Genomic DNA, 144,179 nt, shown 5'->3' on the forward strand with positions numbered 1-144,179 from the left:
TAGTGAAGGGCAGTGCAGGCCATCTACACATGGGCTATAACCCTTAAAGGAAATATGTGATCTATTATGGATCACATGAGTGTTGAGTATGGCTGAGCAGTTGTCTCTATATTCCTGGATGGCACCCTGTCATAATTAGGGGTGCCACATATGACTACCAGTCTTTTGTGATGATGTAACTATCAAAGGGAAGTACTGTCCAGCTGCATCCCATACATACAGTTGCCATTATGTTGACCGCTGCCTAGGTGGTAGTTAATTGGTACAAGGTTTGTAACATAGGGGATGACAATGCAATACTTAGATGTCAGATTGTGGCCATACATCACACACCACACATCTGACACACTAAGGCCATTCTGTATGTTGATCACAGCACACAATGAGTCAACTATTGCTCCTAGTTCATAGTCATTTCCAAACATCAATAGGCTGATGCCGTCTGTGTTAGTCTATGTGTTATAGATAACAAACAGGAGGAGTACCAGGAATGACCCCTGTATTACTGTGGCTGGCAATGGTTTGATGTGCGTGTATTCATCAGACACCTTCTGTAGTGTGGGTTCTGCCAGCAGTCCAGTTGCCAACCACTCCTGTGACATAGGAATATACACCTAGTTTACAGAGTGTAGCTGGAACACAGTATGGGTGATGGTGTCCTACGACCTGGCAAGGTCATGATATGCAGTGTGAATCAACCCTACTGTCATCTACATCTGTACCGAGTACATCAATTACGCTGACCACGGTTCATGGCCATACAGACCGGACTCAGCAGGGTAGTTGTGCACTATGTCCTATTATCAGTGGTGTCTCTCCCTTTGTGGGGTGTGATAACTGTTGCTGTGCACCATTCGGTGTGTACGCAGCCTGACATGGAGCTATGATTGAACATGATGTGTATGTGGATAGCTGATTGTTCTTACATTTGTGTAGGATACACTCTGGGATGTTGGCAGGTCCCAAGAAAGCTGTATGTATGGCTTTAGAGAATGTAGCTTGTACCTGCATAGTCATTATAGTACAGGGGCCCTGTAGTGTACATGGATATATTACTAAGTGTACCTGTTGGGGGTGGGGGGGAGGGAGTGGGTTTAGGTTCTCCGAGACCCTATCTGGATGAACGAGTGCTATTTCTGTAGGTGCAGTACTTCCCATGCCATAGTGCTGTGCAGCATGGCAGGTCTTATCATTGCCATTACGATTAATGACACAGCTATAGAATGCTCTGTGCTTGGCCTCATAATATGTGGCTGATTAGTTTCACATTAACTTTGCATGGTTTTATATGGTGTATCTGGATCTTACCGAGGCTGATCAGGGATCACCTACACTCATGTGTGTTCACTCTTGCAACAGTTACTACCTTCTGTGGTACAGTTTAAAGCATGATACCACCAGTTTGCCTACTTGCTTGTGTTGGGCTGAATCCTGGTTCTGTTTCAGTGGCACAATCACTGCACATATGTGACTGCTTAAGGTTCATTTGTGTAGGATTCACCATTTGCACATGCATTGTCCATCTGCATGGGTGCCACGGTACTCACCACTCTGCTCTTAGGAAACATAACATTGGCATTGGAGACTAGCTATGTGGAGCATACTGTTAGCCCTGTTTGTGTGACTAGTGTGATCCAGGTCAGAGGGGTCAATGGAATCCAACATGTATTGAGCGCAGATTATGGTACATGAAGAGTCTTCCCAGTTTATAATGGAATAGTTGAGAGTAGCCATTATTATGGTTCTGTCTCAGACCTAATCTTCCCCATTACAGCACATTATGACAGTTGGGAAGTCCGCAGCCTCATGGGTGATCTGTCTCAAGGTGCATTTTGAATTCCACTTTGGCACAAAGGTAGTTGCTCAGCATAATACATCTGATGTTATGCATGTGCAATTAGCGTGGGGGTGTACTTATCCTTCAGGAATATGGACAAACCTGCGGCCCATGTGTTCCAATAAAGGATAATGGACAAGAGGTAAGGTATGTGTTATAACATCGTCATGCAGGTGTGCTCTCTGGATCATTGAAACATGTCTCAGCCACTGCACAGATATGTTCTCCATGTTAGGGATTGACATATGTGTGTCCATATAGTGTTTCTGACATGCATAACTGTGTAGCGAGACCAACAGTTTATTGCTTGGCTGTCCCTGTAACAGCAGTGGACCCTCACTTGAACCATGCATGATGAAGGCACTATAGGGGAAGCATGAACCCTAGGCGGTATCCAGACTCCCAGGGGAGACAGGTGCAGGCCCTGTCTGGCAAAGCATCATGGTCTGTCAACCATGTTATCCCAGGATGACAAATACTGGATACCCTGTGACTTGCACCACTACACTAGACAATTGTAGAATACAATCATTTTGTCCCTGTACTGCAGTATCATTCTGGCCAATGGCAGAATGCTACCCAGGCCTTGGGACATACCTGCATGGGCTACAAGACCTGACAGTTCCTACATGTGTTTCCATGCAGTCCAGGCTACTGCATCACAGGTCCTGCAGAACAACATGGAATATGCCAGAGTCATGTGTATAGTTCAAATGGTGGTCTGAGTGTATGTGTATGTGGTTAATCATGGCAGACAGGCAGCTGACAGTATGTATGCCCTCGTATAGGGCGGTGTGAAACATAGTGCTAGAGTTTGCATTCACAAATAAGTACTGTTGGGCATGTTTTCAATCATGTGTTCAGAGGTGTGGCACAATTATGCAAACTATGTTATACAGTTTGTGTATTTTGGTGTCTGTCTCTTCCTGCTTGAGGGGTCACTTGTTTGGCCAGATGCTTAGACTCATTTGTGAATGTGTGTGATTTCCAGTACTGTGTGTGGGTGTCCTTACTCTGTTCTGGTAAGGGTATGTGTTGGTTGTGTTAATGAGCTGCATGTGTTAGCCTTCACCTCATGACTGTCCAGTCCAGTTATGGCTGTAGACTGGGCTTTCTTCCAGCTTACCCCTGTAGCTGCATCCCAAACAATGTGTGGGGCATGGTGTTAGGTGGGTCTGGCAGTGTACATGGCATAGAGATTACATTCCCCCAGGATGGTCACATGCACAAAGCTGACATTAGGAAACACCAGTAGCTGACTAGTGGACATGCCTGTATGATCAGTCAGTACTACAAGTACCAAGTACTGTATTTAGATTATGTATTGCCTATGAAGATGTTTTAGACAGTGATGCTCACATGTAAATATTTGTGTTATGGACGTGACAACACTGGCTATTATGGAAACATTGCAGCTACCTTTAGCAGCAATCCCCCTCTGAGGAGCACATCACATCCTGTTAGTTGATTACAGATGATGCAAGTGTCAACAGGTCTGTTTCCTTCTCTGGGTATATACTCACATATCCACAAGGACCATGAGCTCTGTTGGGCACAGACACCCACTCTCCAAACAGAGTCATGTATCAATAGGCTCTGATGCCACTATCAACATGATTAGGATATAATCAGACAGTGTGAGCCATCACCTATGATGTGGCTATTACACATGGGCAGCTGTCTCCTACATCTTACACTCCTACTGCGGATGTTACACTGGAGTTAAAGATGATATGCAACCTGTTTCATTACCAGTGCTGTGCACTACCTTACATACAGTATGTGCAGGCGGCTGTTAGGTTGGCAATGAGAGGTTGGGCTACACAAACCTGGTAGTTCAACCAGTGTGTCTGTACTCTCAATATCCACTCCATGTAGGTGTGCACATAGCCATTTGGCCCAGCCTTGTAACAAGGGTCACTGCACATTTGCATAACATTTACACATGCACAGCTGTTATTGCTTGCAAACAATAGTTGAGAGGTGGATATTACTTGTGTTATGTGGATGGATTGTTACCTGGCTCTTCTAATTATCTTTGCTATCATGCTGCTAACCTGTTAGATGAATACTAATGCTATGCATCCTGTCATTGAGTATTGTAACTGCAAATAGACATAACTACTGTTTGCATAACATAACAGAACTGCTATGTAGAATATAATACAGATCTGCCTAGAATAATGTACATTACACAGTTATTGGCACAATATCCCACAATGCACACTATAATTGCACGGTAAGCCCACCTTTAACATGTTCATCTTACTTATACACCCATACATATATCGACTGTTACAATATATCGACATATACTATCCCCTGTTATAGCACATACTTGTTGGACCACTCCTGACACTGACAGTGGCAGGAAGTGAATTGGTGGGTTCCAAGGCCATATCATCCCTTGTGGTGTATGTGGAGTGTGTCATGTGACCTACAGCAGTATACACATAGAATACTACAAGCATTACTACTGCTCAACAATACATCGCTACAAGATAGCTATTTCCACTATGTGCATTAATTACACTGTAATTCTTACAGTACAGGTACTACATACACAGAAATACATGCCATACATACCATCTTAGTAAGCGGAGGTGTTATTAACTAGTGTAATACTCACTTTTGGTTCATCTTTCAGTGTTTTGTACTGTCCTACAGGTAGATACAGATGGTTTGAATGTGTGACAAGGCAACCTTTTATAGTTACAGATCAGTAACATGTGCTATCCTGATGACAAATTGGTGTTCCTAAGTAGCTAATTACATGCACAACAGCTGTACTGCTACTGCCTTAGCCAATACCATGGCTACAGTGGAGTATAATTGAGTACTCCACTTCGGCATTATCCCTTTGCCTTACTTGTGAGGAAAACAGTGTGGAAGTTTTGTTTGGAATCTATTGTAACAGCTGTATGGAGACGAACAGTAATATATTGTGTGTAATGCCTAGAGGAGTTGGTCTAAATGTGAGTACTGCTGTTATATTTCTGAATATTGCTACTTGTGCAGGGTTTGGCTGTACCTAATACTTCTGCATATGTTTTAGTCTGGCCAGGTTGTTTAACCAGCTCAAGTCTGCACAGCTATTCATATAATGTAAGGGGGTTTACAGTGTGCTTACCAGACATATTTAGTTTGGTGTTACTGTGTATCATACTGTGCTAATAATCAGTACTCGGTAAAACTTCCTGGTGTACTAACCTTTCAACCCTCTGAAATGGGATTAGTTCATACAAACCCTGTTACATCAGCAGGTGTTCAGTTGTATAACGACAACTATTTCACATAGGGCCATGTTAGTGTGTCTGTGTCCAGGTATGTTAAGGTTTCAGCAGATGTTGTACAGTAGTTGCATAATTGGTTGTGGTATGACAGTATGTACTGAAGTAATTATTTCGGTTGTGGGGTAGATGTTGGTGGATGTACATAGCACATGCAGGTGTGTAGGAACCCCTTTTATACAACGTCTATGTGTGTGGGTATTCTTTCCCTATGCGAACACCTGTCCCTTAGTGGACTAATACTATGATAATTGCAGGCTGATTTATTAAGGCACTATTAAATGCTTCCTGTATAGCATGCAGGTACTGTTAGTCTTTGAATCTTTTTGGCAATACATCGGAATGTAATAAAGATTTGCAAAATGAAAGCTGTCTGTGTAATTCTGTCATGGATATTTGCAGTCATTGCAGTTGTGTTGGTGACTGTGTCCATAGAACATATTTGTAATAGTGTATTGGCATATACTCTTCATATGTTATGTTCATATTGTTTGGGTGGGGGGAGCGGAATGTGTGATTGCTATGGTCCATAAATATATTGAAGAGACGGTATACCTCACCCTCACTGTTGTGTTTAAGAAAGTATCTTGCTGGCTCACTCGAATAAGGTGAAAAACGGTGCTCTTCTTTTTTTAAAAACAAATGTAGGATTTAATATACTTCAAACACCAAACACAAGATTAACGCTGAACTCTATGTTAAGCGCTTTCATCTGCTTAACGCAGACTTCTTCAGAACAGCTGATCAGTACATGTAGCAATCCATTTAAAAACATTTTGGCACCAATCTGATCACCATTTTGCCCTTACATCAAAATAATTTATTATTATTTTTTTTATAAATTATTTTTTTGAGTTAGTATTTACTGTTTTAGTGTGGTATGTGTTTAAATAGCAAGTAGAGCTGATAGATTCTTAAGATCATGTGCCAATATATGCCGGGTTTTTAAACTGCAAATTTTGTAACTAGTTTTTTTCTTCTGAAGAAGTTGCTCTATCAGAGTGACGAAAAACATGTGGAGTTTAATAATAAACCTTTTACATTTAAAGTATCCTGACTGGCTGTTGGGGTTCTGTTTTAATAGTTTGTTTTGCTGCTGTCTTGCCTTTACTTGGTTTGTGTGTGCATTTCTGATGGGAATCATCATCCACAGTTCCAGTGCATAGCCAGCATCCCCCACCAGGTGGCCATTTGGGATGTCCCCCTGGCAAATAACCGATACAGCTGTGAGGCATGCTAGATGTGGGAGTCGTGATACCTTCCAGGGCTGCCACCACACACATCCATGATAATGCCCTGGGCATTGCACACGACCTGGCAAATGATGGAGGGGTATCCCTTGCAGTTTATCTAGCACCTACCCTGCTCACTGGGTGGTGACTTGATGTGTATATGCGTGCAGTCTATTGCACCCAGTACCTCCTGGTATTCAGCCACATTGTGGAAGAGATGCATATTGCTCGCCAACTCCTCCTGCATTCGGGGGAAGTATATGTGCTCATTGACATGTGGTAACATGGCATCCAAGAACTGGTGTAGTACCCTGGATGCTGATGCCTATGAGGTACCCATGATATCTCCAGTTGGTCTTTGAAAGGTACCTGTAGCTAGTATTCTCAAGCTTACACATACCTCCACTGGGATGGGTTCCCCTCTGTTTGTTCTGGCTCTGAGGCCTGGCCTGCAAAGCTCTACAATTTGCTGTAGGGTGTCCCTGTCCACCCTGTAATGCTCTACTATTTCCAAATCATGTAGCCCCTGGTAGGTTACCCTGGGTCTGAACACTCTCCTCCTCCTCCTCCTCCTCCTCCTTCTCCTCTGGTGTCTGCGGTGGTCATGTGCATCATCCTCCACACCACCTTCAGTCTCCAACACATGCTGGTGGATCAAAGCTATGGCAGCCCCTAACATGTACATAATAAAAGTTTCCCATCTGTATACACCACTGGTGCAGAGTGTATGGGAATACACAAATGTGTATGAGGTGCTTTCACACTTTATAGTATTGTGCTATGGATGCTGCTGATGTAAGTGGGTGTGTATGAACTATTCCAGCTGCTGCGTGTCTTAATTATTGGTTTTGCAATGAGTACTGCAAGTGTGGGGGCTTTACTGTGGAGATCTACTTGCCTGCCTTGATTAATCTGTTGCCCTTTAATTCACTTTTAGATCTGGATCCCCTCCCATTATCAGGCATGCATCCACCTGCCGTCTTTCTTGTTTTGTACTTTCCCTACACAGTCATGGTGAAATGTGCCTTGTAGCTATTATACTGCATATTGCCTTTGTTCTGCTTTGACACTTTGCTGTTTTCTTGGCAGTACAGCCCCTCTCCTTCCCTGTTCTGCAGGTAGCTGCTTGCAGCCTTGTTAGCTATTGTTAATGGCCCACTGTAGGCTCCTAGGTGTTAATTAGCCATTTGTACTCTAATTTCACTGCTGCAGCATTTCCTTATTTCTTTCCTATATCTTTCCTGTTACAGCTACAGTGCGTGCCGTGCATACCCATTTACCGGGTTTACCCGCGTTTTCATCCCCGTTCACATGCATACTCGGCTACCTTGTGTACTCTCAGCTAAGCATAGCTATGGGCAATTCGACACATCCCTATCCTGCAGCTTTGCCTAGCTAGGGGCAGACCAGTTTAGCAATGCTCCAGTCTGTTTACAGCAATGATGACACACCCCTCTCTTGATGTCATCTTTATCTCAAGGGCTCGCCTCGGTGTTACAACACTATGCTGTGAGGTGCATCCTTATACCAGCGGGGAATATGCGATTCACTATTACTCCTCTCATTTGCATGGCATTGCCTACTTATTCCTAACTACTGCGCATAACACTGTCACTGCTCCTTAGCAACCCTTGCGCCATGAGTATGGTGTAGCATGCCTGCCATTGGCAATTATGGGGAAATTGTGTTATGTGTTTCATTGTGGTTTTATTCTATATTTTTATATATTCCTTGCAATCCCCTTTGTGCACCACTGCCCTGCGCTTCCATGTCACGATAGTGCAACTATATATATTAAACGTTAATTTTATATTTTGTACATGTTTTTTTTTATGCCAATGGCTATATATTTAGCCACTGGTATATATTAACAATATAATACATGTGTTTGGTCGGCTGTCATGGCTCCAATTTTATGTTTTCAAAAATGTAAACCATTTTTTTATGGTTTACATTTCTGCATGCTTACACTATGCCTGCACCACTTCCTGAATTGCTACATACCTTCATTTACATGCTACACTGCTGCACATGGGGTAATTAGCATACAAGGCTCAGGAGTTGTGTGGGCATAGCGTATGCAGGTAGTGCATGTGGGAACAGCTCGTACCTGAATCGCTCTGCAGCCATCTTTGGTGTTAGAATGCCAATGCTATGCCTGAACCTGGCGCAAGCTTCATTAAACCCGTGGAGATTATTAATGATTTCTTGTTTTAATGTAGTGGTTTTGCAATAAACTGGCATAAAGCTAAATTAGCTTTGCTTTTATTTTGCCTTTGGAGGGTTATAAATCTGTATGCTAGCCTCCCCTATGTTTTTTATTATTCAGTCATTTATATCAGGTACCTTTCTTTATTCACTGATAAAGAGTTCATCAGTGTTTCTTGGCATTTTGTACTTGTCATCTATAAACACTACAAACAGCACTAATTATCTGTTGCCTGCTTGGAAAAATTTCTAATACTTAGATGAATCCCCCTGTTAAAACTACACTGTTGAAGAATCTGCAAAAGTTGACATCATTGCAAAATTTATTCTGCATTCTAGATTTAAATTCCTTCGACAACATAACAAAAGCATTATTAATTTTCATATTAAATTTCCATTATAGACTAGGCAAGCTCTTTTGTGAAACATTGCTCAAAAAGTGATTTCTTAGGAGAAAGACTGTCTCCATTCTTATCTTTTTCGATTCCTTCAGCTATACATAACAGGAATATTTTTTTCTACAAAATACTTTGAACTAATTAACATTATTTCATCTTGCTATTAATTTGCTCATTTGAAAGCCAGCTTTAAGGCATAATACAGACCACATCTCCTGGGACAATTTGAAGTGTCTGACATACTCGGTCAGGATAATTATATGACACTTGTGTTTCAAGACTTTCTCCCAAAGGGTTCTTAGTTGTTAACTAAAGATTTTTCATTTGTGGAACACTGATTGATTTTCTTCACTAATATACTGAAAAATAACAACACTCTGCAATACGTTGCACCTTTCCAAATTACTAACCTTATTTTCATTCAGTGTTTCATTACTGGCAACAATTATAATCAGTCATTGACAAAAATAAATGCAATCACAAGGGATAAGTCTTGAAATCATAATTGGACTGAATCAAGGCTTTAGAATATTGTGACAAACTGTGGTTCATAAATCACCTGTTGAAAATATTTTTTCAATCTGTGGTTGTATTAACGAGATTTAGTCAAGGAATACACCTTTTCTCTATGTTGGTAGTACTTTTTCTAAATAAGGAAATTTTGTGTAATGAAGAGCAGAACTGGATAGACATCTTGACTGAAGACATGGCCAGGGAAGAAAGTAGAAAATGAATTTTAAACACTGCATCTCAACATGCCAAACATGTATGTTTAAAGGTGACAGCTAAAACTGTCAAATTAAGCTGGTGAAAGAGATGGAGATACATAGTTTAGAACAAGTTTTGTTCCAGTAGCAGGCTAAAGAAGGCCATCTTTCTGCAACTAAGACTTCAACAGGTGTTTAATACTGCTAGCAAACAATAACAATGGTACATTTGTGAACTGTTCGGGGAGGCATTCTGGTAGGAAGACAAAAAAAAACTAACCAGGTCTCTATGCCCAGCACTAAATTACACATGTTATAAGTTCATAGAAAATTCATAGGCCAGTAGTCTGTAAGGATGTTAAGAAGCCAAGCCTTACATTCCTATTTTGCATATGAATTTCACAGATTCAGGCTGAACAAGGATATGCTGAGGCATTTACATTAATTATTAATTGCACACAAAGACGGTGAGGTTACCTGAAGAGGAAAGGGTTCATTTAAATCATTCATTTGAAACTAGTTACTTTAAGCAAGTAGATATTTTAAAGCAGCTATACAAAATATAGAAAACAAATAAACAGAAAGGGTTTTAGGTAAGCAAGTGCAGTGGCCATCACAGAATGTAAAGCTGATGTACTAGGTCTCTGTAGTGCAACAGGACACAATAATAAATCCCGGCATGCAAACTCACAGAATGGGCTTGCACCTCACTTGTTCAATCAGAAGTTTAGGATATTAATGGAAATTCCTAAGTTTCCAGTCTAGATTTAAGTTCATCTTTCACAATTATCTATTATCAACTCCCACCCCAACCTGAAGGTAACAAAGTACTGGAATTCTGGTGACTTGCCACACTTTGGCTGAAGCCGCCCAGAGTGTTTATTTTATAGTAACCTGAATTAATATTTAATTTATAGCACCTTTTGCACACCCATCTATTATGGAATGTGAAAATCAATAATAGATAGTACAATTGCGTGAGTGAAACTTACCATAACAGTAGGTGTTTGAATGACCACTACTGCATTAGCCTTAGCTATATGGGTTATATCCTGCCAAGAATATAACAGCCGGCCAGTTTCCAAAGCTTGAGGGCACCTTGCACATGCTCAAACTCTCGGGCATCTTGAACTAAGCTGACTAAAAGACACATTTGGGTGCAAAGGCTTGGCCCTGAAAGAAAAATGCTAGGAACAACAAACCATAAATGTCCACACCCTGGCATAAAAACACACAAAAAACAAGAGGAATGGAGAGATGGAGGAAAGGAGTAGTTACTGCAGCAGTGGTAATTCAAAACCTACTGTTATGGTAAGTCATACTGACACAACTGTGCTATGTTTGTCATATTAATTACTGCTGAGTAAAGTAGCCTTAGCTATATGGGTAGAATACCTTTGCTTATTGCATTTCAGACACAGAGGACACAGAAGGAAAAGAGCCCAGGAGCTCATTAAGAATGGTCCTAACAAAGCTTCATCTAGCTCCAGAGAAAGAATTAAGCTTTTAGTTCTTTGTAAGAGTATGTAGAGAGGACCCAGCAGCAGCTACTAGCATACTTCTAGAATCCAACATTTTCCAAAAGGCCACAGATGAATCCAAGGGCCTGGTAGTGAGGACCTTGACTCTGCCTGGAATAGCTTTGTTATGGTGAATATAAAAAAGGTAATAACCTTGCTCAACCATGTGGAAATCATCTATTTTGACACAGGTTCTCTCTTTTTCTTACCATCACAAGAAATTATCAATTGATCCAAAGATCTGAAATATTTAGTTCTGTCAAGATAGTACCTGGTTTGTCTGTGGGCATTTAAGGTATGGAATATCCTTTCTCCCTCATTTTTAGGTTCAGGAAGTAAAATTGGGAGATGAATAGTTTGGCTTAAAGTAAACCTGGATACCACTTTAGGCCTAAAAGAAAGATTAGTTCCCAAAGAACCCTGTCCCCATGTAAAAATGGGATAGGGTTGACTCACCATAAAAGGGTGTAACTCAGATATCTTTGTTGTAGGGCTTAGAGCAATCAACAAAACTGTTTTCCATGTTAAGAACCTTAAGTCAGTGAGATTAGCTGGTTCAAATAGAGCAAGTGTTACATTTTCTAACACAAAATTAAGATCCCAAAGAGGGACCACCAGTTTTCTGGAGAAATAGTTATGTAATATTCATTTCAAAAACATTTTCATAAGAAATTGTATTGAAAGTGGTAGAGCCATCATCAGACTTGCTGAAATGGATGACAAATAAACCTTGATAGAGGAGTAAGACAGCCCATAACATAGTAACTCACACAAATAATATAAAATCAGAAGAAACACTTGCTCTAAATGGGTGCTGGTTGTTTTGTTGGTGTGACAACCCACCATTGGACGAGTAATCAAGGAGCCTCGGTCCTCACCACTGGAACCAGTGGGGGATGTACACTTGGAGGATAACAGGTACACATATAGTATTTCCAGATGTAGCTCTCTGTATCAAGTGCAATTTCCCTTAAGAGCACACAGAGAACACAGTCAGTCTGCACCTCAAAATGCACTCACTCGTGGCGCTCCTTAAAATGGAGAACATTGACATCTGTGCAGTGATGGAGACCTGGTTCAAGGCTCCAGAAAGCACCCCCTGCATTACCAGGCTAAACTTCATACCACACATTTCGGCCACCTAACCTGGACCGAAACACTAAAGGAAGAGGTGTGTCCATATTCATTAAAGATATCCACCCCTCCAGGCTAGTTGCTCAACATAATGCATCCAAAATTATCCAAGTCCAACTAACACTGGGCAAGACTGCAATCCAGGTTGTAGCTTGTTACATATCCCCTGCCATGCCCCGGGATGCCCACACTATGTTTCTTGATATACTGGGTAATATTAAGGTACAGCCCAATACCCTAATAATGGGGGATTTCAACTACCCCACCATCAACTGGGAAAGCTACTCATGTACTAACTCATTTGCCCAACGCTTTCTGGAATTCATACATTCCAACACCCTAGATCAGCTTGTCCATACCCCCACCAGGGGGAGCAATATCCTGGATCTGGTCATTACCAATATGGGCAACCGATGTTCCATGCCCGAGGTCAACTCCTCGCTGGTCAGATCCAACCACAAGCTAATCATCCTAGACATCAATATCCCACCCACCCATTAAAGAAACCACCGTAAAAAACTTCTCCAAAGCCAACTTCATGCTTCTTAAGACAGAAGTGTCAAGCTTCACGACACTCATACAGACAGAAAATAGAGATACAACTACTGAATCCTATACAGATGCACTGTATAAGCATATACACGAGTGCATGGATCATGCCATCCCCAACAGAACCAAGACACTATCCTCCAAAAAAAAGGAAGCCAATCTGGTGGTCCTTTCACCATAAACAAACTCTACAACAGAAGGAAGAAGCTGTTTCAAAAAAGAGTAAAATCCCCTGATTGCAGGAACTCCCTGGTCAGCCTCAGTAAGAAGCTGAGATCCCTCATAAAATTCTCCAAAGCTAGTTATGAAAATAAAATCGCCACTGATTCTAAAGACAACCACAAAGCATTCTACAGCTATGTCAAGAATCTCAATGGTGACACTCGGATCTGCTCTGATCTATAGCACAATGGCACTAGATACACAGAACCAACTGATATTGCCAACATCCTGGCAGATAGGTTCAGTGCAAACTTTACCACCTCTCACCCCCCAAAGGGCCCATCACTATACCAGATGAATGCAAAGCCCCTGTAATCATGGCCGCACAAGTAAAGAACGCAGTTTCCAAAGCCAAGAACACAGCATCCGTGGGACCTGCCAACATCACAGGCTGAGTTCTGCATGAACTACAGAATGAACTAGCACCCCACCTAAGTACCATGTTCAATCATAGCCTAACTTCAGGCTTTGTGCCTACTGAATGGCACACAGTGATGGTTATCCCACTCCACAAAGGGGGCACCACCATGGACTGCGGGAACTACCACCCCATTAGCCTGATGAGCTTGGTCTTCAAGGCCATGGAATGTATCATCTTGGACCTTACAAACAAGGACATAAGTAACCTCCAAACTCTGGACCCCACTCAGTTTGGGTTTGTAAAAGGTAGGTCATGTCTCCTAAACCTGTTTGACTTCTTTGAAGCAGTCACCAGAGCTGTGGACAAGGGTAAGGTGGTGCACACAGCATATCTTGACCTCATCAAAGCTTTCAACACCATCCCCCACTCTGTAATTATAGATAAACTCACTAGACTGGGCATAAATCCCTATTTCACAAGATGTGTGGCCAACTGGCTCACTGACAGAACCCACACAGTGAAAGTAGCTGACTCCAAATCCAACTTCAGACCAGTGACAAGTGGAGTACCACAGGGCTCAGTCCTGGGTCCTCTCTCCTGTTTGGCATCTACTTTTCAGAAGTCCAAGCTAATACATCAGGTCTTTGCCTAACGAAGTTCGCAGACAACTGCAAACTAATAATAGAATCGCCTAATGATGTGGACATTCTACAAAGGTTCCTCACTGACACTGAGGCTTGGTGTCAAAGTCATGGCCTCAAGCTCAATGCCAAGAAGTGCATTGTCATTCCCTTTGGGGAAAACACTGTACCCATGAACTACCATATAGGCAGTAGCCTACTAAACACTGAAAGTGTGATAAGAGACCTTGGGACACAGGTGGACTGTAGTCTCTCTCTTGATAATCACATTGCCACAGTAGTCAGGAAATCCTTCTATATGACACACCTCATCACAAAGGGGTTCACCTCCAGAAAAAAAAGGTCATTGTTCCTCTCTACTCATCCCTCATCAGACCCATTATAGAGTACAATGCCCTGTTTGGCATGTACCCCACAAGACATCTACAGCAACTAGAAAGGCCACAGAAATACCTCACTAAGAGGATTACCAGCCTCAAGCAGATGCCATACGCAGACCATCTCAAAAAACTCCAGCTCTACTCCATCTCTTATCACCTACTCAGAGACAACCTCTGCCTAACATACAAAGCCATGTCAAACCCAGATCTGTTGGACATGCTACACTTAAAGAAACCCCAATCCCTCAGAGCCACACGCTCCACGGACCTAAACCTTGCCACCACAATAAACAGAACATGCTGGAAGGATAGATTCCTATTCCAGAGACTTCCTGTGCTATGAAACAGACTACCCATTTATGTCAAGCAAAGCTCCTCATAAGCCCTCTTTAAGAAAAATCACGACATTTGGATGGGAAATAGGAAATTCACCCCAAGCATCACTTCTGTGGCTCTGCTAGACAGGGGCACAGGAAAATAGCTTTCTTGGGTGGTGAAAGCCAGGGAACTTTTTTAGTTAGGCTTATATGGGCAAAAAAATGAAGTCACTAATCCACAAGCACAATAAAGTTTTAATATAAAACTTTAATGAGCTTGTGGATTAGTGACTTTGTTTTTTTGCTTTGAACTGTCTTTGCCCCTTTCCACTTAACCAGCCTGCTTGCTTTGGACTTTTTATCTTTTATTTGGGCTTATATAGGCCCCAGGGCTGATAGCCTAGTACCTACCTATGAACCTATGGGGCTGGTTTCTCCCTGTTTCTCCAGATCCCCAATAAGACTCTCCACTGGCACAACTATAGAGTTGAGATCTCAGCTGATTGGCTAAGACAAGACATCCAGCACCCTCTCTGTCCAACCAGTGCTTTCTGTCCCTGCCCAAGTAGCTGACACACACACACTCTTTGAGTTTTCATTTGCAGACACACACACACATACACACCTGTGAAAGGTCGGCACAGGTTTACTAGCTATGGCCCCTTTTACCCAGACTATAAGGTAGTTATCACTGCCACCAGCCTACTCCTTATCAGCTACTTTAAGACCCTTAACAAAGGGTGTCCAATCTTACTGTGTAATATTAATATTAATACAAATGATAGTTTGACCAAGAGCAAGGCTATTAGGAGTGGCCCACACAGTGTCACCAAATAAATATGCAAGTACTATCAAAACTTAAAAATCTCTATACATATCAGCCACAATGAAAAGTTTAAGTATATTTAATAATAAATAATTAAAAAACAAGAAAATACTCAGTATATATTCACAGTGACGTCAGAGTTCAAAATCACAGGAAATATTTACAACACTGCAAGACAGTCTCAAAGGAATAAAGAAAAAAAATATTTAAATTAAGCTTTGTTATATTCCTGACTATATCCAAAAGAATTATACTGTTCCCTAGAAACTTACTTCATCAGAGCAAGGCAGATGTAGTGAATGGCTCTTGTCAGGTCCAAGACAGAAGGCAGAATGTCCTGTCTCTCTAAGAGAGCTCTCAAATTAATTAGTAATTAATTAATATTACTGCTGTTATAGCTTGCAGAATGACATAATTTCTCATCTGACTCTATCCTAGGTGAAATTCCTACTGCTGGAAGCTGACAGTATTTATCATCTACCTGTGAAAATACACAGACCTCAGATTTTTGGCAGATGCTGGAAGTCATAAAACAATTGCATTCCTTCACATTTCAAAAATAGCAATTAGTTCACTTCGAAGAAATACAGAAATCTCCCTAGTACAGACATTATGTCTCCAAGCTAGTAATTTAATTTCAGCTATTTTTCTGAAGTTAACCTCCTGTATTCCAATTTTCACTATTAAAATATATACATTTTAAACAGTTACAGTAGTTGATGTACATGTCTGCTTTTTTCCAGCAGGGCACACTGTGGTTACATTTCAAACAGTAATAGAATTCAGACTCAAGAATCCAATGCCAAAAGACAAAAAAGCAACGTTTATTGCAAAGCTTTCAGGTCACAACATTTCAAACAGCACTTTGCAAAAACCTTTTCAACACTTCTGTACCAGCAGTTTGATATACCCATGAGATGCAGTTCAAATACATTTGTAACACAAGCATCTTATATAAATCATGCTGATATTCACAAATTACATATAATTATTTACACATTTCCAGAGAGCTGTGCTGGCAGTATCACCCTTTGTCACAGTTGGCACCAACAAGTAAATCTTTTACAGTAAATTATATATGATTTTCTAGCAGCAGGCCTTCTTGCCTTCATTAGTACATGCTGCATGTCTTCAAAAAACAGGTGCCTAAAAGGTATTAAGACTATCATTCATGCAATCAGCTGAAGTTGTTTTGGGGATGTATCAAATACCCCTGATCTTGTGTGAATTAATCCAATCTGTGAGAAAGCTTGTCTAAGGAAACTAAAATACATTTGTCTTCCAGGCCTTCTTCCATGGAGTCCTAAAACAGAATTTGGTCAGCTGATTGTTTAGAGAGGAGGCAAAAATGAGGAATTCCCCACAAATGGATGTTGGAATACCATCTGATTCAGTTTCCATTAGTGAGGGTCTTCCTTGGTCCTGTTCAGCTTATTTGCCACAAAATTTTCCACTGAAAGAATGCATGATGCTTGTAGAGAGAGCTTAGGCTGTAAAGCTATATCCTATGCTAACATGACTAGTCTGCACTGGGGGCAAGATATGGATTCCCCTTGCTTGTTTATGTTTCACATCACTATGGTATTGTCTGTAACTACTTGAAGATGTCCTGGTGACTACAGATAATTCAAAGAGTTGAGACCCTTTTTAAGAACTAAAATCTCGTTTATGTTTATGTGTTTTGGTCTGTCTTTCATATGCCAAAGACCTTGCACTTTTATTCTAATTGACACTGCAATTCAAGCAAAGTCTGAGGAGTCTGTTGCGACTGACTGCTTTGGAGCAGGGGGAGAGAATGGGAGACCTGGATTCAGAGAAATTTGATGTTTCAACCAAATTACTTTCTTTTTCACAAAATCCAGGACTGGGATTTGAAAAAACAACAGCAGCTGATATTGGAACCAAAGAGATTTCAGATACCATTATATCTTCCTCATGTGGAGTCTTGTAACTGGTATCATGAGAATCATGAAAGCCATGAGACTCAACACCCTGAGCAATTATTTTACTGTGAACATATATCTCAGCCGCTCAGTACAAGAAATTTGGACAAACCCTGAAATAATGGGGGGGGGGGGGCAGAGGCCCAAAAATAGGGACACATTTTAAATACTGTTCCTATAAGCATAGAAAGTCGTTAGAATAACAGGTCATGCATTCAAGGATATGGAGTCTGAAACTCAAATGTCTGTCTTTTATAAATTATTATTTAGTGACTTCGATCCTCAATGATTTGCTAGACAACCACAAATTTTATGAGGAACTGACCAAAAATATGAGGCAAAAATCTGGACAGTTGACAGGTATATGACTGAAGTCTCAGTGGAAGTCCCATGGAATAGATCTAAATATAGATCCTTTTTTCCTGTGGAAGAAAGGATCTTTGCACTGAGGTGTCTAGCAGGCACCCCAAAAATACAATCCTGTGTTTGGAGTCAAACCAAACGTTTGTAGTTCTCTTGTGATGCCAGCTTGTGTAGGAGACCTTTTACCTACCCTAGTGAGATATTCCTGACAATTTAAAAAAGACTTTGCAAAGACAAGCAAGCCATCTAAATATGGAAAAATGAGAATACCCAGTAGCCTTCAGTGGGCTATAGCAGCTGCAACACACTTTGTAAATACTCTTGGAGTGGTGGCAATGCTAAAGGGTAAGACAGTGAACTGATAATGTGATCCAGACACACAAACCCTTAAGAAATGCCTGGCATCTGGATGAAAAGTAATCTGATGCTACACATCTTTTAAATCTAAAGTTACTTGAAAAGAAGAAGGGGTAACAGGTTGTGAAGGTTAAGCATTTTGAACGTGGGCAATATCTAAACTAATTCAGAAGAGACAGTTCCAGAACTGGTCTACAGGAATGTTCTTTCACTGGCATTAAAAAAAATTCTTTAGTAAAGTCATTTCCCTAACTGGAGAGAAGGAGAAGTTTTCATTAGCCCCCTGAGACAGCATATGATGTAAGACTGGAAGAAAGGGTAGGGTTTGATCTGGCAGATGTTGAAGAATCCCCTGGAAAGGAGGGATTCCCTCCCACTGACATTTTTTGCAACCTCCTTTCCCATTGCTTTTAAATGTGTGCTTACCAGCATTCTGCTGAGACTGTTTATTTGTTTCTTGCTAAAACTAGATGAAGGACCACAAAATCCCTTGGAAAATTTAGGGAAGGAAGGTTGAAAACTTGAGAGATTGAAACAGTTTACCTCACTCATAACACTTTTTGATGAGCTCTTCATCAGAAGATCCAAAAACTAAGTCTGTATTCAAAGGATAATTCAAAATGTCCTTTATAACAACTCCTGGGTGGTTCTGAGAATGCAGCCAGGCAAGCCTCCCCAAAACAGTACTGGAAGCAGTATCTATAGAGTCCTAAACACACTTCAAACTATGTGTAGTAACCTGAGATATAGGAGAAATTAAAGTACGTAAAGCAGATTTTTTCTCCACATGAGAAAACTGTAGCTAAAACATTCTTCATACTTTCACAATTAGTCAGTATTAACTTTAACATATGAGCCTGATAATTCAGAATTCTGAAAATCAAAGTTTAAATATATACACTTTTTCTCAAACTTATTAATACCTTTACTATTCTTGGCAGAAGAAGGATTAGAATTAACAAAATGCTTGACAGCAGCTGAATTAGGTACAGGAGTAGCTTCCTAGTCAGGTCTAAGATTAATGAATAAAAACTTGAAAGACTAAGGAACTTTATGCACTCTATCTTCTTTTTTTAGGAGCAGCAGGTTGGCTGTCAGGGAAACTGCAGTCTGGAACAAATGCATCATTCAATGCTGACAGGAGCAGGGGGATGAACAAGGGTTCTGGAAACTGTAGCTGCAGTAAATTAGTAAATTGTAATATCCTAAATTTTCTCCCATGGAAAACAATAATGTCCAGAGTAACTGACACAGGAGAATTTAGATGCCTTATTTTCTGTCCCATTTTGACAAGAAAGTTAAAACAGACTCACTATCGCCAGCAGCAGCTTCCCCAAAGATTGGCATAACATCCTGGTTAAGCAGGAGCACATTCCCTACCCCTTTTCTTGAGACTGACAAGAGTGGCTCTCCTTTCCCACTCAAGTAACCCCAACAGTCACAAAGAATGTGGCTAACCCCTGGTCCACATTGGCTATAGGGACAACACCCAAGAGATCCAAAGAAAGTGGTCTGAAGAACCAGCTTTGGCCACAGGAGAGTCAGTCACCTGCAGCTACAGAAAATTGCCAGCTTGCTGTGATGGAAAGACTGCTTATTTATCTTTTTTCTCTGTCTGGAAGAGGGTCCAAAAATACAGTGAAAAGCAGGTTAAACACATTCCCCAGACCCAAAAAAGTAAAGGTAAACATAGCTTCTCCACAGAAAAAGTACTTTTAAACAACTTTTAAAAACATTTTACCACAAAAATATAGTGTACTCTTATTTAAAAGCGCATAAATGTCACAAGACAGTCAAATAAATTGTGTTTTTAGTTTAAGTGCATTTATTTCTTTCAAAAAGTAAGTTTAAAGAAGTTTAAAAGCAATGTGTAAGTACTTTTATTCCAGACAGATGATTTATCTGCTCAGTAATGGAATAGCGTTAATGAACCATCAATCCTCAAACCCTGCAGAATAGCTTTCTCCTCATCACCATTGGTATAATCTAAATCAGACCTGAAGTCTTCATTGGATACATCTGTTTCATCCTCCTGTTTAAATTATGAATTTGGTATCCTTGAAAAAGTAAGCCCTAATATGGGGGGGGGGGGGGAGAATATAACTGAATATCGAGAATTAGTTTGGCAAATCACTTGTCTGAACAAATATATTTCTGTTCACCCTGCTTTGAAAATGAGGGCTGTCAAATTATGATGCCTTTCCAGGTTAATGGATTTCCACTGGGGTTAGATTTTTTAGTGTTCATTAAACCTTTTAGTGTGTTTTTAAACTTTTTTTACCCATATGTTATATATTGTATAGCTGGTGCAAACTATTAAGTTTTATGAAAAGTGACTAGAGAGGTTTCTTATATATATATATATATATTTTTTTTCATGTTACCGTTTTTGTTACAATTAATTACTTGATTGTTTAATTAATCATGGTGCAAGTATATTTAAACAATTGCAGCTGGGCTTATGATTGCTCTGAAGAAGTCTCAACTAGCAGGGATGAAAGCGCTTAACCACTTTTTTTGTATTTATTAAATGAACGTCTTGTTTGACCTCAACTTAGACCACTGTTTATTTTCAACTATCAGGAACCATTTTATATTTTGTGTAGCCTGGGACTATGTGGACCTTGGGACTTGATTACATGTCTGTTAGTTGACTGTTTTCCATATTTGATAGGATGTCACCTGTTAAGGTCCAAAGGGATTTAATTGTGTTATGCACAGTCCAGAAACTATTATGCTTTACAGAAAAGTGTCTAAATATTACTGCATTCAGCAAGTTGTATGTATGCAGGCTTTTCGGGTATATTGCCAATTGCTGGAAATTAGAGACTGTTCTGAAACTCAAGACAAACCCCGGGATTCATGAAGCTTGTGCCAGGTGCAGGCATAGCATCGGCATTCTAACACCAAATATGGTTGCCAAGCGATCCAGGTATGAGCTGCTCCCACATGCACTACCTGCGTACGCTATGCCCTCACAACTCCCGGGCCCTGTATGCTAATTACCCCATGTGCAGCAGTGTAACATGCAAATAAAGGTATGTAGCGATCCAGGAAGTGGTGCAGGTGTAGTGTAAGCATGCAGAAATGTAAACTGTAGAAAATGGTTTACATTTTTACAAACATAAAGTCGGAGCCATGACACCCGAACAAACACATGTATTATATTGTTAATATATGCCAATGGCTAAATATATTGCCATTGGCATAAAAAAAAAATGTACAAAATATAAAATTAACATTTAATATATATAGTCGCACTATCGTGATGTGAAAGTGCAGGACAGTGGTGCGCAAAGGGGATCGTAAGGAAAATATAAAAATATAGAATAAAACTGCAATGAAACACATATCATGATTTCCCCATAATAGTCAATAGCAGGCATGCTACACCATACTATGGCACAAGGGTTGCTAAAGGGCTGTGACAGTGTTATGCGCAATAGCTAGGAATTAGTAGGCAATACCATGCAAATGAGAGGAGTAATAGTGAATCACAGATTCCCCGCTGGTGTAAGGATGCAACTCACAGTGTAGCATTTTAACACCGAGGTGTGCTCTTGAGATAAAGATGACATCAAGAGAGGGGTGTGTCACCACTACTGTAAGCACATTGGAGCATTGCTAAACCGGTTTGCCCCTAGCTAGGCAAAGCTGCAGATTAGGGGTGTGTTGAACTGGCCATAGCTATGCTTAGCTGATAACTGAGTATGCATGTGAACGGAGATGAAAATGTGCATAAACCCATTAAATGGGTTTGCACGGCGCGCACTGCAGCTGAAACAGGAAGGATATAGGAAAAAAATAAGGAAATGCTGCAGCAGTGAAATTGGAGTACAAATGACTAATTAACAGCTAGGAACCTACAGTAGGCCATTAACAACAACTAACAAGGCTGCAAGCAGCTACCTGCAGAACAGGAAAGGGGAGGGGCTGTACTGCAAAGAAAACAGTAAAGTGTCAAAGCAGCACAAAGCCAATTTAAAGTATATCAGCTACAAGACACATTTTGCCATGACTGTGTAGGGAAAGTACAAAACAAGAAAGACGGCAGGTGGATGCATGCCTGATAATGGGAGGGGATCCAGGTTTAAAAGTGAATTAAAGGGCAACAGATTAAGCAAGGCAGGCAAGCATGTCTCCACAGTAAAGGCCCCACTTGCAGTACTCATTGCAAAACCCATAATTAAGACATGCTGCAGATGGAATAGCTCATACACACCCACTGACATCAGCAGCATCCATAGCACAATAGTATAAAGTGTTGAAGCACCACACACATTTGTGTATTCCCATACACTCTGCACCAGTGGTGTATACAGACAGGGAACTTTTAGTATGTACATGTTAGGGGCTGCCATAGCTTTGATCCACCAGCATGTGTTGGAGACTGAAGGTGGTGTGGAGGATGATGCACATGACCACATCAGGCACCAGAGGAGGAGGAGAGTGTTCAGACCCAGGGTAACCTACCAGGGGCTACATGATCTGGAGATAGTAGAGCGTTACAGTATGGACAGGGACATCCTACAGCAACTTGTGGCACTGTGCCAGCCACGCCTCAGAGCCAGAGCAAACAGAGGGGAACACATCCCAGTGGATACAAAGGTATATGTAAGGCTGAAAATACTAACTACAGGTACCTTTCAAAAACCAACTGGGGATATCATGGGCATTTCACAGGCATCAGTATCTAGGGTACTACACCAGTTACTGGATGCCATGTTACCACATGCCAATGAGCACATATACTTCCCCGAACACAGGAGGAGTTGGCCAGCAATATGCATCTCTTCCACCGTGTGTCAGAATACCCGGAGGTACTGGGTGCAATAGACTGCATGCACATACATATCAAGTCACCACCCATGAGCAGGGTAGGCGCTACATAAACTGCAAGTGATACCCCTCCATCAACTCCCAGGTAGTATACAATGCCCAGGGCATTATCATGGATGTGTGTGCTGGCAGCCCTGGAAGCTATCATGACTCCCACATCTGGCATGCCTCACAGCTGTATCAGTTATTTGCCAGGGGGGACATCACAAATAGCCACCTGGTGGGGGATGCTGGCTATGCACTGGAACCGTGGATGATGACACCCATCAGAAATGCACACACACCCATGCAGGAATGCCATAATGAGGCACATGCACAAACCAGAATCATCATAGAGCATGTGTTTGGTATGCTGAAATCACGGTTCCATTGCTTGTACATATCTGGTGGAGCCTTGCAGTATTCTCCAGGCACGTTTGCCCACATCTTCATAGTATGTGCCATGCTACACAATATGGTCCTGTGGAAACAGCTGCAGCAGGGACAGAATGGTGAAGGCCCTCACAGCCCACCACCATTGCCAAGGGCCCCACAGGCACAGAGGTACTAAGACCATGAACATCCTGAGCCAGCCCCAGTAGGCAGACGGAGGCATGCCCAGTATGCCCATGCCTTGGCAAAGAGGGAACATATAGCACACAAACTGACAGTGTAGGCACCTAGGGTCTGACACCTTTCTCCATCTGCACATGCAGTAAAAATGGATGGCACACACACAAGAGTACCTGTAAGTTGTCATGTATAGGCAGTCTACTGTGTGCATCCAACATAGGCAGCCTTCAACTATAGCACACACAAATGCCATTGGCACAAGGTAAGTCAACACCTGAACAGTAAATTAAGCTATAAGCCTGTTCTGATGCTGTATGTATAGATTCATAGGTAGGTACTTAGCCAACTGCTAGAGGCCATTCATAAACCCAGCCAAAATGTGTCAGCTTTTGCCACCCCATTGATTCATTAACTGTCTCTCTGTGGAGGAGAGCCAATGGTGGGATCCCTGGGGTGCATCTACTGTTCCCCATCCACTCTTCAAGGTTTCTCTTGCAGAGTGTTAGTGAGGGGCTCTGTATAATGTAGTTAAGGATGTTGTTCCAAAGTATGGGGAGTGCTTGTGACAGGAATCTGTCCCTTCAGCATCTTCCAGTTATTGTTGTGGCAAGGTTCAGTTCACTCCAGTGTGTGGCTCACTGTGACATGGATTCCCATAGGTTCATAGGTTCATACTAGGCTATCTGCCCTAGGGCATTTATAAGCCTAGCCAGAGTGTGTTTGGCTTTCGCCACCCATTTTAAATGAATTTTGCTATGCCCTTTTTCGAGGTTAGTATACTGTGCCTCTGTCTAACAGTGACACAGAAGTGATACCTGGGGTAAACCTACTATCTCCCATCCACTCATCAAGATTCCTCTTGAAGAGAGTCAATGAGGGACTCTGCCTAACCTGGACTGGGATTTTATTCCAGAGTGAAGGGAGCCTCTGAGTTATGAATCTGTCCCTCCAGCATGTCCTATTTATTTCAGTGCTGAGGTTCAAGTCTCTCAAGCACGTAGCTCGATGGGATTTGGATTTTCTGAGGTGCAGCATGTCCATTAATTCCAGGTTGGACATGGCTTTATACATCAGGCACAGATCGCCTCTGAGCAGGCGGTATGCCACTGAGTAGAGCTGGAGTTTCTTTAACCGGGCAGCATATGGCATCTGTTTGAGCCCTTTGATCCTCTTGGTGAGGTACTTTTGGGGTCTTTCCAGTTGCTGCAGGTGTCTGGTAAGGTACATTCCAAAAGGGGCATTGTACTCAATTATGGGCCTGATGAGGGATGAGTAAAGAGGCACTATGACCTCCCATGATCTAGATGTGAATCCCTTCATGATTAGGTGGGCTATATAAAATGTTTTTCTAACCACTTTGGCCATGTGGTTGTCAAATGAGAGATTGCTATCAACTTGGGTCCCCAGGTCCCTAATTACTTCTTCCGTACTTAATGGATTACCACCTATGTGGTAATTTGTGGGCACTTTGTTTTTGCCAAAGGGGATGACTATACACTTTTTGGCATTTAGCCTGAGGCCATGGCTCTGGCACCAGTTGTCTGTTTCTATGAGGCCCTTTTGTAGGATGCATGTGTCGGCTGGAGAGTCAATTATGGCGCCCTGTTTGCAGTCATCTGCGAACTTGGTCAGCCACAGTCCTTCCGTGTTAGCCTGTACCTCCGAGAAATATATACCAAACAAGAGAGGTCCCAGGACTGAGCCTTGTGGGACGCCACTTGTAACTGGTTTGGAGTCTGACATGGCTCCAGCAATTCTAACCATGTGGGTTCTGTCCTTGAGCCAGTTTACAACCCATCTAGTGACATAGGGGGTTATATTTAAGCTAGCGAGCTTACCTATAATGCCCGAATGGGGTATTGAATCGAAAGCTTTTGCAAGGTCCAGGTAGGCTGTGTGGACCACCTTCCCCTTGTCAATGGCCTTGGTGACTGTTTCAAAGAAATCGACCAGGTTTAAGAGGCAGGATCTGCCCTTAACAAAGCCGAACTGGGTAGGATCCAGTGTCTGTAGGGCCCCAATATCTTTATTTATGAGGTCCATGATGATCCTTTCCATAGCTTTGCAGACCAAGCTAGTCAAGTTTATGGGGCGATAGTTTCCAGGATCTGTTGAGGCACCACCTTTGTGGACGGGGACCACTGTTGCTGTACGCCACTCTTTGGGTACATATCCTGTAGTAAGGCTGAGATTGAACAGTAGTTTTATGTCTGGGTTTAATTCTTCTTGGAGTTCATGTAGGACGCAGCCCGGGACAACATCTGGTCCCATTGATGCTGTGTTTTTTCTTTGGAGAGGGTGGCTCTTACCTGAGCATCTGAGATGTCAGGGGGTCAGCACTCTGCTGGGGTAGATATTTGTCCTTTTGGTGGGGAAGGGGGGGGGAAGTTTGCACTGAACCTGTCAGCTAGGATGTTGGCAATGTCTGTGGGTTCGGTGTATTTTATGTCATTTTGGACTAATTCTGAGCATATCTGGGAATTCCCACCCAGGTTCCTAACATAACTAAAGAAAGCCTTGTGATTATCCTTAGTGTCCTGTGCAATTTTTTTCTCGAAGCTGGCCTTAGACGATTTTATGAGTGCCCGTAGTTTTTTGCTAATACTGATCAGAGATGCCTTCCCTTTTTGGGATTTTGCTCTATCATGTAGTAGCTTCCTCCTTCTATTGTATAGCTTGTTTATGGCTGGGGTCCACCAGACAGGGCGCCTGGAGCATATCCATTAAGCCTGAGTTCGACATGGCTGTGTTGGCCAGTGGAGATCATCTGTGGGTAAACAAGATGCCACTGAGTAAAGCAGGAGTTTATTCAGTCTGGCTGCATAGGCCGTATGTTGGAGGCCAGTATTCCCCTTTGCAAGGTACATTCATAGTCCTCCCAGCTGTTGGAAGTGTCTTTTGAGGTACATCCCAAATGGGTTATTATACCCTATGATGGGATTGATGAGTGATGAGTAAAGGGGCACTATAACCCCAGTATGTCTAGATGGGAATCCTTTAGTAATCAGATGGCCTGCATAGAAGGATGTCCTAACTACTGTGGAGATATGATTGTCAAAGGGGAGATCACTATCTACTTTGGTTCCCAGATACCCCATTACCTCATCCATATTAAAGTGGCTGCCACTTCTGTGTTAACATGTGGGTGCTTAATATTCCACAATTAATGACCATGCAGTTAGTGGCACTTGGCTGGTGGCCATGATGTTGACACCCTGTGACGGTCTCTGTGAGGCCCCTTGAGGGATGTCTGTGTCAGCTGGACTAACAATCATAGCTCCCAGTTCGCAGTCATTACCAAACATGTTCCACAGTAGTCCACCTATTTTTGCCTGTACCTATGAGATGTATATGCCAAACAGTAGGGCTCCCAGGACTGAGTCCTGTCGGACACCAGTCGTGACTGGTCAAGAGTTGGACCTGGTGACCGCTAGTCCTACCATGTGGTTTTTGTGTGTAAGCCCGTTGGCAACCCAACCTGTGATGTATGGGTGTGTGTACAAGCTGGTGTGTTTATCTATAATACCTGAGTGAGGCATGGTGTCAAAAGCCTTGGCGAGGTACAGGTAGTATGTGTGAACCACCTCCCCTGTCATCTAATGTCTTGGTGACTGTATAAAAGACATCAAACAGGTTCAGTAGGCATGGACTGCACTCAACCAAGCTGACCTGGGTTGGATCACATGTTCAGAGGTTACCAATGTCTTTGTTAATGAGTGCCATGAGGATGTGATCCATGCCACTGCAGACCAGGCTAGTCAGGCTTATGGGGTGGTAGTTACCATGGTCAGTTGTGATTCCACCTTGATGGAGTGGAATAACCATTGCCACGTGCCATTGTATGGGCATGTAGCCTGTGTAGAGGCTGAGGATGGAAAGCTTAATTAGGTGGGGGGTCAGGTTGTCTTTTACAGTTTCAAAATGCAGTCTGGGACAACATCTGCCTCCATTGACTCTGTGTTCTACTGTTAGAGAGGGTCATTTCCACCTGTGTGTCTCTGATGTGTGGGATACTGTACCTTTTGGGTAATGTTGTGGGCTCTTTATGGGGTGAAGTATGCACTGAATGTATCTGCACAGATGATGGCGATATCAGTAGGGTCAACATATTTTTTCTGCTATATTTCACCGGCACAGTGCAAATCTGTGTGTCACCACTTAGATCCTTGACAGAGCCAGAGAAGGCTTTGTGGTTATCTTTCGAATCCATGCGTATTCTCCTGCTGATGTTAGCCTTGGATGATGTCATGAGAGACCTACGTATCATACTAATAGTGGTCACGGACGTATGCCCTTCGTGGGATTTGGTGTTTGTCTGGAACACTGTCCTACTTCTGTAGTATAGCCTGTTTATTGCAGAGGTCCACCAGACTGGTGTCCTTGTCTAGGAGGAGTGAGTCTTGGTTTACCAGTGATGGCATGATCCATACATCCATGTAGGTACTTATAGACTGCATTTGTAAATCTGTCTGTATCTTGAGCAGTGTCTCCCCTTAGCATGGGGGCTGTGAAACCCCCCACCCCTGTCACTAGTAGGGTAAATTTAGCTGTAGGAAAGGTATACACTGTGGTATCCATGGGTTGGGGAGATGCTTGGGTGTAAAAACAGTGAATAGTTCATAGTCAGATCTAACCAGTGAGTGGTTAACCTCTGCTGTGGTGCACCTGTTCTCCATGTTGGTGATGACCACTTCTAGTATGTTTCCATCCCTTGTTAGGGAGGTTACCATCTGATACAGGGCATATGAGGTGATAAATTCCAGGAAGCGCTGGGCCTGGAAGTGAGTACTGGAGTATGTTTGCCAGTTAATGGTATGGTAGTTGACATCGACCAATGCCAGGGTGTGTGTTAGGACTGTCATGTTCTCCACTGTCTTCAGGTAGGTGGAGTGGTGGTCCTGGGACATGAAGGGTGATCCGTAGCAGGCCACAGTTTACATTGCAGTTGTGGCTGATGTTAGCTGCACATGGATGTACTCAGAGGTATCATGCTGCCCCACTAACCTGGAGGTGTAAGTATCCCTGATGAATATGGATACACCCCCTCCATGTCTGTGTCAGTCCATGTTCTGTGGCTGAAATGTGTGGTATGGGTTGTAGTCTGGTAGTGCTGGTGTGCTTTCAGGACCCTTAAGACAAATCTCAGTTACTGCACAGATGCTGATGTTGTCCATCCTGAGGAGTGCTGTGAGTGCATGCATGTTGTGATCACAACCCCTGGTGCTGAGTAGCATAACCCTCATTGATTCTGCTATTGTGCTGTTTTTGGAGCTGGTATTCAACTTAAAGACTCTCCTAAATAAGGCACCATGGGGGTGCCAATAGCCTTGGCCAGTATTCCCAAGTTTAATGCTGACACATAGGCCGGTATGGTATCGTTGCATGCATGTTCCCCATTTGTGCTTGTTTTTATTCTCTCCTGTAGGTAACCTATTGGTAAGCAATAGAAAGCCTTAAGCTTATACAAGTCTTATAGCTTCCAAGATAGGCTTTTGGAGTGACTAAGTATCAGTGTTCTGTATATTCTTGCTGTACTTAACTGTTTCCTGACTTCATGGTGATTTCTCACTGTATATTGTGATCTGAATGTCTGTTTATTCACATATTATGGCTGTGATGGTCTGCACTTTAGAGGTTCACAGATAGCCTACTACCTATCTGCCCAAGGGCAATTAGAAGCATAGCTACAGTGTGTTGGCTTTCTCTGCACCATTGATGAAGTAACTGAGCCTCTGTCAAGCATAGCCAATGAAGCAATTCCAGGCAGAGTTGTTGGAAGCTGTTGAAGACTGAGGTTGTGGAGGGTGATAGGGGCACTTAGTGATCTAAAGAGGGCATGTTAATGTGACAATTCATCACCATTCAATTTCCCCAACACGTCTCGCAGCTATCAAACTGGGCAGGCTCCCCCACCCCCTGGCTGTATGGTTCAGGGACACATGATCCCAGGGATGTATATTCTGTTACCCATTCACACAACAAGGTTTCCCTTGAAGTGTCTCAGTGAGGTGCTTTACCTAATATAGTTAGGAATGTAATGTATTATCTCACAGTACATTTGTTATATGTTGTTATTTCAAGTATAAGTGAAGCATAGTGGGTTTGGGGGCCTCTGCCCTTTGCTTAGCCTAGCTTACACAGAAATCATCTAAATAGGAAATAGGCAGAAGCAACGTTAATGTCAATGGTGTAATGGTTACAGCATTTACATAGTATCTGTGCATTCGAAGTCCCAATCCTGATAAAGGCAGGGATGTTTATCATGTTCAAAAGTATACCTTAACCACAGCTTGCATATATAGGTAGTAATCATCTGTATAATAAACATATAAACCCATGTGTGCTGGAGAGTGCAGTCAACAGAGAATGTAATGTTATCTAAGCACAAAGTGAGATGTTACATCACTGACATGTATATGTCCTGAGTAGTTAGCAGATGTGGCCGTGTTTGCGCACACAGGTTATACGTTACAAGGTTTGTTTAACTGTGTTTAACTGCTGCTATAATGTCACACAAACACTTTTAAACATGCTTACAACTGCTTAAATGAGCCTTATTCTGGAGTAAAAAAATTGTAAAGCATTGAAGGTGTTGAACCCTGGACCATGTACACTATAGTTATGGGACTTACCACTAAGCCATCTGAGATGTATACATATTTCACAGTCTTGAGACTACACCTTATACCATATGCATTCCACTGAAATGATCACAAATGGGACAGTCGCTTTGTGTACATATGTACAGTACATTGTAATGTACTGTAGTTTGTGAACCAACACATTCCAGTCTACATATGTATTACTGTTACAAATTAATACGATATATATATATATATATATATATATATATATATATATATATATATATATAATGTCAGTGATGTCTGCACACACACACACATACACACACACACACACACACACACATATATATATATATATATATATATATATATATATATATATATATATACACATTATACAGTTACTATATACACATTATACAGTTACATCAATAGCCATACATATAAACATCTATGAACACACTTCATGACACAGATGCACTCCAAAGGAATTGGAGTGTACACAAAACACATGCAGCTCTGGTATTATACCTATTAATATTAACCTAATTCGCCATAGAAGGGATGGTTGTTGTGTATGTGAAGATTGGGATGGGGGAGGAATGATGGGTAATGAAATCATGCATCAAGGAGGGCCTGGGTCGGATGTTCAATAAGTGAACTGGAGGGGTATACATGGAGTATGGGGACAATATAAAAAGGACAAAAAACAAGAACCTTTCTCATTCATAATACACCCTGTCATGTCACATTGCAACATGTAATTTCACAAACATATGGAAATTAATATGTATCAGACATATGTACACCGACTGTCACATTTGTTTTCAGTAGTGAGCAATGCCTGTAGTAAAATGAATATTCTAAACACCATAGCATTTGTACATATCTCAGATGCTTTAGTTGTAAACTAAGTGACTGTGGTGTTCATGGTCCTGGGTTCAAGACCTGCAAGGGCTATTAAGTTACTCTGAGAGCCAGAATAAGAGCTGTTGGATGCAGGTGGATTAAAGCAGTCTTAAGCAGCTGTAAGCAGGTTTCCACGGGTTTGCGTGATGGTAAGAGGCTCTGAAACATGATAAACGGAGAAGCGCTTCAGAGGTTTAACCTTTGCTTAACGTCAAGCAGACCACAGGCAAACCTGCTTACAACCACTTAAATGTGTGCTATTCACACTTTCCCTACTAGTGCCTACTCTGAGAGGTAAAATAATAACACCTGCCAGGATTAGAACCCATAACCATGTACTCCATCTTCAGAGTAACCTAACACTAAGCCACCTGGGATGTACCTGTCCCAGGTGAGTATGCAGACAGGTTAAAACACTAAAGGGAGGAATGTGTTGACATAGGTCAACCCGCCATGTACCCAATGAAAGGTGTATGCTCTTATATAGAAATATATATATATATATATATATATATATATATATATATATATATATATATATATATATTGAGAGATACATAGAGACATGTCGATATATACAGATCTACATATATATGTAGATATATAGATAGGTTAAAAACATCTACACATCTATGGAGGCACAGATAAATGTATGCAATAATATATATATCTATATACATACATACACACACACACACACACACACACACACACACACACACACACATATATATATATTTATATATATATATATTTATATATATATATATATATATATATATATATATATATATATATATATGAATACAATGCAGCTGGATACAAACAACTGAAACAAAAAGGCATATAAGAACTGCTGCAGAACGCCAATAATGCGTAAACCCTGTGGCAAATTCCTGACAGTCACGAATAAAACTATTAACTCCAAAATTGTAGAACTTTTATTGCACAAAAAATCGAAAGATTAAGCGCTTTCACCTACAAACAACGTAGGCTTCATCAGAACATCTCCCAAATACATTCTGTGATTTAAATAATATTAATTTGGCGCCAAAACTTTATACTAAACACAATTAAAGCTATATACATTCAATTCTTGTAAATACAAAATATCTACACTATTCATTAAAACACATCAATTGTCATTGTATACATGTTCTATATAACCTAAAATACTAAAAACTGCTAAACTTGATATTTTAAAATATATGTATATATACATAAAACTAATTAAGAATATTCTAAAATACTTTTTGTAGAAATACTCTCATTTAAACCTGGAGGGGTGGTAGCATCTGTTAAAATCTGCCAATAACTTTCTCTATAAGATAATAGATTTTTAGTGTTACCACCCCTGGGGTTTGGTGTAACTATCTCTAGAATGCCAAATCTAAATTGATGTTCTATTCCCTTATTAATAACATGCTTTGCTAAGGCATTCTTTTCATCTCTTTTCTTTATACAATAATTGTGTGCATAAATTCTCTTTCTAAATTTCTGTTCAGTTTTGCCTATGTAGTATGACGGGCGCATTCCAAAAGGTTTGAGACTATTTAAATTTCCTAATAATGTGCAAAGTGGAACACCTTATTATTTTAAATTGTGTGACATTTTCAATAGGGCAGGGGTTGAAATGTTGGGTGTTATGATAGAGGAATACGAAGCTAAACAGAACATTCTTACAAATGACTTACATACGCTGAATAATAATATTGTTACTGATTCTAACTTTTCCGCAGTAAAAATCGAATACAGTAAAGTGTTTGATGATGTTGACACATTTTGTAATAAAGTGATTAACAGGAAAATGCGCAAGCTTGAGAGGGATTTAATTGAATACAGGGAGGGGTGGCTTACCCCTTACACAGATCATTTAGGGCTAAAAATCAGAATGTGAATAAGGAAGGAAATGAAGCTCAAAACAACTGGGGGGAGGAGCCATTACGCAGAAGTGAAAGGCTAGCTGGTAAAGAACGAAAAGGGTCTACACAGGATTTTCACCAGCATCCAGGGAGAGCAGTGGGGTGGAAGCAGAAACAACTACCACCACGTCCCTGGAATACTTAGGAACACTGGAAATCCATGACTCAGTAAACACTGGGGGGGGACAAATTTTGTTGCAAGTAACAAAGGAAAAAGAAAGAAAAAAGAAAAATGCAAATGAGACAATCTTAAGCACACTGCAAGGGGCATGCAGGCTACACACTAAATCTAATTTTACTATCTATAATTATACGGATGTAGCACTTAATGACATTGCTTTTGATGTTTTCACTAAGGGCTTACATTTTGTCCCTTTCAGAAATTGTAATATACCACTTACTTTAATAGATGTAAAATTGTTCACTAGAAGCCTTAACCTACAACATTTATTTAAACAACAAATACACACACCCCCCGAATTGGATAGGAAAAGTTTATTCAACCCTCCCATGCACTTACTAATCAAACTTTTTGAACAACTAGTGGAAAATTAACTCAGGAGTTTAAAATTTATTCAAAATGATAAAACAAACCTAAAACAAATTGAATTTGATTTTATTGAAATGTTAAAAAGGGAAAACATAAGAGTGATGAAACCGGACAAAGGGGGAGGTATTGTGCTTATGTATGAGAGCAATTATGATGAGCACCTCCACCAAATGCTTCAAAATGACGAACAATACGCAACGGTTTCTAGGAATGAAGTTAATATATATTGGTCTAAGATAAAGTATTGTTTGAATGACTACCTACTGCAAGGTGTCATCAATGAGAAATTATATAACTTTTTGCATGTTCAAACCAAAGTCACCAATAATATTTGGAATTCCAAAGACACACAAGGGACTTGATCCTTTGGCATTTAGACCAATAGTGGCAGGAAGTGGTAGCATAACAGAACCTTTATCAAAATTCATTGATCATGTGGCAAAGAAATTTACCTGTTTGTTAAGGTATGTGTGTAGGATTCATGGGAGTTTTGCAAAATGTTCCTTGCAACAACTTTGAACCAGATCTATTAATGGTAACAATTGATATCAAAGATTTATTTCCAAGCATACCCCATGACATCGGACTCCAATGGTTTAGTGAATTTTTTACTCAAGAAACATGTTTGAGTGCTATCTTAACCAACTTAATTGTGGAATTAATGAGTATTGTATTGGAGAACAATGTTGTGTTCTTTAACGGAGAGTTATTTAAACAACTCAAGGGAGTCGCCATGGGGGCACCGTGTGCCACCATCTATGCCAATGTTGTATTACACAGGTGGGAACTTAAGAATGTATTTATACCCCCATGGGAAGAACACTTGTTGTTTTACAGAAGGTTTCTGGATGATATTTGTATTTTGTGGAAAGGAACATATGACTTACTCTCAGAATTTTTAACACACATTAACAACTCGACTAGTTTCTTGAAATTTACACACACAATAGGGCTGCATGAACTCCATTATTTGGATGTGAATTTGTATAAAGATCAGGACAACAAAACCTTCCAGTCAAAAATTCATAGAAAGGCTTCATTCTCTAATTCCCTTTTACATTTCCAAAGTGCTCACCCTTTCTCACAGAAAAAAGGGATTCTTAAAGGGCAGCTAATTAGAGCATCTAGGATGTGCAGTACAGATGGTGACTTCAAGTGTGAAGCTCAGGTTCTGCAAAAAATGTTCCTAGAAAGAGGCTACCCTTTGGATCTATTTCAAACATTACATAGGGAGGTAGTTAGCAAAAGAAATTCATTATATTACCCATTATTAGGAAAGGGTCCTATACTAAATCAAACAACCAGCATGAAGGGAAATGAGTTTATTGGACCTAAATTCATTTATACACATTGTGGCCAAGCAAAAGAGATAGAAAGGACTATCAACAAATTTTGGCCATTGTTAACAGCACATGAAGATTTTAAAAATGTTTTACCCACTAAACCGAGATTTATTAGGAAAAAGGGTGTTAACTTAAAAGAAATGTTTGAAAAGAAAAAAAAAAAACAACGACTGTACAAAAAAAGTAGGTACGTATAAGTGTGGGGCATGCCACCAATGTCATGCAATCTTGGATGATAAAGGCATTTATTTGCCTTCAAGAAAAATGAGAATTGAATCTCCCACGTATTTTACATGTAACTCAAGAGGAGTGGTTTATTTAGTGGTGTGCACGCTTTGTAAAAGTTTTTATGTAGGTAAGACAGAAAGGGAAATCAAGAAGAGAATGTATGAGCATTTTTACGAAATATCCAAAAGTAAAGAAACAAATGCACTTTACAAGCATTCCCTTGTATGTCCGAACTACAATTTTAAATTTATGGTTCTTGAGCAGGTGAACCGTGATCTAAGAGGGGGAGACTGGGAAGCCACCCTAGAATATAGGGAATTGGTGTGGCAACTTAGGCTGAACGCAGGAAGCTGGCCTGGGTTAAATGATACCATCAGCATTAAACTAGTTTTAAAACTAAGAAGGGCCAGATTATGATAAAACACTAAACTTATAATATTTAAACATCTATATATTTTAAATGGAGAAGCACTTGATACACACACTGATTTACCTATATTAACTTTCAATTACTAGAGTAGGATCCTGTTAATAACTCCCCACAAATAGATTTTCCAACAAAGGAATTCACAGCACAGACCATAATGAAATTATAACAATATTAAAGTCTTTTAAAATGTAGTATCTTTGAATGTACTTAACATACTTCATTAATTAGGTGGGCATGGAAACTATGCAGTTTGAACATTTATTTTATTTTATTGCAAAGAGTGAAAACTATTTCATATTTTAATGAAAGTGTTTTATGCATTTGTTCATGTATTTTCACATTTTAAAATGATGGTCTGTAATTGAATAACATTCTAATTACAAAATTGTCTTAATTGTTAATCAATGTAAGCAACTATTTAAACTGGTGCTTTACATGCTTTTACCAACTTGAAAAAGCTCAGAACATCCAAGCGAAAGCGCTTGTGATACGTGGTGTTAGTTTTTTGTTTGCACACAATAAAAGACCAGTTTTGGATTTATTTAAAGTTGGTGGCTCAGCTTCATGGTTATAACTCTTGTTCCTGGTTCCGTTTTTTGAACTGTCTTGGTTTAAGCGTTGTGAGTGCGTCATGGCTGCGGAAGCGGATGCCTTCAATCCGGTGGAAACACCAGAAATCCTAAGAACTGTTGATCCAGAGGCACCGGTAACTCGAGCGGAGTTTAACGGTGTTTTAGCAGCATTGGCTGAGATAACTAAGCTCCTGAAGGGAGCTCAACCGGAAACTGACATAGCGTCAGCTAACCAGCAGCACGCAGCACAAAATGCTAAAAGGCTTGGCGGAGCCTGCTCGGATACAAATGGCTTGGTTTCCACAACACCTAATGGATTTAACACCATTTTGAACACAAGGACAAACATTAATGAAATTAACAGTCGAGCGGACCGGCTGGAAGAAACGGAGAGGTCCAGGTCTTCAAAACGGAAAAGAGGCAACAACAGCATAAAGATTTTTGTTTTACTTAACTGGGTAGAACAACAATTTTCATTTAACAAAGGTACTGTTTATTCAAACAAAGTAACTATCATTGAAAATGAATTTGATGAATTCAAAAAGAAGCTTTATGCTTTAAAAAATAATCAAATTGAAGTTGATTATTTAAAAGAATGCGTAAAATTAAAACGCATTCCAAAAGGTTTGAGACTATTTAAATTTCCTAATAATGTGCAAAGTGGAACACCTTATTATTTTAAATTGTGTGACATTTTCAATAGGGCAGGGGTTGAAATGTTGGGTGTTATGATAGAGGAATACGAAGCTAAACAGAACATTCTTACAAATGACTTACATACGCTGAATAATAATATTGTTACTGATTCTAACTTTTCCGCAGTAAAAATCGAATACAGTAAAGTGTTTGATGATGTTGACACATTTTGTAATAAAGTGATTAACAGGAAAATGCGCAAGCTTGAGAGGGATTTAATTGAATACAGGGAGGGGGTGGCTTACCCCTTACACAGATCATTTAGGGCTGAAAATCAGAATGTGAATAAGGAAGGAAATGAAGCTCAAAACAACTGGGGGGAGGAGCCATTACGCAGAAGTGAAAGGCTAGCTGGTAAAGAACGAAAAGGGTCTACACAGGATTTTCACCAGCATCCAGGGAGAGCAGTGGGGTGGAAGCAGAAACAACTACCACCACGTCCCTGGAATACTTAGGCACACTGGAAATCCATGACTCAGTAAACACTGGGGGGACAAATTTTGTTGCAAGTAACAAAGGAAAAAGAAAGAAAAAAAGAAAAATGCAAATGAGACAATCTTAAGCACACTGCAAGGGGCATGCAGGCTACACACTAAATCTAATTTTACTATCTATAATTATACGGATGTAGCACTTAATGACATTGCTTTTGATGTTTTCACTAAGGGCTTACATTTTGTCCCTTTCAGAAATTGTAATATACCACTTACTTTAATAGATGTAAAATTGTTCACTAGAAGCCTTAACCTACAACATTTATTTAAACAACAAATACACACACCCCCCGAATTGGATAGGAAAAGTTTATTCAACCCTCCCATGCACTTACTAATCAAACTTTTGAACAACTAGTGGAAAATTAACTCAGGAGTTTAAAATTTATTCAAAATGATAAAACAAACCTAAAACAAATTGAATTTGATTTTATTGAAATGTTAAAAGGGAAAACATAAGAGTGATGAAACCGGACAAAGGGGGAGGTATTGTGCTTATGTATGAGAGCAATTATGATGAGCACCTCCACCAAATGCTTCAAAATGACGAACAATACGCAACGGTTTCTAGGAATGAAGTTAATATATATTGGTCTAAGATAAAGTATTGTTTGAATGACTACCTACTGCAAGGTGTCATCAATGAGAAATTATATAACTTTTTGCATGTTCCGAAACCAAAGTCACCAATAATATTTGGAATTCCAAAGACACACAAGGGACTTGATCCTTTGGCATTTAGACCAATAGTGGCAGGAAGTGGTAGCATAACAGAACCTTTATCAAAATTCATTGATCATGTGGCAAAGAAATTTACCTGTTTGTTAAGGTATGTGTGTAGGGATTCATGGGAGTTTTTGCAAAATGTTCCTTGCAACAACTTTGAACCAGATCTATTAATGGTAACAATTGATATCAAAGATTTATTTCCAAGCATACCCCATGACATCGGACTCCAATGGTTTAGTGAATTTTTTACTCAAGAAACATGTTTGAGTGCTATCTTAACCAACTTAATTGTGGAATTAATGAGTATTGTATTGGAGAACAATGTTGTGTTCTTTAACGGAGAGTTATTTAAACAACTCAAGGGAGTCGCCATGGGGGCACCGTGTGCCACCATCTATGCCAATGTTGTATTACACAGGTGGGAACTTAAGAATGTATTTATACCCCCATGGGAAGAACACTTGTTGTTTTACAGAAGGTTTCTGGATGATATTTGTATTTTGTGGAAAGGAACATATGACTTACTCTCAGAATTTTAACACACATTAACAACTCGACTAGTTTCTTGAAATTTACACACACAATAGGGCTGCATGAACTCCATTATTTGGATGTGAATTTGTATAAAGATCAGGACAACAAAACCTTCCAGTCAAAAATTCATAGAAAGGCTTCATTCTCTAATTCCCTTTTACATTTCCAAAGTGCTCACCCTTTCTCACAGAAAAGGGATTCTTAAAGGGCAGCTAATTAGAGCATCTAGGATGTGCAGTACAGATGGTGACTTCAAGTGTGAAGCTCAGGTTCTGCAAAAAATGTTCCTAGAAAGAGGCTACCCTTTGGATCTATTTCAAACATTACATAGGGAGGTAGTTAGCAAAAGAAATTCATTATATTACCCATTATTAGGAAAGGGTCCTATACTAAATCAAACAACCAGCATGAAGGGAAATGAGTTTATTGGACCTAAATTCATTTATACACATTGTGGCCAAGCAAAAGAGATAGAAAGGACTATCAACAAATTTTGGCCATTGTTAACAGCACATGAAGATTTTAAAAATGTTTTACCCACTAAACCGAGATTTATTAGGAAAAAGGGTGTTAACTTAAAAGAAATGTTTGAAAAGAAAAAAAGAAAAAACAACGACTGTACAAAAAAAGTAGGTACGTATAAGTGTGGGGCATGCCACCAATGTCATGCAATCTTGGATGATAAAGGCATTTATTTGCCTTCAAGAAAAATGAGAATTGAATCTCCCACGTATTTTACATGTAACTCAAGAGGAGTGGTTTATTTAGTGGTGTGCACGCTTTGTAAAAGTTTTTATGTAGGTAAGACAGAAAGGGAAATCAAGAAGAGAATGTATGAGCATTTTACGAAATATCCAAAAGTAAAGAAACAAATGCACTTTACAAGCATTCCCTTGTATGTCCGAACTACAATTTTAAATTTATGGTTCTTGAGCAGGTGAACCGTGATCTAAGAGGGGGAGACTGGGAAGCCACCCTAGAATATAGGGAATTGGTGTGGCAACTTAGGCTGAACGCAGGAAGCTGGCCTGGGTTAAATGATACCATCAGCATTAAACTAGTTTTAAAACTAAGAAGGGCCAGATTATGATAAAACACTAAACTTATAATATTTAAACATCTATATATTTTAAATGGAGAAGCACTTGATACACACACTGATTTACCTATATTAACTTTCAATTACTAGAGTAGGATCCTGTTAATAACTCCCCACAAATAGATTTTCCAACAAAGGAATTCACAGCACAGACCATAATGAAATTATAACAATATTAAAGTCTTTTAAAATGTAGTATCTTTGAATGTACTTAACATACTTCATTAATTAGGTGGGCATGGAAACTATGCAGTTTGAACATTTATTTTATTTTATTGCAAAGAGTGAAAACTATTTCATATTTTAATGAAAGTGTTTTATGCATTTGTTCATGTATTTTCACATTTTAAAATGATGGTCTGTAATTGAATAACATTCTAATTACAAAATTGTCTTAATTGTTAATCAATGTAAGCAACTATTTAAACTGGTGCTTTACATGCTTTTACCAACTTGAAAAGCTCAGAACATCCAAGCGAAAGCTGTGATACGTGGTGTTAGTTTTTTGTTTGCACACAATAAAAGACCAGTTTTGGATTTATTTAAAGTTGGTGGCTCAGCTTCATGGTTATAACTCTTGTTCCTGGTTCCGTTTTTGAACTGTCTTGGTTTAAGCGTTGTGAGTGCGTCATGGCTGCGGAAGCGGATGCCTTCAATCCGGTGGAAACACCAGAAATCCTAAGAACTGTTGATCCAGAGGCACCGGTAACTCGAGCGGAGTTTAACGGTGTTTTAGCAGCATTGGCTGAGATAACTAAGCTCCTGAAGGGAGCTCAACCGGAAACTGACATAGCGTCAGCTAACCAGCAGCACGCAGCACAAAATGCTAAAAGGCTTGGCGGAGCCTGCTCGGATACAAATGGCTTGGTTTCCACAACACCTAATGGATTTAACACCATTTTGAACACAAGGACAAACATTAATGAAATTAACAGTCGAGCGGACCGGCTGGAAGAAACGGAGAGGTCCAGGTCTTCAAAAACGGAAAAGAGGCAACAACAGCATAAAGATTTTTGTTTTACGAACTGGGTAGAACAACAATTTTCATTTAACAAAGGTACTGTTTATTCAAACAAAGTAACTATCATTGAAAATGAATTTGATGAATTCAAAAAGAAGCTTTATGCTTTAAAAAATAATCAAATTGAAGTTGATTATTTAAAAGAATGCGTAAAATTAAAACGCATTCCAAAAGGTTTGAGACTATTTAAATTTCCTAATAATGTGCAAAGTGGAACACCTTATTATTTTAAATTGTGTGACATTTTCAATAGGGCAGGGGTTGAAATGTTGGGTGTTATGATAGAGGAATCTGAAGCTAAACAGAACATTCTTACAAATGACTTACATGCTGAATAATAATATTGTTACTGATTCTAACTTTTCCGCAGTAAAAATCGAATACAGTAAAGTGTTTGATGATGTTGACACATTTTGTAATAAAGTGATTAACAGGAAAATGCGCAAGCTTGAGAGGGATTTAATTGAATACAGGGAGGGGGTGGCTTACCCCTTACACAGATCATTTAGGGCTGAAAATCAGAATGTGAATAAGGAAGGAAATGAAGCTCAAAACAACTGGGGGGAGGAGCCATTACGCAGAAGTGAAAGGCTAGCTGGTAAAGAACGAAAAGGGTCTACACAGGATTTTCACCAGCATCCAGGGAGAGCAGTGGGGTGGAAGCAGAAACAACTACCACCACGTCCCTGGAATACTTAGGAACACTGGAAATCCATGACTCAGTAAACACTGGGGGGGGACAAATTTTGTTGCAAGTAACAAAGGAAAAAAGAAAGAAAAAAAGAAAAATGCAAATGAGACAATCTTAAGCACACTGCAAGGGGCATGCAGGCTACACACTAAATCTAATTTTACTATCTATAATTATACGGATGTAGCACTTAATGACATTGCTTTTGATGTTTTCACTAAGGGCTTACATTTTGTCCCTTTCAGAAATTGTAATATACCACTTACTTTAATAGATGTAAAATTGTTCACTAGAAGCCTTAACCTACAACATTTATTTAAACAACAAATACACACACCCCCCGAATTGGATAGGAAAAGTTTATTCAACCCTCCCATGCACTTACTAATCAAACTTTTTGAACAACTAGTGGAAAATTAACTCAGGAGTTTAAAATTTATTCAAAATGATAAAACAAACCTAAAACAAATTGAATTTGATTTTATTGAAATGTTAAAAAGGGAAAACATAAGAGTGATGAAACCGGACAAAGGGGGAGGTATTGTGCTTATGTATGAGAGCAATTATGATGAGCACCTCCACCAAATGCTTCAAAATGACGAACAATACGCAACGGTTTCTAGGAATGAAGCTAATATATATTGGTCTAAGATAAAGTATTGTTTGAATGACTACCTACTGCAAGGTGTCATCAATGAGAAATTATATAACTTTTTGCATGTTCCGAAACCAAAGTCACCAATAATATTTGGAATTCCAAAGACACACAAGGGACTTGATCCTTTGGCATTTAGACCAATAGTGGCAGGAAGTGGTAGCATAACAGAACCTTTATCAAAATTCATTGATCATGTGGCAAAGAAATTTACCTGTTTGTTAAGGTATGTGTGTAGGGATTCATGGGAGTTTTGCAAAATGTTCCTTGCAACAACTTTGAACCAGATCTATTAATGGTAACAATTGATATCAAAGATTTATTTCCAAGCATACCCCATGACATCGGACTCCAATGGTTTAGTGAATTTTTTACTCAAGAAACATGTTTGAGTGCTATCTTAACCAACTTAATTGTGGAATTAATGAGTATTGTATTGGAGAACAATGTTGTGTTCTTTAACGGAGAGTTATTTAAACAACTCAAGGAGTCGCCATGGGGCACCGTGTGCCACCATCTATGCCAATGTTGTATTACACAGGTGGGAACTTAAGAATGTATTTATACCCCATGGGAAGAACACTTGTTGTTTTACAGAAGGTTTCTGGATGATATTTGTATTTTGTGGAAAGGAACATATGACTTACTCTCAGAATTTTTAACACACATTAACAACTCGACTAGTTTCTTGAAATTTACACACACAATAGGGCTGCATGAACTCCATTATTTGGATGTGAATTTGTATAAAGATCAGGACAACAAAACCTTCCAGTCAAAAATTCATAGAAAGGCTTCATTCTCTAATTCCCTTTTACATTTCCAAAGTGCTCACCCTTTCTCACAGAAAAAAGGGATTCTTAAAGGGCAGCTAATTAGAGCATCTAGGATGTGCAGTACAGATGGTGACTTCAAGTGTGAAGCTCAGGTTCTGCAAAAAATGTTCCTAGAAAGAGGCTACCCTTTGGATCTATTTCAAACATTACATAGGGAGGTAGTTAGCAAAAGAAATTCATTATATTACCCATTATTAGGAAAGGGTCCTATACTAAATCAAACAACCAGCATGAAGGGAAATGAGTTTATTGGACCTAAATTCATTTATACACATTGTGGCCAAGCAAAAGAGATAGAAAGGACTATCAACAAATTTTGGCCATTGTTAACAGCACATGAAGATTTTAAAATGTTTTACCCACTAAACCGAGATTTATTAGGAAAAAGGGTGTTAACTTAAAAGAAATGTTTGAAAAGAAAAAGAAAAACAACGACTGTACAAAAAAGTAGGCACGATAAGTGTGGGCATGCCACCAATGTCATGCAATCTTGGATGATAAAGGCATTTATTTGCCTTCAAGAAAAATGAGAATTGAATCTCCCACGTATTTTACATGTAACTCAAGAGGAGTGGTTTATTTAGTGGTGTGCACGCTTTGTAAAAGTTTTTATGTAGGTAAGACAGAAAGGGAAATCAAGAAGAGAATGTATGAGCATTTTTACGAAATATCCAAAAGTAAAGAAACAAATGCACTTTACAAGCATTCCCTTGTATGTCCGAACTACAATTTTAAATTTATGGTTCTTGAGCAGGTGAACCGTGATCTAAGAGGGGGAGACTGGGAAGCCACCCTAGAATATAGGGAATTGATGTGGCAACATAGGCTGAACGCAGGAAGCTGGCCTGGGTTAAATGATACCATCAGCATTAAACGAGTTTTAAAACTAAGAAGGGCCAGATTATGATAAAACACTAAACTAATAATATTTAAACATCTATATATTTTAAATGGAGAAGCACTTGATACACACACTGATTTACCTATATTAACTTTCAATTACTAGAGTAGGATCCTGTTAATAACTCCCCACAAATAGATTTTCCAACAAAGGAATTCACAGCACAGACCATAATGAAATTATAACAATATTAAAGTCTTTTAAAATGTAGTATCTTTGAATGTACTTAACATACTTCATTAATTAGGTGGGCATGGAAACTATGCAGTTTGAACATTTATTTTATTTTATTGCAAAGAGTGAAAACTATTTCATATTTTAATGAAAGTGTTTTATGCATTTGTTCATGTATTTTCACATTTTAAAATGATGGTCTGTAATTGAATAACATTCTAATTACAAAATTGTCTTAATTGTTAATCAATGTAAGCAACTATTTAAACTGGTGCTTTACATGCTTTTACCAACTTGAAAAAGCTCGGAACATCCGAGCGAAAGCGCTTGTGATACGTGGTGTTAGTTTTTTGTTTGCACACAATAAAAGACCAGTTTTGGATTTATTTAAAGTTGGTGGCTCAGCTTCGTGGTTATAACTCTTGTTCCTGGTTCCGTTTTTTGAACTGTCTTGGTTTAAGCATTGTGAGTGCGTCATGGCTGCGGAAGTGGATGCCTTCAATCCGGTGGAAACACCAGAAATCCTAAGAACTGTTGATCCAGAGGCACCGGTAACTCGAGCGGAGTTTAACGGTGTTTTAGCAGCATTGGCTGAGATAACTAAGCTCCTGAAGGGAGCTTAACTGGAAACTGACATAGCGTCAGCTAACCAGCAGCACGCAGCACAAAATGCTAAAAGGCTTGGCGGAGCCTGCTCGGATACAAATGGCTTGGTTTCCACAACACCTAATGGATTTAACACCATTTTGAACACAAGTACAAACATTAATGAAATTAACGGTCGAGCGGACCGGCTGGAAGAAACGGAGAGGTCCAGGTCTTCAAAAACGGAAAAGAGGCAACAACAGCATAAAGATTTTTGTTTTACGAACTGGGTAGAACAACAATTTTCATTTAACAAAGGTACTGTTTATTCAAACAAAGTAACTATCATTGAAAATGAATTTGATGAATGCAAAAAGAAGCTTTATGCTTTAAAAAATAATCAAATTGAAGTTGATTATTTAAAAGAATGCGTAAAATTAAAACGCATTCCAAAAGGTTTGAGACTATTTAAATTTCCTAATAATGTGCAAAGTGGAACACCTTATTATTTTAAATTGTGTGACATTTTCAATAGGGCAGGGGTTGAAATGTTGGGTGTTATGATAGAGGAATACGAAGCTAAACAGAACATTCTTACAAATGACTTAAATATGCTGAATAATAATATTGTTACTGATTCTAACTTTTCCGCAGTAAAAATCGAATACAGTAAAGTGTTTGATGATGTTGACACATTTTGTAATAAAGTGATTAACAGGAAAATGCGCAAGCTTGAGAGGGATTTAATTGAATACAGGAGGGGTGGCTTACCCTTACACAGATCATTTAGGGCTGAAAATCAGAATGTGAATAAGGAAGGAAATGAAGCTCAAAACAACTGGGGGGAGGAGCCATTACGCAGAAGTGAAAGGCTAGCTGGTAAAGAACGAAAAGGGTCTACACAGGATTTTCACCAGCATCCAGGGAGAGCAGTGGGGTGGAAGCAGAAACAACTACCACCACGTCCCTGGAATACTTAGGCACACTGGAAATCCATGACTCAGTAAACACTGGGGGGACAAATTTTGTTGCAAGTAACAAAGGAAAAAGAAAGAAAAAAAGAAAAATGCAAATGAGACAATCTTAAGCACACTGCAAGGGGCATGCAGGCTACACACTAAATCTAATTTTACTATCTATAATTATACGGATGTAGCACTTAATGACATTGCTTTTGATGTTTTCACTAAGGGCTTACATTTTGTCCCTTTCAGAAATTGTAATATACCACTTACTTTAATAGATGTAAAATTGTTCAGTAGAAGCCTTAACCTACAACATTTATTTAAACAACAAATACACACACCCCCCGAATTGGATAGGAAAAGTTTATTCAACCCTCCCATGCACTTACTAATCAAACATTTTGAACAACTAGTGGAAAATGAACTCAGGAGTTTAAAATTTATTCAAAATGATAAAACAAACCTAAAACAAATTGAATTTGATTTTATTGAAATGTTAAAAAGGGAAAACATAAGAGTGATGAAACCGGACAAAGGGGGAGGTATTGTGCTTATGTATGAGAGCAATTATGATGAGCACCTCCACCAAATGCTTCAAAATGACGAACAATACGCAACGGTTTCTAGGAATGAAGTTAATATATATTGGTCTAAGATAAAGTATTGTTTGAATGACTACCTACTGCAAGGTGTCATCAATGAGAAATTATATAACTTTTTGCATGTTCCGAAACCAAAGTCACCAATAATATTTGGAATTCCAAAGACACACAAGGGACTTGATCCTTTAGCATTTAGACCAATAGTGGCAGGAAGTGGTAGCATAACAGAACCTTTATCAAAATTCATTGATCATTTGGCAAAGAAATTTACCTGTTTGTTAAAGTATGTGTGTAGGGATTCATGGGAGTTTTTGCAAAATGTTCCTTGTAACAACTTTGAACCAGATCTATTAATGGTAACAATTGATATCAAAGATTTATTTCCAAGCATACCCCATGACATCGGACTCCAATGGTTTAGTGAATTTTTTACTCAAGAAACATGTTTGAGTGCTAACTTAACCAACTTAATTGTGGAATTAATGAGTATTGTATTGGAGAACAATGTTGTGTTCTTTAACGGAGAGTTATTTAAACAACTCAAGGGAGTCGCCATGGGGGCACCGTGTGCCACCATCTATGCCAATGTTGTATGACACAGGTGGGAACTTAAGAATGTATTTATACCCCCATGGGAAGAACACTTGTTGTTTTACAGAAGGTTTCTGGATGATATTTGTATTTTGTGGAAAGGAACATATGACTTACTCTCAGAATTTTTAACACACATTAACAACTCGACTAGTTTCTTGAAATTTACACACACAATAGGGCTGCATGAACTCCATTATTTGGATGTGAATTTGTATAAAGATCAGGACAACAAAACCTTCCAGTCAAAAATTCATAGAAAGGCTTCATTCTCTAATTCCCTTTTACATTTCCAAAGTGCTCACCCTTTCTCACAGAAAAAAGGGATTCTTAAAGGGCAGCTAATTAGAGCATCTAGGATGTGCAGTACAGATGGTGACTTCAAGTGTGAAGCTCAGGTTCTGCAAAAAATGTTCCTAGAAAGAGGCTACCCTTTGGATCTATTTCAAACATTACACAGGGAGGTAGTTGGCAAAAGAAATTCATTATATTACACATTATTAGGAAAGGGTCCTATACTAAATCAAACAACCAGCATGAAGGGAAATGAGTTTATTGGACCTAAATTCATTTATACACATTGTGGCCATGCACAAGAGATAGAAAGGACTATCAACAAATTTTGGCCATTGTTAACAGCACATGAAGATTTTAAAAATGTTTTACCCACTAAACCGAGATTTATTAGGAAAAAGGGTGTTAACTTAAAAGAAATGTTTGAAAAGAAAAAAAGAAAAAACAACGACTGTACAAAAAAAGTAGGTACGTATAAGTGTGGGGCATGCCACCAATGTCATGCAATCTTGGATGATAAAGGCATTTATTTGCCTTCAAGAAAAATGAGAATTGAATCTCCCACGTATTTTACATGTAACTCAAGAGGAGTGGTTTATTTAGTGGTGTGCACGCTTTGTAAAAGTTTTTATGTAGGTAAGACAGAAAGGGAAATCAAGAAGAGAATGTATGAGCATTTTTACGAAATATCCAAAAGTAAAGAAACAAATGCACTTTACAAGCATTCCCTTGTATGTCCGAACTACAATTTTAAATTTATGGTTCTTGAGCAGGTGAACCGTGATCTAAGAGGGGGAGACTGGGAAGCCACCCTAGAATATAGGGAATTGGAGTGGCAACTTAGGCTGAACGCAGGAAGCTGGCCTGGGTTAAATGATACCATCAGCATTAAACCAGTTTTAAAACTAAGAAGGGCCAGATTATGATAAAACACTAAACTAATAATATTTAAACATCTATATATTTTAAATGGAGAAGCACTTGATACACACACTGATTTACCTATATTAACTTTCAATTACTAGAGTAGGATCCTGTTAATAACTCCCCACAAATAGATTTTCCAACAAAGGAATTCACAGCACAGACCATAATGAAATTATAACAATATTAAAGTCTTTTAAAATGTAGTATCTTTGAATGTACTTAACATACTTCATTAATTAGGTGGGCATGGAAACTATGCAGTTTGAACATTTATTTTATTTTATTGCAAAGAGTGAAAACTATTTCATATTTTAATGAAAGAGTTTTATGCATTTGTTCATGTATTTTCACATTTTAAAATGATGGTCTGTAATTGAATAACATTCTAATTACAAAATTGTCTTAATTGTTAATCAATGTAAGCAACTATTTAAACTGGTGCTTTACATGCTTTTACCAACTTGAAAAAGCTCAGAACATCCGAGCGAAAGCGCTTGTGATACGTGGTGTTAGTTTTTTGTTTGCACACAATAAAAGACCAGTTTTGGATTTATTTAAAGTTGGTGGCTCAGCTTCGTGGTTATAACTCTTGTTCCTGGTTCCGTTTTTTGAACTGTCTTGGTTTAAGATATGTGAGTATATACCCAGAGAAGGAAACAGACCTGTAGACACTTGCATCATCTGTAATCAACTAACAGGATGTGATGTGCTCCTCAGAGGAGGATTGCTGCTAAAGGTAACTACAATGTTTCCATAATATCCAGTGTTGTCACGTCCATAACACAAATATTTACATGAGAGCATCACTGTCTAAAACATATTCATAAGCAATAAGTAAACTAAATACAGTTCTTGGTACTTGGAGTACTGAATGCTCATACAGGCATGTCCACTAGTCAGCTACTGGTGTTTACTAATGTCAGCTTTGTGTATGTGGCCATCCTGGGGGAATGTAACCTCTATGCCATGTACACTGCCAAATCCACCTAAAACCATGCCCCACACATTGTTTGGGATGCAGCTACAGGGGTAAACTGGAAGGCAGCCCAGTCTACAGCCAAGACTGGACTGGACAGTCATGAGGTGTAGGTTAACATATGCATCTCATCATCAAAACCAACACATACCCTTACCAGAACACAGTAAGAACACCCACACACACTACCAGAAATCACACACATTGACAGATGCTTCTAAGTATCAGCCAACCAAGTGACCTCCCAAGCTGGAAGAGACAGACAATGAAATACACAAACTGTATTACATAGTTTGCATAATTGTGCCAGACCTCAGAACACGTGGCTGGAATCATGCCCAACAGTACTCATTTGTGAATGCAAACTCTAGCACTATGTTATACACCAACTTATACGAGGACCTACATACTGTCAGCTGCCTGTCTGCCATGATTAGCCACATATCCATACACTCAGACCACCTTTTGAACTATACACATGGCTCTGGCATATTCCATGTTATTGTGCAGGACCTGTGATGCAGTAGTCTGGACTGCATGGAAATACATGTAGGAACTGTCAGGTCTTGTAGCCCATGCAGGTATGCCCAAGGCCTGGCTAGCATTCTGCTATTGGCCAGAATGATACTGCAGTACAGGGACAAACGGATTGTATTCCACAATTGTCTAGTGTAGTGGTGCAAGTCAAAGGGTATCCAGTATATGTCTGCCTGGGATAACATGGTTGACACACCATGACGCTTTGCCAGACAGGGCCTGCACCTGTCACCCCTGGGAATCTGAATACTGCCTAGGGCTCATGCTTCCCTTATAGTGCCTTCATCATGCACAGTTCAAGTGAAGGTCCACTGCTGTTACAGGGACAGCCAAGCAATAAACTGCAGGTCTCGCTACACAATGATACATGTCAGAAACACTATATGGACACATATATGTCAATCGCTAACATGGAGAACATATCTATGCAGTGGCTGAGACATTTTTGAATGCTCTGGAGAGCATACCTGCATGACCATGTTATAACACATACCTCACCTTTTGCCCATTATCCTTTATTGGAACACACGGGTTGCAGGTGTGTCCATATTCCTGAAGGATATGTACACCCCACACTAGTTGCACTTGCATAACTTCAGATGCATTATGCTGAGCAGCTACCTTTGTGCCAAAGTGGAATTCAAATTGCACCTTGTGACAGATCACCCACCATGCTGCGGATTTCCCAACTGTCATAATGCGATGTAATAGGGAAGATTACGTCTGAGACAGAAAACCATAATAATGACGACTCTCAACTATTCCATTATGAACTGGGAAGACTCCTCATGTACCAACACCTGCGCTCAATGCATGCTGGATTCTATCAACCCTAATGACCTGGATCACATTAGTCACACAAACAGGGCTAACAGTATGCTACACATAGTCAGTCTCCAATGCCAATGTTATGTTTCCTAAGAGCAAAGTGGTGACTGTCATGGCACCCATGCAGATGGACAATGCATGTGCAAATGCTGAATCCTACACAAATGAACCTTAAGCAGTCACATATGTGCAGCGATTGTGCCATTGAAACAAAACCAAGATTCAACCAAACATAAACAAGAAGGCAAACTGGTGGTACTATGCTTTAAACTGTACCACAGAAGGTAGTAACTGTTGCAAGAGTGAACACACATGAGTGTAGGCGATCCCTGGTCAGCCTCAGTAAGATGCAGATACACCATATAAAACCACACAAAGCTACTGTGAAACTAATCAGCCACATATTATGAGGCGAAGCACAGAGCATTCTATAGCTGTGTCATTAATCGTAATGGCAACGACAAGACCTGCCATGCTCCACAGCACTATGGCATGGAAAGTACTGCACCTACAGAAATAGCACCTGTTCATCCAGATAGGGTCTTGGAGAACCTAAACCCACTCCCACCTCCCCGCCCAACAGGTACACTTAGTAATATATCCATGTACACTACAGGGCCCCTATAATAACAACTATGCAGATACAAGCTGCACTCTCTAAAGCCATACATACAGCTTTCATGGGACCTGTCAACATCACAGGGTGTATCCTACACAAATGTAAGAACAATCAGCTATCCACATACACATCATGTTCAATCATAGCTACATGTCAGGCTGTGTACACATCGAATGGTGCACAGCAACAGTTATCACACCCCACAAAGGGGGAGACACCACTGATAATGGGAAATAGTGTACAACTACCATGCTGAGTCTGGTCTGTAAGGCCATGACTCGTGATCAACATATTTGATGTACTCAGTACAGATGTAGATGACAGTAGGGTTGATTCACACTGCATATCAGGATAGGACACCATCACAGATACTGTGTTCCAGCTACACTCAGTAAACTAGGTGCATATTCCTATGTTACAGGAGTGGTGGCAACTGGACTGCTGGCAGAACCAACACTACAGAAGGTGTCTGACTAATACACGCACATCAAACCAGTGCCATCCACAGTAGTACAGGGTTCATTCCTGGTACTCCCCCTCTTTGTTATCTATACCACACAGACTAACACAGAAGGCATCAGCCTATTGATGTTTGCAAATGACTATGAACTAGGAGCAATAGTTGACTCAATGTGTGCTGCGTTCAACATACAGACAGGCAATTGAGTGTCAGATGTGTGGTGTGTGACATATGGCCACAATCTGACAGCTAAGTATTGCACTGTCATCCCCTATGTTACAAACCCTGTACCCATGAACTACCACCTAGGCAGCGGTCAACATAATGGCAACTGTGTATGTATAAGATGCAGCTGGACAGTAGTCTTTCCTTTCATATTTACTTCACCACACCAGTCAGGTAGTCATATATGGCACCCATAATCATGACAGGGTGCCATCCAGGAATATAGAGATAATTGCTCGGCCATACTCAACGCACATGTGACCCATAATAGATCACATATTTCCTTTAAGGGTTATTGCCCATGTGTAGATGGCCTACACTGCCCTTCCCAATCCCTAGCCCCACTATGTAGCATGCAGCCTACCCTGAATAAAGCCATGTCCAACCCAGAGTTGTTTGACATGCTACACTTAACACATCCTGATCCCAAATAAACACATACATCATGGACATCCACCTTTCAAGTACAAGGATCACAACATGCCTGACAGATCTCTGTGCCATACACTTAACATACTCTTGCCATACTATGCATCCCTGTCCAGCGAAGCTGCACATCGCCCCTCTCTATGACATGGTGTAATGACCACATGCCAAATATATCAGTAAACCTGTGGATCAGTTCTGTGGCACTGCTTGAACTGGCCACTAAAACTTACTTATCTGTTGCCTACAGCTAGGTAACCTGTCTTCCTTGGCTCATAAATGGCCCAGGGCATATAGCCTACTAGATCACTATGACCATACATGCTGTAGTTGATATCCAACCCTGCAAATACAATCAGGCTAGCTATTGTCCCATGTGTTACACATGTGCAACACAGGCAATACATGGCAGGATGCTACACAGCTGTACAGTGCCATGTAGATGCATATGGCAAAACACATACATGCTTGAAAGTCTGCAGGGTCACAGGTCATGTCCCTAATGGCTATGTATGACTATATATGTGACATATACACAGCATTAAGGTCAATTGCATTAATGTGAACACATCCAGGCATGTGCTGATAGGTAAAGACACCAGTACAGGCAAACAGACATGCCCAAGTCAAGACAACATCCACATGGAGTATGAGCAATGTCATCACATGACACACACATATATGGCGATAACATCACATCACCAGTAAGTGTCAAATGTGTGTGACTTATACATGTCAGTGGTGTTAGTGTCATGTAGATTTGCAAAAACGAATTTGTAATCTTAATAAATGTGATACACATGTATGTTCAGCTGTACTTCTGTACTGCTCTGTGAGTTACTGTGACCTGTCTCCATCATTATGTCTTCCAGGTATGCCACGTAGCAGTCTACCAGCATACACCCACTTGGAGAATGAGGTCCTCGTCCCATACCTCCTCAACAACCATACAACACTCTTCAGCCATATGCCAAAGGATGCACAGCAGCAGGATGCCCTGTGGGAGGTACTCCGCAGGAGGGCAAATGATGTTGGCGGTCACAATTGCACCTATCAGCAGGTGCGCTGGCATTGCACTGACCTCATAAGATGGGCGAAACAGCGTGCTAATGAAATTGCCAGGGAACAAGGTGCAACAGGTGGGGGGGCTACTCATCCAGCCCCCACTCACACGTACCGAGGATCTACTGGCCAACCTGGGGACACCTGCAGACCTCCATCCACAAGCCTTAGCTGGTATTGTGAAGGTGGGTGTCACTCTACCACCGAGCCTGGAGTTGCCTGGTAAGTCAGTACTGCACATATAACACAGCTATATTTCACATAGTTACATGTGTTACTGTACAATATGTAATGTAACATTATATGCAAGGCATGTATGCACACATGCTACATACTATAGTCTGCTACTCTATGTATGCATAGATGGGCATACTCCATAGTATAGTGTATTGTATTGGCTTATGTGCTAACATGGACATTGCACCCTGTAGCTATCACACTGGTGTGGATAATGATCTTTCTGCTGTGACACTCCTGTTTGGTACCTCTGGCATTTTGCAGCGACAGCAGCCTGTGTCAGGTGAGATTGTAATTATTTACCAGGCTTGATAATGCACAGATCATATTAATTGCATGCTGTCTGCAATAACACACGTACACATAATGTATGGTTGTCCTGTTAATAGACACTAGTCAGACCTGCAATGCATTACAGTGGTTACCCATGTGAAACAATTGAAGACTATATGAAACACCTACACTAAACCTTCCAAACTGTCATTGCCAGATGCATGGACAACTGTGAATACAATGGTGGAGGTGTGTTTCACTGTAGGGACAAGTACTACATATCAGCATTACACATGTTGGGAATACAAACAGTACTGTACAGAGAGCATATGTGTGCACATACTCTAGATGTGTTGGAGCTGGAGTATGACAGGCACACAGGATACACCCTTGTGGATTATACCCTTGCTATGAATGTCACACAATGTAATGTGCTATCTGACATGCCCATGACATGTAGTGGGCTGACTGCAACACTGCTCAACTATCCTGCAAAACATGATTCAAATCCCATACATACCACCCTGTGTCTGCATAACCCTGTCCTCAGTGGAGCATATGACATCTATGGGTGTATGTCATATGGGATAACACTGACATGCGAAATAAGATGGCCATCACAACCATTGGGCAGAATATGTGTACACATGGCCATGGAGGATGGCCAGAGACATGAAGCAACACACACAGTAGAAGTGATGTACATGTGTGTACACCCTGTTGTACATTGGCTCGACACAATACAACTATGGCCTTTGTGTAATGGTGATATTGCCGATGTGAAACACTAAACATCATACAGGCCTGTGCACAGCTTGTGTAGGCATAACATGAAACCACCACATAACATGTCTTGAACATCTTGAGTGTGTCACGACATGAACATCTTGAGTGTGTCACGACATGAAAGCATTCACCTATACAGTATCTGAATACATACATGTGTTGCACAACATACACATACAACCACATCAGGCCAGAGATACAGTACATTTACCTTGCTGTTGTCAGATATCACTGTCATGCCTGTTCCTCATGTGTGTGAAGTACACAGATGGCATGTGGGACATAGAGTACTGCTAAGTTAGCCATGTATGGGCATAGTTGCCAGGCATCAGTAATATGGTTGCAGATGTGCAGGGGTGTCATCCGTATACCCTTCTGTGACCTGTGTCACACATTCCACATTAGGGTTTAGTGTGTATACACCTCAGTGAATTGGGTCACATTTCACATTAGATATGTTTTGTATGTGAACATAGTCATGGCTATGAACTGTGTTAGTAACTCACACTGTATAGCAATTGTGAAGCCACATGATGCCCTGCAATGGCTATACACATCAGCTCAATGTGCAGTATGTCACTGCATATTTGTAGTGTGGACAGACAACATTGCGCCAGCTAAAGGCCCATGTTAGTATAACACGTCCCTGCATTGGGACACCATTACCGTACTGTAGATTGAAAAGGACACCATTGTGTTACACATGTATGCGTGTCATTCAACACATCAGCAGAAGACATGTCATACTACATGTGATTGACAAGGCCATACACCACACATCAGGCCGGTGTACTGTAAACTTGTGCTGGTCTGCAGCACCTTTGCAAAGTAGGGACAGGCATGTCAAACATGGTGTGTACAGCCACATGCACAATGTCTGTAGACTCAGCGCAAGGGTAGGTGGAATAATGTTGACAGACATGCACTGCTATGGGGGAGATATGCAAGCTAGAGCTCAGGCAAACATAATATTCAGTCGGCATTCCCTTCTGCTTATGTCCTCACACATAGGGGCGGTAGCCAAAACAAAGCATCAGTGGCAGATGTACAAAGGTCAGCGATGGTCTGTTAACATGTGGTGTATGTTGCACACACCATGGCAGTGTGGTGCAATGGTGCAAAGTGCATGCATTGCATTGCAGGTATGGGGCACAGGCTACTAACACAAATGGTGCAATGCAGGTATGTATGCTAACCACCACTACAATTGAGTAAGGTGCGTGCTGTCTGTTATAACACATGCGTGCTGTTGTGTACAACTCAGGGATGTATGATAACTACCACTATAATTGTCCAAGCTGAATGCCATCTGCCATATCACCTGCACGTAGTGTGTGTCTGTGTGTGTGTGTGTCTGGTATAACTTGTAATGTACAGTTCTTGTCTTCCCCTCACAGATGTTGATGTAGGTGCGTTGCCCTCCTGCGGTCCACCTGATGTTAATGTCCCCACAGACTCTAGCAGTGATTATGATAGTATGATTGAGGCAAAGGCCGGGTTGTCAGAGGCTGAATCTGTGCCATTGGTTGCCATTCCACCTGTATCCTCCTCAACCTCACACACAGTTCCCCTGCCTACATATACGCCATCACCACTGGCCATAGAGGAAGGACAGCTAGTGGGTGGTAGCACGGAACAGGGAACTGTGCAGACTATGGAAGGTGTGCCTGCACACCATGATCCCAGTCAACTGACTGGTGATGTCCCACACAGGCATGTTCCCAGCACTGCTCGTAGGAGGACCACTGGCCAACATGCACCTGCGAGACAAAGCACATCAGCTGGAGTCACCAGGCCCATGTTTCATGCTGTAATGGAGGCACAGGCACGTGCTGAATGACACAACAGGGACGGTCTGAGGCTTCAGAGGACTGCTGTCCATTCATTAACTGACAACATCCAGGCACACGCAAATGCTCACCATCATCTTGCAGATGTTTTGGATAGACAATTGGGTGACATGGTAGGAGTCCTTGACCATGGCATGTCAATCCTCGAGCATGGAATGTCTGTGCTGGAACATCTGGTGGGAGTGAGGCATCAGGCACATGGACATAGGCTAGCTACATCACCTATTGAAGGTCTGCGTGAACATGCTACTGCACATGCCCACTCCCATAGTGGCGGTAGCAGCAGCAGTGCAGCTGGTGCTGTGCAGTTCACACCATGACAGAGCAGACCACATGCACATGGTCCTGGATGGTCAACAGGGACACGATTCCAGTGGACATGTGTCATCAGACAGTACCCAATCTGGTAATATCCGTGCAACCCCTGGCAGGTGCAGGTCACGTGGCTGTGGCTGGACACTGTGAACTGTGAAACCTGCCTTGTACAGTCTGCAGCTGTCAATAATACCCCTGTGTAGGCCAGCCACATGCCAGAGTTGTGTGCAATGCATACACATAAACACCGGAAAAAAATATAGGGCACCTCAACACACACACGCATAACATCCACACATGCCCAATGATATCACAGGCCCTAACACACACACACACACACACACACACACACACACACACATGATGTCATCCAATGGTGCAGCCTAGGCCTCTGGCAAACATTATCACCCTGTGCATATGATGATGCCAGTGCCGCATCCCTGTCATCCACACCCTCGGTGCAGGGATATGCTCATATGGTCTGATCACAGGGTGAACATACTAAGTAGACAATTGTAGATTAATATTGCTGAGTAGTGTTGACAAGCAGCAGACATACCATGTATTACAGTTTTAGAATGCATTTTGTACATTTGACAGTATGTATCATGTGTAACAACACTAACAGCATGTTGATCTTGACATTCTGCCTTCCTCTTTCAGGTGTAGTTGCATGTGCTGGGGGATGCAGGTGTTTGCGGTTAGTGTCCCATATGTACATGTTGACTACTCACAGGTCTGTATGACAATACCTGCATGCACTTTGCAGCTTCCACATGACAGTTATAATCTCCCATGTTTCAATTATGTTTACTGATCTAATGCTCCAAGAGCATGATAGCTGTGTAGTAAGCTACTGTGTTCAGAGCCGTCACATCCATAGTGGGTGACATCACAGGTATAGTTACCTGGAGCGGGGAGGAGGTAAAAGAGTGGTATGGCAGATGACAAGGGTAAAGGCCAGTAGAAATAGAGGCTTCTCATTGGGAAGCAGTAATACCCACTGCCATGGCAGCATGCAAACACAGACACACACTCAGGGATTCACAGACACAGTAACTCACACTCTGACATGCACACACACAGTTGCCAGTGTTCGGATGAGAACTCCTGCCTATGTGCATATCATCATTATAGTACTACGCAATAACAAGACGTGCCACAGAGATTACACATGTACAGGTAGTTGGAATAGCCTAAGATCGAGGACATCGACAGGGATACTACAGTACAGTGAGTGTATGTGGGGATGGGGGTTCATCAGTAGGCTATGTAACAACAGATCACACCCCAGGGTGTACATGTTAATAGGCAGTTAGAATGCCCGTCTAAGATTGATGATATCAACAGGGATACTAGATTGCATTGAGTGGATGGGGCATTAACATTTCACTATGGTAAAATACAGCCTGACTCCAGGGACCAGACAGCCATACACACGGACAGCCATACACACACACACACACACACACACACACACACACACACACACACACACACACACACACACACACACACACACGCACACACACACACACACACACACACACACACGCACACACACACACACACACACACACAAACACACACACACACACACACACACACACACACACACATTGTGGCATTCACAAAGATATACACCTATGTCACACACATACAGACACTTGACATGTGTGAAGTTCAACCACCTGCCTATGCCTTTCTTTCTACACTTCACTCTATACTGATGTCAACAACAGTGTTCAGGAGAGTGAAAACATGTGGGATGTATTCCCAACCATATGTGACATATATGGACACACAAACACCCACACATGCCAGTATTGTGAATCAAACACCTACCTATCTCATGATAGGTATTACAGAAGTACAGCACTATCGCATTCACTACAAAGCTTACTGACTCTTTCCTTTGACAAATGTGCTGATATATGCACAATATATGCACAGGGGAGGTATTACTCTTACCGATGTCAAGAGGTTTGCCTTCAGTGTCACCCTTACTGCATTCTACATTGTCTGTCTTCCACTTCAGTTAACAAAACCTGACCTTAGCAGTTACACAGGTTATTGTAGGAATGGTTGTAACACACCAGTGAGCTGTCCACAGTAATCATTCATCGGCAAAGTAGCCCCACCACTTAGTAGTCATGTCCAAACATCTGTCCATACCTCATGTACAGCTTACTGTACTTTGAGCATATCATCATATACAGTTGGCAATGTTGAGCTGTATTGCAACAGCATGATGTACTAAGACAACAGTCACCTTCCAACATCAGACACTGCACACACATGGAATCTACACAAACATCAATACAAGTACACATATGTGGTCTACATTAGTAAGTGCACTAGCAGGTCAAAAGGATACATTCCACACCTTCCCCATGCCATGTGTGAAACATAGCCGAGCATTACACCATAATTCATATACAGGTAGGACACAACCACCTTCACCGAGTAGCCAAGTGTCCATATATGACAACACATATCAGCAAGACACACACAGCATTATTCCATGTCATGCTCCTACAAACTGTTACTTGACAGTGCCATGGTGAAGCCATGGTACTGTAATGGTCAACAGTGAGCATATCATATTTGCCACACACACCTCATGTTTACTGGAAGAGTGTCAGCAATGTGCTCTGTTAGGCTAGGCAGTACACTCATTCAAGCATATACGAAGTCTGTGGTTTGTAAACATCTCACCCCAGCACGTACTGGCTATTGTGGTACTACAGCTAATGTCCAGACAGCACACAGCATGCATGGCTTGCAATTGTTGACATGTTATATATGTACGAGCTGTGGCCACACATGACTGTACATGTCATGAACATATCACCTGTGACTACTCAGGAACATACAGAGCAGAGCTGGATTTCTCTGGGTCTGTCAATACAGGCCTTGTGTATGTCCTATGATCCTGTTATTTGGGTATGTTTGTAGGCATTGCATTAGGTGGACATGTCTAATGACATACATGCCACATGGGGTGTTGTATGATATGATATGATAGGTGTCATGGGTGACCAGTAGAGAGGGAATATTACCTCTGTTAACATAGATATCAAACCTTATGTACTGTTAGCATGCTATCTGCCATGTGCATGTGTGTAATGACTGTAGCCACCTGTATGCAGAAAGGATAATGAAAGGTATGGTAATGTCATTTATGTTGTATGAGTGTGGGATGTACATATCCAAGGCAGGTACAGTTAGGTCATATCCAACCATGAGGGTGTTGTTTACTGGTGAACAGCAACAGTCGACTGTTAATGCTGACAACATCCGAGGGACCCGGGTATGTGTACAACTGAGGTGGTTACAAACAGTGGTATTACTGCATTGCATAACACATTATGCAGCTGTGTCAGTACAAGGGTACTTTGCAAAGTTGATGTAGGCCTAGGTACAGTCCACCAATCAAAGGTTATCTGGTGGTCTACCATGCTATGTCATACCACATATGGATGTGTTTTGGCAGTCTGGAGACAAGGTGGTGGATGTATATGAAGATACAACCTAGAATGCAGCGTTTGCCACTGTCACCTGTACCTGGCTCATCTGTGATGAGTTATGTCAGAGTAGGGTTCTTTACATGTGAGTAGCCTTTATGAATATGTGGACACCACCACCTGGAATGGTCCATACTACTGTTATGGCCCACATGTCTGGATCTGAGTTATATGGTGGTAGTGCAATTGTGCACTACAGAGCCTTCAGCCAGGTGTTCCTCACTGCACAGATATCAGTATTTCCCAATGTAGGTTCTACATTGAGCAAATGGATTACTAAATCCACACATCTAGCAGTGGTTAGCATAAGCATCCAATGCAATTTTCTTGTAGGTGTCAGGGTGTTACTTCTGTGTGTAGGACATTTGCCTTGGAATGTGGCTATATGGGTAAATGCAACCTATGTATTATCCACACACACACACACATGAAACATGGATGCATGTGCTCTGTGTCGAAGGCTTGTCGTTCTGTCATGACTGCCCAAAATGACAGACACTGGACAACCTCATAATAACAGCAGGACATTGGCTCATTGTTTTGGTCTAGCAGTTGCCAGTCGTACCATGACATCACTGCGAGTGGCAGTAATGTGCTTGGTAGCAAATGCCTCATGTAAGGTGACGGACAGCAACAGGAATTGTGTATATGACCAATGTGAGATATACTTAGCGTAGCAGTCTTGCTAATAATGACAACTACTAACACAGCCAGGAGAGGTCATCTTGACAATTGCACCTCAGTACCATTACACAATGTGGCTCACAGTTTATGCTTGCACATGGCACTGTTCAACATATAATGCCACTGTCCACAACCTGCTATTAATGTATGCCTTTCAGGGCAGCAAGGTGTGTGACACATGCTGTAGGTAACATTCACTTGTGTGTCCCAGTTAATCTATTGTCTGTCACGTCCACACATGCATGATTGTGTATACTTAACATATATATATATATATATATATATATATATATGTCAGTTCGTCATGTACATGTATGCTTGTGTATCACTCAGCACAGACACAGATATATAATTTACGGGCCACATACAGGTATCAGTTAGTAAACCAGTATGATGTGCATATATACTGACAGGTAAGATGTACATAACTGTAAACCTGTGTGTTTACAATAGGAGTCCATTACAACATGTTCTGTAAATGTAAGTGTATGAGCATGCACACTGTGGCCTTCTGTGGTTGGAATCGGAGTGCATCCCAAACAGCCCTGTGCTACTAAGTGTATGAGCGTACCCACTGCCACCTTAGGAAATTTGAGTCAGTGCATCCAACAGGCCCTTTGTTACTAAGTGTGAGAGCATGCCCAGTATAACCTTGTGTAGTTGTAGTCATAGTACATCCCAAATGGCCCTGTGTTACTAAGTGTATGAGCATGCCCACTGTAACCCTGTATAGTGATAGTAGTTGCCCATTCCACAGATGGGCATACTCCAGTTCAGGTTCGTGCTGTGTTACAACTATACCTCTCAGGCCTACCTATGTGCTATCTGCAGATGATGTGTCTTGTTTGTGCATACAGGTTGCAATGGACACCTACTTTAAACACACAGGTTTATAGCTATGTATTTCATGACTGTCAGTCTCCCTGTTGTTGTCCACTATCTTAGAAGGGCATTCTGAGTGCCTTGAAATGTGTAATCTTTGTGGCACATCTCATAACTGCGTTGGACTGTAATAGTGATCTGTAGATAAGTAGGAGTTCTGATCCCACCACTGGCAAATGTGTGCGTGTGTTTCTGTGTGTGACAGCAAATGCCTGAGTGTGTGTGTCAGCAAATGGCTGAGTGTGTTTGTGTGTGTGTGTGTCTCAGAAAATGCCTGAGTGTGTGTGTGTGTCAACAAATGCCTGAGTGTGTGTGTCAGCAAATAGCTGAGTGTGGTTGTGTGTGTGTATTTGTGTCTGCATCCTGTCATGATAGCGGGTTTTGCTGCAGTCCAAAGAGATACCACCTTTTGCACTGGCCTTTATCCTTGCAAACTGCTAAAACTCTCTCTTGCCCCCTCCCCATTGCAAGTAATCAGTCCTGTGATGTCACACAGCTCAAAAGTGGAATCAGAGTAAGTGTAATTGTATGTGTTCTGTGGCACATACCCCAACTGCATACCTCTGTACTAGTTACCTTTACATAGGCAAGATGTGTATGCACAATACTGGCAAGTGTGTGCATGTTTCTGTGTGTGACTACCCTGTAGCCAGGCATACACATGTGTAATGTCTTTTGGCACACCATGGTAGCCATCTGTGGTGACTGGTATATACAAAGTATTACATAGTTAGGAATGGTAAAGCATACACAGTCAAGCAGTGACACAGAAGTGGTCACCAGGGTGTAAGTCCATACCCATCATTCCTCCACCCAAACTCCACAATCCCCGGGGTAGATTACATTAGCCATCATTCCTCACCCCAAACTCCACATACACAACAATCATCCCTTCTCTGGTGAACTGAGTAAAATTTAAATGTTATAACACAAGAGATGCCTCTGTTTTGTGTACACGTTAGTTCCTATGGAACCCTTCTGTGTCACAAAGGGTGTTCAGACATGTGGAGATATATATATATATATATATATATATAGATATAGATATGGCTATAGTTGTGTCTGTGTATATGTATATATATATATATATATATATATATATATGTGTGTGTGTGTGTGTGTGTGTGTATACACATCCCGTGGGTGTGTATATATATATATATATATATATATATATATATATATATATATGTATATATATATATATATATATATATATATATATATATATATATATATATATATATATATATATATATATATATATACATACATATATATATATGTGTGTGTAGTTATGACAGTTGAACAGATGTAGACTTGTCTTTGTTGTTTCACAGAGTAAAGTACATTCAAGGGTACTGTACATATGTTCACAAAGTGACTGCCCCATTTGTTTTCAGTACTGTGGAATACCTGTAGTAAGATGTGCATTATAAACTCCATGCAACATTTATACAACCCAGATGACTTAGTGGTATATCCAGTGACCTGAGTGTGCATGGTCCATCGTTCAAGATCTGCAAGCCTTGTTGATACTGTCAATTAGGACTGAATAAGGCAGTTATAAGCAGGTGTAAATGTGTTTTCATGACAGTAAGCAGCAGGTACACGCAGGTAACAAACTTGTACAACTCGCTGTACACTTGAAATGCCCTTCTTTGGCAATCCTGCTGATGTCACCCACCTATGAATATACCTCTGGGATTGCTGTAACCCAGTAACCTCCATGTCGTGTGCTGTAACTGTTTAATGCTGTAGTGTGATAAACTAGTTTTGGCAGGAGTTCTAATCACAGACAGGCCAACTGTGTGTGTGTCTGTCTGTCTGCCTGAGAAAAGAAACAATGCTTTTTAGAGTATGCACACTCTTTACAATTCACATACTCACCTTTGGCAATCCTGCTGATGTCAGCCACCTAGAAATACACCTCTGGGACTGCTGTAACCCTGAGTAATGCTGTAGTGTGATAAACTAGTTAGGTAGGGGTTCTATTCCAAGACATGGCTGTAACTGCTTAATGCTGTAGTGTGATAAACTAGTTAGGTAAACTAGTTAGGTAGGGGTTCTATTCCAAAACATGGCAGGTGTGTGTTTGACAGTCAGACCCTGTGTGGAGGTGGCTGTGAGTGTCTAACTACTGTACATGTTGGGGAGTGGATTTTGTAGTTTTCCTATATGGTGCCCATATTATATGTCACAATGTCCACCTCACAAGAAGTACAGATGTCAATCAGCCAAGGTACTGTGTTGGCAAACCATAACCCTACATCTGGCAAAAGGCCTGGTGAACAAAGTATGCAACCCTACTATTACCAGGAATATGTTCTGAACCCATGTGTCATACATAAACACACTTGCCTAGAATATCCCGCTATGTTGCTAGTACCCTGTACATTGATGACAGATAGTAGGCATGGTGTGATTGCAGTGGGCTGCAGAGGGCATGGCACCCTGTACAACAGTACAATAGGCAGATAATTGTGGACAATGTGCCTTCACTATGTTCCCCACTGGATGCCTGCAACATATGTGGTGCCATCAAATGTGATCCACAGAGGCCATACAATGCCTTACACACATGCCCTGTATAGACAGATGCCACTGACACCAGGGAATACCTGTATCATGCTATCAACGCAGGTGCAGGATAAACCTGCTGTCTATAAGCAAGTCCTGCCACACCAGGCCAGTATTGGCATATCTGAGGATAACAGTCTGTGTACACAACATGTGCCAGCTAAACCAGGTACATTTGTACATGTCACTGTACATTAGTGTGGGATGTGCACATCCCAGGCAATGTCCATGTCAAGGACTATTAAACACAGACATGGCATGCATTGCAAAGCAATGGCCATACACAATGGTAACCAGGATGACATGACAGTTCATACAATAGCCATCTTTGTGAAACATTGCAGACACTACACCCCTGTACCACACTGCACACCACTGTCAGGTGGCATGATGCTAAGGATTATCCCTCACCCAGCCTTGTACAGCCATCTTGCAGAGCCAACCACTACACACCCATGAAGCAATGCACACATGCATGTCAGTGCTGGCACCTTGTGTCTGTGTGTGGGGTATGATGCTCCCAACCACAGTCACACCCAATGGCAAACCAACTGATGTCAGACACTTTCACATGCCCTAGCCCATAGAACCTCCGGATATCCCCTGTGGTGCATGTAGTACCTGTGCATTACTGCAGTGTGGCACACTAAGTAGTTAGGAAGTGTATTTGTGGGCCTAGCAAAGTGTAGCAATGTGTCTGAGTCCCTCAGAGAGTGTGGTTGTGTTGACAATGACATCTGTTCATGTCGACAGCCATGTGTGCTACACCTAATGTATGTCTACTATATCTCTGTTGCAGATGTCGCTCACCAGCACACACATATATGTTCTTACTGCACACCAACATGTCAGCTTTGTGGCACACTGAGTAACTGCATGCACTTGTAATAGTAATGGCTAGTCAGTCAGGAGTTTGAACCCCTGTACTGGTAGGTGTGTGACAGATGATGCTTAGGTTTTAGTCTCCAAGCCCTTCTCTGAAATACTTTGTCTCTGTCTGTCCCTCGCACACACTCCCGGGTGGATGAGGAGTTGTACACCTGCTTAGCAGCAGCTTGTGTTTTGTAAATAATGGTCATGGTCAGGTGATGGCCTCTGCACCTATTGCAGTCCGCCTCTAGCTGATTGCATGTGGAACAGCTGTGGTGATGTTCCCATAGCCAGTAATATGGAAACACAGTATAATATCTAGGAACATCATGTTGGTGTTTGTCCATGACAGTCGCTGTGAGTGGAACCTGGATCTAGTGTTTGGTAAACAGCATCACAGATGATATCTGGATATTCCTCAAACAACATACACAGTGGAAAATAGCCATAAGATAGGAGGGTGATGTGTCAGACATGACTACAGCATGTAAGCACAGCTATGCTTCATTGAGACTACTGCCAGTTTAACAAGTTGTGTGTGGTAATGGCTATTCTACATGTTTTAAAAGTGACAAGACATTGCTCTGTTTGTGAGGGAGCCCCCATCTGTAGGGCCACCTATGGACTGGTCAGTGTGTGGAACCATTTGTTTCCTGTGTTACTCACTGAACATACATCTGTGAACTGCAGAAGCATAGTGTGAGGATTGCAGTCAGTACATGGTGATAGTGATGAGAGTTACTGCCATTGCATCCCTGATTGGACATATGTCACATGAAACAGTGGTATGACAGTCACTGTCTGAGGTTCTCAGTGACATGCCAATAATGGGCCACCTGTCATAGCTGCACTCACAAGTCTTCTACACTTTGTACAGATGTCATGCAGTATATATGCATGTGTTGTGCTCCCTCTGCAAATGTATACCATCTGTTGGGTTGGGTTGATGGTCATATCTATGCATGCTGTTATAAGTAATCCTGAATGTTGTTGACTATTACTAAGCCATATCTGTGTTAAAACTGCAACACCATAGGCTGTATGGGTTTGGAGGTCTTGCAGAACCTCTTGTCCCACTTCAACTGGCGGGCACAAGCACATCTGGGGCCCAGCCTTGGACCTCCACCTCTGTTGGCTATGCACCACATTCTGGTGGAACCACCACTGAGGATGGGGCTTGTCCCCCCTGAGAGCAGGTCCAGACAGGAACTTGTCCTCTGTCATACAGTCCCGGACGTGGTGCATAGGGGGCTCAATAAGGGGTTTTGAGGCCAGATACACCAGCTCAAGGGCAGAGTGTCACATTTATAGGGTGAGCCTACCCCTCCTAGACAGCCCCCAGCACAGCCACCTTTGCGGCCATTTGGTGCAGTGGTGGCTACCCATGACTGGGGACCTCCGTCCCACTGTTTCCATCTGGGGGCTCATGGGCTTGTGACTGCCAAACACCCCTCCCTGTCCAAGGTATATCCCCCCATATGTGTCATATACTGACCCTGTATGATGTCTTGTCTGTCATCCTACCCAACCTATCCTCCACGAGCATACCTACTCTCCTCCCCCCACATCCCACTCTCACCCTACGGAAACAAAAGGCCAATCAGTTCCTAGAACAACATTTGCCCCATACATAGCTGTCCTTTTCACATGTGTCCACTGGACACATAACCTTTTTAATATGCATCACAACATACTCCAGTTGTTCTCACCCCTGTCTCTCAGGCACACGATACTGGTATGCACATGACTCCTAAAGGTTCCTGGTACATGTGATGCAGATGACCCCATTGTACACACAACACTACCGGTCCCTCTATGGTTACCCCATTGACCTTTTTCATGATGATGATGTCACACACAGCAACTTGTAAGAGTACTGTTCTCACATAACGATTGGACAGGAACTGTTGTGTTAATGTTAATAAAATGCACAGAGCAATGTATTTGGCCAATGTACAAATGTTTGCGTGTATTAATGACACATGTCTGTCTGAGGGAGTCTTGATATTATATAGGACAACACCACTACATAATACAGGCATTGCTGGTGTTTCTCTTTTCATTCCTTTGTAATACATTGTTGTCACATAGGATGTTCTTGATATATCTATATATATGCATGTATATATATCTGGACATAAACACACACACACATACATTTACATGATGGAATACATTTCCTGTACTGTTGAATGACTGTGCTGGATGATATGTTTGTGATAACATCCGATGTCTGTATATCTGCCATGGCTTAGTAGTAAATCACATTAGCTGTGTGTGCAGGGTCCTAGTTTCGAGCCTTGCAGAGGCCATTTATTTTGTTGCTGGGCAGAACAAGGCCGTTGGATATGGAGTGATTAAGGCACATTAAAGCAGTTGTGGGCAGGTATGCGTGGGTTTGCATGGAGCTAAGCAATGCTAACCTCTGGTTACAATTTCTTACACTCAGTTAGCCTCTACATTGCTTCGCCAGTGTAATACTAGCATACCGGTGGCCAAACAGGCTTACACCCGCTTGCTCCCACACTTACAAATGCACTGCATTTGGTGTTTTCATCTGACACTCACACCCATGGGTGGGAGTGAGGACTACGATATTACCTTGTGATGCCTATTACATCAGATTACATGCCTACAGTATCGGAAATGGCTGCCCATTAGGCGAAAGCATGCTGTTCGACTGTACGGAATCCGCAGCCTGTCCAGAGTTTGATTGATATTATTGGTGTGTTCCTGCTACAATCTGCACCTGTCTGGCTAATACATTGGAACTGACACTCTTCAATACAAACAAGTAATTGGGTTTTGGAAACCACATCCTTCAGCCGAGTCATGCTACTGCATACCTAATATTCTGTCATCTTTCTAAGGTTGTAAGTGGAATATGTGCTTTCTGTCCCTATCAAACCTCTCAAACGATTGGGGACAAATATCAACTGAATCAGGGACTCGTCCTAACAACATCAGGGACACATTTAAAATATTAGTGCTATTAACCTGACACATTGACAGACTCAGAGCATATGAATTCATACAGATTTTCTGAGGTAAATGATGTTTATAACTCTTAATTGTTGTCATTATTCATTACGTGTAATTCACCACCTTTCCTCCAAATGTCACTAGTTTTAGGAGAGATTAAGTGGGGCAGAGTTAGAATTTGAGTCAAAATCAGGGACATCCCTGGAAATCGGGGACAATTCAGAGGTATGGTCCCTATTTGTTCCCCCAATGGTTTATGTCCTGTCCAGTGGATTTGCTCTTAGGGGTTGAGAGGTATGGGTGTAAGCTATGCCCATTTCGGAATATTACTTACATCCCGAGGCAGTCCTAATATGCCTGCGCTTGCCAACACCTGCACGCCTAGGCCCATAATTGCATACTCATAGTTCCCCCACCTGCCCTCCTCTACAACACTCATCCTTACTGTGGGTGTAGGTAGGGTATAAACACACCACTACACACTGCCCTCTCTTCACGTGTCGGGACACATGTTGTATGTTGTGTCGACCCATGGGTTATCAGACTTGCACAACCTACTGGTCCATATACGTCTACAGCCTGGTTTGATGAATAATTACAGGGAATGACTCCAATGATCATTAATTTTTGGGTGTCCCACAAGGGACATTGATGGCTTTATTTCAAGGTAAGACCTGGTAGGCCTCTCCCACTGGTAGTATCCTGCCGGTGGTCTGGGAAGCAGTGGTGTGTTTACTTTTATTGTGTGTCTGTATGTCTCACCAACCTAGCTGGGGGGGGTTGATGCTTTGTGTTACATGTTTGTTTATTGGACCCCTCACCTCCATATGAATGGCCTGTGAACATATGTAATTTGTAACTGCTGTATCATATCCTAGCTATATACATGTGACATGTGTATATTTACAGTCACACACACACACACACACACACACACACACATATATATACATATATATATATATATATATATATATATATATATATATATATATATATATATATATATATATATATACATTACTATATACAGATATATCTGTATATGTATGCACATGTATATATTTATCGGGATCAAGGGGAAAATAATAAAATGAACCTAATATAAGCATTCTAACTAAAAGCAGTATTTTGCCATGCAAGTCAATGGCAGGCTGAAAACAACCTGGTCAGTGAGTAATGGTTGCTAAGGGGGAGGCTCAGTGTGGGACATGTAACTATGCATTAGCAGGCAATCCTATGCAAATGAGGTGAAGGATGGTGAATCCCAGTTCTCCCCAGGGTATGAGGCAGGTCCCAAGAGAGTAAGAGTATAAATGGCTGGGTGCAAGACTAGGATATAGCTGACATCATGGGGGGTGTCAGGCATACTGTAAGTGGATTGGAGCCCTGTGGCACAGGATTGCTCCTAGCTTAGGACAGCTAAGCTAGGGGTGTGTCTAAACCTGCGTAGCACTCTTTACAAAGTGTAACGGGTGTGCGCACCGTGCACCAGGTTTCACAGGAAGAAAAAATAAGTTAAACCAGGAAATAGCAGCTCTGTGCACATTTGAGCACTCCGTTTGCTCGGCACACACACGGGCTTAAACGGGGAGGCAATGGGTAGGGAAAACAGCAGTAGGAAGGTAATCAAGGAGAACTAGCTGAGCTGACAAATGAAACATATCAGAATCAGCCAATTACACAGACAGCAGACCAGCCCAACCCAGAAAACTACTTTAAACAAAGCAAACATTTTCCCCTCTGTTTTTTCCACACTCTACACCATCGGTGTGTGCAAGTGGGGAAATTTTAACAAACAAACCTACAAAATGAGAAGGGCTGCAGCAGGCAACATAGAACAACACGTGCAAGAGGCTGAGCGTGGTGAGGATGTAAATGCTGCCGAACACCCCACAGTGAGGAGATGGAGAAGAGTGTACAGACCCAGGGTAACCTACCAGGGGCTACATGAGCTGGAGATAGTGGAGCGCTATAGGGTGGACAGAGACCTCCTATAGCAAATTGTTGAGCTGTACCAGCCACACCTGACACACCAAACTGGCCGAGGGGAACCCATTCCAGTGGATACCAAGGTATGTGTAGGCCTAGGTATACTAGCCACTGGTACCTCCCAAAGCACAACTGGGGATATCATGGGGATCTCACAGGCATCAGCATCCAGAGTATTCCACCAGTTCCTGGATGCCAAGTCAGCACATGCCAATGAGCACATATATTTCCTCAACACACGTGAGATGTTGACCAGCAATATGAGTCTGTTCCACCAAATAGCAGAATACCCCGGGGTAGTGGGTGCTATAGACTGCACACACATATGCATCAAAGCACCACCTGGTGAGCAGGGTAGGGCCTACATCAACCGCAGGAGCATCCCCTCAATCAACTGCCAGGTCTTATGTGATGCTCAGGGCATTATAATGAATGTGTGTGCTGGCTGCTCTGGAAGCTATGACGATTCACACATATGGCATCCGATGTAGCTGTACCATGGATTTGCCAATGTGGACATCCCTATGGTCACCTAGTAGGGGATGCTGGGTACCCACTGGAGCCGTGGCTGATAACACCCATCAAAAATGCACACACACCTGAACAACAACGCCATAATGAGGTACACGCACAGGCCAGACATATAATAGAGCGTGTGTTTGGGATGCTCAGGTCACGGTTCTGGTATCTGGACACAGCTGGTGGAGCCTTACAGTATTCACCAGCTACATGTACCCAAATTGTTATGGCAACTGCTATGCTACACAATATGATCCTGCGGAAACAGCTGTAGCAGGAACAGCACGGGGCAGGGCCACACGCCCCCCCCCCCACCAATGCCAAGGCCTGTAAAGGCACAGAGTGACTTGGAGGAGGAACAACCTGAGCCTGCCCCAGTAGGCAGAAGGAGGCATGCCCAGTATGCCCTGGCCTTGGCAAAGAGACAACACATAGCATATGCACTGACACAGTAGGGACCCAGAGAATGACACCTCTCTCTGACTTGTACAGACAGTAAAAGGGATGCCAAACATGAAACTACCTGTGCTCGTCCATGTATAGGGTATGTACTATGTGCAGCCAACATAGGCAGCCCTCCAGCACCATCCTCAAGTCTGGCACACCCTCAAGGTAAGTCAATCAACTTACGAATTGCCAAATGGAGTAGAATGTGTTGTTACCTGTAACTATGGTCTGGATGTGAGCATGCAAGGGAATTGGGTGGCCGAATGTTAAGGCAGCAGACAGTAGATACCCATCGTGGCACCATGACATCTGTAACACATACTGGAGTCACCATAGTAGCCAGTACTACACAGGGTGACAAAACCCACTGCACGAAATGGGCTGAGTGAAATGTGTGTCCATAAGACACACACATGCCAGTCAGGAAGGTTCACATACCCAACAACAGTCTCAGTCAGCAGGACAAGTGTAGACAAACACAAACAAATGCTGTACTATGGCCTCTGAATGACCCCTATGGGTAACCCCTCCCCCAGGCCTAGACAGACTACAGCAGGCCAGGCAGTTGGATGTAAGTTGTGAAGGCTAGGATGTCAGAAACTAATATGTAGGTAATTAAAGCTAAGATCTGTAGTACACTGGTATGTCTCTAGCCAGCACGCTAGGTAAGACTACAAACTGAAATGGAGTACCTGACATACCAGTACAGTCCTAGCAAATGTGTCCAAGTGTCAGGTGTGCCCCCCATCCAACGTACACTTATAGTAATAGTCAGGTGTGCTCCCCCCACTCCTGTGTAGAAATGCAGAAACATTCAGGTGTCCCCCCTGCTATGCAGAAATGTAGCAACAGTCAATGCCAAATGACTGATGGATACCCTGCAGACACAGCATGCTATCTGTCAGTGTACAACACAAAGGTCAGCACCACAGTACAAACTACCTGGACTCGATCCACACATGCAATACAGATGGCCATACTGGGCATGTTCACTCACTTAGAGGAATGAAGGCAATGTCAGTCAACAACATACTGAAGGGTCATACTGGGCATGCTCAGACACTTAAACACATGAAGGCCATGTCTGAAAACACCAGTGGACCAGACATATCTGCCAGTCGCAGTTCTTAGTGCAGACACATGTCAGTATGCACCACTCCTGCCTTGCACACACAGTGGATAGGAATACAGACATATATGTAAGGACAACACACTATAATAAGTCAAAGGTAGGCGGACATAGATGTGTGGAAGAGGGTGACCATGACAAGGAGCCATCCAGGCCTGTCACACTCAGCACACAGACAAAGGGCCCCAAACACATATGGTGCAGATGTCACTCACTGCAGATACTAGCCACCAGTATCTGTCAAAATGACAGACTATGTAGTGCACATGTCAGCTGTGCAACATGACTGTACAAGGAAGTAGTCATCTTGTACCTGTATATACGTACCTGTGACATATGACCCCATGTGCGCCCGCATGTGGCATGTCAACCCCTACATAAATGGGTTATGGCCCATGCACACACTGCCCTCCCCATAGCAGTATTATGACAAGCCTGCTGAGGTCATCCAATGTGAAATACACCTTTGGGAGAGCTGTAGCTCAGTAATCCCCATGGCGTGTCCCATAACTGTGTACTGCTGTAGTGATAAACTAGTTAGGTAGTAGTTCTAACCTCAGACTTGACAACTGTGTGAGTGTGTGTTTGTGTGCGTGTCTGTCTGTCTCTGACTGTGTAGAAAGAAATGCTTTTTAGGCTACTCACACTCCATACAATTCATATACTCAAATTTGGCAAGGCTGCTGATGTCACTCACCTAGAAATGCACCTCTGGGAAAGTTATATCCCAGTACTCTCCGTAGCATGTTCTGTAACTGCGTGCTGCTGTAGTATGATAAAGTAGCTAGGTAGGTGTTCTTACCCCAGACCTGGCAACTGTGCGTCTTTGTGTGTGTCTGACTGGGTAGACAGTAATGCTCTTTAGGCTACTCACACTCTGTGCAATTCATATACTCAACTTTGGCAAGGCTGCTGAAGTCACTCACCTAGAAATACACCTCTGGGAAGATTATAGCCCAGTAATCTCCATAGCACATCCTGTAACTGCGTACTGCTGTAGTGTGATAAAGTAGTTAGGTAGGTGTTAACCCCAGACTTGGCAAATGTGTTTGTGTGCATGTCTGTCTGTCTCTGACTTAGAGAGCAATGATTTTTAGGCTACTCACAATCCATACAAATCATATACTCAACTTTGGCAAGGCTGCTGAGGTCACTCACCTAGAAATACACATATGGGAAAGTCATAACCCAATAATCTCCATAGCACATCCTGTAACTGTGTACTGCTGAAGTGTGATAAAGTAGTTAGGTAGGTGTCCTAACCCCAGACTTGCCAACTGTGTTTGTATGTGAATGTGTGTGTCTGACTGAGTAGAGAGCAATTCTTTTTAGGCTACTCACACTCTGTACAAATCATATACTCAACTTTGGCAAGGCTGCTGATGTCACTCACCTAGAAATTCACCTCTGGGAAAGTCAAAACCTAATCTCCATAGCGTGTCCTGTAACTGCATATGCTACTGTAGTGTGAGAAAGTAGTTAGGTTGTTGTTTTAACCCCAGACTTGCCAACTGTGTGCGTGTGTGTGTGTGTGTTTGCCTGACTGAGTAGAGAGCAATGCTTTTTAGGCTACTCACACTCCATACAAATCATATACTGAACTTTGGCAAGCCTGCTGATGTCACTCACCTAGAAATACACCTCTGGGAAAGTAATAACCCAGTAATCTCTGTAGCGCATCCTGTAACTGCATACTGCTATAGTGTAATAATGTAGTTCAGTAGATGTTTCAACCCCAGAACTGGCAACTGTGTGTGTGAATCTGTGCATCCGTGTGTCTCTGGCTTTGACTGAGTAGAGAACAATGCTTTTTATAGGGTACTCACACTACTTAGAATTCATATACTTAACTTTGGCAATGCTGCTGATGTCACCCACCTAGAAATACACTTCTGGGAAGGTTGCAGCTCAGTAATCTCTATAGCACGTCTTGTAACTGCGTACTACTGTAGTGTGATTTAGAAATGTGGTAGGGTTCCATCTCCACCCATGGCAGTTCTGGATGTGTTGTGTGTGTTCCAATGTCTGTGTATGCAGCAATGCATTATAGGTTACTCACTCACAGTACATTTCAAATGCCCTACATTGGCAATCCTGCTGATGTCATTCATTGTGAAATACAACTTTGTGGAAAATGTTCTGTAGTAATCCCTGTGCTGCGACCTATAACTGCTCCATGCTGTAGTGTGATATAGACCTTGGTCAAGGATTCAATACCCATGCATGCCGGTTGTGGATCTTTTGTGTGTGTCTCACTGTCTGTGCAGGCAGCAATGCATTTTAGGTTAGTCATTTGCAGTACAGTTGACATGCCCTAGTTTGGTTATCCTGCTGATGTCATTCATTGTGAAATACATCTTTGGGGAAGAAGTACTTTGTAATGTCTGTGGTGTGTAGTAAAACTGCGTAGTATTGTAATGTAATAAATTAATTAGGTAAGGGTTCTACTCCCAGACATGACAGGTGTGTGTGTGTGTGTGTGTGTGTGTGTGTGTGTGTGTGTGTGTGTGTGTGTGTGTGTGTGTGTGTGTGTGTTTGTAACTCATATCCTGTGTAGAGGTGCTTGTGAGTGTGTGACACCTGTTGGCAATATGGAGGGGGTTTTGCCTCTTTCTTTTATGGTGGCCTTACTATATATCACAATGTCAACCGTACAGGGATAACAGATGTAAATTAGCTGAGATGCAAACCATACCCATACATGTGACATTAAAGCCAGCCAATCACAGTTGGCAACCCCACTATTACATAGAGCACACACTCAACCCATGTGTCATATGTGCAGACATGCCTAGGCAACAGCCAATATGTGGGTAGTACACTGCATATTGGCCACTGATAGTAACTATGCAGTGATAGCAGTGGGCTACAGAGGGCATGTCATCCTGCCCATCTGTCCAGTATGCACATACATGCAGACAGTGCACCTCCACCATGTTCCTCAATGGACACCTGCACCACCTATGGTGCCTTCAGATGTGACTCACAATGGACATACCATGCCTGACAACATGCCCTGTATGGACAGATGACACTGACATCAGGGAATGCTGTTAGCATGCTATCAATGTAGGTGCAGGGTAAACCCGCTGCCCATTACCAGTTCCTGCCACAGGTGGCAAGACTGGCACATCTGATGATAATCTGTGTTCACAACATGGGCCAGACATCCCAGGTACAGTAACACATGTCACTGTACATGCATGTGGGAGGTGTGCACATCCCAAACACCATCCATGTCATGGACTAAGGAACACATACATGGCAAGTGATGCACATCATTGGCCACACACAATAGTCACCCAGGTGACTGGATGGTGGATGCAATACCCACCTGTGTGGGCAAATACAGGAACTACAGGCCTGAACCACAATGCAGAACATTGTCATGTGGCCTGATGCCAAGGTATACCCATTACCTGCCCTTGTACAGCCTGCTGGCACAGTTGACCACCACACACCTGTACAGACATGCAGCCATGCATGTCAGAACTGGCACCATGTGTGTTCGTGTGTGTGTTGTATGGTGTGTCTGTCCACATCCACACTCACTACAACCCCCCAGGACATACTGAAGAATGCTGTCTGATGTCACGTCCTCATACTCCTTGCCCATATGACCTCCATATGACCCGTGTGGTGCATATGATACCTGCACATTGATGTGTTGTGGCAATCCCACTAGTGATGAGCTGCACTCCTGGCCCTGCCAAGTGTGTCAATGTGTGTACGTCACTGTGTGAGTGTGACTGTGTTGACGCTGGCACCTGTTCATGCAGACAGGCATGTGTACGTCACCTACCGTATATCTACCGTATCCCTGTTGCAAATGTCACTCACCATCACATATATGTTCTGAGTGATGTACAGCAGGTAACCCATGTGGCGCATCCAATAACTGCATCAAATTATGATAGCACTACATAGTTGTCAAGGGTTTGATACCCTTTTCTGGTAGGTGTGCGACACAAACATGCTTCAGCTTTATTCTCCCACCCCTCCCTGACATGTGTTTGCCTTTGTCTGCATCCCCCATCCCATCTCTGGTGGATATGGAGGCCCACACCTGCTTTGCTTAGGCAGCAGCATGTGTATTTTAAGTGATGCTCATGATCAGCTGATGGCCTCTGCATGAATTGCAGCCCTCCCCTAGCTGATTGAATGTGGAACAGCTGTGGTAACATTCCCATAGCCAAATGCATGGAAACACACTCCAATACCTAGGAACATCATGGTGATGCTGGCCCTTTTCAGTCACTGTGAGCAGGAACTAAATCTGTTGTTTGGCAAACAGCATCTCGGATTGGGGATTTACCTCTAACAACATACACTGTGGAAAGATGGCAACGAACAGGAGGGGGATGTACCTGACCTGACTGCAGACTGTAAGTGCTGCTATACTGCATTTGGAATAATGTTGGTTTAACAGTGTTTGTCTGGATATGCCTGTCGTACATGTCGCAATACCTGCCATGTCAGTGCCATGTATATGAGGAATCCCAATCTACAGGGGCATCGGCAGACTGGGCAGTGTTGTGCATTTGGTTTCATGTGTTAGCCATGGTGTATCTATCTGTGCAATGCAGAAGGTAGTGTGAGGATTGCAGTCTGTAGATGGTGAAAGCCGTGACATTTACTGACTTCATATCCCTCATAGGACATATGTTGCAACAAACCCCATTACAATGGTAAATTCATGGGGTTATCACAGCAACATGTCTATACTGGCCCTGTGTATGTACTGTCAGCCACACCTCTGTCAATGTTTGTACATATGTCATGCATATAGTGATGCATATATGCTGTACACCATAAACAGTGTCATCATATCTGATAACAAGCCAGTGATATATCAAATTGCTACACATGTCATGTACAGTAGGGGTTATATTTCATGACATAACCTGGACATTCTTGGATGTTTGTACAGTAATGAGGTCTGTGTAGAGTTGATGAATGTCGGCAGTGTGTGTATTGTTAATATGTACATTAGCCTGTGTACAGACTGTGGTAGATGTCATTGTTCTAGCTCCCCTTCTATATGATGTTACATGCTGCCCCAATGTATGGTACCGTTTTGCCGTACAGGTTTGTAGGGCCATACACACATGTCCCATACCACAGACAGTCAACAGACCAAACTATGTAGCAGCTCAATATATGTAGGGTAATTCTGTGAGTGGCACATATGAGGATGGTGTAGAACAGATAGTCCATATACTGTAATAATATGCTAGCTTACCATATGTGGCTGTGGCTATGTTCACATTGGTTGTGGTTACGCACTTTCACACAGGTGTATCTTACCCTGTGCTATGACATGGCTGTTGAGCCTGCTATATATGCAGGTACATGTGCATTTCCCCATACGAGATGTAGGCCAGTGTTGAGCCAGTCTCCCTGTAGCCTGCATAGTGCATTGTTACATGCCTAGCAGCCTAGTGTACTTACCCAGTGAGATGTCATGTGCAGATACTTGCCAGATGTACTGCTGCCAGGCCTCCCTTAAAAGTCATGTATGTCAGACAGAGCAGTGGGATGCTATACAGATGTATGTCAATATCTAGTGGGTAGCATATGTCCATGGCACCCCTGTACCAGCAGTCATTATGTGTCAGGCCAAACAAGAGTGTGTGAATCCAAAACCTATGGTGGCAAATGTACACCAGTCGTTATGTGTTAAATCCATCTACTTGGCTGTCTACATCCATATTGTCAGGCCTGGTACACATGTTGTGCACTAAGGGATTATGTGTATACCTCTGAACTGTATAGGGTGTGTCCAAAGTTCTACATATATTGGCCAATATCTCTGCTGCACTCCACAGGGGCATTAAATGCTAGTGGCAGTACTTTACAATGATTTCCTTAGGATGTCTACTGATTTATACTCCCAAACCTAATAACTCAGCAGGGGACTGCCTCTTTTCCAACTCTGTTGGAAAAATGTGGAACAAACTACCCTCTGATATCACATCTTTGTCTACACTCTCACTTTTTAAAAGACAACTAACTATGCATCTCAATAGTCAATGGCTTTGCCCTTGTACCAACCCAGATTAACTTTCCCTCTTACTCTGTCTCTTTTTCTTACCCTACACCCTCATAACTTTCCTTTTCTTAATATCTATGTAGTGAAATGTTATCTCATATACACAGTACTACCACGGTAAAAAAAAAAAAAAAAATATTTTTTTTATTATTATTTCTTTGTATAAAGACATTAGGACTTTTCTCTCCTTGTTTGCTCCTATCATAGTTGTACATTGCATATATTGTCTAACTTTGTTTTTTAAATTCTAATCTTGTATGGTCTATTCTGTATAAACAATGTAATATTCCATTGGTGCTTTTCTCCCCGGGCTTCTACTGAAAATGGACATATATCCAGTTAGACTAGCCTGGTCAACTAATGTAAAATAAAATAAATAAATAAATAAATAAAATAAATAAATGTCTGTCAGCAGTCAATGGCACACATGTTATGAGCATATGTCACCTTCCACACACACCATGTCAGTGAAGACAATCCCAATGACAGTAGCAATAGTCTAGTAATATACCTGCTATACATACCTGACATCCCCTTTCACTATGACTTTGGAACTATAGGGGCTGGGTAGGGCTACACTCCATGTCCAGGACATATGGTGGAAATATATATACATATACTTATCCAGATAGCCATATATATATATGGGTCTATCTGACTTCACCGACATTTTAAAATATCGAAAACGAATTAACCGACACGAGAATGTCGAAAGTCACGTCACCGACGCCAGAAGATCGACGAGGCAGAAGACCGACGGAGGAAGACACCGACGCTGAGAAGCTGCGATGGGGACAGGATATGTAAGTCTGCAGTAGTGACGGACGATAGGGTGCGAGTAAGGTAAGTGTGCGATGCTGGTGTTTAGTAGGGGTAGGGGTGGGGTAAGTGAGTTAGGGTTAGGGAGCGGGTTAGGTGAGTGTGCGAGTAAGGTAAGTGTGCGATGTTGGTGTTTTGTAGGGGTAGGGGGGGATAAGTGAGTTAGGGTTAGGGCGCTGAGTAAGGTAAGTGTGCGATGTTGGTGTTTTGTAGGGTAGGGTGGGATAAGTGAGTTAGGGTTAGGCGGGTTAGGTGAGTGTGCGATAGTGACGGACCTTAGGGTAGGTTTGGGTCAGGGTTGTGGATAGTTGTGTATGTATGGGTTAGTGTTTGTTTGTAAGGATTTTGGTGTGCTTGTGTTGTGTGTGTGAGTGTTGGATAGGGGATGTGTTTTGTTTGTTGGTATGTTGTGTCGGGTGTATGCGATGTCGTGTTTGTGAACTGTCGATCTTCTGGCGTCGGTTAAATGAGTTTCGACATTCTCGTGTCGGTTAATTCGTTTCGATATTTTAAAATGTCGGTGAAGTCAGATAGACCCATATATATATATATATATATATATATATATATATATATATATATATATATATATATATATATCTATATATCTATATATATGATTACAAATGTGTAATTTTATATATATATATATATATATATATATATATATATATATATATATATATATATGAGAGAATTACATGTGTACTACTTCCGATTACCACTGTCATGGCAACCACCCACTATAAATCCCTACAGCATGTGGGAGTGGTCCCTTTACATTTCCTGTGTGATGGACATCCTTCCTGTGTGTGGGCATCAGTGTTACAGACAGCAGGTAGCAATTCCTCTTACAGGATTACCTGCACACTCAGAGTGGCCACATACTTGTAGGAGGATCAGGAACTACAGACAGACTGTGAGTAGAGTTGTGTTATGCTTTGTATAGTACTGGTGTTATAGGGTGTGTGTGTGTACATACTAATCTACCTTGAAATGCAGTCTGTCTGCATAGCTCACTACTGTCGGCCTATCCTCTTGCTGGACAAAGGTATACCTATCATGTGATGTCCGTCCACCACACAGGTCCTGTGTCAGATATTACTCTGGCAGTGTGTGTGTGTGTGTGTTGTGTGCTTTCAGTACATGGCTACATCCATTTCTGTTTCTAACCTCAATTCCCTGACTAAGGGTATGTTGCAGACTATCCTGTAACACGAGCACCTTGTTTAGTGTATGGCAACAGTGTTCTACATATTTGCCTGTATGCCAGCCTCTGTCCTCCATCTACATACCAAGCTTTGCACATATGTCATGCTTTTGGGGATTGTTCTGTAGTGGGCTGTGAGTATGTCACACTGCCATTGCTGCCATTAGTCCACTGCTGTTGTATCCCTCACACATACAGTGGGGCCGGGGCCATATATGTGTGGGCATCACCTACACAATACATGTGTGCCCTTATGCACTGCAGAGGCCAGTGTATGTAACAGTGGTATATGGGCCTGTATTATTGAGTCTAGGTGGGGAGTACCATAAATGATCTAGGCTGTTACAAAATGTGGGGGCATCAGGGGTGAGTTGACACAAGGTATCTGGCTGTACAGTACCATATACTTCACCTATATTGACATTACTTACATGAACTGGGGTACTGCAAGCCTACTGCCTCCTGCCATACAGACTGTTCTGTTTGTCGGTATGCTCAGGATGGTGTCAATTATGCCTTGTTATATACAGTTACAACCCATTTGATCACAAAACGTCTTTTCCTCCTACTGAGTTTGTACAAGGTGTAGATAAAGGCTGCTGAACTACACACCTGCAATACATACAGTTGATTGTTTGGTATCCTGTGGCCTGGTCTGTCTTCACTATTGTACAATCTGAAGGGCTTGGCCTGGACAGCAACAGTTGTGAACCCTTCCAGACTACTGTATTGGTGTAACTGTTTCACAGTTGCAGTACTCTGTTTATATGGTTGTCAGTATCTGAACAGCTATATGACATGGCATATAGAACTATTATAGTACACAATTAAAGGATTCCCATTTCTGCAAACCTGTGGGTGGTGTCTTTCCTATGACCTTTCTATGGGTATATGTTGCAGGCAACGATTGACATTTGTATGGGTGGCCCATACAATGTCCAGTTGTTCAGGTGTTAACTGTAGGCATAGTGGCTGTTCCATATTGTGTGCACCGTCTACATATGTATCTTACTGTACATATATCTGCGTGTGTATGTGTAGTCACATATATATATATATATATATATATATATATATATATATATATATATATATATATATATATATCTGTATCTGCATATCTGTGTCTGTGTATCTGTATCCTGGGGATGTTGATGGCTTCCACATATTACATGTCTTATGGGAGACAGACTGTACTTGGTAGTGTATTGCAGGGCGCACGTGTTTGGCTGTGGGGGGGTGTCTATTCATATAGGTTGTATAGTGTGTGGGGCCTCTCAACCGCATTAACGGTGCATGTGGACATATGTGTATTTGTTAATCTGCCATTGCTATCTACAGATGTATGGCCGTATATACCTATATAGTATGTATATCTGATACCATATATATAACTATGTCCTTATATACCTACATAGATATATATCTGCGTACACATATGTAACATGCTGTGTATATGTAGACATATAGGTGTAGACACATATATGTGTCGATTTAGGCATATGCATGTACATATGTGCATATATATTGATATATATGTATATAGAGTTAGTAAAACAATATATACACACATATATATATATATATATATATATATATATGTATATATATATATATATATATATATATATATATATATATATATATATTTATATATATATATATATATATATATATAAATATATAGATATATATATATATAAATATATAGATATGTTGTATCTCTTTAGATTTTAATATAGTTACACACACAGACATCTAGGTGTTGGTATACATTCGCTGTACTGTTGCATGACAGGACTGGATGATATGTTTCTGAAAACATTGCATTTGTTTGTATATGTCATGGCTTAGTGGTACATGACTTTGTCTAGGGTGTGCAGGATCCTTGGTTTGAGCCTTGCAAGAGCTATTTATTTTGTTGCTGGGCAGAACATGGTCCGGTGAATACAGAGTGATTAAGGCACTTTTAAGCAGTTGTAAGTGGGTTTGCATGGGTTTGCGCGATGGTAAGCACTGCTAACCTCCGCTTCTGTTTTCTCACACTCAGCTTCGGAATTGCTCAACCTGTGTAGGCATAGCTTACCCCCATGCAAACCCATGCAAACCCACTTATTGCTGCTTAAAAGTGTTTACTGCCACTTACCCCGTACTGATTTCTTTAAAAGAAAAGAAAAAGGGGTTGATAGGAAAGTGGTGAAAAAAGGGGCACAAAGAGGGAAAGACAGTAGGGAAAATAGCTAGGCATGTGCAGGAAGGGTATAGGAAAGGTCCATAGCTGCCCATTTCTTCTACAGCAACAGCTGTGCATATACCCTGAACTTGGAGGTACATTTGGACCCTCAAACCCCAGGGAGAGGGGTGAGGACAACATATATTCATTGTGATGCCAATTAGACCAGATTACATGTGTCCAGTAGACACATGTGCAAAATGGACAGCTATGTATGGGGCGAGATTTTTTTGTGGGAACAGACTGTCCTTTTTTTCAGGTGAGAGTGGGATGTTGAGGAGGGGTAGTAGGTATATTTGGGGAGGTAGGTTGGGTAGGTTAACAGACAAGACAAACAAGATTCATACAGGGGTGGTATATGACACATGTGAGGGGTAAAAACCTTGGATGGGGAGGGGTGTTTGGAAGTCGCAAGCCCATGAGCCCCCAATTGGAAACAGTGGGACTGAGGTCCCCACCCATGGGCAGTCACCACTGCACCTTCATGGCCCCAAAGGTGGCTGTGCTGGGGGCTGTGTTGGAGGGGCAGGCTCACCCTCTAATTGTGCCACTCGGCCCTCAAGCTGGTGTAGCCAGTCTCAAAACTCCAGATCAAGCTCCCTATGCACCACGGCCCGGACACGTTGATGGGTGACAGGTTCCCCTCTGCGCCTGCGCTGAGGGGGGTGAGCCCCATCCCCTGCAGCTATTCCACCTGAAGGTGGCACAGGGCCCATGGAGGAGGAGGTCCCATGCTGGGCCCCAGATGTGCTGGTGCCCGGTGCCATGGCCAGCTGAGGTGGGACAGGTGGGTCCGCTTGAACCGGCCTTCTCACACGAGCTATGTTGTAGAAGGTTTATGATAGATATGGGTTAGTAACAGTCAACAGCATTCAGGATTAGTTATAACAGCATGTATAGGTATTCCCATTAATCCAAAACACCAGATTTAACACTGTTGCAGAGCAAGCAGAACACATGCATATGTGGAACAACAGTGGCCATTACAAGAGCATACAGGTTTCATTAATGGCAACAGGCCACCAATATGGGTGTATTTTAACATGGCACATGCATAGAAACAGATATAAATATTTATAAACCATTAGGACATATGTCCCAACAAAAGTTTGGAGTGTACACATACCAGTTGAGGAGTGTCATTGGGTTATTTTGCACATATGGTAGGGGTGAGAGAGAGAGTTCAATTAACAACTAATATATCCTTGTAGTTTCACAACATTTTTAGACACTGCAGTGATCTTTCCCTCACATGTATTATTACACTACCCAATGGCCTTATATTGTACACTGGTATGTTTATAGATTATTATATACGTGACCTGTGTCTTATATACAGGTGTGGCAGGATACAGGTGTTAATGCAACATTCATAGATTCATAGATTCATAGATTCATAGATTAGTACTAAGCTAACTGCCCTTGCGAGCCATTTTAAGCTTAGCCAATTATCCCTTGTGAGACTCAAACCCTGCACCTTGTGTTTGTAAGGCAAACACCTTAACATATGTTGAGAATTGCTGTCATACACTTTGGGTGAGGTGCTAGAATGACAGGTTTGTTTTCATATACATTCTATGACTATGTACACGTCTGACTATCAGTTATATGTCATTAATGGCTGCCTACATTTCTTGGATCATCACACTGATTTTTCAGGAGAATGGGGTACCAGGCTGGTGATATGGGCCATTTATCTGGACATGCTGGACAGATTGGAACAGTTGTGGGGTATGAATATGCATACAACTTTCAATGTGAACATTCTAGCACATTCTGTACAGTTGTTGGGTATAATTTTGCATACAGCTTTCTATGTGAACATTGTTACAAAATCTCTACAGTTGTGGGGTATGGTTATGCATTCAACTTAGTAGCACTCCCAGGATTCAAACCCCTGCTGTGTGTGACAAAAATTATAACTAACATCACAGTACGCTGTGCTATCAGGGAACTGATATAAAGCTTTCTACTGTTTTCTATCTAGGTCTCCCTCACTTGTACAATATGACTGACCTCTTGGCACTTCCATCATTGTTATGCAGGACTTTATACACATTTTATCTGCATACCACAGTGTGGGTGACACTGCTTAAACTATAACAGTACTATTTATAGTATGCAACAGTTCACCAACATATGACAGAAGAGTAAACAGAAGCACTCCAGGGGTTATACCTTTATTCACAGACTACTACACATTTATTTCTACTGGTACAATACTTTCTGAGGCTCTTATATTTATTTGTTATGACAGTACATGCAGACTAATTACTAACCTGCCTCACGACGCAACCTTTGCAACCTAGCATCATGGGCTTGCTGGTTCGCAGGCCTCTCATCTGCAGCTGTCGGTGGAATACAGTGATATTTAGCCATACCTATCCATAGTATACACAAGCTAGCCAATTCTTAACTACTTAGTGGAATGAGTACTTATTCAGTACTGGGGCATTAGCCATCTGCCGAGACTCCTGGATCCACTGTTCCAGTACATCCCCCCTCCGCCACTTCAGGTCAGCATGGTGGTCCCTAATCTGCTCACCAGTCTGGGGGATACCTGTGGCACTGGTGAGGTTACGGGCGAGACTGTCCCAGGCCTCCATTTTATACTGCAAGCCCTGGTACTGGCCCTGCAGTAGTCTCTCCTCATGGTGTTTTACCAGGAGCCATACCATGATTTTTGACTCCTGGATGCCCCAGTGTTGTGCTCTAAAATGAGTTCCTTCACCCACACCAGCCATTCTGCCTGCAGTAGGAAGCTACAACCAGTTATGGAATGTATTCCCCCCTGTGCGGTTTAAATGCAGCCAATTACCCGCACTTTTCTGTGATTGGCCAGGTTTGAAAAGGCTAAGCTATGGAGAACACCTGCTTACCTAAGGTTGGCAGTGCTTAAAGGGGTATACCGCTAGGTAGATTGGATTGGCTCCCCTACACATTGCTTATGCTTACTAAGTTGAGCTGTGCTGCGGTTAGCATTGCTTCATAGTTAATTTGCACTATATTTGCCTTTTGGCAGTGATTTATTCTTCATTACAGGTTATATATGTGTCCAGTATATGTAATTCATGTGTACATACAATGTATAGGGACCTGGAGACGTCTACACTTTATTACAATAACACCTCACATCTATGCTTACAGCAGTACTCCAGTTTACATATTTATGTTATGTAGCAGGTTATACCATTTCACACTGTTAATGGATTCAGTTCACACGTTTGGTTTGATTTGCCTGTGGTGAGGATTAGTTTGCTGATACCTCATTCATCTGTGTTGCTATGATGGCTTAGTGGTTGAATATAGTGTACAGGGTCCTGAGTTCAAGACTTGCAGAGGCAGTTTATTTTGTTGCTGGGCCGAACATGGACCATTGGGTACAGAGTGATTAAAGCACTTTAAAGCAGTTGTATGCAGGTTTGCACAACAGTGAACACTGCTAACCTCCAGTTACAGTTTCTTACACTCAGTTAGCTTCTACTTTGTTTAATCTGTGTAGGCAATGCTTACCCCCACACAAACACACTTACACACACTTACCGGTGCTTATATATGCTTTCTTGTGCTTAAGCCTGCTTACTAGTGCCTTATTTATTATGACACTGACACTTCACATGTGCATTTAATGCAGTACTCCGGTTCACATTTAAATGTTATTTAATAGGTTAAACAGCAAACAATGGAAATATACATATTTCTCATAAGAAATGGAATGTGCTGTAGTGGGACTCCAACCGGGAATGCCTGCTCATTAGGCAGATGCTTTGACCACTACACTATTGCTGTGCTGCTTTATTTGCATATATCTTTCTTGTTATCCTCTTCAGCCTTTTAAACTGCTTTATCCATAGCTAAGCAATGGGCAAACCCACGCACTTACGGTTAGCTCTACTCTGGGTTTTAAAAATAAAATATAAAAGGGTTTCTTCATTTTATTTATATGTACTGTTCCTGTTATACACGTGGGGGACTGTTGGTGGGGATATACAGACACCTATGAGTGGTCTCGCTCATTTATTTACGGTTTCTGCTGCTCTACTTTTCTGGGACGTGTTTATTCTGAGAGCTCTGCTCTCAAACATGCCCCCTGCACTCGTCCACACTCCGTGTAGGATTAGGAGGCCAGGCAGCGCTCCTTCATTAATATACATAGCTCCTTGCTGTCCTCCTCCTAAACTGCCAGTTCCGTGCAGGACTACATTAGTTCAGCACAGAAGATTAGTGAATCCGGGGGCCAGTCTTTGTCTCTGAGCTTGACCAGATGCTTAAATCCCCTAGTTCCCCATCTGTTCTGATTTTTTTAAGATATTGCGTAATAGGAAAATACTGCTTTGCGGAAAAAGTGGTACAGAAATGAATGATATTGGGATCATACTAGGATAAGACAGGACTTCAGTCTATTCTTGATAGCTGCTTATATTGGTTTTAGACATTTTGGTAGATTTGGGCCTGAAAGAAATCTTTATTAGGTTTTGATGTGACTTTGTTTTTTAATTTAGAATATGATGGAGCAGTTATCATGATGTGCTGGTGTTAGAACTGAAATATCTTTGGATTTGTCTGTTGAGATCCAAGTAAAAATGATTCCCAGTTTTTCATTAAATCTAATTGGTGCAGAAATCATCTACAGTAGGCCAAGGTCAGCTAGTCATTCACTAAAGTTAAGGTTATTCTAATCAAGTTTAGGTTGAAGTCTGATATCAGTGTGTACTGGTTATTTTATAATGGTGGAAATGATTTTTTTTCTTTAGGTTGGGTGGAAGGGGATGGGAAAATGTTAAAAAAAGAATCTGTTTCCCGTATGTTTCTTTTTCCCCCAGTGGGATTCCATCTATTAGCCAGAAGGAGGCACAGTTTGAGGTAGATGTGACTTGTGAGATTATGACTAAATGGAGATTTTCATAGTAAAGGATGGGTGCCCATCCACCAATTCTTTACAACTGTACCCTGGAAAGAAGGGCTGGAAAGGAGCTTTGTCAGTCTTATTTGATTGTCTGTTATGGCAAAGCTCCTTTCCAGCCCTTCTTTCCAGGGTACAGTTGTAAAGAATTGGTGGATGGGCACCCATCTTTTACTATCTAGAAGATCAAGAATATATGACTGAGTTAACCACAGCATGCCTTAAAAGAGCAGGCAGATTATAGCTAAACTTAGGTTAACAAGAACATTTAGCTATATGATCTGGGTGGTGGTTGATTACAAGGAAAGGGTCTGTATAACAATTCAGTGGCACAGAAATTTTTGGGAGAAGGTATACTGTAATGTAATGAGATATTGCCTTTGGATTTTGCAGTGTTTTGATGGTCCAGGATGGATGACGTGTGTTGTCCTGAGGAAAAAAAAATAGTTTTCAAGTTAATTAAGATTTGTATTGCAAGAGGACCAGAGTTAATGTGATGGAATATCTCACACCACAGAACTACTAATTAACAAAAAGCTTCTATCCACATACATCCCTGAATTGCGACCATTTGGAAGCCAGATGGCAGCTCACCATGCATATTAATGAGGCACACTGCCCGAGCTCCTAGGCTTACATGGAGCATGTAATAGTGCAGACAACATGTCTAAGAGCAGAGCTCTCAGAATAAACATGTCCCCGCAATGTAGAACAGCAGAAAGGGGTATGCAATGAGTGAGACCGCTCACAGGTGACCTCATATCCCCAGCAACAGTCCCCCTTGTGTATAACAGCAACAGAATGTATAAATAAAATGAAGAAAACTTTTTTTTTTTAAATCCGATTACAGCTAACAGTAGGTGAGTGGGTGTGCCCATCGCTTAGCTACGGTTAATGCAGCTTAAATAGCTGAAGAGGATAATAAGAAAGATATATGCAAATAAAGCAGCATAGGAATAGTGTAGTGGGCAGTGCATTCTCCTTACAACCAGGCATTCCCGGTTCAAGTCCCATGACAGCAGATTCTGTTTTCCATGGCAAAGCATGTTATGAGTAATATTTATGTTGCATAACCCACTAAATAACATATTTTTATGAACTGGAGTACTGCAGTAAACGCACATGTGCGGTGTCAGTGTCATAAAGAATAAGGGACTAGTAAGCAGGTGTAAGCACAAATAAGCCTGTTTGCACAGTGGTAAGCAATTCTAAAGCTAACACTGTGCAAGCAGATGTAACAGCAGCTCAGCAGTGCTTACCATCATGCAAACCCGCTTACAACTGCTCAAAAGTGCCTTAATCACTCTGTATCCAACAGCCCTTGTTCTGCCAATGATCAGCCATACAGGTCTCAAACCCAAGACCCTATACACCATAGTCCCAGTAGTTATCCACCAAGCCATAAGAAAAGTAGAGAAGAATGAGGTAGTAGCAAACAAGTCCTCACCATAGTATAACCAAACTGAACCTGTGAAAGGAATCATTATACAGTCATATGTACCATAACCAACTACATAACATAAATATGTGAACTGGAGTACAGCAGTAAGCCCAGAAGTGAGGTGTAATTGTAACAGAGTGTTGAAGTCCCCAATAAAACACAAGAACCCCACAGAGTGTACATACACATTAATCATGGATACCAGGCATACATATAAGGTGTAATGAATAATAATACAATACCAAAAAGGCATTATAATGACAAGTCGAATGTAAGCAATGCTAAGCATTGCACAGGCCAGCCTAGGAGGTGTGAGCAATGTGTAGACCCGCTAACTCATTGTGCCCAGTGGTATACCCCTTCAAACAATGGCAACCTTAGGTAAGCAGGTTTGCCCATAGCTTAGCCTTTTCAAAACCGGCCAATCACGGAAAAGTGCAGGAAATCGACCTTACTTAAACCCAAGATGTGGGAATACATCTCATAACTGGTTGTAGCTTCCCCTTGCAGGCACTATGGCAGTAAGAGGAGAAGGAGTGTTCTTCTGGGTGCAGCGTTGGTGCATCCAGGAGTCCAAGGTCATGTCAGGACTCCTAGTTAAAGACCATGCTCAGAGACTACTGAAGGGCCAGTACCAGGGCCCCCAATATAAGGTGGAGGCCTGGGACCATCTCACACATGACCTCACCAGTGCCACTGGCATATCCCAAACTAGTGAGCAGGTCAGGCACCACTATGCCAACCTGAAGTGGTGGAAGGGGGACCTCTTGGAGGAGTGGCTCCAAGAGGCTAGAGCATCAGTGGATGTTCCAGACGTGTGTAAGTATCACCTCAGTATGTATGTAATAATTGCCAGCTCAGGTATATCATGGATAGGTATGTCTAAATATTCCTCTTATGTCCCCCACAGCTGCAATGGAGCGGGCCGCGAACCAGAAGGCCCACATTAGTCACCTGACGAGGTTGAGACATGAGGCAGGTCAGTAAAACTCATGCATTGACTGTCATAGGAAATAAAAATAAAAGTAGTAGTAAATTAATTGCTAGTATAAAATGTGTATTATTCAAGGCAAGTACTGCATACACTAGAGAATATGGCAGTAAGAGTCTCATATTGTCTGTAAGTCAATAAAAGTGTAATAGCCTGACAAAACAGGTCTAACTGCTGCACTGCATGTGTATATCCTGGTATCATACAGTAATGTAGATATGCAATCATGTAATAGTACTGTAGTATTAAGCACTGTTACCCACACTGTGCACCATAAATTTAATGTGTAGGAATGCATGTATATGACAGGTGTAATCCCCAGAGGCCATTTAGTACAACCGAGAGACTCATAGATAGTAAACAGGGAAACTGCAGACAACAAAAATTGAATAGTACATGCAACCTAGATGTGAACTGTAGTTTTTTAGTACACACAGCCATGGTTCAAATTCTGCCAGTGGTAGTAGTCTGCATACAGAATCATACCCCACAACTATACAGATGTCCAGAATGTTTAGTAAAGTGGCTCATATCTGTTGCCTATCAACCTGTCCCCTGGGAAATCAGTGGGATGATCCCAGATGTATAGGCAGCAAACAGGAAATACAACTGATTGCCACACAGCTATGAGAACAAAGCTGGCACACTAGTAAAAAATAAGAAGCCACGTATGTCCCATTTACACCACAACTTGTCAAGCTGTGGTCAGAGTGCGCACAGTAACAGAGTGAGATGTATGTGCATAATAGTAATGTGGACTCTGGTACTGTGTGTGGGAACATTCAGGAAGTGCTAATAAACATTGATCCCACAGGTCCATCAGGCACCAACACTGTGCCCAGAAATACAAGAATGATATGCAGTTTCTCTGAATAATGAGGTATTACACATCACTGTCACCCACACTGTCCAACAACATATAATTGTCTAGGAAACTGTATATGAGTGTTGTAATACAAAGTCAGAAAGCAAAAGCACAGGGGATTAATAAGACAGAAAGCAGAGAGGAGATATACAGCAAAAGCAAAATAGCAGATACAACTGTAATGGACAGTGTTTAAGTTGTAGCAGACAAAGCCATGGTCTGAATCCTGGGAGTGGAATTAGGCTGTATACAGATGCATACCTCACAACTGTACAGATGAGGCCAGAATGTTCAGTATGTGTGCATATATCTGCTGCCTGTCCCCCTGGAAAGTCTGTGGGATGATCCCAGATGTGCAGCCAGCAAACAGGGAATACAAGTGATTGTCAAACATCATGAGAACACACCTGTCACTATAGCAACCCCCAAAACTGTTAGGAGAGTAATATTTCAAGTATGTCCTATCTACACTCCCATGCCGTCAAGCTGTGACCAAAGTGTGTACAGTAACAACAGTGAGATGTATGTGCATAATACTAATGTATAATCTGGAACTTTGTGTGGCAACAGTCAGGTAGTGCTAACAAACATTGCTCCCACAGGTATGTTGGATATGAACACTGTGCTGAGAAATGCAGGCCATTATAACTTGTACTGATACTGTTCACTTTGGCATTGTAGGGAGTTGTGAGTGTTGCAGTTTCTCTGAATAATAAAGTATCACTGGTCACTGTCACCCACACTGTGCTACATAATATAACTGTGTAGGCAAGCATGTATATGTGTGTGTCAGGTCACTAAAGGTGGAAGAGGACAATATTCTAGATATGTCCAGACACACCAGCATGTGGTCAACACATGACCAGAGTCTGTGCAGAAAGAGTTGGATAGCTTTATGCAAAACAGCAATCCGTAATCTGGGAGCATGTGTAGAAACTGTTAGTTAGTGTTAACAAACATTCTCTCCACAGGTATACCAGGTAAGAGGTGTATACTGCAGGTAAAACTGGGTTGGGTGTAATGATGATGACAGCCATATCACTGTGTAAAGTAAGGCTATAGAGTAGTGTAGTAAGACTTGTAAGGTACAGATAACAGCACTGACTAGGAAAGTAATGTGGACTACAGGAATATACTAGTTGTTAATTTACATCTTTCTCTCCCCCCACCATATCTCCAACAATAATCAACATACCCACCCCAACTGGTGCGTATTGACTCTGATATTGTCCAATTGTTTGATAAATATATTAATGGTTCCCATGTATGTGCTATACTGAATTATTCCAACATTGGTGGCATGGTGCCATCAATGTACCTGCATGCTGTTCTTATTACCACTGTGGCCCCATATATGCATGTGTTCTGTTTGCTATGCAACTGTTCCGTATCTGGTGTCTGGGTTAATGGGAATATCTATGCATGCTGTTATACCTAACCCTGGAATGTGTTGAATATTACTAACCCATATATGATGATGAAATCTAAACACTATCGCATGCTTGGGAAGGCGGGTCCCAGCGGACCCACCTGTCCCACCTCAGCTGGCCGTGGCACCAGGCACCAGCATTTCTGGGGCCCAACCCCGGACCTCCCTGTCCGTTGGTCCTGCACCACCTTCAGGTGGAACCACCTCAGGGGATGGGGCTCGCCCCCCCGGGAGTGGGCACGGACAGGCACCTGTCACCCGTCGGCAGGTCTGGGTCATGGTGCATAGAGCGATCAACGAGCAGTTTGGTGATCTTCTACACCAGCTTGAGGGCCGTATGTCATGATTAGAAAGTCAGCCTGGCTCTGCAACTTAGCCCCCAGCACAGCCACCTTCGGGGCTGTGAATGTGCAGTGGTGACTGCCCATGGGTGGGGACCTCAGTCCCATTGTTACCACTAGGGGGCTTGTGGGCTTCTGATATCCGAACACCCCTCTCCATCAAGGTAGTTACCCCCCCCCACGTGTCATATACCGCCCCTGTATACGTCTTGTTTGTCTTGTCTGTTAACCTATCCAACCTTCCTCCCCAAATATACCTGCTACCCCTCCCCAACATCCCACTCTCACCTGAAAAATAGAAAAAAAGGGCAGTCTGTTCCCACAAAAAAATCCCGTCCCATACATAGCTGTCCATTTTGCATATGTGTCCACTGGACAATGTAAGCAATGCCTATACTGGTTAAGCAATTTAGAAGCTAACTGAGCATAAGAAACTTTAACCAGAAGCTAGCAGTGCTTACCACCACGCAAACATGCACAAACACGCTTACAACTGCTTTAAAGTGCCTTAATCACTCTGTATATAATGGCCCTTGTTCTGCCCAGCAACAAAATAAACAGTCTTTGCAAGTCTCAAACACAGGACCCAACACACCACAGACAAAGCGATTTACCACTAAGCCATGCAGGTATACATAACACTGATGTTTTCAAAAACATATCATCCAGCCCAGTCATTAGACAGTACAGAGAATGTATTCCAACATTTAGATGTGTGTGTGTAAATATATTAATTTCTAAACAGCTACAACATATATATATATATATATATATATATATATATATATATATATATATATATATATATATATATATAAATAAATATATATACATGATCATATGGGTTTACTACGGTTGATTGAAAACTCACTTGATTGAAAATGGAATAACTAGGACCGCTTCACTGAAGGCTCACTTCACTGAAAACTCACTTGACTGAAACTCATTTCATTGAAAGTCATAAATGGCCTTTCCCCCACTGTAGTGCGACCCTGGAGTTAGTATATAAAGTAAGGGGGGTGTGGGGGGTGAAGTCCCCCACATATCTCGGTCATATATTCTCTTTTGGAAACAGTTATTTATTGCACTTGTAAGTATCACTGTGTATAGTTTAAAATGTTTATAATTTGTGGGGGGCTGTGCACCCCACAACCCCCCTTACATTATATACTAACTCCAGGGTTGCACTACAGTGGGGAAAAGGCCATTTATGACTTTCAATGAAATGAGTTTCAAAGAAATGAGTTTTCAGTGAAGTGGGCTTTCAAGTGAAGTGGTCCTAGTAATTTCATTTTCAGTCAAGTGAGTTTTCAATCAACCGTAGTAGACCCGAACATATATATATATATATATATATATATATATATATATATATATATATATATATATATACATATATGCAAATGCCTACATCAACACATATATATGTCTACACCTATATGTCTACATATACACAGCAAGTTACATATATATAAGCAGATATTTGTCTATGCAGGTATATACGGACATAGTTATATATATGTAAACATATATATATATATATATATATATATATATATATATATATATATATATATATATATATATATATATATATATATATATATATATATATATATATATATAGATATCAATGGGAGAAATCATGTATGTCCACATGCACCGTTAATGGGGTTGAGAGGCCCCAAACAATACACGTCTTGTACGAATAGGTTTACCCACCGCCCCCACAGCCAAACACGTCCGCCCTGTAATACACTACCAAGTGTTGCAGATCCCATAACCAGGTCCTGATATGACATGTGCACAAGGTGTTAACAGTACTACATCCCACATGTATAATGTCAGGCTGGTATTGGCAAGATATCATGCAGTATAGTCTGGCTCCCATAGGAAATATAAAATGTGGAAGCTATCAATATCCCCAGTATACATAAATACAGACACATATATGCAGATACAGATATACATATATATATATATATATATATATATATATATATATATATATATATATACATTTGACTATACATACACACGCAGAGATATGTACAGTAAGATACTTATGTAGTAGGTGCACACAATATGGAAAAGCCACTATGCCTACAGTTAACGCCCTAACAACTGGACACTGGATGAGCCACCCATACAAATGACATTCGTTGCCTGCAGCATATACCCACAGAGAGGTCATAGGATAAAACATCACACACAGGTTTGCAAAAATGGAAAACCGTTATTTGTGTACTATTACAGATTTATATGCCATGTCATATAGCTGTTGAGACACTAACATCCATATAAACAGAGTAATGCAACTGTGAAACAGTTATACTAATACAGTAGTCTGGAAAGGTCTACAACTGTTGCTGTCCAGGCCAAGGCCTTCAAATTGTACAATAGTAAAGACAGACTGGGCCACAAGATACCACACAATCAGCAGTAAGTAATGCAGATGTATAGTTCAGCAGCCTCTATCTAAACTCTGTACACAATCACTAGGTGGTAAAGACTTCACTTGACCAAATGGGATGTAACTGTTACATAACAAGGCATAACTGACACCATCACAGGCACACTGACAAACAGAACAGTCTGTATGGGAGGAGGTAGTAGGCCTGCAGTAACCCACTTTATGTAAGTAATGTCAAGATACCCCCACATTTTGTAACAGCCTAGGTTATGTATGGTGCAGTCCCCCCCTAGACTCAATAATATAGGGCCATATACCACTGTTACATACACTGGCCTCTGGAGTGCATATGGGCACACATATATTGTGTAGGTGAAGCCCACACATATATGGTCCCAGCCCCACCGTATGTGTGGGGTTACAACAGCAGTGGACTGCTGGCAGGAATGGCAGCATGGTATATGTATATGTGCATATGTATCACTATCTGTATATGTGTAAACATATAATGCTCTGCATATGTGTATATCTGGGTATGTATATGCATATCTATGTACATATACATACCCATTTATATATGTCTATCTATATAGATATCTGGATAATCATATGTACGTATATTTGCACCATATGTCCTGAACATGGAGTGTAGCCATACCTCTGTCCCTATAGTCCCAACTTCATAGTGCAAGAGGATGTCGGGTATGTAGGGTTTACTTCATCTTATTGCATGATGAAAATATCGAACGGCAAGAATGTCGTAAATGCCGTACATTGAAAGTGTTGTTGCGGGATCATGGTACAGTGGGGATGAGAAAATTTGCTCTTTCCTTGCTGTAGTGCAATGTCGGAGTTGATATATATAATTAGCAAGGGGGGGCACATCCCCCCACAAGAACAGTTTCGATGTACGTCATTTTCGATGTTTATGCCGCTCGATATTGTCATCTTTCGACGAGGTAATATAGATGCAGTATGTATAGCGGTATATTAGTAGACTATTGCTATTGTAATAGGGATTGTCTTCACAGACATGGTGTGTGTGGGAGGTCACATCTGTTTTTCACATGTGCGCCATTGGCTACTGACAGACATCCTAAGGACATCATAGTACAGTACCGCTGCAAGCACGTAATGCTTCTGTAGACTACAGCAGAGATATTGGCCAATATATGTGGACATTCTGAACACTGTACAGTCCAGAGGTATACACAGAACCTCTTAATGCAGTACATTTGGACCACACCTGACAATATGGATGTTAACAGCCATGTGGATGGGTATAACACATAATGACTGGTATACATTCACCCCTTAGGTTATGCATTCACACACCCCTGTCTGTCCTGACACATAATAACTGCTGGTACAGAGGTGCCATGGCCACATACTACCCACTAGATATTGACATGCATCTGTACAACATCCCACTGCTCTGTCTGACATACATGACTGTTAAGGGAGGCCCGGCAGCAGTACATCTGGCAAGTATCTGAACATGACATCTTACTGGGTAAATAAACTAAGCTGCTAGGCATGTAACAAAGCACTGTGCAGGCTACAGGCAGACTGGCTCAACATCGGCCTACATCTCCTATGGAGGAATGCACATGTACCTGCATATATAGCAGGCTCTACAGTCAAGTCACAGCACAGGGTAAGATACACCTGTGTGAAAGTGCATACCCACAACCAATGTGAACACAGCCACAGTCACATATGGTAAGCTAGCATAATATTACAATATATGGACTATCTGTTCAACACCATCCTCATATGTTCATAGGTTCATAGGTAGGTACTAAGCTATTGGCCCTGGGGCCTATATAAGCCTAGCCAAAAAGGTACCCCGGCTTTTGCCACCCAGGAAAATTATTTTCCTGTTCCACTGTCGAGCAGAGCCACAGAAGTGATCCCCTGGGTGAATTTCCTATTTCCCATCCAATCATCAAGATTTTTCTTGAAGAGTGCAAATGAGGAGCTTTGTTTGATATAGATAGGTAGTTTGTTCCAGATTATGGGAAGTCTCTGGGACAGGAATCTATCCCTCCAGCATGTTCTGTTTATTGTGGTGACAAGGTTTAGGTCCCTAGAGCATGTAGCTCAGAGGGATTGGGATTTCTTTAAGTGGAGCATGTCCAACAGCTCTGGGTTTGAAATAGCTTTGTATGTTAGGCAGAGATTGCCTCTGAGTAGGCGATATGCGACAGAGTAAAGCTGGAGATTTTTGAGATGGTCTGCATAGGGTGTCTGTTTGAGGCTGGTAATCCTCTTTGTGAGGTATTTCTGCGGCCTTTCCAGTTATTGTAGATGTCTTGTGAGGTACATACCAAAAAAGGCGTTGTACTCTATAATGGGTCTAATGAGTGATGAGTACAGGGGAACAATGACCTCTTTTTTCCTGGATGAGAAACCTTTTGTGATGAGGTGTGCCACGTAGAAGGATTTCCTGACTACTGTGGCAATGTGATTATTAAAGGAGAGACTACTGTCCACCTGTGTCCCAAGGTCTCTTATCACACTTTCGGTGTTAAGTTTACTACTGCCTATGTGGTAGTTCATGGGTACAGAGTTTTTACCAAAGTGGATGACAATGCACTTTTTGGCATTGAGCTTGAGGCCATGGCTTTGACACCAGGCATCTGTCACAGTGAGGCCTTTTTGTAGGATGCCCACATTGTTAGGAGTTTTGATTATGTGTCCTAGTTTGCAGTCATCTGCAAACTTCATTAGCCAAAGACCTTCTGTGTTAGTCTGTACTTCAGAGAAGTAGATACCAAACAGGAGAGGATCCAGGAATGAACCTTGTAGTACTCCACTTGTCACTGGTCTGAAGTCAGATTTGGAGTCTGCTACTTTCACAGTGTGGGTTCTGTCAGTGAGCCAGTTGGCAACCCATCTCGTGACTTAGGGATTTATACCTAATTTAGTGAGTTTATCTATAATTTCAGAGTGGGGGATGGTGTTGAAAGCCTTGGCAAGATCTAGATAGGCTGTGTCAACCACCTTACCCTTGTTTACGGCTTTGGTGACTGCTTCAAATAAGTCTATCAGGTTTAGGAGACATGATCTGCCTTTTACAAACCCGAACTGGGTGGGGTCCAGAGTTTGGAGATTACCAATGTCTTTGTTTATAAGTTCCATAATGATACGTTCCATGGCCTTGCAGACCAGGCTCGTCAGGCTAATGGGGCGGTAGTTCCCGGGGTCCGTGATGGATCCCCCTTTGCGGAGTGAGATAACCATCACTGTGCCACTCACACACTAACCCTACATATACTACTTGGCTACTACACAGTGTGGTCTGATGCCTGTCTGTGGTATGGGACATGTGTGTGTATGGCTCTGCAAACATGTAAGCCAATACGGTAGCATACAGTGGAGCAGCATGTAACATCAGATAGTCGGGACCTAGAACAATGATATCTACCACAGTCTGTACACAGGCCAAAGTACATATTAACAATACACACACTGTTGACATTCACCATAAGTACACAGACCTCAGTACTGTACAAACAACCACATAATGTCCAGGTTATGTCATCAAATATAACCCCTACTGTACATAACATGTGTAGCAGTCTGATATCTCACTAGCTAATCAGATATGATGACACTAATTATGGTGTACAGCACATATGCACCTCTTAATGCATGACATATGTACAAAGGTTGAGAGAGTTGTGGCTGTCAGCACATACACAGGGCCAATATTGGCATGTTGCTGTGATAACCTCATACATTTACTGTTGTAACAGGGTTTGTCGCAACATATGTCCTATGAGGGATATGAAGTCAGTAACTGTCACGGCTTTCACCATCTACAGACTGCAATCTTCACACTACCTTCTGAAGTTCACAGATAGATGCTCTGTGGGTAACACATGAAACCAAAAGCACCACACACTGCCCAGTCTGCAGATGAACCTACAGATGGGGAGTCCTCATAAACATAGCACTGACATGGCAGGTATTAAAACATGTAGGACAGCCAAATCAGCACACACCCTGTTAAACCAACATTACTCCAAATGCAGTATAGCAGCACTTACAGCCTGTAGTCAGGTCAGGCACATCCCCCTCCTGCGTGTTGGCCTGTTTCCACACCGTATGTTGTCAGAGGTAAATCCCCAATCCATCTGAGATGCTGTTTGCCAAACAACAGATCGAGTTCCTGCTCACAGTGAATGAAAAGACCCAACACCAACATGATGTTGCTAGATATTGGGGTGTGTTTCCATGCAATTGGCTATGGGAATGTTACCACTACTGTTCCACATGCAATCAGCTAGGGGAGGGCTGCAATTCATGCAGAGGCCATCAGCTGATCATGAGCATCACTTAAAATACACATGCTGCTGCCTGAGCAAAGCAGGTGTAGGTCTCCACATCCACCAGTGAGGGAGTGAGTGAGGCAGACAGAGGCAAAGACAAGTCAGGGAGGGATGGGGGAGTAAAACTTAAGCATGTTTGTGTCACACGCCTACCAACATAGGGCATCAAACCCCTGCTGACTATGTAGTGCTATCACAGTTCTATGCAGTTATTGGATGTGCTACACAGGTTAACTGTTGTGAAGCTCTCAGAACATATATGTAATGGTGAGTGACATCTGCAACAGGGATATGGTAGCTATATGGTAGGTGTAGTACATGTGCCTGTCCACATGAACAGGTGCCAATGTCAACACAGCCACACTCTCACAGGGATGCACACACATTGACACACTTTGTAGGGCCAGGAATACAACTCATCACTAGTGAGATTGCCACAACACATTACTGTGCAGGTATCACATGCACCACATGGGTCATACGGAGATGATATGAGCAAAGGGTATGGGGAGGTGTCTGACATCAGACAGCATGCTTTGATATGCCAGTGGGGGTTGTAGTGAGTGTGGCTGTGATCATATGCATCATACAACACACACAAAAACACAGGGTGCCAGTACTAACATGCATGGGTGCATTTCTGCATGGGTGTGTAGTGGTCAGCTGTGCCAGATGGCTATACAAGGCTAGGTGATGGGTATACCTTGGCATCAGGCCACATGACAATGGTTTGCATTGTGGCTCAGGGCTGTAGTTTCTGCATTTGCCTACACAGGTGGCTATTGTATCCACAATCCAGTCACCTGGGTGACTATTGCATGTGGCCAATGCTGTGCATCACTTGCCATGTATGTGTTCCTTAGTCCATGACATGGATGGCATCTGGGATGTGCACACCTCCCACATGCATGTACAGTGAAATGTGGAACTGTACCTGGGGTGTCTGGCCCATGTTGTGTACACAGATTATCATCAGATGTGCCAGTCTTGGCCACCTGTGGTGGGAACTGGTTATGGACAGTGGGTTTACCCTGCACCTACATTGATAGCATGCTAACGGCATTCCCTGGTGTCAGTGGCATCTGTCTATACAGGGCATGTTGTCAGGCATGTTATGTCCTTTATGGTTCACATTTGATGGCACCACAGCTGTTGCAGGTGTCCAGTGGGGAACATGGGGAAGGTTCACTGTCTGCATGTATGTGCCTATTGGACAGATGGACAGGGCGCCATGCCCTCTGTAGCCCACTGCAATCACTCCATAGTTACTATCAGTGGCCAATATGCAATGTACTACCCACATATTGGCTGTTGCCTAGGCAAGTGTGTGTGTGTGCATGAGACATGGGTTGAGAGTGTGCTCTGGGTAATATTGGGGTTGCTAACTGTGATTACCTGGCCTTGATGTCACATGCATGGGTATGGATTTGCACCCCAGCCTCTTGGCTATTTCACATCTGTTATCCCTGTACGGTGGACACTGTGATATATTCTAGGGCCACCATATAAGAAATTTTCAAAACCCACTCCACATTGGGCCCAGGTGTCACACACTCACACCCGCTTCCACACAGGATACGAGTTACAAACACAGACACACACACACACACCTGTCATGTCTGGGATTAGAATACCTACCTAACTAGTTTATTACACTACAGCACTACGCAGGTATAGTACATGCCATGGAGATTACTGGTATACTCCTTTCCCAAAGGTGTATTTCACATTGAAAGACATCAGCAGGATTGCCAAAGTAGGACATTTGAATTGTAGGGAGTGTGGCTAGGCTAACATGCATTGCTCCCTACACAGGCAGTGAAACACACACAAAACATCCATGACCAACACGTGTGGGTATAGAAACTCTAACAGAGGTCTATATCACACTACAACATGGAGCTGTTACAGGATGCACCATGGGAATTACAGGAGAACTCCTTTCCCAAAGGTGTATTTCGCATCAGCAGGATTGCCAAAGTAGGACATTTGAATTGTAGTGAGTGTGGCTAGGCTAAAATGCATTGCTCCCTACACAGACAGTGAAACACACACAAAACATCCACAACCAACAGGTGTGGGTATAGAACTTCTAAAAGAGATCTATATCACACTACAGCATGGAGCTGTTACAAGATGCACCATGGTGATTACTGGAGAAGTCCTTTCCCAAGGTGTATTTCACATTGGATGACATCAGCAGGATTGCCAAAGTAGGGCATTCAAATTGTAGGGAGTGTGGCTAGGCAAAAATGCATTGCTCTCTACACAGAGTCAGACACACACACACACACACACACACACACACACACACACACACACACACACACACACACACTTGCCAAGTCTGGGATTAGAACTCCTACCTAATTTATCATACTACAGTACAAAGGTATGGGACACGCTACAGAGATTACTGGGCTACAGCCTTCCCAGAGGTGTATTTCTAGGTGGATGACATGAGCAGCCTTGCCAAAGTAGAGCATTTCTTTTTTTTTCCATAATATTTATTTATTTATTTTTCACATTATACAGGTTAAAATACAGAGGTGATATTATATCATAACTACAACCAAACAGTTAAAACATATTTACACTATTTACATGAATGCTTTCATAGTTTAACATTAAAATAGAAAAAAAAAAAACTGGTTGACTTCATATACTTCTTCTGAATACTAACTCCAGGGTTAGTAACAATAACTCAGTTTATGACTACATAATGTTGCGGTGATTCTTGTGTATGTTGTAATGTATCTTACATTTAGTGGTTTATAATATTGAAAATCTGTTCCCAGAGTTTAAAAATGTTAGGATTTTTGTTTTGTTTGTTTATTATGTATTTATGGGCTAGTATATGTTTTATCGCCAAAATCCTGAAATTCTCCCAAGAGTTCTTGTACGGGTTAAGCCAACTGGTAGCTATGTTGAGTTTCATTAATAGGAAAATATTAATAAGAATGATTATTTGGTTTTTGGATAGATTATTTAGGGGAATATGTAATATCATAAATTCCCAAGTGAGCGTTGACGTTTGATAGCCCATTTTTTGCAGTTATAGTTTCAGGGAGTTCAAAGTTTGAATACACATTTACAGCTCCAGAACGTATGGAAAAGGTCAGCAGTTTTATCTTTGCAATGTGGGCAAGTTGGGGAATTTTTAGAGTTAAACTTATGCAAGCTACGGCGTGTGTAATATGCATTGTTATATATCATGAGTTGAGTGAATGCTAATTTTTGAAGGGATATGGATTTTACTGTGAGGTTAATTGCTTGTGTTAATTTGCGATTCTCAATAGATGATCATTTTTTTCTTTACAATAGTCAGATATAAGTATATGGTCTTGAAATTTCATGTCTTTTATCAGTTTGTATGAGGATGCTGTATATTTTTTGTTTAGTAAAAGAGTTTTCCATAATAGGTTACATTTCATTATGTCTTCTTTATTAATGTTGATATCATGAAGATAGCTTAAACACATCTCTTTAATCTGTCTCATGATCAACAGATATGATTTGGGAAGGATCGTTTGACTTCTTATTTCATGAATAGGACATTTTAAGTATGGGTATATATCTTGTAAGGTTATGTTTATTATATGTGGAAAGCATTTTAAGTCTAACATCTGGTTATTTATTTTGAAGTTGGGGTTTTTATGTATGGGTTGTAATAACATCATGCGTTGAAGCAAGTTTACTGATTTAAAGAGTTTTTGTGTTAGCGCTACAGCATTTTTAAGGGGTTCCATTAAATTATATGATTTCATAATATTGTTATTTAGAAATGGCAATGCTTTGGGATTTATATCCAGACTTTTGGTATGTTTAAAATATATTCTCACCCAGTGTGGACACCAATACTACAGTATTGTAGTTTGCAATTCTTAAGATTTTGTTGGCGTTTATAATGAAATAGTAGCTTTCAAAATTTGGTAAATCTAATCCACCTTTGTTTTTAGGGGTCATCAGCTTATCATATGAAATTCTACACTTTTTAGGTTCCCATATAAATTTAGCAAATTCAGTGTGAATCTGCTTAAAGAATTTCTTGGGAATGCTTAGCTGGGAGGACATGAAGATGTATAATAGTCTGGGTAGGACATTCACTTTTATAATCGAGACTTTGGCTAATGGAGGTAGTTTCAGATTTTTCCATCTATTTAAGTCAAGTAGGATGTGGTTCCATTTTTGTTTAATATTATTTAGATAGAAATCTTTGTTATTCGTGGAGAATGTAATCCCTAAATATTTAATAATTTCTTCAGTTTTTACTTGTCCTATCAAAGGTAAAAGTGAAAAAGGTTTAGGGTTTTTTAAAGGAAAGATGTTAGTTTTCTTGAGGTTTATCTTGTAGTTTGATATTGTGGCAAAGTCTTCAATAGCAGATATTATTTTCTTTGTATCTGTAATTGGCATTGTACAATAAATGTTGAGGTCATCTGCAAATGCTGAGAAGGAAATTTCGATGTATATTAGTGGGGCGTTGTGATATATATTTTGTTTTATATTCAAAAAGAGGGGTTCTAGATATAGGTTGAACAATAATGGAGATAAAGGACATCCTTGTTGTGTACCGTTTCTGATCTAAATTCTATTAGACCATGTTTTATTTATATATAATGATGTGTAGGGGCTATTGTATAATATTTGTAGGGTTTGAGTAAATTTTTGGGGTATGTTAAAGTAGGTAAGATTTGAAATAAAAATGTGTTTACTCTATCAAAGGCTTTATGGGCGCCTATGACGAGTGCATACATGTTTAGGCTGTTTTGGTTAGCGTATGAGATTAGTGTGTGTAGAGTTAATGAATTATCACTCGATTGTCTGGAAGTTAAGAACCCAGATTGTTCACTAGAGATAATTACATCCATTATTTTTTTTCATTCTATTAGCCAGAATAGATGTTAGAATTTTGGTATCGATATTTAATAATGATATGGGTCTGTAACTATCCGGATTTTGAGGGTCTGCCTTTTCTTTGAGTATAAATATAGTTTCGGATGCATTAAAGTGTAAATCATTAATTTTACTGTTTATTATGTAGTTTAATATGTGGGATAGGATTTGTGCAATGATAATGTAAAATGTTTTATAAAATTCCGCTGTGAGACCACCTGGTCCGGGTGATTTATGGGATTTCAGTTTTTTGATTGTTGATATTATTTCCTCAATGGTTATTGGTTCTAGTAGTTCTTTTTGAAGTTTCCTATCGCTTTTTGGGAAGTTAAATTTTTGTAAGAAGTCTCTACTTTTTTTCATTTATGGGTAAGGACTGCTGGTCTCCATAGATTTGTGAGTATATTGCTTCAAATATGTTAATAATATCACCATTTTTTGTATAATTCTTATTTTCATAGGTTATTTCAGAAATTTGAGAGGATACTCTTGATTGGTTAATAATCCTTGCTAGTGCTCGTGATGGTGTTTGGACATAGTTAGCTTAATTGGCAAGTGTTTTGGTTTCGTGAAATGATAAGTTATTATTGTGCAACATATAATGTCTTTTTGACATTTCAATAATTCTGTTTCAGTTTGAGTGTTGAAGTTCTTAATTAGATCTTGCTCTAATGATTTAATTTTAACCTCCAGTTGTTGTTTCTCTCTGAGTTGGATTTTTTTATAGTAGGTTGCTTTTTGAAGAAAAATAGCCCTGATTTGAGCTTTTGTTGTCACCCATTCGATATCTGGAAGGTGTTGATGTTTAAATAAGTTCACCAGGGTTGTTTTAAGGATATCCTGTATTTCCCCAACTATCTCCTTTTTCTTTAAAAGACTGGGGTTCAGGGACCAATTATATCCTCTGTTTAGTGTGTTATTTTTGGTGTTCTTAGTAAGATTTAGGATAATTTTCGAATGATCAGATAAGTATCGAGTATGTAGGTTTACTGTAGGGTCTAGATTAATTAGTGATTTAGAAATAAGTCGATTCTCGACCACATTTTATGACAGTTGGAGTAAAATGTAAATTTATTTGGGTTATTTGTTTTATTGCCATATTTAAATGGCTCATATAAATTAAAATCATATTTAAGTTCATTTAATGCTATAGATGCCTGTTTATTGTATGCCATATGTAAACTTGATTTATCCTGTTTTGGGTTTTGGTAGACATTCCAGTCACCTCCCAGAATCATATAGTGATCATGATATTGGTTTAAGATAGGATACAATGATGTATAGAAGGAGTGTTGAATATTACAAGGTGCATATATATTGAGCAGTAAAATAGGTTTGAATACTCAGGAGATGAAAGGGTTACATAGCACCATCTTCCTTCTTTATCTATTTTGGTTTCTATAATTTTATCTTGGTATTGCTTCTTAATGATTATAGCTACTCCTGCACTTTTGGTTTTACCTTCCGAAGCTATAACTTCTCTTATCCATTTTTTTTCTTTGATTACTGACCACTGTTCTATAGTTAAATGTGTTTCCTGAATTAGTATAAAGTTTGCCTTAGCTTGCAAAGTAAGGTGTAGAAGTAGTTTCCTTTTTTCATGTGCTGGAGCCCCTTAACATTCCGTGAATCAAATTCCCACATTTACATAGTTTCTTGGTTTATGTATGTAGTCCTGAGATTTGAGTATACATATCAGATTGTGTTTGTTTCTTGTCAAGATCATGTTATAAAAGCATTTTCTTATTCCCGTCTCTTCCTTGTGCCTAACCACTAGCCTCCTGGACCAGGAATTAAGCAGGGCCTGAAGAGGTTTAACCCTTGTATATTTTTGTAATATTAGTATAATGTTCACTTGCGTGTTAGAGTTTGTAGAGAAGAAGAGGTTTAATGACTCTGCATGACTTGTCACTAATTGTACAAAGCCTACCCAACTCATTCCCTAGGAAAGACACTGCTTTTATAACCTAAGCGTCTTCTTTTGAGATTTACTATAGAATGTTATACTTTAGATAACATATTTCCAATCAATTTGGTCTTAGTTAAGTCAAGGATCATCAATTCAAGAGGCTTGTCTCTAACAGTATTTACATATTTTCTAGCTCTAAATTGGTATCTCAAGCTTTATTTATTAACTATAGTAATATTAGGTATTAATTCCCAGTCTAAACTTTAGCTATAATTGGTCGTTACCTCTCTTGATGGAAGTTTCTTAGCTCTGTTTATTTCCCTCTTAGATTTAGGAGTATATGGGTTCTTAGTCTACGTAATGTTATGTTGCTGTTTCCTCATTACAGAATTTAAGTACCTATTTGCGATTACTTATGAGTTTGTTTTATATCTATCTTCTTTGTAGATATTCCTCTCTTTGTAATTCCTTATAACTTTTTATTGACTCCCTATATTTATTGGTTTTGTGATCTATTTGTTTTTTCTCTTGATTCATTTGCTTGTCATTTTGTGTGGTGTAGAGTGATAGTGTTCTCAAGTTGGGTCTTAGGATATCCCCAGTGTAGTTAACCACAAATGTTTTGTTGCCCTTGCCTTGTGTTGTTCAGTTCTTGAATGAAGTTATATTATATAGGTCTTGGCGTGACATCCCTCAACTACAGAATTGTTATTCTTCATATAATTATTTTTTCTCATTCTTATGTACCCTGGAGAAAGCATTGCAGCTATATATGAGTTTTGTATAGTTTGGTGAAAAAGCATTTATTTTGTCTTTTCAGATATTATTTATGTGCCTCTGTTAGTAACTGCCAGTTGTAGCATTCTATTTATAGTCTGTATTAAGGTAAGCAGTTTGCTATATTTGAAATACTGTTTGACCGTTTTATTATATTGATAAATATATAGGGACTATAGTTGCTTTTTGTTTACAACCTGTGTTAAGATAAGTCAGTTTCTGTATCAGAGGCTTTTAGTTAACTGTAAGTATATTCCACATAACTATGTGATTTAATTAATGGCTAAACTCATCAAACTGTAAGGCCAGAAAGTAAGAATATGGCAGGTATTTTCACTGACTCACACACACACACATATACACACACAGATATACATACGCATCCATACATACACAGTGAAACTGTGATGAGACTATAAGACAACAATTGTTGATAAATCTAAACAGGCTAATGCATACACACAAACGAGAATTGCTGGTCACATGAAATGCACTTTTTTATCTCTGTAGCGATGGGGAAGTAGTGATGTATGCCTAATGAATCTGTCAGGTTTATTCAAAATTGATACTTCCATTGCTGATTCAGTCAATAATCTAACCATGTTAAAACATATGTGCATGTTCGTATTATATCCATACACATATGTAGAAGTATACACATATATATAGATGCATATACACGCACACACACACACACACACACACACACACACACACACACACACACACACACACACACACACACACACACACACATACACACATATACATCACGGGTCCCCTTCAAAGGATCAAGATTTATGATATCAAGCCACTGATCCTTAAATTAAGGTCAGCGCATAGTAGTGCTCTTTGCAGATTAGAGTTCCCTGCAATTATAATTGGGTTTTTATTATTAGAGAGATTACTGACTCTCTCTTCAATTTTTCACTTTTTTTTCTTTATTTTTTTGATTTATATTCCATTTAGATGCCTCGCAGATCTTCCGGTCAGCTAAGCCGGCTGCCTAGCTTCTCGTAGGGGGACTCTGAATGTACACGGACTTGCAGAAGTGCTTCCTCTTTAATTCGACCTCCTGGAAATGTCAAAAGTCTTTTAGTTCCTCCCATGGGAAAAACCAACATGGCGGACATGAAATATGATTCCCGTTGAGCTCCTCATGGCCTGTAAAGAGAAAATCAGGGTCGTGCCACTCACAAATAAGACCTAGGGCAAAACAAGACCAAAATAATGAGGAAAGAAGTCTCCGGCTGTCCGGATAGCTTACAGCCAATCTCGAGAGCTCTAAGAGCTGATCTGTTGAGTGTAACTAATTATCCATGGTGGGAATCTTTTTAGAAACTGTCAGAAAAGTGCTTTTTGCTTCTCTGTGGTTAGCGACCGAGTATTTAACACCATTCACATACAATATCAGTGTATTTGGATATTTCATTTGAAACTTTAACTTTCTGTCAATTAAGAACTTACAGTAAGGTGAGAGGAGTTGTCTAGCCTGCCTAATTTGTAGGGGCAGATCTTGTGCAAGTGATATTTTGTTATTGTTCCACATTATGAACCCACCATTTTTCTTTGTAGATAATAAGATTGTGTTAACATCCTGAAAGTTTAGGAGTTTGGCATATACAGGTCTTGGATTGTTTGATGCTTGAGATTCTCTCAGGGCTCTGTGTGCCCTCTCTATTATTATTTGGTGAGCTGCTTTTTGGTCTTTGAATAATGTAGCAATTATTTGTATAATAGAAGGGATCAGTTCATTGTGTTGTATATTTTCCGGCATGCCTCTGATGATTATGTTATTCCTTCTGGATCTTGCCTCAAGATCAATAATTTTTGCTTGCATGTTTTGGATGTTTACTTCATGTGCATCTGATTTTTTGGAAATTAGAACTACTTTTTCTTCATTTTCTGTTATTTTGGCTTCCAATTTGTCCATTCTTTCTATCATTTGGTTAAAAGAACTTCCAAATGACTGTAGTTGGGTGGACAGTTCTTTTATTGCCTCTTGAATATGTAGTAAAGCTGCCTTAATGTCATCCAGATTTGCAGGTTGATCTGCTTTATTTTTGTTCCCTGATTTTGCAGAATCTTGTTGCTTTGTTATTTTCTTTTAGAATTTAAATCTTTCTCAGGTGAAAGTAATTCTGAGAGTTTAGTTGTTGTTGTTGTAATGTTTTTGTCTTCTTTTGACATTTTGTGTAAGTAAGGCATCTTGGTTTGCAGATAATGTTCAGTATATAAAGTTTCCTGAACACACGGCTTTCTTTCCTTGTCTCCCTCCTTTGCTTCAGATAATCTGTTAGAATCCTAGTAGTTTGACTGTTTATTCAGGTTTATTTTTTCCTTCCAGAATTTTTGAGTGTTGATTATTGTTATTAGCTCAGATTATTATATTAAAATAGACCCTGTTTTTTCCTCTGGGTTGGTTTTATTCCATAGAGATTGAAGAGCTGTAGGTTAGCAGTGCCTACAGAACAGTGGCCATCTTTGATCTCCCAAAGTAGAGCATTTCAATTGTAGGGAGTGTGACCACCCTAAAAAGCATTGTTCTCTACACAGATAGAGTCAGACACACACATACACAAACACACTTGCCAAGTCTGGGATTAGAACTCCTACCTAACTAATTTATCATACTACAGCAGTACACAGTTATGGGAAATGCTATGGAGATTACTGGCTTATGACCTTCCCAGAGGTGTATTTCTAGGTGGATGACATCAACAGCCTTGTCAAAGTAGAGCATTTGAGTTGCAGGGAGTGTGACCACACTACAAAGCATTGCTCTCTACACAGACAGAGTCAGACACACACTTGCCATGTCTGGGATTGGAACTCCTACCTAACTAGTTTATCACACTACAGCAGTACACAGTTATGTCATGTGCTATGGAGATTACTGGGCTACTACCTTCCCAGAGGTGTATTTCTAGGTGGATGACATTAGCAGCCTTACCAAAGTAGACCATTTCAATTGTAGGGAGTGTGACGATGTTAAAAAGCATTGCTCTCTACACAGAGTCAGACAGACACACACACACAAACACACACTTGCCAAGTCTGGGACTAGAACTCCTACCTAACTAGTTTATCAAACTACAGCAGTGTGCAGTTGTGGCACACACTATGGAGATTACTGGGCTACAACTTTCCCAGAGGTGTATGTCTATGTGGATCAGCAGCCTTGCCAAAGTAGAGCATTTCAATTGTAGGGAGTATGACCACTCTAAAATACATTGCTGTCTACACAGACAGAGTCAGACAGACACACACAAAAACGCACACTTGCCATGTCTGGGATAGGAACTCCTAACAAACTAGTTTCTCACACTACAGCAGTACACAGTCATGGCATGTGCTATGGAGATTACCGGGCTACAATCTTCCCAGAGGTGTATTTCTAGGTGCATGGCATCAGCAGCCTTACCAAAGTAGAGCATTTCAATTACAAGGAGAGAGACCACCTTAAAAAGCATTGTTCTCTACACAGACGGAGTCAGACAGACACAAACACACATACAGACACACACACACATACACACACACACACACACACACACACACACACACACACACACACACACACACACTTGCCAAATCTGGGATTAGAACTCCTACCTAACTAGTTTATCACACTACAGCAGTACACAGTTATGGGATGCGCCATGGAGATTACTGGGCTACAATTCTCCAAAAGGTGCATTTCACAATGGATGACCTCAGCATGCTTGTCATAGTAGGGCTATGGGAAGGGCAGTGTGTGTGCATGGGCCATAGCCCATTCATCTAGGGGTTGACAAGCCACATGCAGGCACAAACAGGGTTATATTTCACAGGTACGTGTATACAGCTGCTAGATGACTACTTCCTTGTACAGTCATGTTGCACAGCTAACATGTGCACCACATAGTCTGTAATGCTAACAGATACCAGTGGCTAGTATCTGTAGTAAGTGACATCTGACCATCTTGTGGCCCTTTAGCTATGTGCACAGGCCTGGATGGCTCCTTGTCACAGTCACCCTCTTCCACACATCTATGTACGTCTACCTTTGGCTTATTATAGTGTGTTGTCCTTACATATATGTCTGTATTCTTATCCACTGTGTGTGCAAAGCATGAGTGGTGCATACTAAGGAGTGTCTGCACTAACATCTGCGACTGGTGGATATGTCTGGTCCACTGGTGTTTGCAGACATGGCCTTCATGTGTTTAAGTGTGTGAGCATGCCCAGAATGACCTTTCAGTATGCTGACAGACATTGACTTCATTTCTCTAAGTGTGTGAGCATGCCCAGTATGCCCATCTGTACTGAATGTGTGGATCGAGTCCAGGTAGTTTGTACTGCAGTGCTGAACTTTGTGTTGTACACCAACAGGTAGCATGCTGTCTCTGCAGGGTATCCATCGATCATTTGGCATTTACTGTTACTACATTTCTGCATAGGATGGGGGGCACACCTGACTATTTCTACACAGGATTGGGGGGCACACCTGACTGTTATTACATTACTATGTAGGATGTGGGGGGCACACCTGACACCTGTACGCATTTGCTAGGACAGCACTGGTATGTTGGGTACTCCATTTCAATATGTAGTCCTACCTATCATGCTGACTAGAGGCATACCAGTGTACTACAGATCTTAGCTTTTATTTACCTACGTATTAGTTTCTGACTTCCTACCCTTCAGAACTGACATCCCACTGTCTGATCTGCTGTAGTGTATCTGTGTAGGCCGGGGGGTTACTAGTAGGCCTCATTCAGAGGCCATAGCACAGCCTTTGTTTGTGTTTGTCTACACCTGTCCTGCTGGCTGTGACTGTTGTTGGGTATGTGAACCCCTCTGATTGGCATGTATGAGTCACTTACCTTGTGGGTGTCCCAGTATTGAGGGTTGTGCTGCAGGGTTGCCTATGTCGGAAGCACATAGTACACTCCCTACACATGGTTAAGCACAGGTAGTGTAATGTTTGGCATCGCTTTTACTGTATGTGAGAGTCAGAGAGAGGTGTTATTCCCTGGGTCCCTCCTGTGTCAGTGTATGTGCTATGCGTTGCCTCTTTGCCAAGGCCAGGGCATACTGGGCATGCATCCTTCTGCCTACTGGGGCAGGCTCAGGTTGTTCCTCCTCCAAGTCACTCTGTGCCCGTGCAGGCCTTGGCAATGGTGAGGGGCTGTGTGGCCCTGCCCCGTGCTGTTTCTGCTGCAGCTGTTTCCACAGGATCATATTGTGTAGCATGGCACATACAAGGACAATTTGGGGTACATGTAGCTGGTGACTACTGCAAGGCTCCACCGGATGTGTCCAGGCACCGGAACTGTGACTTGGACATCCCAAACACATGCTCTACTATGATTCTGGTCTGTGTGTGTGCCTCATTATGGAGTTCTTGTTCAGGTGTGTGTGTATTTCTGATGGGTGTCATCAGCCACAGCTCCAGTGTGTATCCAGCATCTCCCACTAGGTGACCATCAGGGATGTCCCCACTGATAAATATCTGGTACAGCTGCGTCAGATGCCAGATGTGGGAATCATGATAGCTTCCAGGGCAGCCAACACACACATTCATTATTATGCCCTGGGCATCACATAAGACCTGACAGTTGATGGAGAGGATACCCATGTGGTTGATGTAGGCCCTACCCTGCTCACCAGGTGGTGCTTTGATGTGTATTTGCTTGCAGTCTATAGCACCCACTAACCCAGGGTATTCTGCTATTTGGTGGAAGAGATGCATATTGCTGGTCAACACCTCAATTGTGTTGAGGGAAAATACGTGCTCACTGGCATGTGCTGACATGGCATCCAGGAACTGGTGGAGTACCCTGGATGCTGATGCCTGTGAAATCCCTATCATATCCTGAGTTGGCCTTTGGAAGGTACCTGTAGCTAGTATTCATAGCCCTACACATACCTTGGTATCCACTGGGATGGGTTCCCCTGTGTTAGTTCTGTGTGTCATGTGTGGCCAGCACAGCTAAACAATTTGCTGTAGGAGGTCCCTGTCCACCCTATAGTGCTCCACTATCTCCAGCTCATGTAGCCCCTGATAGGTAACCCTGGGTCTGTACACTCTTCTCCATCTCCTCATTGTGGGTTGGTCGACAGCATTCACATCCTCACCACCCTCAGCCTCTTCCACAAATTGTTGTATGATAGTTATTGCAGCCCCTATCATTTTGCTGTTGTGAGTGTTAAAAGTTTCCCATTTGTTTACACTGGTGGTGTAGAGTGTGGAAAAACCAGAGGGGAAGGTGTTTGCATAGTTTATACTAGTATTCTGGGCTGGTCTGGTCTGCTGCCTGTGTAATTGGCTGATTCTGATACATTTCCCCTGTCAGTTATGCTAGTTCTCCTTGATTACCTTCCTACTGCTGTTTTCCCGTCCCATTGCCTTCCTGTTTAAGCCCGGGGGTGAGCCGCACAAACAGAGTGCACAAATGTGCATACTGCTGCTATTTCTTGGTTTAACTTTTTTTCTGCCTTTAAAACCCGGTGCGCGGCACGCACATCTGCTTAGGCAATGTAAAGAGTGCTAGGCAAGTTTAGACACACCCCCTTGCTTAGCTGTGCTAAGCTAGGAGCAAACCCAAGCCACAGGGCTCCAATTCACTTACAGTATGCCTGACACCCCCCCCCCAGGATGTCACCTAACTCCTAGGTTTGCACCAAGCTATTCCTACTCTTACACTGTTGAGACCTGACTAGCATACTGGAGAAAACTGGGATTCACTATCATTCCCTTCATTTGCATAGGATTGCCTGCTAATGCATAGTTACACATCTCACACTGTGCCCCCCCCCCCCTTAGCAACCACTACTCACTGGCCATGTTGTCTTCTGCCTGTCATTGACTTGCATGGCAGAATTGTGATTTTAATTAGGGTGCTTAATTTAGGTTTCTTTTGTTATTTTCCCCCGATCCCATTTGCACACTGCTGCCCTATGCTTAAACAGCTGAGATTGGCTAAAAAAAAATTAAAAGTTGATTTTTGTATTTTTTTCACTGTTTGCAATGCCAGTGGCCTTATACTTGGCCATTGGCATGCTTAGTGCATGATATGTAGCCTTTATTTGGAGCTGTCACAGCTCCCGTTTGGATTTTGCAGAAATGTATTCGGTTACTAACCGAGTACATTTTTGCAGATTGCACTAGTCCTGTAAGGCCGGATGCAAGCTTCCTGGAGTGCAAAATCACCTCATTTGCATAGATTTCTCCTGCAAATGGGGTGATTTGCATACAGGGACTTAGTCCATGCAGGATTAGTGCAGGAGCGCTCGTGCACACCCCTGCAGGCTGTTCCTGGATCGCACAGCAGACATATTGCCTGCTAGAGCTCCTGCACCGATCTTGCATGCCATGCAAGCTATAGAGAATCTGGGGAAATGTCTTTTTAAAAGAATTCCAAACATTAAAAATAGATACAAGATAAGAAGAAACCTGAGATTAATATGGCTTAACTAAATAACAGAAGTCTCAACAATAAAACAGGTGATTTATATGATTTCTCTGTTTTGAAGACATTTGCATCAGTGCTATTACCAATGCTTGGTTTAAATTTAAGCTTATTTGTAGTGTATGAGATTAATCTATCATTTCTGTTTGCTCTCTTCTTTTGCCACTAGGTGGCAGCATATACCACGGCAAATACTTGCACAGCATTATTCTCCAAAAGTTTCTACCTAAGGATAGCAGTTATTTCTACTCTTACTCCCCACTTGCATAATTGCTAAATTTCCACTACTCTCCTGGGCTAGCAAACCCACATTTAAAAGTTCGGAGACGAGGGTGCCAAGCATGGACCTGACTCAGTTCACCCGGAGACACACCTTCCAAGTTCCTGTGTACCTTCCCAGACCCGGAGCCAGGGGAACTCCGGTGGTATCGACCATCGAGTTCATACACGTGCAGGTCCTTCCAGTCAAGGTACTACTTCTCGTTCTTCAAAGTGAAATTGAGCATTCGAGTTTGGTAATTCATCAAAGTCAACTAAACCAGACTATAACATGAGTGTCTCTACAGACTTGCCTTCCAAATTAAACACATTTGATCAAAATCTCTTGAAACTAAGAAAATTACAAATGGAGGTGGCATATTTTGGGGAATGTAAATGAGCCAATATAATCCTCAAAGGCCTTAGATCCTGGCAGTACCCAACTGGCCTCCAGGACGGGTCTGCTTTCCATAGAGATTTGATAAAACTCTTCGACTGTCATGGGGTCAAACTCATGCAATTGATTTGCCATCATTATCAGCAGGCTATTGACATACTTCTTCTTGATACTTCTAAGCTTGATGATGCCATTAGGAATGACATAAACTTCCATAGATACAAGTTTCACTACGACCGCACCTTTTATAGTATAGATCAACACATTTCTAAATTAACTTCTACTAAGATAAAGAAGTTAAACAGGGACATCAAAGTGCATAAATGTGGTACAGCATCTCTCAAACCCCCTCCATCCCAAGGCAATTTTTTGGCTCATATGCCTTGGGTGGGTGAAAACCGCCAGCCTCTCGAAGCTTGCCTTGTTTCAACTGACTATTCTGACTCAACTACTGTTTTGAATTCCCCAAGAAATGAAGACTCTACTAACAGTAGTGATCAGCGATCAGTCCTCAACCTTACCACTCCGCCTGGTGGGGCAGAGGGAGGTAACCCTTTTCGAGTCCTGGCCTCCTCCCCACCTTCGGACCAAGTTCGGAGGATGAATCTTCGGCCCAGGAACAAGAAGACTTAAATGTATCAGTTATAGAAGCTGCTCCTTATTCCAATTTACGTGAAACATTGACAAATACTAACAAGGACTTTAAAATTTATAACTTTTCTGATTACTTTTTTGACATAACGTTAATAGATTTGTTAGCCAGAGGTGTCTCTTTTGTGCCTTCAAGAAGAGCAGATGTAGCTTCTTCTATTATTGATTTAAAACTTTTTGTAACAAAGCTTAACTTACAGGTCTTAATGGGGAAATTTTTGGGGGCAGAAAAAAGATTTTTTATTATCCAGCACTTACAATCTACCACTCCACTCTACACTGAACACATTTGAACAGATTTGTGAGTTAGACATTAGATACGCTCTCACAGACCATCTACCCCCACGGTCCTCCATGTTCAACATCAGTAAAGCAGAGAAGTCCCTGCTTGACATGCTAGCTGGGGCTTCGGTCAGGGTAATGCAACCTGACAAGGGTGGGGGTTTAGTGGTTATGGAGGAATCAGATTACAATAGAAGAATAGACTCTCTGCAGATTGTTACCTAGAGATATCCCAGAATGAGCTTAATATAGAAAATTCCCGTGTGGTTTCTTATTTTAGTGATATGTTCCTGAATGGAACCATTGACATAGATTTATTTAACTTAATTTCTCTTCCTGTATTTAAGGTTCCAGTTATTTTTGGTACACCTAAAATTCATAAAAATCTTTTAAATCCCCCCATGCGTCCACTAGCAAGTGCTAGGGGCAGCATTACATACACTGCCGCCAAAGTAGTTGATTCCATTTTAAAAAAATACATGGCTACTGAATCTCAAATTAGTAAAGATTCTTGGTCTTTTCTAGCCAGGGTCAACTCTACACCTTTCTGTGAGGATAGTCATTTTTTAACTGTTGATGTAAAGGATTTATATACTTCCATCCCTCACTTGGTGGCCTTGGAATGGATCCCTTCCTTGATATCCCTTAAACTAGCCCCTGCTACCGAGATCCAATTTGGTGAGTGAATTGTTGGATATTATTCTATCCAGCAACTAAGTTTCTTTCAATAATAGATTCCATCCTCAACAAGTATGAGTACCAATGGGTTCTCCTTGCGGGGCAAGTGTGGCCAATATGGTAATGGCCTATTGGGAAAGGGAATTTGTTATGAACAACAGCTCAGTCATGGACTCTGTACTCATGTACAGTCGGTTCCTTGACAATATTTTTATCATCACTAGAGGGGGAAAAAATATTGTTAGATCCATGGTACAACTTTTCATCTCCTCCACTGACTTTCTACTATTTACCCATAGCACATCTAAGGACAGTATCACCTACTTGGATGTGGATCTAAGGAAGGATTTAACTTCTAGGAGCTACGTAGCCAAAATACACAGAAAAGACACCTTTTCTAATAGCTACGTTCATTTTGACAGTTCCCACCCATACAAACAGAAAAGGTCCATTCTCAAAGGCCAACTTGTATGGGCAGCACGCATGATGTCTAGAGACCCTGATTTTCTAGTGGAATGTAATTTCATGGCTGACCTCTTTATCAGCAGAGGATACCCACATGACCTAGTTTCAGACCTAGTGGAAGAGGTCCAATCTAAGAGATTCTCAGGTTTTTATGAACCTATCCTTAGTCAGAGGGGTGGAAATATGACAACACAATCAGAGAGTATAGAAAAGGCACCTTACTCATTCCAAAGTTTGATTATAACTTATACTATGGATGCCAGAGCCATTTTTACAACAGTCATAAAGAACTGGCCCTTGATCCTGCAGGATGAGTCCACACGTAAGGTGTTTGTGGACCCCCCCAGGGGTAGTCTACAGGAGAGGTTCAAATTTCAAGGATATACTGGAAAGAAAACCAAAGATTCACAGTAACACATCGGGCATGTACAAATGTTCCATGTGCAGATACTGTGGATACATAAAAACAGGGTCAAGGTTTTCCATCAATGAGGTAGTCTTCCACTTGGCAGGCAAATTCAACTGTAACAGTACACAGGTAGTATACTTAGCCCAGTGTGTCTGCTGTCCCGCTTTCTATGTAGGCAAGACAGACAGAAGATTACAAGATTGTATATATGAACACCTGTATGCCATCAGAAAAGGCAAAATGGAGAATGCTCTAGCCAAACATGTTATGGAAAATTTAGGCCACAGTTTCACATTTAGTGTTATCGACCAGGTTAGTTACAACCCAAGAGGAGGCCATACTCCCTTGTATTTAGAAAGTAGGGAACTGTGGAGGCAATTAAAGCTGGATGCATGTCACGTGCCTGGCCTAAATGGTTCTTTGAACCTGGCTTGCTTACTGAAGTTAAAGAGGCTCAAGAGATGACCTGTAGCAAAATCATTCCATACTGGAGGGGTTTCTACATGTCTTTCATATTTCCTTGTTACTAATAGTCACCCTTTATTATTTTTTTAAATTACGAACATCATTTGAGCCTTTACCTGGTTATGTCACCTGAGTTATTATATTTTTACTTTTATTTAGCAGCAGGATTCAAGTTCCCAATACACGGCTAACATAAAAGCCCAGATTACATGCTTAGGCAGGTTTACAGGACTCAGTAAGGGATTATACGGAAAAGGGGGGGCAGTAGGTACTGGCTCCAAGTATTGTACAGTGTTGCTAGTTTGGTCCACTTCTTGCCGGACTATGTTCTTGTAGTAGACACTATTTAGTGTCATCTAGTTAGTCTGGCGACAGTGGAGAGGGTCCGGGGGCACTAGTTTCTCGGAAGCGGGTTCAATAGAATGGAATAGAGTGGAGGTTGGCAGTGACCAACTACACCCCCCGAATTAGTTATTTATACTTACACCGGGGTAACAGTATCAAGAAGAGTTACAATGCAATGTGCATTAGCTACACTGACAACTTGTTATTGTCACAGGATAGTAGTTTCAAGTCAGGATATGCATAGGTCTGGTGAAACAGTAATAATAATATTTTGTATAGCTTATGGATACAGCTATCTTACTTCAGATTCCCAGAGGAGAAGGTTTTTTTCCACCTTTTCTGGTGGGAGGCTATCTGGCCCTGTGGGCCATTTTAACAACAGGCAGTGTGTTCTGTCTTTAAAATCTTAAAAAAAAAATTTCAGTTTCCAAACTTGGCAGTGGGGGTTTACACAGCTGTCTGTTTTTTATGTTTTAAAACTTTTTTTAAACATTCAATTTTTATGACTAAAATTAAAACCTTTATTTGCTTACAAGTCCTAGATTTGTCAAGTGTGTATGTACACACTGTTTTATCTGACAACCTGTTTTGCATGCAATATGGTTTTAACATTTTGGTAATATATTACTATTGCATAAGCATTTAGTTGCTCATTGTTCCCCTAGTGCTTTTTTAGTGCTGGGACTTTAATTTAGATGAGGTTCAATCGTGTGACTTGCTATTCTCAATTAGTGAACTGTTTAAATGTTCTCAATGAAGGAAAAGCACTGTTTGCTTGTTTGTTCTTTCTGAAGAAGTTGGACTGTTAGCCAATGAAAAGTGTAAATAAATCTGCATTTTTTCATTATCATCGAGTTCGACTTTATATTCTCAGTGGAATTGAGACTTGGGCTTCGGAGTGTTTGGTGAGTCTATACACATTTAAAAGTTGTCTATACTACTTTTCCTTACAACATAGCTCCAGCCCATCCTGATTTAATTTATGAGCTGCAGTTACTGATACTTTTTCACTGATACTTTTTTACAGTACTCACTTCTTCTTGGGTTTCATTCCCTCTCACTTCACCTCTCTAGTCCTATCACACCCCTCCACCTATCCCCTCCCCCTTAGCTAACTTCTCCCTTGAGTTTGCTTCTAACCGATGCTATATGTGGTGCCATTTTTAAATCCAGTTTGTGTCCACATCCCATTCTGCTGGTCCTGTGGTTGGGTTGCTTGAATTGCCTCTCGGTAGGTTTAGCAATGTGTATTTGTTAAAAACTGACCTTGTAGAGCACCACATTTGATAAAATCAGTGTAACCGATGGAATGTGTACTAATATGGGCATGGTGATCTTGTACTGATGGCAATACAGTTTGTCTAACTTAACTGCAAATAGTATAAGAATACCTGTGTTCCTTGCCTCGGCACAGCGACTGTGATAAGACAGCTAACAGTAGCATATTCTTTGTCAGAGAGGTTAGAGTTGGTAATTGCAGCTTTAGATATATTTTTTACTACTGCATAACCAACTAGCATAAGGACTCCAACTAATAGGTGTCGTGGAATGCCTGTTTCTCATGTTAATGCATCACAGTGAATGAATATACCTGCTCATACTGCCTGCCTGTGTCTAAAGGATTTTTCAATGCCATATGTACTGATTTTGAAATATACTATTGCATTACTGCTCTTTTGCCTTGCTTAACTGACTGTTTTTGATAATGCTTGTATTTAAAGGGATACGTTATTGCCATATGTACTGTTTGAACATTCTAATGCATTACCGCTCTGTTGCCTTGCATATCTGATTGTTTTTGCTGATGCAAGTCTAACCCTTCCCTCTCAAACTGCCTAGGGGTATTTGTATTCCTCCTGGGCTTAAAGGTAATTGTTTGTTTTACTGAGGCTCCACTGCCTAACTGCATTGTTTATATTGCCTATATGTAGTGCTTTCTACTGCTACCTCTCTAAACTTTTTCTCCCTCTACAATTACCCTTTATCTCCATCTATTTATAGTCTCTCTACTTACAGTACACTCGAATACAATCCTTCACATCTTGATATCCCTTACTTCTGCCCCATCCCTCTACCTTCTACCTCCCCAGCTTTGCCATTCAAATTACCTAACTTTTTGTGTGTCTCTCTTTTACAGTCTACCATCCTGGGTGCTCCCTCCCTGCCTTTAAAACATAAGGACTACCTTCCTGCTAAAACCAGAAGACACCCTTGAATTGCCTGCTACCCAGGCATCATTGAACGCTACCACAGTGAGGACATCCCTACACAAGGAAGTGTTAATGTATATAGCCTTAAAGTAAACAACTTGCAACCTAATTTACTACCTATATTTGTTGTTCTGACCTCCCATGTGCGCGTTAGCAGCCTACCTTTAACTTAGGTTTAATTGTAGTGTATGAAGACTAATCTATCATTTCTGTTTGCTATCTCCTTCTGCCACTAGGTGGCAGCATTTACCACTGCAAATGCTCACACAGCATTATTTTCCCAAAGTTTCTACCCAAGGATAGCAGTTATTTCTACTCTTGCTCCTCACTTGTATAATTACTAAATTCCCACTACTCTCCTGGGCTAGCAAACCCACATTTAAAAGTTGTCTACACTACTTTTTCTTACAACATAGCTCCAGTAGGGTTGCCACCTTTTTAAATGCCCAAAGTGGGACATTTTTGGTACAAACATCAGATTTTGCAGGCCAAAACATACTCACAGCCAGTACGAAGGACAGAACTTCCCTTTTTTGCCTAAATAAAAAGGTTATTCTTGTAGCATTTTATTTGCTTATTCTGTTATAACATTTAGGTGTTTCAGATACAGAATAATTGTTTTATGCAACTATCGCATAAAATATAGGAACTAATTTTGTCCGAAAATCTCAGGACAATTCCCATTTTTACACTTTTTTAGCAGGACACAACTGCCCAAAGAGGGACTGTCACTCGCAAAGTGGGACAGGTGGTAACCCTAAGCTCCAGCCCATCCTGATTTAATATATGAGCTGCAGTTACTGATACGTTTTCACTGATACTTTTTTATAGTACTCACTACTTCTTGGCTCTGCCCCCAATACACCTAAATTTATAGTCCAATAGCCAAACCCCCTCTTATTAGACCCTATCAGCTTTCATCTGGCATTCCCCCACCCTCATTCCATTACCTATATTTTACTATAACCTATTAGCTTTCATCTGGCATTCTCCCACCCCCATTCCATTACCTATATTTTACCACTCCATCTTCTGGTGTTGTATCACTGGGTATAACAGTTCCTTAACTCACAAGCTTTATCACAAATGATATACTCCTCTTTACTACCCCTCTTGCTCACCCCATACCTCCTTACCTTGTATGAAAACCAGTTTCTCATGGAATTTCAGGTCCCAAGAGGCCATACTATCACCCCAACTGTAAATCCTCCCACCTTTAACCATACTTACAGTACCGTGTCCTGTCCATCATCTTGTTCACTCTATCAACACATCAATCCCAGACACATTAGCTCTAGATCCAAACACTACCATAAATACATAAACAAATTCCGGACGTTCATCACTATGTATAGACCTAACCTCACACTTGGTGGTGATATCCACCCTAACCCTGGCCCATCCACTTCAGATATATATACCCCCTCTACTTGTAATCCAAGTTACAAGCCTGCAAGTAATAGGCCAACTAACTCTCTCTTGGCCTGTCACCGCAATATTAGAAGCATTAATAAGGTACATGAACTACATGCACTCCTGGCTGTCCACTCCCCTGAGATTCTCTGTTTATCTGAAATCTGGTTAAAACCTAACACTACAGACAATGAAGTGTTACCCCCTGGGTACAACTGTTCTCTATAAATATGAGTTGAATGTCACCATAGACGCTATACAACCACCTCAGATTAATAACTCTGAGATCCTTGCCACCAAATTGCAACTTAATAAAAATAAATGTATCAATATTATCTGTAGGTACATTCCCCCAGGCAACAATATATCTACACTTGAAGATACCCTTCACTGGCTATCATGTCACTACCACCAAGAAACTCTACTATTAAGTGATTTTAAAATAGACTGGGGCACCTGTTCCTCAGAATCCCCAACCACCCATATTAACTTATATGCATTTACACAAATCATAACCACCCCTACCAGGATAGGTAAACCTAACCAAAAAGAAGGCATACTTGACTGGGTACTCTTAAATAGTAACCCCCAATTGTACACCTCTGGGACCCTCCCTGATGACCTAAGCAATCATGTTCTCACTTATATAATTAAGCACAAAGCCATTAACCCCCAACAACCCTTACTCAGAATGGTAAGAAACAAAAAAAAACTTTGACCCTGCCAAATTCCAACAAGAACTAAATTCATGTAATTGGTCTAGTCTAAATCACCTCTCCTTAGAGGAAGCAGTTGCATACTTTAACAACAAATTCCTTGAGATCCTTGATTCACATGCACCCGTTTGCTCAAAAAGAAAGGCAAAAACTGTGCCATGACTGTCTAAAGAGTCCAAACTCAAAATTACCCTTAGAAACAAAGCATGGGCTTTATGGTGTACTACTAAAGACCCCAAGATCACATTAAATACAGGCAATCTAGGAATGAAACTAAAAAAATCCATTTTACAAGACAAAAACAATACTGTAATTTACAGACAATAAACCAAAATAACCTTCAGAACTTTTGGGCAGGTTTAAATAAACTACTCCATCCTGGACAGACTTCAACCCCTATTCCCACTACTATCATTGATAAACCCCCCTGAGGATGTCTCAGCTAGCCTTAACCGATTATTTACTGAGACAATTCCAGCCCTAGCTAGCCAGCTACCTCCTAGCTCCCTGGCCCTGAAGGTACCACCCCTAGAAACTAACTCTTGTTTAGCTTCCAACCTGTCACCACCTCACTTATCCGTACCTTGATCAAAAAATTAAAACCCACAACACTCTGCTGATCAGCTCCCTGCCGAGTGCCTACAAAAATCAGCTGATGCTATTGCTTACCCAATTTCAATACTAATCAATCGAACCATAGCAGAAGCTAAAATTCCCACCATTTGGAAAATATCTTATGTAATCCCACTTCACAAAGGTGGCAGCTCTACTGAATTATCCAATTATAGGCCGATAGCTATACTATCTCCACTTGCAAAGATTATGGAAAAATGTATTCGTAGACAACTGATGCAGCACATAATCCAGAATCACCTTATGGCAGACACCTAGCATAGCTTCCGACCTCACCACAGCACCACTTCAGCCCTCCTAGCCTTCACCAATGCCATAAACCATAATCGCAACAATAATTATATATCCTCGGCCCTCTTCTTGGATCTTTCCAAGGCATTTCATATGGTTGATCACAAACTTTTACTCCACACCCTGAAAACATTCTGTCTAGATACTAAAGCCCACCAATTCTTTCAATCCTATCTGAATGCAGACAGCAGGCTGTCCTTTGGCAAAACAAACTCTCTAACCTCCTATCTAACACCCTTGGTGTACCACACGATTCTATACTAGGTCCTCTGCTGTTCTCCATCTTCATTAATGACCTTTATACTGTCATCCCAAAAGTCAGCTGTATCCAATATGGTGATGACTCCACCCTGATTTGCTCGGCCACATCTCCAACAGAGCTATCGTCAGCTACACAGACCACCTTTAATACAATAGAAAACTGGCTTTCTGTTCATCGTCTGATCCTAAATCCCCAAAAAACTAAAATGCTGTTTTTCTGACCAACACACACGTCTATGGCATTCACCTTTACCATAATAGCAAATGATGGCACAATAATCACTCCTGACCCCTCTACAAAACTATTAGGTGTCATCATAGATAATCTAAAATTTGACCTACATGTTAACCAATCTATCAAAACAATCAATAAAAAACTAGGGTCACTTTACAGAATAAAAGCCTTCCTAACCCCTCCAGCTAAAAGTGCTATAGCTCGCTCTCACCTTCTTTCAACTCTTCTGTATGCATCCCCTCTACTCTCTAATTTAAACAAGTCTGTCATTAACAAACTCTCAATCTGCTACAAACACATTGCCAGATTTGCCACTGGGCTGCCTTTCAGGACACATCATTGTGTCAATCTAAACCAGCTTGGGTGGCTAGAATACCCAGCCTAATCCAGTATAATCAACTGATTTTGGCCTATAAAATCCTCTATAATCTGGACAATACTCCTGCACTTAAAAATATTATCATCCCTTATAACAATCCTAGACCACTTCGAGCCTCTAACAGACTACAAATTCAGACTAGCAAAATTAATAACACAGTCGGTGACTCTCTTTGCCAACTCAGTAGGTAGTTCCTGGACCTCTCTCCTAGCCAATATTACTTTACTTTCTACCCTGTGTCAATTTAAGACGAGACTCCAACTACATCGGACACTTAACTGACTATATCAATGTATCAAACCTCGTTAACTCTCCTCTACAATGAGTAAAAACTGTTAAATCAGCCAACTTGTATAACTTAATCCTGACTTACACACTCGGGATTACCTCTAACCTGTGGAATTTGAGTAACTTGTTTACGTATGTAATCACTGTAAATATTTAATTTGCAATATGTAATCTTGTTTATGTAATCTTAACTGCTTACCTTGGAGCTTTTCTCCCCAGGCCTCTGCTGAAAATTGACATGCATCCAGTCGGACTATCCCGGTCAACAAATGCAAACTAAAATAAATAAAAAATAAAATGTCCATAACTCATGTCACAAATTCCAGCAGATGTATCCTTGCATTTGATCGGAAGTTAGCAGTGCCTCCATATTTTTTAGAAGAAAGTACAGTTGCAAAGTAAATATAACATTACAGTGGATATTCTAATAGATCACTGTTCCAGTAGCCTAAACTTTATGGGTCCTTCCCCATATGACAGGACAGCTTACAAAGTTAAAGGGTGCCTTCCCCATGCTCCAGCTGTCAGCAGCTAAAGCAGAGCTCCATATAAAGATAGTTGGAGTGTAAAAAGCTGTGGAGCATTTTTTGCCTAGGAAGATGGTAAGAGCCCTGGCAGAATAATGCTAGAAAACTAATCCAGCTAATCCAACAATGTACAAAAGGGTGAAGCATCCACACCCAGGCAATACAAAAAAATGAGGGAGTCATGAGGGAAGGAGATTACCATAACGATCTATTATAACATCTATTGTTATAGTACGTTTACTTAAACAATTTTGCTAAATTCAATGCATAGATCACTATTGTAGTTGCCTAAGCTATAGACTTAGACTGCAGAACTGCTGGGGAATGATCCTACCAAAGGCTGTTCTGAAACTTTGAAAGGAAGTTAGTTTGTAATATTTTGTAAAGGTTTGCACTGAGGACCAATTTGCTGCCTCTAAAATACTTCTAGAGTCTTTCCCTTTCCAGAAGGACATCAAAGAGGCCAAATCCTTTGTGGGATGGGCCCTATCCCTGCTCTGAAGTGGCTTATTATGGTGAGTGTAACAAAAAAGTAATAGCATGAGACCACAAGCTGGAAATGGCCAGCTTTGACACTGGTTATTCTTTCCTCTTAGCCTTGTAGGAGACAAATATCGGATCAGCTTTCCTGAAGGCTCAAGTTTTGTATAGGTAGTATCTAAACTGCCATTGGATGTCGAGTATAAACTATCTTTCCTCTTATTCTCTCATTCAGATAAGAAGACAAGGTTATTCATAATGTAGCTTAAAGTAAACTCTGAGACCACTTTCAGCATTTTATTTATTTTTTATTTTACATTTGTTGACCGGGATAGTCCGACTGGATGCATGTCCATTTTCAGTGGAGGCCCAGGGAGAAAAGCTCCAAGGGTAAGCAGATACAGCATTACATAATTATAAGCATAAAAAAGAATTAGTTCTCAAAGAAACCAGTTCTTGTAAAGAATGAGGTAGGTTTGACTCACCATAAGTGCTTATAACTCAGATACTTTTCTAGCAGATATCTTAGTAAAAAAATCTCAGTGCAGCCTAATGAGATGGTTTAAAAGGGGATAAAGCAAGCTTTTCAAGAGTAAAGATGAAATCCCAAGGAGTAGCCACTTGTTTCATAGTTGGGTGGATTTTCAACACCCTTTTCAAAATCTGCTTAAAGTGAGCATTGTTAGAAAGAAGAGGGGAGATGGAAGGGCAACAAGCATAAATGGCTGTCAACTGCCCCTGGATAGGCTAGAACACAGCAGTTCACATAATCAAGAACCAGAGGCAGCTAGGGCTAAAAAAGTTCCTATTCCTTCAACTGGCACCAACAAGAAAATATTTTCCACTTGTGCATTTGTGATTTTCTAGGAGCAGTTTTTGCCTTTCAGTACTTTCTGCATGTCCTCAGAAAAAAGGTGCCTAAAAGGTGTTAAAATTCTATCATCCAGGTGTTAGTTGAAAAATTATTAGGGTGGGGTGCATCAAACAACCCCTGTCTTGTTTGAGCAAATTAATTCTGTGAACCCTGCTGAATTACTTGTGAATAACCTTTCCAAACATCACTACATGGTCTTTCTAAAGCACTTTGCTTCTAGGATTCAGCCTTATTCACATCGTAATTTTTTGTCAGTAAATGTACTGTACTATACTGTTGAAGCAGTATAACTACTACATGTGAAATTGTTTTATCTTACTTATCTTATCAGAGCTATCAGAACTATTTTTTACACTCCTAACACTATCATCTTAGGTTTTACTTGTACAATTTTCAACACGTGATTCTTCCCATCAACAGATTTTGTTTTAATTCAGGCATCAGACATGCACTACCTTATTTTGACCCCACAAATATGGTTCTTTTTAGCTGATGCATTTACACCATCTAAAATCACTATACCCTTCATGTCAACTTTTTTTCACTGAAAGTCTTGCTTTGCTATAGGTACATAGTGGATGCCTGTGGTTTCCATAGGTTTCCATACTACACTTATTGCTGCTTTGAATTTTCAAGTTTTATCCATTGCTTTATACAAGGCAATTAATGATTCTGAATTGCTCCATTTTCTGCTCCTCTGCTCTGTCAGTTTATGATTCAAATTTGCTTCTACAAAGGATATCTTACCCTGGAAACATATGCTGTCTGTCATGTCTATGACATATCTGGTAAACAGTTAAGCCTATTTTGAATCCTGCTTTGGTCTCTTATTGTGTGTTTCTTGTTGCTGTGCAGCAAATCACTTTGTTTTTAAGCATGAGCAATAATTAGGAACTTTTTTTCCACAGTTTTCCTCCGATACTTCAGCTAAATTTATTCATGCTCTTAAACACAGTCTTCCTACATTAAATTCTTAAAATGTAACTGTCTTACCCAAAGGTGCAATGTCTTCAAAGTTGTCACTCTAGAAAATTTCCATGTCAGATTTTTCTCCTAAAAAATGTTACTCGTACCAAGTTTTAATGTCAGTTAGGATTTCTTCCATTCTTTTTATTCCTTTCATTGTAAAGCTGATTCACAGAACCCTTTTAATTTCCTTTAGATCCCCTGTATTTTTGGCTGAAAATCAACAACTTTAAGGCTGCGCTCAAGGTTATCATGTATCTCAGTAAACACTACATTCACCTTTCCCCTTATTTATGTTGCTCACTTTCTGTTTTAAGGAGGCCCACTCTACCCAATTAACTATATTTCTGCACTAGATTACCCTGCCTTTCTGTCAGTGAAAATTCTGTTTCTTCTTTTGGTTTCTCTATTTTTGCAGAGTACATCAGAACAGAATTTATATTTTCAGTTGCACTTTTGTTTTTCTTACTTAGTTACATGTTGCCAAGAGGCTTTCATTGTTTGAAGTGTTTGTCTTAGATTGACAAAAATGGAGTAAGAACTTAATCCAGGCATAGTTTATCACATTATACCCGGGTGAGATTTATTTTTGCTGTATTTGTCCTTCACAACATACACTTGATATTTAGAATCCTCCAATTATTCATGATTTTGCTTGCATCAATGGAATTACCCTGACTAAACTTAAAAGCATACTTCCCCTGAATATGTAATGTACAAAACATATGCTTTAAACCACAATAATCAATACATTCAAGATAAAAATATTACTTTTAATACTAATGATGAACATAATAGTATAAACCATTGTTAAAAATAGACTTAAAAATGCAAAACATAGTCAATCTGTTAGTTGCAGTCAGATAAGTGTTTTCATAGTACACTTGTAATTAAACCTCTGCTGCCCTTTGCTTCAAAATGGGAGCTATTGAACAATAGTAATTTAAATCTGGCTTGCAACAAGCATTTAGTCTCAGTTGCCATTTAGTTTCTCTAGCTTCTAATTCATCATCCACACCCCTAGAGTCACTGATAAAGAATAAACATCTCTTATAGTTGGGACATTCTAAAGTGTGAACATATAAAGCATTAATTTTTTTATTTTTAATGTCTCTAAGGGGGTCAGTAATGCAATTACGTAGCCTTCTTTCAGTCTTGCCTATGTAAAAAGCAGGGCATGATAAGCATGTAGCTAAATAAACCACTATAGTGGTATTGCAGTTGCACCTACTCGGGCATCCTATAGTACTTTCAAAACTTCCTATAAAGACATTCGTACCATCATTTATATTTTTACAAGTCTTGCAAGCACCACATTTGTACATCAATGATCTGTGCTTGCCTTGTTTTCTGTTAACAGTTTCAAGAATATTTTTTATATTAAGCCCTCTACTGTACACAACCTTAGGTTTATGCCCCAACTTTTCATTTCATTGTCAAAATGAGTTTCCCATATATTAACACTTGATATAAAATTTGATATTTCAGTATTTTATTGTAATACCAGAACATTGGGTGTCCAGCTTGGCCATTTTGGTTCTATTAGTATTTAGATCTGCTTTTAAAATAGGCTTAAATGTAGTATTTCTTTTAAGCATAACTTCTGTCTTCACTTTCAGCAAATGACTTAAGGGGTAGCCTCTGGTTTGGAACATTCCAATTGATGTATAGATCTCTTTTTTGAATATTTCATCACTGCTAATGAGCGTAGATAACCTAACCATTTGGCCTTTTATTATAGCCTTCCTCTGATGGAAAGGGTAGCAACTGTTATAGTGCAGTAACATATTGGAATGTTTCCTTTCTGTGGATACTACTGGCCATGTTGCCCCCACCAATATCCTTAGTCAACTCAATATCTAAAAATTCTATCTTATCATAGTGCCATTTATATATGAACTCAATGAAAGTGATTGTGCCATTGATGTAATTTACGGTCGTTCATCACATGTTCCTATCCTCACCATAAAATGACTGTCATCCAGAAACCTCACATACAACAATACATTGGCCATAATGGCAGAGGAAAATACATATCTTCTGTTTCATTCTAGGAGAAACAGATTCACAAAGCTTGGTGCACATTTGGCCCCCATAGCCGCTCCTGCTTCCTGAGGATAGAATTCACCTTAAAAAATCATAAAGTTGTTAGCCAAGACCACTTCAATGAGTCCAACTAATAAATTAGCCTTGGATTGATCTATTGATTTGCTACCCATCAAACTTTCCCTGAAGAAGTCTAACTCTTCATTATGGGGGATTCCTGAGAACAAGTTAACCACATACACAGTTAGGAAACAAAAAGCCAAGCTGTCTGTATTTATTTGTCTTAATACCAAACAGTGCCATGAGTCTATATGTTGTGCCTCACTTGCCACTAAACTTGCCCATTTGTCTATATATGCTGTTATTGATTCAGTTTTAGAACCTCAGGCTGCTACTATTGGTCTAAAGGGAGGGTTATACACATCTTTATGAATCTTTGGTATTCCAAAGATTACTGGTATTCTTGGTTTCTCAGCTGTTAAATATTTTATGTCCACAATTTCTACTTCATTTTGAAATAGAACATCAAATAAAAAAGCATCAATCCTGGCATAAGCTCTATTAACAGCATTACTTGAAGTCCTTCTATAAGTTGTGGTGCCATTCAATATTTCAAACATTTTGGAAATGTAATCTATGTGAGACATAATGACTACCCCCCCCCCCACCACCACCTTGTTTGGTTTCATTACACGATACATCTTGTTTCCTGCCAATTCATTCAAAATAATGGTTTCATCTTTCATAAGATTGTTTGTGTTACATTTGGTTTCTGTGACTATTTTTTTAAATTGTTCACATAATTTCTCAAAGGACACTAAGTGGCTGACTGGAGGTAATGAATGTGCTCTTACCTTTGGCCACCAAGTTTTTGTCCAAGCCTACATTACTGTTTTTGAAATATAAACTGAAATTCAATTTTCTAGTATACAGTTTTAAGTTAATCAAAACATTTGGAATGTCAGTCTTATAATTGGGTACAAAAAATATCCCTTTTTTAAACAAGTTAAATGTCCTTCACTAACAAAGACATCACTGTAATTATAAATATATAAAAAAAATCACTTTCCAAAATATTACATTCCATTGCAACATTAGAACAATTATTTTCAACTACATTAAGTGAATTTTGGTCAGACATAGCAGTTGTGTTAAATAACTCAGTCAATGAAAGTCCCTCCTCCAGTTCTGCTGTTTTGATTTGGCTTGTTTAAGTCCTGAATAGATATTGGTATGTACTTAAGAAGTATGATTTTTTTTTTGCCCAATTTTTGGGTGATTAATGTGAACCAAAAGCTACAGGATTACTAAACAGGATTTAGATTGCGATATGCCAGTGGGTAGTGCCACATGTGGTAGCTGTGTTTATTATAAGGTGGTATCTTGCACTATGGGACGGATTCACGAAGGCTTGCATGGAGTCTAAGAGTAGAGTAAGACTCCATGCAGCCAACATGTCCACCGAGCGATCCAGGAACAGCCGGTAGGGGCGTGCAAGAGGTCTCCTAAAACGACTCTTACACGGACAGGGCTAGGTTATGCAAATTACCTCGTTTGCTGCCGAAAGCTATGCAAATGAGGTAAATATGCGATCCAGGAAACCCTAACCTGTCCAAGTAAGAGTAGTGTTATTTGCAGAAATGTACTCCGTTGACAACTGAGTACCGTTCTGCAAATAGCAAAACAGACCCATGACAGCTCCAAAAAAGGATGCATCCAGTTAAGGAAGCATGCCAATGGCCAAAAATACGGCCATTGGCAATGTTCCCCATTGCAAAATAAAAAAAAAGAAACAGAAAACCAATAATTAAAAGCCACAAATAGGGATTTTATTGAAAATCTTAATTTTCAATGCAAGTGAATGGTGGGCTAAAGACAACATGGCTACCGGGTAGAGGTTGCTAAGGGGGGAAGCTCAGTCTAAGAGATGTAACCAAGCATTAGTAGGCAATCCTATGCAAATGAGGGTAAGGATAGTGACTTCCAAGTTTACATAGCAAGTGAGCACAGTCAGTTGAGTGTATGAGTAGGATAAGGGGAGTATCAGAATAGAAGATAGGTGACATCACGAGGGGGGTATGTATGAAAGAATGCAAGCTCATTGGAGCAGAGTGGCATGTGTTTGTTGTCAGTTACTCATCACTGGAAGAGGTGTCAACAGCTATCCTAGCTAAAGGCAAGATATTGAAGGTGTATCCCGTGGATAACACTAAAGTTTCTTGATTAAGTGCCTGCAACATGTTTGCACATGGGTGTGCACCTGTATATCCGAGTAAGACTGTGTGCATGTGTGTGTGCCTGTGTGTGTGTGTTTAAGCCGGAGTAAGTATATATAAGGTTGTTGAAATGTGTGTGTGTGCATATGCACCTGTGTGCGCGTGTTTAAGCAGGAATTAGCAAGTGTTAGGCTGTGTAAGCATGTGTCCATGCATGTGAGCTGGTGTGCACATGTTTGCACTTGTGTGTGCGGTGCTGCCCCTGTGGAAACAAAGGGAAAAGGAAGTACAACAAATAGTAGGAAGTTAACCAGGGAGAACTAGCAGAGCTAGCAGGTGAAAACAATCAGAATCAGGCAATTACACAGGCAGTACAGTAGCCCAGCACTTAAAACACTGCAAACAACTTTCCACCATGTTTTCCTCAGAGAGACTGCAACACTGCAGTAAACTAAGAGAATTGAAAACTTAAAAAGCTTTACTGACAAAAAAATGTTAGGGGCTGCCATTGCTGTTATAAGGTGACATATGCAACATGCTGAGGGTGGTGACAATGTGAATGCTGCTGAACAACCCACAGTGAGGAGACGGAGAAGAGTGTACAGGCCCAGGGTAACCTATCAGGGGCTACATGAGCTGATAGTGGAGCGCTATAGAGTGGACAGAGACCTCGTGCAGCAAATTGTTGAGCTGTGCAGGTCATGCCTCACACACAGAACCAACAGAGGGGAACCCATCCCAGTGGAAACCAAGGTATGTGTTGGCCTAAGAATACTAGCAACAGGTACCTTCCAGAGACCAACTGGTGATATGACAGGGATATCACAGGCATCAGCATCCAGGGTACTGCACCAGTTCCTGAATGCCATGTCAGCACATGTCGGTGGTCATGTATATTTCCCCAATTCCCGTGAGGTATTGGCCAGCAATGTGTCTTTTCCAGGAAATAGCAGAATACCCTAAGGTAGTGGGTGCAATTGACTGCACGCACATATGCATCAAAGCACCAGCCGGTGAGCGGGGTAGGGTCTACTTTAACCACAAGGGCTTCCCCTCCAACTGCCAGGTTGTGTGTGATGCCCAGGGCATAATACTGAATGTGTGTGCTGGCTGCCCTGAAAGCTACCATGATTCCCATATCTGGCATCTGACACAGCTGTACCAGACATTTGCCAATGGGGACATCCCTCATGGTCACCTAGTGGGGGATGCTGGATATGCACTGGAGCCGTGGCTGATGACACCCATCAGAAATGCACACACACCTGGACAGGAACGCCATAATGAGGCACATGCACAAACATGAAATGTAATCGAGCATGTGTTTGGGCTGCTCCAGTCACAGTTCCGGTGCCTGGACACATCTGGTGGAGCCTTGCAGTATCCACCAACTACATGTACCCAAATTGTCATGGTATGTGCTATGCTACATAATATGATCCTGCGAAAACAGCTGCAGCAGGATCACCATAGGCCTGGGCCAAACAGCCCCCCACCATTGCCAAGGCCATCACAGGCAGAGCGTGACTCTGAGGAGGAACAACCTTAGCCTGCCCCAGTCGGCAGAAGGAGGCGTGCCCAGTATGCTTTGGCCTAGGCAAAGAGGCAACGCATAGCACATACACTGGCTCAGTAGGAACCCTGGAAATTATACCTCTCTCTGACACGCACATATAGTAAAAGGGATGCCTAACTTGACGCTACCTGTTTTCAAACATGTATATGGAGTGTACTATGTGCATCTGACATAGGAAGCCCTGCAGCACCACCTGAGGCATGAGTGCCATGTTTTAAGCAATATAAAGCAGTGCTAAACAACTTGTACCACTATTTAGTATATGTAAACAAAATTGCACACACTAACTAGCACAACTTTGGGCAATGTTGAGCAATATTGGGCAACGTTGGTTAATGTTGAGCAATGTTGGGCAATTTTGGTAAAACTTGGGCATAGTTGAGCAAAAGCAGGTAAACATGCTCATATTTGCTTTACTGGTCCTTAAGCAGTCTGGTCTGCCCAGTATAAAAATATAAAGCAGTGACAGACCTCGAACCCAGGATACTGTGTACTATAGTCACAGTACTGAACCACTAAACCATGACAGTATTTCATTGGTCAGCCTGTATGAAGAAATGTTAAGTCTATGCAAAGTGTCTCATGGAAACCCTGCAGGCACAGCATAATCCCTGTCTAGTTATGACACAAAGGTGAGCCCTGCAGTAAAAATATAACTTTATTTTCAACACACGTATAGTATAAATGTTAATATTGGGCGTGTTCACACACGTTAACATATGTAGTGGACTTCAAACAGCAACATACTGAATGGTCACACTGGGCGTGCTCACACACTTGAATAAATGACAAATGTCAGGCAACAAAATACTGAAAGGCCAAACTGGACATGCTCACACACTTAGGCCATGTCTGAGTACAGCAGTGGGTCACACATCTGGCAGTTGCATGTGTTAACTCAGGAACCTCTCACTATTCACCATTCCTGCCTTGTGCACAGTTATATGACAACAGACACACATATAATATATTGGAACCCTGTCATAATCAAATTTGTACTACAGATACTTAGGTTGTTCATAGAAAGTGGGAAAGCAAAGAAGATAAAAAAACCTGCAATCAGTATCAATAAACAATGTGCACTCCAAACATTATCATAGGTTCATAAGTTGATACTAGGCTATCTGCCTTAGGGCATTCATAAGCCTAGCCAGAGTGTTTGGCTTTTGCTACCCTTTTAGATTAGCAGACTATGCCTTTGAATAGTAGGTCACAGCAGATAGCCCTCTTACGGTTACTTTATTGTGCCTCTGTCTAGCAGGGACCCAGAAGAGATCCCAGGGGTAAACTTACAATCTCCCATCCACTCATCAATATTTCTCTTGAAGAGTGTCAGTGAAGGGATCTGCCTAACTTGGACTGGGATTTTGTTCCAGAGTGAGGGGAGCCTCTGGGATATGAATCTGTCCCTCCAGCATGTCCTATTTATTTCTGTGCTGAGGTTTAAGTCCCTGGAGCATGTAGCTCTAAGGGATTTGGATATCCTGAGATGGAGCATGTCCATTAATTCTGGGTTGGACATGGCTTTATACGTCAGGCACAGATCGCCTCTGAGTAGGCGGTAAGCAACTGAGTAGAGCTGGAGCTTCTTTAGCTGAACTGCATAGGGCATCTATTTGAGTCCCTTGATCCACTTGGTGAGGTACTTTTGGGGTCATTACAGTTGCTGCAGGCGTCGGGTAAGGTACATCCCAAAGGGGGCATTGTATTCAATTATGGGCCTGATGAGTAGAGGGGCACAATGACCTCTCTTGATCTAGATGTGAAACCTTTTGGGATAAGGTGGGCTATATAGAAGGTCTTTCTAACCACTTCGGCAACGTGATTGTCAAAGGAGAGATTACTATCTACTTGGGTCCCCAAATCCATAATTACTTCTTCTGTACTTAATGGATTACCACCTATGTGTTAATTTGTGGCCACTTTGTTTTTCCCAAAGGGGTTGACTATGCATTTTATGGCATTTAGCTTTAGGCCATGGCTCTGGCACCAGTTATCAATCTCTGTGAGACCCTTTTGGAGGATGCTTGTGTCAGCCGGAGAGTCGATTATGGCACCCAGTTTGCAGTGATCTGCGAACTTGGTCAGCCATAGTCCTCCCATGTTAGCCTGTACCTCAGAGAAATATATACCGAACAAGGGAGGTCCCAGGACTGAGCATTGTGGAATGCCACTTGTAACTGGTGTAGAGTCTGACATGGCACCTGCAATTCCGATAATGTGGGTGCTATCCCTGAGCGAGTTTGCAACCCATCTTATGACATATGGGTTGATATCTAAGCTGGTGAGCTTATTTATGATACCAGAGTGGGGTATTGTGTCGAAGGCTTTTGCGAGGTCCAGGTAGGCTGTGTTGACTACCTTCCCTTTGTCTATGGCCCTGGTAAATGTTTCAAAGAAGTTGACCAGGTTCAAGAGGCAAGATCTGCCCTTAAAGCTGAATTGGGTAGGATCCAGTGTCTGGAGGTTCCCGATGTCCTTGTTTGAGTTCCACGATGATGCGCTCCATAGCTTTGCAGACCAGGCTCGTTGTGGCACCACCTTTGTGGAGCAGGACCACTGTTGCTGTACGCCATCCCTTTGCTACATATCCTGTAGTAAGTCTGAGATTGAACAGTGACTTTGTGAGGGTTAAGTTCTTCATGAAGCTCATGTAAGATGCAGCCCGGGACACCGTCCGGTCCCATTGATGCTGTGTTTTTTGCTTTGGAGAGGGCAGCTCTCACCTGTTTATCTGTGATGTCAGGGAGGCTACACTCTGTTGCGATGGACATTTGCTATTTTGGAGGGGGAGGGGGAAGAAATTTGCACTGAACCTGTCTGCCAGGATGTTGGCAATGTCTGTGGGTTCAGTGTATTTTTTGTCATTTTGCACTAACTCAGAGCATATCTGGGAGTTGCCACCCAGGTTCCTGACATAACTAAAGAAGGCCTTGTGATTGTCTCTAGTGTCTTGTGCAATTTTTCTTTTGAAGCTGGCCTTAGATGATTTTATGAGGGATCGTAGCTTCTTGCTAGTACTGATCAGAGATGCCTTCCCTTTTTGGGATTTTGCTCTATCATGTAGTAGCTTCCTCCTTTTGTTGTATAGCTTATTTATGGCCGGGGTCCACCAGACAGGTCTCCTGTCTTTGGAGGAGTGAGTCTTGGTTTTATTTGGGATAGCATGATCCATGCATTCCTGTAGGTGTCCATTGAATGTCTGTGAAGGATTCTGCGGTTTAGCCGTATTTTCCACTGGCCCGGGGGCTTTGAAGGATACCACCTCAGTTTTGAGAAGTGTGAAGTTTGCTTTTGAGAAGTTCTTCACCGAGATTACCTTGGCTGGGGGTGTGGACAGGATATGGATGTCCAGTGAGATAAATTTATGGTCTGACCTTACCAATGAGGGGTATACCTCTGGTGTGGAACATAGAGTCCCCATGTTGGTGATGACCAGGTCCAATTTGTTTTCCCCTCTTGTGGGGGTGGTGATCAGTTGTTCCATAGCATTTGAGTTTATAAATTCTAGGAACCATTGGGCGAGGGTGTTGGGGCTTGAGTAGTATTCCCAGTCAATGTTTGGGTAGTTGAAGTCACCCAATATAATGGTGTTTGGAGAGACCTTCATATTCTCCAGTGTTCTCAGGATAGCTGAGTGGGGTTCCTGAGTTTGGGAGGGTGGTCTGTAGCAGGCTACAAACTGAAACCACTGTTAGTTGCACATAGATGGTCTCTGATGCTTCGTGCAGTGCTACTAGCCTGGAGGTGTGGGTATCTTTGATGTATATGGATACTCCCCCTCCTTTTGTGGTTCTGTCAGAGTTTTGTATCCGAAAAGCATGGTATGAAGTATAACCTGGTAGTGCTGGGGTGCTTTTGGGAGCCTTGAACCAGGTTTCTGTTACTGCACAGATATTGATATTCTCCATACTGAGGAGAGCCTTGAGTGCATGCATTTTGAGGTTTAGACTTCTGGCGTTGAGCAGCATTACCCTTAGTTTCTTTTTCCTTGTATTTTCTATGGAGGTGGGTTTGTCTTTTGAGCCTTGCCCAAAAAAGGCACTATGGGGGTGGCAAGAGCCTTAGCCAGTATTCGAAAGCCCAGGGGTGACAGGTGCAAGCTGTCCCCAGCGAAGCAACGTGGCTCGTTGAGCATGTCATCCCAGGCTGACAGACACTGGATCCGCTTTGAATGACACCAATACATTAGCCAACTGTTAAAATTGATCATTTTGTCTTTATACTGTGGCATCATTCTTGGTGAGGGTAAGATGCTACACAAGGTCAGGGTCATACCAGCCTGGGCTACATGATCAGAGCTCCTCTGTCTCTTTTCATGTAGTCCAGGGAGGAACATTTCAGGTCATTCACACCAGCATGGACAATGACTGAGTCATATTTGTACTTGCTTTGGAGTGACCTGAGTGCATGTGTTGTGGCGGATCCTGGCACCCAACAGACAGCTTACAGTGACCTTCTCCTTGTTCAGCCCGGTGAGTGGGACGTCAGTGTGTCTGACAATAGTCGCCTATTACAAGTGTATTAGGTGTGTTTAGCCTTAAGGGCAGTGACTGTGTGGCACACTGACTTTGTGAACTATGTGATATGTGGGTATTGAGGTAGCAGTTGTTTGGGTGTCTGCTTTGGAGATCTCTGCTGCTTGGGCAGAGCTTCAGAGTATGTTTTTGTGTGTTTGTGTTTGGTTTGCTGTTGCTATAGGTCTATGTGAGACTGGATTTGTGGTGTGTGTGGTTACCTTCACCTCCTGATAGACTGCCAGTCATGGGTCGAGAGAGCTCAGCCTCCAGTTTGGCTATATAGTTGCATCTCTCACAGATATGTTTGTTGGGAAGAGGAGAGGGTTGTCTGTGTACATAAGGCAGTTGTAACATTGCCTCAAAATTGCCATATTCACCAGCTGGACTGGAGAGTACACACAAAACTGACATTTGGACATGTCAGGATATTATGATGACATACTTTTAGACTGATCAAAAAGGATCAGTAGGGTGTTAAGTGTGTAAAAGAGTATAACAGAGGTTTAGTGCTTAAGTTTGTTGTTTTGGAAAGATTATCTGCGAAGGAGTCCAGACCGAACCATGACACTTCCTTCAGTTATGTCATAAATAGCAATGTACCCACATGTCCTGAGTCAGGGCCAACTGTAAATGACTGACAATGCCAACATCCTGTCAGACAGGCCCATACATATATACCCACCTCCCACTGACAAAAGGCCCTATCATCATACCAGGAGATATCACATGTAGAATGGGTAAACAGCTCCTTCCAAAGCTGAAAACATGGCATCAATTGGATTACATTGTTTCCCTATATGTGTCATAGGTGAACTGCAGAACAAACAGACCCTGCACCTGAACAGTCTGAGCCTCACCATCTCTACAGGATATGAAACTGTTGAATGGGTTACAGCAACATATGGCACACTCCACAAGTTTTGGTGCACAACAGACCATGGGAACTATAGTCTTATAAGCCTATGATGTCTGATCTGCAAGGCCATGGAGTCCATCATGATTGAAGTCATAAACAGACCTATTGGAAGCCGACAAACCTACAACCCTACTAACTTTGGTTTGGTCATGGACAGATCATGGTTCACAAACCTGCTAGACTGTTTGCAAGGCAGCTACCCATGACATACATCACCGAAATGAGCTACACACGTCCCACATAGACTTTGAATAGCCCTTTTCCAACATCCCAGACACATGTCGTATCCACAAAATCAACAATCTGTGCATAAATATGTATTGTCATATGATGGATTGGCAATTGGTCCACAGATAGATCACACAAACTAAGAATTGTGGAGTCCTGTCCAAGCTGTTAACACCTGCTGTCCCCATGGCTCAGTCCTGGGATTGCATAAAACAAAGTGCACACGCATTACCATGTCTAGTCTGATGTCAGCATCCTACAAATATAGCAGAAGAAATGAAAACACCCAGTAAAGCATATAGCGCATTGTGTTAATGCGTATCTTTCTAGTATTGTAACATAGGTAGGTGTTTGAATCCTGCAATTGCTGTGTGTGTGGGGGGGAGTGATGTCAGCATCCCACAAATACAGCAGTGGAAATGAAAACTCCTAGTAAAGCATATAGCACATCATGTTAATGTGTATTGCTCTAGTATCATAACCTAGTTAGGTAGGGGTTTGAATGCTGCAATTGCTGAGTGTGTGTGACACTGTTGGTCAATGTATTGTGGGTTTTGCTTTTACTACTGTATGACATATCAGTAAAACAACAGTATGTGCATTGCACACTTCAGGTATCTGTGTGGCAAATACATATATGTACATGTGACCTCAATTAGTTCATAGGTGTGAAGCCTGCTTTCTACATGAATACATCTGTTACTTTGACAGATTATGCTGCTGTTTCTCAGACCTCAGGTCACATATATATGTTTGTGACAAGGCCAGCCACTGTAGTGATCTGTGGTCTAGGTCATCTGTGTCACACACACCCATGACAGTTTCTATAGAATAGTGTGAGTGAAGGTTCATGCCTGGGATATATTTCAGACATGTTCAAACACAACAAAGTCTGTCAATAATGGACATTCATTATAGGTGTACAACAACTTTGTGGATATGCATACAGACCCCTTATTGCTTATGTGAAACACTGAGGGACATCAGAATACCTTTGGAAATGTGAACAGCAAAGGACCGATGACATAACATGTGGCTGTATGTACACATCGGTACCCCTTCTACATGTTGTGGGCTACTACCTATATGGTACTGTTGGGATACTATGTTTAGTAAATGTGGATGACTATGCTATTGTTGGCTTATAGCTTTACAGCATGGGTTGACAACAGGTATCTGTCTGTATGATACCCTTGTGGGGGAATGTGTCTCATCCGGAGAATGCACTGTAGGCCACTGTATGCATTACCAGATGTGAACGGACATATCCCTAGTGTTTGCTTGTACCTAAGAGAGCTACATGCCAAACGGGAGTGGTCCCAGGAATGAGTGGCGGTCAATACCACTGGTTACTGGTATAGTATAGTACTGGAAGGATCCAAATGCTACTGTGTTTCCTACATCTGTGTGTCAGTTGTCAAGACATCATCTAACGATTGGTTATAGTCAGGCTGTTGAGGTTGTGTATACTACAAGAATGCAAACCAATGACCGATATTAACAGTATCACCCACAGCATAGTGTCAAACCATGTCATACACACGTGTACCCAAGTTAAAACATGTGTAGTAAAATGCATATTGGCCACCAATAGAAATTATGAAGTGTTAACACTGTGTAATACAGGGCATGTCACCCGTCCCATGTGTACACTATGCACGTACATGCAGACAGTGCACCTCCACCATGTTCACAAATGTACACCTGCAAATCTGTACTGCACACATCACACACATACTGTCCACTCACCAACACATGCTGCAAGAACTACACACATCAGCCAAGTGGCACATGGGCAGACAATACATTTTTGGAATTAACACTGGTGTAAACAATACTACATTGATAATCATAGCTTTAATGCATCATGCCTGCTCAGATATACCTACAAGGATATCATTACACTTTACTGTTGAAAACATGCTAACACTGCTACACTATTAAGTCACCCTGTGCATCAGCACCATGTTAGCCTGTTCCTGCATCAATGTTACAGATGACAGGAGGTGGCACAGTTTCATCATATGCACAGGGTGTGTTGTTGGTTTGCCAGAGCCCGACATTGACTCATCCAATCGACGTGTGTGTGTGTGTGTGTGTGTGTGTGTGTGTGTGTGTGTGTGTGTGTGTGTGTGTGTGTGTGTGAGAGACAACAGTACAGCATGGGTCAATGTTGATGTAATGTGTGTGTGTGTGTATGTGTTAGCCCTAGGTGTTTTGTTTATGTGCGTGTGTCTGCATGCACACAGTTCCACCATGTGGCTGCCAAATACGGGAGGTTGTGGGACAGCCACAGACTGTACCTGCCAGGCTGTACAGATCACAGTCTCTGGCCACGGACAGTACCTGTGCCTGGCAGGGGTGCCACAGACAGTATCAGGTACTACGCCAGACTGGGTACTATCATCAGAGGCAGAGGGATGTCGACTGGACCCATGTCCCTGCTGGGACTGGCCAGAGTTCTAGGATGGTCTATTGACAGCCCAGCCCCAACATTGCTGGGGCTGGTACTGCCACTATGGGAGTGGCTGTGGCTTGTGTGTCTGCGACGACTGCCAGCTGATGATGTTGCTGGCATACATCCAGATCGACATCTCAGCTGTCCTGCACTGTCCTGGTACATGGACATGACATTGTGGAGGACATCTAGTGTCTCCTCCCAACATCTATCTATGACCTCGGTGTAATTACGGATGGCACGGGCAAGGTCACGGATACTGTCATTGATAGTGGTGTTATGGGCCCTCTGCACCCTTAGTCCCTGTCTGGTGTACCATTCCATACGTGCCTGTGCCTGCATTACAGCCCAGAACATACCTGAGGTTGTAAGACCTGTGGGGGCATGTTTGCCACGGGCATTACAACCAGAAGTGCTCCCACGAGTACCCCTAGACATCTGCCTATGTGGTACCATTCCGGGAGTCTGGGTATGGCTGCTGTGAGGGGATGTATGTGCCATAGATAACACACTATCCTGGTCAATGCCTACTGTATGCTGTCCCTCAGCTAAGGCCATTGGTGATAAGGGATGTATTGGCAGTATGAATGTGCACATAGATGGGGTGGAAAGCTGTGTACTGTCGATTGGCGGACCAACGACAGACCCTGTAAAACCTGCCTGTGCTACAACACATGTATCATCATTTCCACTATTTGTGGCAGTGACTTCAGGTTCCCTGCTGCACTCAACCAACATAACCTCAGCACCTGAGAGAGGAAGACAGGAAATGCACTTTACAATCTGTACATGATGATATCACACATGCACACTACTCACTAAAGTTGACACACACACACACCAACAGCAATCCAGAACATACTCATTAGTGGTTGATGGTGGAGTACAGTATCACAAGCCAGAGTCCTATCACATGTGTCAGCATGCAGGATGTGTGTTGCTCAACAGCGTGCAGTGCAAGTGTAGAGAGTCCTTGTTAATAGCAGTATACATGTCTTTGATGCATGTGTGTTCAATGATTGGCCTCACCCTGGAAAACAATGTGTACATGGACACAACATTGCTGTGCAAGTATTAAATGCTTTCCAATGTCCTGTTCACCATCACTCATAAGTATACATACCATGGCCGGATGCACACAACTGTCAGGTGTATATCAATGAATGCTATGTGTAGTACTGTAGTTACTGTAACTGGATGTAGTGTAGTACCATGAGCCATCATCAGGCAGCATCATGTGGTCACTCAAGGCCACTAATGTGTGCCACACTGGCAACTACCTTGCTGTACCTGAACTGCACCACTTTGGCTACATTAAGCATTTCACAGGCAGTTGTTACATGGGTATGTAAGGTGTTCAATAGGGAGCATTGCCTAACATGAATGTGTTGTATGTTGAAGAGTGTCGCACTGCCCCATGATAGGCCTCTACCCCTCGGGTATAGTATGTGTGCTGTGTGGATGACATTTGGGATACTGGAGTCTGACCTTACAGCAGGTGTCTAAATAGGTCATGTGTATCATATTGACACTGATTGCGTATGACAGTGGTGTATGTTGTGTGCATGTGTATTGACTCTGCCTATACAATGTCCACTACAGTGTACCACAATTGGTTGGGATGCTCTGTGTATTGCATGTGTTTGAGGCAGCTACTCATGTTACTGGGATGTGCATAGTCCCACAGAGAACATGCAGAACATGCATTATGTGTAGGTGTTTTACATGTGTATATGGTCTACAACTTTCCTACGACATGCACATGTTATTTGCTATATTCAATGTAGAACACTCACCAGCATGGGTCTGCTGTCTTGCTGTCACACCAGAGGGACCTACAAGGATATGAGACAGTTTGTCAGTGTCAACAACTATGGCATTGCGGCTGTGAGTTTGCAATTTTACAGTAGTACAATGGGTGACAGTCACAGGCATATAGATTATGTTCCATATTATCAGTATTGCACAACACCAGGCTCCACATCTTCTAAATACACAGTACACATCTGACATATGCATGTTCTAACAATCGAGCTAACAGTAGTCTACAGATATGCCATGTTACCTGCATGCTCTGAGTCAACTTGCTGGGTGACTCCGGCCTCCATGATGACACATGTCTGTTGTAGTGGTTGGCCAGGATCCACCACACTGAGGAGCAGCTCTTCCACTCTGGTGAGGGGTGGATGTGATGCTGCACCACCACCTGTGGCAAGCTGTTGTCTGCAGACATCGGAGGCATGCTGCCGGACATGTCTGATTAAATCACTGCAGTGATGGCGTACCTGCTCATAAGTCCGGTTATGCATGCCTACGTCATTCACCTGACTGACAACATCTTGCCACAGTGCAGTGCGCCCATGCTGGTCCTGGCTGGTTCTGGAGAACAGCAGTGTGTGATGTTGTAGTAGGGTGGCTAGGATTATTTCCTCCTTCAGGGGAATAAGCAGGGTTGCGATGGTGAGACATGTCCCTGGAAGACAATAAAACAATAATTGTGAGCAAGTCACGTGGCACACTTAACATTCTAAGGTACAGACATCACTGAAATGCCATATATAGCAACCTGTTGGCTGTCAGTATATACACACTTTTAATACCGCATATCAGTGCTCAGCCCACAACTGCCTGACAGTGCCTGGCACATTCTATATATTAAACCATGTTCTGCACAGCAACAAAGTGAAACCAGTATGTAAGACTATA

This window comes from Protopterus annectens, chromosome 12.part0 (genome assembly GCF_019279795.1).
Source record: "Protopterus annectens isolate FY-2018-M chromosome 12.part0, PAN1.0, whole genome shotgun sequence".
In the NCBI taxonomy this organism is placed as follows: Eukaryota; Metazoa; Chordata; order Ceratodontiformes; family Protopteridae; genus Protopterus; species Protopterus annectens.